Here is a 104,118-nt window from a genome sequence, read left to right as displayed (position 1 = left end):
AAGTATAAGATTATAGGTCAATCTTCTCTATATACATTTAATTGAATTAGTCAAATATTTTAATATTAATCTACTAATTTTATATTAAGCTTGTATTTGGATTCAAATATGGTTAAAGAAACTATCAGCCGTGGATGCTCATCCTACGATCAAAGAGTAATGTACGTTAGATTTGATTCAGTACACACGTTAACACTCTAAGCGATATGAACCCCTAGTGAGATAGTTTCGCGCCCTTTTTACACGAAAAGTACACGCCATTAATTTCCGAAGTAGCTTCTCTAGGAAGTCTCACACATCATCGCCGTTGGGCTCAGAATGAAGAAATCGACGAGGAGATCTTCCGCCGGAGCTCCGGAAGGTCGAGACTCGGTACGGTTTTACTCTCTTTATATCTCTCGTTATCGTCTCTATCGTGTGGATCTAATTCAATCATTTGTTTGGTTGCTGAGAAAGTTGAGAGGAAAAGAAAAGAAATTGAAGCTTAATAACTTTGTGATCTATTTAGGCTTAAAAAGCTAAATTTGAATGTCGTTATTTCCTGTACTTTACTTAATTGGTGTATTTTCTTTGACATTAAAAAATATTGACATCAATTAAGTTATATTAGTTGGTTTTTAGCATATTCTGATGTGTTCGAAGCATCAAATTGAGTTATGAATCTATTGCGGCGAAAAAATTCGCTCTGTTCTAGTATTGTCACAAAAAATGGACTAATAATTTTTCGGATATGGCTAGTTGTGGGTTACATTCGATTGTTCTTCAGGGGTCATGATATTGACTATGTACACTGCCAAGTGTTCTTATTTGCTTTTGATGTTAGCGGTTAGCATAGGGAAAATTTTGAATCTTTTAGCCAAATTTGAAGTGTGGGCAACCAGGAATTTTACTTGGATATAGTTTGAATGTTTGGATTTCTCTTTTTGAAGGGCTTATTTGTGCAAAATGCACTCGTCTAAATGTGTGTGTGTGTGTGTGTGTGTGCAGAATGGGAATTTCAGTACTAGATTTTCCTTGCCATCATTTGTGAAGCGAGTGAGTAAACTCACGGATGATCAAAGAAGTGCAATAAGGAAGATGGGTTTTGGAAATCTGCTGGAAATGCCTAGTCATAGGCTTAGAAAAAACTTATTGGTGGAGCTGATGGAAAAGTGGAGTTGTGAGAAGCTTGCTTTTGAACTTATGCCTGGTGAAATTCCCATTACTCGGATGGATGTTGCGTTGATTTTGGGGCTTCGTGTAGTAGGTAAACCTGTAGTCTTGATTGATGAAGAACCTTTTACTGATATAGAGAAGGAATATGGTGCTGTTTTGTGGAAGAGGAAGATAACAGTTGCATCACTTCAAAGCAGACTTGATGCTCTTGGTGGGGTGGTTAATGATGATTTTGTTAGGACTTTTATACTATTTATATTTGGGACTTTTCTTTTCCCAAATGCCAATGGAAAAGTAAATTCCCGTTATCTTTCTTATCTTAAAAATTTGGATGATTTCTGTCATTATGCCTGGGGTGCAGCTGTTGTTGATGATATAGTCAGCTGGCTGAACAAAAGAAAAGAGACAAATATACAATATGTGGGAGGTTGTCTTATATTTCTCCAAGTAAGTTTCTCGGTTTCACAAATTTATCATGTGTTGGCTGTACTTGAGGGCTTAATGACTTAATCACACCCATTAAATTTTTTCATAGGTATTTGAATGACTCATTAATCATAATATAATCCCTTTGTTTTGCTTATCTAGTAAAATTTCTGACGTAACACTGCATCTTTAAATAGTTTACTACTTTGTAAGTTGAACATTGAGATTATAGAATAAAAGTTTAGTATCTGCAATATAATGTTAAAAAACCTTTCACTTTCATCAGAAGTTGTATTTTAATTAAAGCTATGGAATTTTCGGACGGTATTTTGATATTTGCTATATTCTTGTGAACAGATATGGTCTTATGAGCATATCAACATAGCTCGGCCTGCTTTACGCAATAGCTGCTTGACATTTCCTCGAATATGCCAATGGGACAATAGTGGGTCCTATGATAGACACTGGTTTGCTACAAAGTTTAAAGACCTTGAGGATCATCAGGTAGTACAAAATCTGACTACCAATTTCAACTCAACTAAAGTGAACTTTTAATTCAACTGATTGGGGTTGGCTACATGTCTACAGCTTTGTTTTTTAGCCTATTTGAAGACCATAATCTCTACTATTCTTTGACAAGTGTGTCATTTGTTACCTATACCAATCTTTCATGTTTTTAGTTATTTAATTGTAGTTTGAACTGTCCTTGAGCTAGCATTGGAATCATTCAACCTTCATAGTCTAGCATGTGTTTGGCTTTGACTGAAGCCAACCAAAAAAGAAAAGATTTGTTTTCTTATATTCTGAAACTTGAGATCTGCTAAAGTGTTATACTGTTTGAACCCCTGTTACTATATCTTGTGGTAGTTTCTGATGTATGAAATTGTCATACTTTCGGTTTTCTTTTACTCCAGTTGGATGCTAATAAACTATGTCTATTGCATATCTTAGGTAATTTGGAAGCTTCAACCAACTTCTGGTGAGTTAGAAATCGATTTAGTAAGAGAATTAATGGAGGAACAATATGTTGAGAGGGAGCTTCTCAGACCACAACACTGTTCAACCCCTTTTCCAATTGTTCATGTGAGTCCTTTGTTGTTGATTAATTAATTTGACATAAGCCATTCATTCTTACTTAAGTTTGACATAAGCCATTGTTGTTGAACTTCAACAAAAAGATGAAAAGAAGTAAAACTGTGCTTTTCTATTTAATAGGGGGGTAACTTGAGAATCAGATCTCAAGTAATGGAACAAGACGTTGTTGGAGTGAAAATTGAATCAGGTAGAAGCACATGGAAACATGAATCAGATACAAGCATTGTTAATGAAGTGAACATGGTAAAAGAGATCGATTCGGAGCAGCCGAAAGCGTTAGAAAATGCTCCAGGTACAGTAACTAGAACTATGGATTTTCCATCTACATCAGGTTGCATGTCAAATACACACAAGGAGCAGATGGAGCTAAATTTTTCCTCAAATTTGACTGCAGTTGATGTGAGAACAAAGCTTTTTTTCTTGTTTTCTGTATGTTTATCATCCTGTAATTTTTATATTTGGAAAAGGAATGATTTTTCTTTATTCAGGAGGATGACCCAAGAACAAGAATTCGGATATTGGAAGAGCAAAATATGGAATTGAAGACGGAGATGGAGAATCTGAGAAGAGAAAATATAATTTTGAAAGATCGGCTCTTGTTAAGTTCACAGTTAGAAGAGCAGAATGTAGAGCTGAAGAAAGAGTTGGATTACTTGAGAAGAGAATGCTTGTCATCAAATAATCTTGTGCTTAGACTAGAGAGAGTTTTATTGGACGAGGATGTAAATGCTGCAGTAGAAACATAGACTTCCACTTACTAAGGGGGAGAATATTTTTTCTTTCAAAAAATAAAATAAAATAAAAACGATTTGAATTTATTCATTAACCATTTTCTTTTCTTTTCAAAAAAAAAAAAGAAGGTATTTTTGTAATTAATTTATTGGATAATTTTTTTTTTTTTTTAAGGAAAAAAGCTACAATGGCCCTAGGTTTTACCTTTATCAAATTGTTCCTTAACACTTAAAATTTATCAAATCGCTCTCAATGATTTGCACCATTATCAAATAACTCTCTCTGTTTGCCTTCTATTAGCATTTTAATGGTGATCTAGGTCTAAATAATTTAAATAATTTTCTTTAATTTTCCATTTGTTTTAGGCAGAGGGGCCGAAGCCCAAAACACATATAAGGTCATCCAATCCTCACCGGCCCATAGGATGAAGCCCATGCTTTTGGGCCAGCTAATCCGCACAACCGGAAAGCCCTATTAAAGCAGCTAGAGTCCACCAGCTTGGTGATGCATTGCATGCTCCAGCCCATTCTTTCTGGGTCCTATCCGGCTTATATTCAGAAAAAATTTCGTTTCGTACGGTTTTTTTGCTTTCCGTACAGTTTATTAATTTGTTAAATGTCCCTTTACCATGTGAAATTCATATGCTTTATTTATTAATATTAAAAAAAAAAAAATAGAAACCTAGACTAGGGTGATTGTGAGCCCTGTAGGCTGCGCTTCCCCTGTTGGAAAGGCAGGCATCGTAAATTGAGATTTTCTACAATTAATTATTTGAGTTGCACGCAATGATGACAACTCTACATAAAAAAATCGTAGGGCCCTCCTACCCTTTAGCAGCCTAAAGTGCCGGACTCATTAATTGTAAGGAATTCTTATTAGTGGCACGTAGCCATTCCTAAATAGAGGGTCGACTAAGGGGTCACGAGTCATAGTCAACAATAAATGGGGTGATATTTTTTTTTTTTGTTGTTGTTTTATTTTTATTTGTTTACATTTTTAATATGAGCAACATAATTATATTTTTGTCCATTTTTATTTATTTGAAAAAAAAAATAGATAGAAATTCTTAAAATTAAAATATTTGTAAAATTAAAATCCAAGAATCAAACCTCAAAATCACATAAAACAAAGAAAAGTCATAACATATTTTCTCATTTAAAAGAAAATGGAGTGGGGATAAACATATTGCTTATATGTGGATCAAGGAAGAATTGGGCGTGTGAGTGGAAATCAAGTTTATATGGGGCATGAGGAAGATGTTAGGCTGTAGTTGGCCGGCTTTAATTAAATGCTTTGTCTCATTCTCTAAAGTTTCTCCCACTTTCTTTTTTTTTTTTAAATTTTTTTTGGACATGTTCACATAAGGAGATAAAAGGAAAAAAAACGATTTGAATTAGTGATTACCGCTTTATAAAACGTAATCTCCATTTGATTAACCTACCCTTTAGGGACCACGCTTAATGTACTTGAACTTATTTTTTGAAAATAATTTCCTTGTTCATTCATTCATAAAAAAACAGCCAAAGCATTACAACTCTAAACAACAAGAGTTTAATGCTCTAGAAATACAATATGGTAGATACAACAAGAAATTTCTTCTATTCATACCTTATTCATGATTTGATTGACCTTAAACTTTCTTAGCCCATGTGCAGCAAAATTAGCTTCCCTTTTGATATGTTAGATCCGGCAACCATGAATGAACTTTAAAACCTCTCTAATATCCTCCACAATTTGTCGGTATCTTATCCAACTTGGACCATCTTCTTTAAAAGCATTGATAACCTCCAATGAATTACCCTCCAAAATAATGCCTACGAACTTGAACTTCTTAGATGCTCTAACGGCCAAGCAATTAGGAACCCAGGATTGGGGATAAAACTCATTTTGTTTCTCTATCAACATACCTTTTTTTTGAACAATTGAAAGATGTCTTTTCAATCTTCGCAGATCTTACATATATTTACAAAGATAAATGCATTACGAAACAATTTTAAAAAAATTATTTGTGTTTTTTATTAATACAGTGATTATGCATGTCCAACATTCACTTGAAACAAACAAAGTTAGGCCCAAATTAAGGGCAAAACTAGAATGTTTAGATTGGGAGGAACAAAATTTAAAAAATAAAAAATAAAAAATGAGGGAACAAAAGTTAATTTTTAAAAAAATAATAAAAAATTGGGAACCACCCTTTGGCTTGGAGCACAGGGATGGTTCCGCCCCGATGGCAATCGAAGGTGACGTCGGAACAAAGCCCTTTGTATTTCTTAGACAAGCAAAAAAATTGTAGGGCTATTTTTTTTTTTTTTTTAATTGAGATGTAAATATACATAACACTAAAAGTTTAAAAGCATTTACATCCGGTTCATTAAATATTTATAAAAGAAAAAGAAAAAGAAATTTTTTTTTTTCAATTTCAGCTATCAGTTTTTAAATTTTATTTAAAATATTAAAATTTTTTTATTCTCTATTTTCATTATTCTTAAAGATTTGAGAATCAAATTGATGTACTTATTAGTTTTTATAATGTATTATTGAGCTACAATACTAAGTAAATTTGCTGAGATAAGCTAACCAATTTTTCGGTTTTTTATTATTTTTTTAATACAGTACTAGTTAAAATATTTGTTTTTTAACCGACAAATGTGAATGGTGAGGCGCAGTGAATTGTGACTAGGCCGGTCATTGGACCCAATAATTTCATCGCTGCATTTATGGTTTGATTTGACACCCCTGGCCTGGACCTAACACCAAACTTGCTTGCAGGGAGCAGGTTCATTTAGTGTATTTATGGGGCAGACAACTATACCCCTCTAAATACAATGAACCCAGGATCCGTTTCCAATTCCAAAAGTATTTCCAATTATAAATTATTAAAATTATATCATATTTTTATCTATTTTAGTGGGTCTCAAAAATGCAATAATAAATTTATAAAAATAAATAAATGAGATGAAAATGATGTGGGACTATGACTATGACTTATCTGCAATTACAAGTGCAACTCAAAATCTGGTTGTTAAGACACCAATTCAAACATGGAGTCTCACAATAACAATTTGTTTTATTATTATTATTATTATTATATATAAGAAGTTTAATAGTGTTACCATTAAAATTTGAGCAGCTTATGTCCCTGTCAATTTTACTATATTTCAAATAAAATAGAAATGGTTTATTTTATAGTTTGAATTGATCATTACATAGTTAATTGTGTAGATGTACTTATTAAATTGGACTAGTGCCTAGTGGGGTGTTTTATTTATATATTTATTTAATTTTTCTTGAGCAAGTGGTAAGTGGTAGGGATCAGTACAATGTACGTACACAATAATAATGGAAACACGGCATCACATACTGGATTGAAATCACCCTTCACAACAGCTTGCCAGAAAAGAGAAAAAACGCCTAATAATAGATGGTAACACATTTCTTTACTTATGTGTCACGTCTTGTAAGATAGCAATATATTTTTTAAAATAATAAATTTTATAGGATGATCACACTTTGCTTGAAAACCAACTTAATTTTCTTTTCTGAAAAGATTTTTTCTTTATTTTATAACATCCGGCTCACTAAATAAAAAATATATATATATATTTTTTAAAAATTTTAATTATCAATTTTTTTACTTTATAATTTAACTATCCAATGTCAATATTCCATTTAAAAAAGATTTCTTTTATCTATTTTTTAATATTTAGATTGATTTTTTTATTAATTTATATATGCATTTGTTGGGTTACAAATTTACATTAACAGCTATCCATATTGTGATATAATTTTATGGTATTAAAATATGATTTTTTTAGCCCTGCTTAGTTACTTCAATGCTTTGGTTCCACTGTCACATCCTTTATTTCTTTGGTCACATTTAATTAGATCTGGAGAAGACAAAACACGTAACGTTCACCGACAACGACTTAAAACGACAATCACCCCCACGTATAGAACTATCAGTAATACGTGTCGGCGTCCGATTGAAAATTTGAAACTACGTATTAATAACTGAAAAACAAAGAGAGAGAGAGAGAGAGAGAAGTAGTATTAATTTATTTTAGCATAAACGTGTCCAGTACAGTACATGATGTAATACGACAGCAAACGAAACATAAACGACTCCCACGTGAGGAGCCACGTAGGTATGGGCCCAACACCCATTTTATTCTCCTGCTAGCTAGTAGCTAACTACTACATCCCGCACGTGGCTGACTATTGCTTCTTCATCGACCTCATTTGATGCTGCAACACAAAAACAAACGAATTTCAAAAATCAGTACGTTAATTATAAACACTCTGTCTGTTAAACTTTTTGTCGTAAAACATTCTTATAAAAAACATAAAAACATTATATATATAAATAGGAGCTTACGTTTTGCAGTTGGTGGAGGTGCTGATCTTGTAAGGAATTCTAACATTACACTTGGCAGGGAGGCCAGCAATAAGAGAACGATTGACACCGGCGATGGCGCCAGCGGCTTTCTTCAAGCAATCGCAGGCTTCCCGGCGGTGGTCTTGGCGGAACTACTGAGGGAAGAAATCCCTTTGCAGCAGGCTGAAGGGACGGCCCCACTACCATTACTCTTAACGTAGGTTATGCAGGACGCCAGGCTGCCGACAACCTGGTTACATGATATGGAAGCCTGAGCAAGTGGTGCACATACCATCATGCACATGAGCACCATGCAAGTAAGCCTGATGAGGATGATGGAGCTAGCCATGATCGATGCTTAATTTGGAGCGCTTGATTAAATTTAGAACTAGATCATCTGGTGTTTATATAGAAAGAATTAGTGGTTGGTTAATTAGTAACTTAATTTGTTGGATTGGAGAGTCTAGGGAATTTAACTAGATCTGGTAGTTGTAATATTAATTCATTAATGATTTGTTTGACTCAACTCATCTGCATTCCCACGCTTGCTTAATTTACATATGCATGGTTGAGTCCCTTAATGACCTTTGGTTAATTATGATAATCTCTCAAATCTATAGGATTCATCTCACCGTCCATTTGGTTGTTCGCGTGAGTAATCATAAGTTTCCTTTTTTCTAATAACCCCAACAAAAGATTATAAAAACTCGAAAACAAGAAAAAAGAAAAAGAAAAAGGAGGAAGTATAAAGGAGATCGGGAGGAGGAAGAGTACACGAGGTTTGTCGGGGGGGAAGAGCAAAACCTAAATGAGTTATGGCGGAGGATTTTGTTTAGCTGAGCGAAAAGAAGGCTTTTCACCGAGAGAAGAGGTTAATGGCTGCTAGGCTATTGACTTGTCCAGGCCTACTTGGTTTCGGTTGTACGTGTAACGTGTGGGTGTGATTATTTGGAATGTTCGCAATTGCATCCGTATATTAAGTAATAGGCTAGCCTTTTGTGCCTATTTTAGTCTTTTTTTTTTTCTTTTTTTTTTGGCATTCTTTGGGTCTTTATCCGGGCCTATTTTAAATGATATTGAAAATAATTTGAGCCCATTTTTACTGTTTTGAGCTTGTTTAATGTTTTTTTAAGCCACAATATTTAGAAAAATATATTGATTTCACATTACTTTTGAAAATAAATGTGAACATTACCTATACCTAACCAAAACAACGTTATTTTGGTGAATTTATATATATATATATATATATATATATATAAAATGTATGCAGAACCGCATCTGTATACTCTAAAACTGTTATTCGCATTGGCATCCGCATATGCGAATAATGGTTTTTGTTAACCGTATCCACATATGTGGATAATGTTTTTTGCTAATCTCATCTGCATCCACATGTATGAATAGTAAATAGTTGCGGATAGCAGATAGCGGATGCAGGTGCTTAATATTTGTCTGCATGTATACCTAGGGGCAAACCCAGGCCTTGGGGTGTGAGGGGCGAATGTTCCCCAAAAATTTTCAAAATTTGTCTTCAACTATTCCTACTTTATAAATTTGTCCTCCCAAAATGATACTTTTATCCCCTCAAAATAATATTTGTGTCCCCCTTAAAATACCTTATTTATTTAGTCTTCCTCCATATTCTAGATCGCTAGAAACTCAATTTGATTTGGGACTTTTAGTGGTTATTTTTTGAGTGCTTATTTTGTAGTCATTTGGGTTATAATATTTGTTTCGGAATCACAAGTTAAATAATTTAATCATTTATAAGTGCACCATGGGTGCCTGACCACTCCCTTGGGGGTGTCGATGATGACAGGGAGCTACTAGAGACAACGGTTGGTGACAGTGGTCAATGACAGCAAAGGGATCTCAAAGACGGCGGCTGATGGTTGCCGATGACAACTCAATGAATGATTTGTTTATTTTGTAAAAAAAATTAGGCCATTACATTATTTGGAAAATAGCTATTCATTACATTTTTAAGAAGAATATGTAACATGATTTTCCATACCATTTGGTGCAAAGGAAATTGGTTTATTCTACCTGATCAGGACTATAGTAGTAGCATTTGTCTGCCAAGAACCTAGATACTTCCTCAAGTCTGACTCAACCTTATCAGAGCATGAGTGAGATTTAAGAGCATTCACATGCAATGGGCTCTCTATATTAAGTTTTTCCCAACAAACCTAATAAAAACTCATGAAAATATTCATTTAACAAGCTCCCTTATTTAATTAATGGGTTAAATACCAAATACCCCCTGGGGTTTGGTACCTTTATTTTTACCCCATTGGAGTTTCATTTTTATCACAGGACCCTCCTAGGGTTTTGATAAAGGACCAAGTTAGTCAATCCGTTAGTTAATCGTTAGGACTGACACGTGGACCAATCAGATGTTGACACGTGGCATATATTTAATTTTTTTTTTAATTAAAAAAAAAGTATTATTATTATTATTTTTTTAAAAAAAAAAAAAAAGAAAAAAAATTGGGGTGGCTTTTTTTTTTAAAAAAAAAAAAAATTTAAAAATTAAATATGTGTCACGTGTCAACATCTGATTGGTCCACGTGTCAGTCCTAACGGTCAACTAACGGATGAACTAACTTGGTCATTTATCAAAACCCCAAGGGGGTCCTGTGATAAAAATGAAACCCCAGGAGGGTAAAAATAAAGGTATCAAACCCGATGGGGTATTTGATATTTAACCCTTAATTTATATTTAACTATTGTCATTCATGCTTCCTATATTTCAAGAGCCAAAAAGCTAAAGTTATATAATTTTTTATGCTTATTTTTTACTATCCTTTCTCTTAGTTGGTTCAAAACTAATAAAAATAATAATATTTAACTAAAGTAGAGAAATGTACAGAAAATTTGATGTTTTATTACTTTGAAAAGTAACTCTTTAAATTTGAAAAAATGAATTTTTCTTTTTAAATTTAACTTTTATTTGAAGAGCCTATTATGAATGCTCTAAGGTATCTATACTAATACGATAAAAAATTCACATTCCAAGAGTTGGAACTCTCACCTTAATATACGCCAAACCACTTTGAAAATTTATTAGGGTACTAAACCAACACCATTAATGTTGATAATGAGACTTGGCTTGAATAATGCTATAGATCACCCCTCCCTCATCATTCCCTATATGCTCAATATTTATTTGGTGCGTCTTTGGCATTTAGTGTGTAGAGGTTAATTTTTTAATTGTAAATTTGTAAGACTGCCACATAGGCATAAAAAAGAAGAAGTGATAAATCGAATTACTTTTCAATTGATTTTTTTTTCGCTGGAGAACCAACCTATGCTAGGTATGTACTTTCAATGAGAGAGTGGGTGTCCTTTGGAGGCCGGTCAATTAATGTAATTACAATTCCAACCCACATAATAATGCCCTAAAAAAAAAAAAAAAAGGGAAAGTATGGGTGTGTTTGAAAAAGGGCTTAAAAAAAAGAGTGAATTCAAACTGTGATTTTTTTATTTGAATAATAATAAAAAAATTATTAATGTAATATAAAAAGTAAAAAATATTAGAGTTAATTTTGAGATAAATTTTTTAAATCTTTGGCTTCAGTCCAATCCTTATACCTTCACATCTGCAGCATTGAAAGTGATGATAAAGAGAACACGGGCGTGATGCACACACCCGTATTTATTAATATATATATATAAAATTAAAATATTAAAAAATATATTATTTTAATATTAAAAAATATTAAAAAACACGGGTTACGTGTTCTCCCTATCATCACTAGCAACAATGGACTAGTGGAACCCATTGATTCATAAATGACAGGGATCAGTACAAAGTACACAATAATAATGGAAACATGCACGCTCTCACATACTACTGGATTGAAATGCACCCTTCACGACAACTCACTCTTTTTTTTTTTTTCCTTTCCTTCAATGGCTCTGATTTGGTGAGAAAAACTTGTCACAATAATGCAGTAGAGTCGAGAAAGTTCCCTCACCAATTCCCCCTTAGTTCACATCTTACAAATTACACTATTTTCAGAAATTATTTGCGATCACCACGAGGGACCCTTTTCAAAGATGCCCACATCTAAATTTTTATTCTTATTATTATTTTTGTGAAAATAACTTTACTTACTTACTTACTTACTTATAGTTAAAAAATTATTTATTATTTTTTTCTTCTATTTTAGTTATCAATTTTTTTCAAATTATTTACATTTCATTTCTTATTTTAATGATCCAATGTTAATATTCCATTTAAATTATTTCTTTTATCTACTCTTTACTATTTAGATTGATTTTTTTATTAATTTATATATGCATTTGTTGAGTTACAAATTTACAGTAACAACTGGCCATATTGTGATATAATTTATGGTATTAAAATATGATTTTTAGCCTTGCTACTGTTTAACTGTCACATCCTTGATTTCTTTCGTCACATTTAATTAGATCTGGAGACTGGAGTAGACAAAATACGTTCACCGACAACGATTTAAAACGACAATCACATCTACAAGTCTTTTATTACTTATTAATTAATAGCGGAAAAAAATAGAGAGAGAAGTAGTATTAATATTTATTTAGCATATCTACTGCATAAACGTGTCCAGTACAGTACATGATGAAATACGACAGCAAACGAAACATAAACGACTCCCACGTAAGGAGCCACGTAGGTATGGGCCTAACACCCATTTTATTCTCATGCTATCAAATTACTACTAGTACATCCCGTGGCTGATTATTGCTTCTCCGTTGACCTCATTTGACGCTGCAACACAAAAACAAACGAATTTTAAGAAAAAATTAGAACTGAATTACAAATTTCGCTCCGTTTGTAATAATTTTTGTCGTAAAACATTCTTATAAAAAACATAAAAACATTATATATATATGAATAGGAGCTTACGTTTTGCAGTTGGTGGAGGTGCTGATCTTGTAAGGAACGTTAACTCCACACTTGCCGGGGAGGCCAGCAATAATAGCAGGGTTGACACTGGAGACGGCGCCAGCGGCTTTCTTCAAGCACTCGCAGACGGCCTGGCGGTCGGGGGTGGTCTTGGCGGCACTGTTGATGGCAGAAATCCCTTTGCAGCAGGCTGGAGGGACGGGCCCACTACCCGGATTCCTAACGTAGGTTATGCAAGATACCAAGTTGCCAGTAACCGAGCCACATGATATGGCAGCGTGGGCGAGCGGTGCAGAAACCATCATGGAGATGAGAACCATGCAAGTAATCCTAAGGACGATGGAGCTAGCCATGACTATTATGAAATACTTGGGCTGTGCCTGTGTCTTTAATTTGATCAGTGCTTGAGTAACTTAGCACCTAGATCTGGTGTTTATATAGAAACAATTTGTGGTTGGATTGAAGAGTGAATTGAAGTTAGTAATTGGTTGGTAGTTGGAATAATTCAATGCTTTGGTTGACTCAGCTCATCTGCATTCCCACGCTTTGTTTACATATGGTTGAGAGTCCCTTAATTAATGACGTTTAGTTAGGATAATTTTTTGGGCTCTTAAAAATATTAAAAAATTAATCTGTTTAGTTGTATTTAAGTTATTTGGATGAGAAGTTATTTGATATTCATGTCTTATTCTTTTATTAAGAGATGAATATTAAAATGATGTGAAGTTTATTTATCAGAAACGATTAACGAATATTAATGAATAAATTTCACATCATTTTAATACTTTTCTCTCGGTAAGAAAAAAATTGTACTAATAACATTTCTCTATTTCGATTGTCCGAACCTTCGTTTGTACGAAATGTAAATTCTCATATCGAGAGAGTTTGGAATGTAAATTCCGTGTAGAGAGATGAGAATGGAGATTAATTCTCATCTAAGAAAGTTTTTGTTACCTTAAATGAACAAAACTACCCTTACTTTATCATTTTTTATAAGTGTGCTAATCGTCCTCGTAATCCTTAAGCTTTCTTAATCCTCAAACCTGTTTTTTCGTAAGCTTTGCTTTTTTGCTATTGTCCCCACTATTTTCCCTTCTCTAATAAATTGTTCTTGGCATGACCACTCATAAGTTTGCTTTCTCAGTAAGCTTGCTTTTTTGTTTTTGTGCCAATTATTTTATTTATAAATTTGGTCTAGTAAAGTTGCGTTCCTACTGATTAATTAGGGGGTAATAATTATTTCAACCAAGAAAATGAACAAATGATTGCGCTGTTAAGTTTTTTTTTTTTTTTCCTCTACTCTTGCTTATCAGTGATTTGGTGCTTTGCGTCCTTTTCAATCGTTCCCACTATTAAATGTTTTTCTGTAAGTTCTGTTTGGTTTGCTAGAAACTATTTCTTGCAAATGTGGGTGTATATTTCTGCTTGGTGATCTTCAATGCGTTGTGTTTGTTGAAATTTTTTGTCGCATAGATTGAAATCGTTTATTAGAATGCATGCTTATAACATTCATCTTGGGCGCTAAGTTTATTGTTTGCTCTAAAATTAAAAAAAAAAATACATATAGTACTATATATATTGAACCTCAATTTTACATCCTTTTGTGACAAACAACATCTTGAGAGAAATATAAGGATATTTTGACAATTAGTATAAATAATTCATATAGGGTACTTAAGAATAAACTAAATATGAGAATCTCATATTCTCGGAAATACTATTAAATTTCTAATAATTTCCAGAAGTGGGTAAGTCACATTCAATTCCCGAGAATTCAAATTCTCATGCATCACATTTCTAAAAATGTGGATGCTAAAAGAAATATGAGATCTCCTTAACCAAACGCCACATAAATGCACTTAGAGGATAAGAAACACCTTATAATTTATTTCTTTTCCTATATATATATATATATATATATATATAAAATCTCTAAAAAAAAAAAAAAACCCACAAAAGTCACATGCAGGAGCTTTCACTACAAAAATTCAAGGGTTTAATGACTTTCAATAGTGACATTTTTAGAAAATGTTACTAAATTGTAACTTTTTAATTGTTTAAACATCACTAATCGCACGCGATAGTGACTCATGAATATTAGTTGCTATTAACACATCACTAATCGCGTGTAAATTATAGTGACATTATAACAGTAAAACGTATCAAAATTTAAAAATATTGGCACCCAATATTTTTACATTTAAAACAACCACCCATAGTCTACACTCAAAAACTTCAAAAAAAATTTCACTTTCACCCAACACACTTAAGTTTTTCTTTTTAAAATAAGTTTTTAGGTGACTGCCGGCATGTGGGGAAGGCATGACTCGTGGGCCACCCTCAAGGCTGGGGGTGGCCCACTCCCAACATGGGCCTCTAATTTTTTTTAATTCAAATTTTATTTGAAAAAAAATTAAATATTTTCAAATATATATATATATATATATATATATATATATATATTATTTTGGTAAAATACATTTTTTTTTTTAATAATTTCTAAAGGGTAGTGATGTTTGAATAGTGCAAAACGGTACATTTTCGAAGGGGACGTGCACTATTCAAATGGGTTTTGCTGAAAATGGCACCACATAGTGTCGTTTTCACTGTTCAAACGACACTATCCCATTTTCTTGTCTACACACTTTTTTGCCTTTTTGAAAAATCACTATTTAAACGTTACAAACCATGTAATGACATTTTTGGGCCAAAAAGTCATTATATGTGAGTCACAAAACCCTTGAATTTTTGTTGTGTTCTATAAAGATTAGAAGTGCTACAGTGCTACCTAATGTGTAGGGAACCAAAATAGCTTCTCTATACATTATTTTAATATAAACATTTATATATTTTTATATTCTCTTTCATCTTTTTGTCTTTCATTAGGGATTGTGTTGGAATTTTGTAAAAAATTGGAGAATAGCTGAATAGGTATGAAACTTGTATTTTGTAAGGAAATATTTTAATAATATAGGAAAAGATAAGGAAGGTATTGTGAAGTGTATGTTGATAGCCAGGGAGATAAAAAGTAATTTTGTTATTTAAATTTAAGAAAAATCAAAAGAAAGTTATTGCTAGTGCTCTTATAAAAGTGCCTTCAAGCCTCAGGCTATCAACAAGTAAAGATTTCAGGATCTAATCAGAGGCAGAATTCAACTACCAAAAGTTAAATTTTACATATGCATAATGTAATAAGATTGGATTAAATGATCAGATAAATAAATATGAATTTTACTCTTATTTCTTACATCACCATTAACGCAAAGTTTTAAGTTAATAAAAAATGATAAATTTAATAATTTAATTAATATTATGACATTTTTCATTAATAAATGAGGCTCCATGCCATCACATATGCAGTGACGGAATTAGGGGGGACCGGGGTAAGCCATGGCCTCCCGCCATTTCTTAGAAGAAATATTTTAGGCAGTAAAAAAATATATATATATATATATATATATATATATATATATATATTTAAAGCCCATTGGCCGCTGACTAAAAATGTTTTTGGCCCCCCAATTCCTCATAAAAATAAAATAAAATAAAATTAAGCCAATTGGCCCCTCTCCTGTTTTTGGCCCCCCAATTCCTCATAAAAATAAAATAAAATAAAATTAAGCCAATTGGCCCCTCTCCTGCCCCAAAAAAATTTTGGTCCACTTCCCCTCTTTTATTTTCATTACGGTAACCCACTCCCCTCTCCTCTACTTTCCCTTCTCTTTCATATATCTCGGCCTCCCAATCAAACTCTTTGGTTCCGTCCATGCACATATGAAATAATTCCTGAATTGAGGGGGTGAAATATTAGAATCATTTTACGACATCAAGATCTTTATTATGATATAATGTTAACTCATCACATATTCCAAAAGTTTATAAGGATAAAAAATTATGAACGCTGACACATACGAGACTTGAAAGCCATATGTCTCTGGTGAGTCCCTAATCAAATTCTTTTCGTACCTTAATAGACGAGTAAGAACTAGTACAAACAAACATCATAGACGCAAAACACAGAAAATTAATGAACCCAAAATGCAAAAGATATAAATAATCTTGACAACAATCTGGCCATAGCTATGGAGAGGATCATTGAAGGCGGACAATATAATCGAAAAAATATGTTAGTGAAGTTGGTTGAAGTGGCCAATAGTGGACAATGTGGATGGATATCAACAAAAGAAACTATTTTTAACTAATTAATTAGCTCATGTCCAACTTATAGCGGGAGAGATTAAGAAGTAGATGTACAGAGGCAGAGGAGACATCATTTGAGGCAGTGAGATAGAAAATCATAATGATCGAATATTTTTAAGATTCACATCTAGATCTGAAAATTCTGGTCGACTAAAAGGGCTTCACAAATAAGAGCCAAAAGGGCTGTGATGGAAGAGATATGTTGCAAGAGACCAAAAGAAACGGCGGCATTTGGTGGATGGTTGAGCGGAGGCTGGCAATGGAGGAGGAGGAGGCACTGGTGGGTGGTGGATGTTGTGGGTTTATACTGTAAATCTAAACTCTAATAACCCAAACAAAAGATTAGAAAAACTAGAGAAGAAGAAGAAGAAAAAAAGAGGTAGCTAAAGGAGGTGGGGAGGCGAAATACATGAGGTGTGTCAGGTGGAGAGGAGAGAAGAGCCAAACCTAGGTGAGATATATACGACGGAGGATTTTGTTTAGCTAAGAGAGAAGAAATTAAGCTTTTCAGTTTTCACCGAGACAAGTGGTCATTAATGCTGGGCTATGAACTTGTAGTCGGAGAAGAATTCATTTTCTTCAGCAATTTGTATCTCTCTCTTAGTTAGCACCAACCTGGAGTCTTTTACTAAAAGTATTTAATTAATATTTTAATACTATTTGATACAAAATTTTTCTTTTGGTTGTAATTCGTCTTTTTTAATTATTTTGTGAAAGGGTTAAGCATTTCCAAACAAACGAAACTTTTTTTGTTAGGAAAAAGGGTTGCATGGGAGTAATTGCACCAGAAACAGTCGCAATCAGAAAATTAAACCTGCCAAACTTTGGTGAGAATTTAACTTTCGTGCTCAGGTGATCTTATCCTTTCTTTTTTTACGTCAACCATATGGTGAACTTAGCACATACGTATGTATACGAGAGAGAGAGAGACTCAGAGAGCTAGTAAATTTCAAGCATATTTAATTATAGCACAAAAGTGCGTAGTACATGATGAAATACAAAAGCAACTAGACATTAATGACTGCCACGTGAGGAGCCTCGTACGCATGAGCGCCTAAGAACACCCATTTTATTCTCATGCTAGCAAGCTACTACATCCCGTGGTTCAAATATTGCTTCTCCATCAACCTCATTTGATGCTGCAACACAAAAAACAACAAACCCATTTAAGAATCAGTGTACTTCCTTGCAGAAACTTTTTAATGCTATACATCTTCCCTCCTTTACTTGGTTGTATCTTTCAGTTTCCGTACGAGGTAAAAAAAAATTAAGCAATCCTACTGTGTATCATTTCTCGTGTTTTAAATGAACGACTTGTAAAACAAGATTATAAGGGAGCTTACGTTTTGCAGTTGGTGGAGGTGCTGATCTTGTAAGGAATGTTGACATTACACTTGCCAGGGAGGCCAGCAATAATATTAGGATTGACTCCGCTTAAGGCAGAAGCGGCCTTTTTCAAGCAGTCGCAGACGGTCTGGCGGTCGGTTGTGGTCTTTGCACCGTTGTTGACGGCGACGATCCCGCTGCAGCAGCTTGGAGGGGGAGCCCCCTGACCGTTGTTCCTAACGTAGGTAATGCAAGGGAGCAGGCTGCTTTGAACCTGCCCACATGATATGGCAGCGTCGGCAAGCGGTGCATAAACCATCATGCACACGAGCACCACGCAAGTAAGCCTAACGACGAAGGAGCTGGCCATGGTGGTTTAGTTAATATCACTCGAGGAGTAGTAGGCTGGCCTGTTTTCTTTTGAATATGCTTGCTTTGAGTGTGAGTTTCTAGGGGTTGAGATCTAGTGTTTATATAGAATTTGTGGTTCTATGGATGGATGCCACGTGTACGTGTATTGGAGAGGGAAGTTATTAGTTGGTGGTTGGAATAGTTCAATGCTTTGTTTTCTGCCTTCTCAGAGCTTTACATTTGGTTCAGTTTCTTAAATGCAGTTACTGAAGCGCCTTCAAGGCTATCAACCAGTAAAAGATTACAGGATCTCACCAAATCCAGTTTGGCACAGTTAAAAAAAATTATACAGTAATTTTTTAATGGTTTAAATTTAATTTATTTTAATAAAAAAACTTAGAATTAAATTTAGATTGTTTTTTTTTTTTTTTTAACAGTGTTTAAGCAAAGGATCATCTGGACTACTCTTAAGGCTTAAGGCAAAACTACACTCATATAACAGTCCCGACAACAAATCCACTTAGAATCTCTATCCTCAAATTGGAGTTAGATATTGATCCTACAAATAACAATTCAATATACCCTTATTTGTTAAGCTATTTAGGGTGCGTTTGAGATTGCGTTTTTTAAAAAATAATCTGCGATTTTAAATCAAATCGCAACTTTATGATGTTTGGGATTGTGATTTTAAAAACGCAAATTTTAAATTCGCAAAAAAATCTGCGATTTTCATAAGTTGATTAGAGGGTGCTTATTTGAAAAAGTGCGAATTTAAAACAAAATCACGATTTCTATTAAAAAGATATTTGGCGCAATAGTTACATTTTTTAGAACGGGAATGAAAAAAATACCAAGAATACCCACCTAAAATATATTAAAACCCTTCTTTTCTTTTCTTTTTTTTTTATTTTATTTTTTATTTTTTTTTTATCCTCTATGTCTTGTTCATCCTTATTGGTAATTTGGTCATGAAACCGCAATTATATACTAATGTTATTCAAATACTCAATTGATAAAAAAAAAAAAATTTTAGTATGTTTTACCAAACGCCTATGCGATTTTAAAAAGTAGAGATTTTAAAAACACAATTTTTAAAAACGCAATTTTTAAAATTGCACTTATTGAAATCGCACTCCCAAATGGGTCTTTATTCTAATTATTAAGCTGACAAAAGATAATAAATTTAATCATTTAATTAATAATAAATTTTTAATAATAATATATAAAAATTAAATTAATTAGGGAATTAAATTAAGGGTAGAATTAGTAGGATGAAAAGTTTCTTATAGTATATTTTTTTTACCTTCTTTGACTAGTCCATTGTGAAAGTTGGATGGGAGTAACATGCACTAGAAACATCAAACACGTACGTATTGTAATCAGACAAGCTGCTGAGATTTTGGTGAAAATTTTCCTCTGTCGTTTCTAGATTGTGGAGGTTAGGTCTTGGGTCGGTAAATTTAGGTGGACCCTCTAAATAGTGATTGAAAATAATGTACCAGTCCATGTGACGTGATTTGGAAACGAGTGGTCACAAACTGTTAAGCTGCCTCTAACTAAGTGCCGTCTGTCGGGGAAGTGCTTGGCTCATCAATTTCAATTAATTGGACGGTAGAAAGAACAAAAGTGAATTATGAGAGAGAGAGAGAGAGGGGAGGGTTAGTTTGGCAATATATTTTTTTTAGGATAATTTATTACGTACTTTTAACAAAAAAAAAAAATTAAAAAGAAGAAGTACAAGTACAACACATAAATAAATCTTAGAACATTAAAAATTACTTTTACTTTTACTTTTACTTTTATATTGCATGCCATTTTAAAAAAAAACAAAAGAAAAAAAAAAGAACCCGATAGATGTCATATCATGATATCAACATGTTAAATGAAAAGTTCTACATCCTTCTTCTCCCGAAGTCAAATCTATCCTTCCTATAATAGACCTACCTGGCAAATTCTGGACCTACCTGGAAACTACCACGTGAAATTACAATAAAGAAAAAGACAGACAGGATAAGATATTCTACAATTTTTTAAAAATAGTTGATTTTAAATTTATGTGAATTTATGCCTTTTTTGTAAATAAAAAACAATTTGGCATAGTACCGCTTGAAAAATTATATCTATTAAAAAGGTAATTTACTATCAAGACAAAAAAAAAAAAAAAAATCATTCCATAAGGCTTTTTCTTCTATAAACTAAAATACTTTTTTCTTTAAAAAAAATTTCCAATACAAAATACTTTAATTTTATAAAAATATATTCAATTCTCATTAATAATACGGTATCTTTTTGCATTTTTTATGTCATCTTTTACATCATTTAAGAATTTTACTATAGGAAATCTTTATAAAAAAGACAGAGCATTAACTCAATATCAAATCAACAGTAACTGACCGCAAGAGGAATGGGTTGTCAAGTCATTTAAAACAGATGCAATTAAATTCAATTTAGATAATAAAATATAGAGAAATGCTAAGCTGATGTACTGAATTTATAAAAAAAACTATGGATTAAATATAAAATTTTTATTTATCCGTAACATTTCTTTAAAATATATTTTTCCCATTTCATATTCTATTGGGACAATATATATAGCACTTAAAAAACACTAGGGTAAAGTATATTTTATCTAACTTTTTTTTAATAAAATAAATAAATTATTTCCAAAATTTTCACACAATTTCAATTTAACCATTCATTTCTAATTTTAACAAATAAAACTTTAAAGATATCTATTTTTCAAATAGATCTACTTATCACTTTATAATCATCCATAATAAACAAGAGCTGTTTTGATACATCACTACACAACATTACAGTAGTGTCATTTCTAAAAAAAATAAAAATAAAAAGGTGGCTAGCAACCAGCTCTTAATTAAAAGCATGGGTGGAGCCACTCCCATATCAGAAAAGGTGGCCACGAGCCACTCCCTATAAATTATAATGGCTAATAAAGTAAATCCATTTTTGTTGGGGAAGCATGCATGTAGAACACACGTGTAATGGAGGAGGAAAGTAGGCCAAAGAGATTGGAGGAGGGAGCAAATAATTTGTCATCCAAGATGAGCCTTGTCTATCAACCTGCAAAGAAGAAAAAGGAGAAGAGGAGATGGGGAGAACGACAGAGGCGGAGCTACTTTCTCCTTCCTCCCTTGTCCTTCCTCTCTGGGTACTCCTACTCATAGGAGAGGAAGAGAAGGCTCTCATTAGGCAACAAGGGAAATCTGTCACCAAGGAAAAAGAAAAGAGTTATTGTAATACTCTAAACAATTAACCCTTAATTATGTAACATGTAATTAACCTTAATAATCAAAGGGAAAATATTAAAATCATCCGAATCAAATTTGTAACATTCTTGTTTCAAAAAATAGTCTTATAAAAATGGACAAAACAAATAATGAAATGCCGTAAAATAATCAAAGATATGATTAATATATAATAATTTCATCAGTTGAGTCTTGAAAATATCAAAATTTTGAAGGGGCAATCAATCACTACCCGAAAGGTGTTCAATTAATTAATGCCACATCACTGACATTAATCAATTGGTGTCATACTAACATGCGAAATCAATTCATCCAAAATAAAATTCTAGATTTTGCTTACAAAAACCCCATAAACTCTATAGTGTTAAATTTGAAATATTTAATTGAAATATAATGTAAATGACGGAGTCAATGTTCGATTACATGATCTTTAGCTTTAATATCATTTGAATCATTATTTTTTTCATAAGCTTGAATTAATAGAAATAAGTAAATTTAATCATTAATTAAGACTTTAACATATAACTCATTTGCTCAACCTTTCTTGAGAGAGAGTATAAAAGGAGCCATTTTGTTTTGGTTTCTTGAGGCTAAGAAGGAGGAATCAACACAATCATGAGGTATAATCTCAAAACGTTAGCCTCCATTTCATGTTTATTAAGTTACATATTGATTATTTGATATTGTTTGCTTATTAAATGTGTAAATTAAGTTAGAAAATGGGTTGTTTTTGGAGAATGGTCGAGACTTTATGTATTATAGGAACACTCATGGTTAGATAATCTGTTATTGGGTTTAAATGAGATGATCATTTCCGCCTTTGTCTCTTCACTCTCTGAAGGAATTTTGGCCCACGTCATCGGTTATCCACCTTACCCTTGAGAAGCTTCTCTCGTCTCATTCAAAGGCCCGTATCATCCAAACCAGATATACCCGTTGGCTACCATAAAGAAAGGTTCCTCCTACTTCTTTCGGAAGGCCCAAGGTTCAGCCCATCTCATGAATTTGAATTTGAACTTTATGACCTTTATGGGAACCTTTTATCTCATGAACTACGACTCGAACAAACGCATGCCAACCAGTTCCTCCAAGGCTGCCTCCGTGTGTTCACCTCGTCAGCAGGGCAAGAGACGTCATCTTTTACACTTCTCTTCTTCGTTGTGTTTGAAAGAAAACATCGGCACCTAGTAGAGGCTGCCGGCTGGCCTATTGTTAACTACTCTGCACCCACGGCTCTCACTGCCTTACGCGAACACTTGTTTCTTCAAGTCCCTCCATGAATGTGTTGGTTCAAACTGGATATGTTGTATAAAAATATTTTACGCACCAATGATCACTTCCTCATCTCCTCTTAGCAAATTTGATCTTCTCTTTGTCAGCATCGATAGAGACTTGTTTCTAGCACTAGAAATTTCTATATTTTCATTAATTTACCATAATTTACCATCTTCAGGGGATTTTTTTTTTTTTTTTTTTTTTCATCTTTGAGAAATTTTCTTGTCTTTCTAGATCGCTTTGACTATCGTCATAAGAACAGAAATGTTGTAATGAAGTTTTCAGTTTTTGGAGTAGTCAAATTCGATTTTTCTCTTTTTACAAAGCTATAATTTCTTGGCCTGTTGGAATTTTGGATGGAAGACACGTTGGTTTTTTTTTTTTTCGCTACGTCATCCATGTTCTCCACCCTCCATGCATCCACGTTATTGCCTCTGCTTTCATTTCACTTGGATTATTCAATTGACCATTCATAATTATTTTCCTCTGTCAGCAACAAGAACTAAGCTTTTAATGTTCTGCTGTTTTTGGCCGTGTTCGAAATGTGTCTTTATCTTCTCTCTTCCGTTTGCAATGGGTCTTCTTTTTCCGGCCAAAGCAAAATTTACAATGCATGCATGTTTCATTTTTCAATCTTCTAAGTTTTTATGAGTATCAAATCTCTATTGGAAGGGTGAGGGATACTTATAATTCTTTATTCTTAAATTCATAAATTTAAGTTGTTTATATCTTATTTAAACCTTTAAAATAAGTCATATTTCATCATTTAATAAAGAAACATAACTTATTAAATTCTTTGACAGTAGCTACCTCGTTAAAATGATAAAGCATGGCTTAACAGTGAAGTAACCGTGTAAACAACAAAAAATATTGCACATGAAATTGGAGACCGAGAAAGATGAACATGACATAAGTAGCATAGATTTTATAAGTGGTAATTTCATAGATGGACCGACCGGAGCTACAACAAAGACACGACCGTAATCACTCGAGAAATCAAGTGGATCGAGCCCCATCCAGGCTCGACAATTTTGCTTTTATTGCCAACGCTACTCATCTCCGGCGGCCGCAAATCGCTGCTCTATCATCCTCACTTCACGCTGCAACAAAATGAAAAAGCTTTAATTTCAGGGAGAGAAAAGTTGAAACAAAAATCCATAAATTTAAATCTAATTAATTGTTTACTTGTTGCAGTTGGTGGAGGGGCTGATCTTGTAAGGAATGTTGACACCACACTTGCCGGGGAGGCCAGCAGCAAGATTAGGGTTGAGGCCAGCGATGCCTTTGGCTGTATCTTTCAAGCAGTTGCAAGCGGACTGGCGGTCGGACGTGGTCCTGGAGGCGTCGTTTACAGCCCTGACGCCCTTGCAGCAAGAGGGAGGAAGAACGCCGCCGTTCTTCAGGTAGAGCACGCATGGCGTGAGGTTGCCTTTTATCTGTGGGCATGTCAGGGACGCCCGGGCAACGGGTGCGGCCACCATCATGCACAAGAGGACCGCGCATACCAACTTAAGGCTACCCATCGCGCGCGTGATCGTGCGTACGTACGTGTTGAGAAAAAAAGGAAGAGGAAACTTGAGCTTGAATTTGGAAGGTGGGTGTGGGTGAGTGTGAATGTTGATGAGTGTGGTGTTTATATAGAGAGAAGTGGCGGGGAGGAGCTAAGTGTGAACAAGCCATGCATGCAGCGAAGCGTTGGAGATCAGGGAAATGGGCGCGCGGGTGGTTGGTTGTTGGCCCAAATTCAATACTCTCTATCTTTCTTGCCACTCTAATGCCAAATTAACAATAGAGAACATCATTTTCAGTTACTTAAATCGGAGAATATTTAACTAATTAACTCATAAAAAAACAAAAATACTTCATAATTATAACTAACTAAATATTTTGTGATTAAGGAGCCTGTTCCGAAGACAAGATGCAAAGAAACCAGTTTTGGAACAAATGTTTTATTCGGACGTCATACACCATATGTCGTTAAAAGAGAAATGCTAACAATTTTTTTTTTTTTTTTTTGAGAATGCCAACATTTGTTGTCGCATAGTTGAACTCTGAAAGACATCAGCGCCAGGCAGTACTGCAAGTCTGAAATATTGAATATTCACACCATAATATGCTTAAAAAATAAGTTTGGGAGGAGGCGTTAAAACTTGTCTACTATAATGGCGCCGCCAGATTCCCGAACTTGTTTATAGGTGTTCAGACTGTTTTCAATTTCAAATGAACTAATATCGATCTAGTGGATAGGTTTTTTTTTTTTAACTAAAAATGTGAAAGATAAAAATATTCTATATTATAATTAACTAGATATTATTCATTTCATTTGAGATAGAGAAAATCATGTTCCATAAGTAATAGAGTAATATTAGTTTTCCTACTTATTTATAACATTTATGTTATATCAGCCGACAATTTTTAATAGTTACTTCAAAATAAAAGTGCATTTCACTTAAAAGGCATTACATTAATCATATGAGAAATGAGTAGGAAAAAATACTAGGCTCTAAATTTTATTTTATTTTCGAAATTGTCTATTGAACTGCAGGGAAGGTAATTGCAAGGAATCTCCCATAGTAGGAATTTCGATCCGATTAAAATCTTAAAAAATTGCAAACATACTAACATAATGTATTACTCGCCATCTTAGCCGAAACTTTTTTAACATTTTTGGTTAGGGTCATGATACAGGAACGCTGGCGTGCTTAACAGTTCATGCACGCTAGCCAAATTTTTTTTTTTTTTTTTAATATTTTTAATTATATATAAAAAAAAAAAAAAAAAATTTGGCTAGCGTGCGCACATGAACTGTTCATGCACGCTAGCGTTCCCTTTAACATTACCATTTTGGTTAAGTTGGTTTTGCGCTGATTTTGAGTTCGAGCTCCGTCGACAATGGTTTTTTTTAATAAGCTGAGTCAATTGTTTGTGTTGTACATACACTTATAAGGCTTGTATCTTACATTGAGAAAGCGTAAAAAATAAAAGTAATGCATAGTTAATATACCTAAATGGACCCAAACTTATTAACTTACACTTTTAGACTAAAAATAATGTCTTAATATATATATTAATTTACTCTTATTTAACTCTCTTAATTTGATATTTCTCTCCGCAACAGTTTGGTCATGTAAAAACGATTTTGTTTTCTTCAACCACGTGCAATTACCTGTTTGCTCCGTGGTTCAAGCTTATCTTAAATCTATTTATCCGTATATAATCAACATTGAGCTACGAGCCTCCTTTGCTTCATCATCTACCGGTACCATCCTTCTGATCCTGTGACTAATAAAATAATTTATGAAAACTGGAAGGGAGACAATAATATTGTGTTAGAACACTAGGAGCAGATGCTCTATTTGCTTCATCATCTACCAGTACCATCCTTCTGATCCTGTGACTAATAAAATAATTTATGAAAACCGGAAGGGAGACAATAATATTGTGTTAGAACACTAGGAGCAGATGCTCTATATGTTATTCTCTTCTCTAAGTTTAAGAAAAATTTCAGAAAAATCGCAAAAATCTACTCACATCAGATTATCTATATTTAACCAACCCCCAATGGTTGTTACAGTGTTTTCCGTTGTACATGGAACTTTCCTACGCATTATTTTAATATAAACATTCATCTTTCCTCTCTTCTCTTTCATTTTTTTGTTTTTAATTGGCAATTGTGTGAAAAAAAACAAAAAAAAAGTAAGTAAATAGAGAACTTGTATTTTGTAAGCAAATAATATTTTAATGATATAGAAAAAGATAATATAAGTTATTGTGAAATATATTTTCATAAAGAAGTAAAATGTAGTTCTGCGTCTTAAACTTAGAAAAAAATCAAAGAAAAAATGTTGCTAGTGCTCTTCTATACCATTCCCATCATCGTGTGATATTTTGCATTTGGAGCTTAGTTATCATCATCTAAACAGCTTTAATCAATTAATAAATTAGATTTTTGAACGCAGCAATCATATGGTTGAACAGAAAACTGAGATTATTGTCATGCTTTTATGACGTGCATGGAATGAGGAGATGTGCCATTCTTAAAGAAGTGCTTGCAGTTTAAGAGACAATTTTAGCATAATTTTTTTCTTATTTTTCATTTTTTTTTGAAAATAAAATAAAATTTGAAGTAATAACATTCTATGTGCTCTTTTTTTTTATTTGGTATTTAAAAAAAGAAGAAGATATTTTTCTTCATAAAAATGATTAATTTTTTTTTTTTTTTTAAATGGTCATTGTTATAAAGAAAAATACATTTTTTTATAAAATAAAAAAAAAAACTACATAAGTTATTATTGCTTAAGAATTTTTTATTTTTTATTTTTTTTTTAAATAACCACATAAAAAAAAATTGAACCAAAATTATGCCCTTTATCATTTCTCCGTAATGGGGTTTGAATACATGCAATAGTATCATTTTCTGCAGTTTGGTATGCTGCAGACTGCAGAGTGAGAGTGCAGGCACATCATGTAATGGGCCTAATGGCACGTCTTTTTAACAGCTCACCGTATTCTATGGAGCCCATTACGGCTGTTACAGTGTAAATACGACCTGTTTCGGGGCACAGTACAGTGTACATTGATTCCTGTACAATTTAACTCTGTCGTCCACGTAGAAGAATGCACAGCCGTGTTCAAATGGGAGGATACCTCTTAATAAAGTGAGAGAAAATCTCGGGTGACGACAACAACACACGTACCGAGATTTCGGGATGACGTGCAGCACCGACGCTGAGCGGTGCCGGCAGCATGGGGCACGTGTTACCATCTCTCTGTGTTGGCTACACGTTTGTCTTGTCCATTTCATTGTGGACCATTACCTACGGCATTGCGTATCAGTACTCTCTCCTCTTCTTTTGGTTTTCTGCCAGAAAAGCTCCGTAAAAATGACAACCGGAGGTAGTGGAGGAAGAAGAAATAGATACAAGACAAATCATGGTATGAATTGATTAAAGAGAGATGACGGGTTAACGTTTTGTTTGGAAATTATTTAGAGATATGAGCTATGGGCTCCGTTTGTTAAACGGTTTTGGGATTTTAGTGGTCTCATACTGTAACAAAAATTGATTGATGTAAAAATATATATATATTTTGAAAAAGTAAGAGTGTTTAGTATGAAAAAATGAAAAAAAAAAAAATTATTTTGTAATAATTTTTTTATTTGAATAATAATAATAAAAAATAATTGATGTAATGTAAAAAGTAAATGAATGTTAAAAAAATAAAAAAGTGAAATGAATAGATTTAACAAAATGGTTTACAACACTCACCCAATCTCATTGATTTGTTATGTGCTGTCTGGGCTAAGTCAGGTCCCGGCCCAAGTATGATTTCACTTTTTATCCGGTTGACGACAATCCGTTTAGTTTCTTCTTTTATAAAGCCCAGGTATATTTTATTGCCAGTGGGCCGTTGCTTGTGGGCCGAAAGGTCATATTCCAAGCTAAGCCCATTACTGCCTTGGAGCTGATCCTGAACTCTGCATATCAAAACAAAGGCTTTATTTCTTTTTTTTTGGGTGATGTGGGGCAAGTTAAGGTTCTCAAACATCTATTTCGGTGTTTGTCTCCGCATATACATATTATTTGAAAACTTTTCTCTCTAGGTCCAATGAAGGCCAATTGGGTCTCAAGGCTACATAGTAAAGAGAGTTCACTATTGTCCCTAAAGAGCATTGGCATTGGACTAGAAAGCAACTGTAGAATGGCAAAAGAAATTTGTCTTTAAAAATAAAAAAAAAAATTGAGCACATAGGCATATGTGTGATGGAGGTGATCACGGTTATTAATTAACTAGGTGGAGACGTCAGGACGATGACAGGGAGGAGTTGGTAGCTTCAACGATGAGTCATAGAGTGTATGTTGGGATGGATGAGCTTCAACAGCAAGCTTCACCTGCGACTTATGTATGGAAAATAAAGAGATCCGTTAAAAAAAAAAAAGAAGCAAAAATAAAATTATTAAAAGATTATTTTCAATATAGTAGAAAAAGATTTTGAAAGTGAGATGTATGGTATTTTAAAAAATGGTAAGTTAAAATATAAAAAAAATTAGATTTTTTATTTTTATTTTTATTTTGTTAAAACTCCCCTAATATAGATGGGATTTGTTCCCAAATTCCTTATTCAACAATGAGAGACTTCAACTTTATCAGTTGAGTCAATAAAAATATATACATTTATTTTAAAAAAAAACTTTTGATCATATCCCTATTATAAATTGATGTAGTACTTTACGTATTAACCACTAAAATATAGACTACCACATGATTGTCAATGTAACACTCAATTCCACAAAATATAGATTGCCCCCATAAACTTGTAAAGAAATTATCATAAAACCTATAATTAATATCCCAAATATTTAACTTACCTCCTAACCCTTTTCTCTCCCCACTCTTTCACGGTGGCCTAGTCCTCAAATGGAATTATTGGCGTTCGATTGCTATAAAAACCTTGCAGTGAATGGCCTCATGTTTTAATATAGATAGAGTTTTCCTCCAAACTAGATTGGAAAAACTTAATTCTTTCAATTTAGTCTATAAAAATGATATGTGTCATTTGAACTTATGAGATGCAAATGTTTTTTTAATAACATGGACAAAAATTGGAATAAATAATATTAAAAACTCGTGTGTATATCACATATTATTCAAAAAAATGACATGTTATTTTTATAGGAAAACTCTGTCCATGCAAGGTTTTTATAGCAATCGAACGCCAATAATTCCATTTGAGGACTTCAAATGAAAAATGCATTTGGTTTGAAAAATTGGTTAGTCACTTTACATGCAACTCTAAAATAAATAAGTCAATGTAAGTGATTTTAACTGAGATAAGCCATGACTAATAATAAACCTATTAACTCAAACAGTAAAACCTGCTAGAAATGGAGGCATGTAAGGGACAAGATTAAGGTGGTAAATTAAAATGACTCTATCATTAACAAGGCTTCCACACAACTATTGCTTGCCATAAAACACATCTAAATTTCGTATTAACAATCAGCCTCCAATTGCCTTTCACCATCATGGTACCCAAAAACTAGTATTTATGTTAAATCACCAATGGTTTCAAGATATTAAGGTGATATGACCTTTAATAAGTAAAGTTCAAATTTTGGAATATTTAATTAAAATAGGAGATGAATTACAGATATATGATCTGTTAATTTATTTTTTGTCTTGGCTGGATTCCAGTGAACAAAATACCTATAGTTAACATGTTTGGTTTAAGTGTGCAGTGCGTGAATGAGTAAATGGTTGAAATTTGAAGCCTCGTCTGCACTGCGTTTGGACGAGATGGCTGAACAAGAATACCCGAGAGCCTCATCTTCAAATTCGTCTGCAAACCGTTCAGACGAGAAGACTAAAGTGTCTACCCGAGAGCCTTGTTTGCAACGTCGTCTACAAATCGTTCGGACAAGAAGACTTAAGTGTCTACCTGAGAGCCTCATCTGCAATCTCGTCTGCAAGCCGTGTGGATGCGCCGTGCCGGAGTATTAGGGTTTAGCGTTTTTAACCTAGTTCCTCTTGACGAGCTTACTTCCCATCCAGACGCCCCGTGCAATTTAAGTCTATTTTCATATAGAGTTTGTGTCAATTAGATTAGGTGTACAGATCTGTATAACTACGAATTCTGAATCTATAGTTCGTGAGAATTGTGCTAAGAGAGTTTTTGTTTTAGAGCGTTAATTCTCTTTCTTAGAGTTAGGATCTTTTGATCGTCCTTGGTGATAAAGCAATTGTAGTCAACCGGAGTTCCGATGAAGGGAGATCACGTAGAATGAACAGTTCAGATGTTCTAGGAGAACTATTGCGGTAGCGGATATGTAGGTCGCTTGTATAGTACACAGGAGTGTCAAGTCTTTGACGTTGTGTAATTTCTTGTTATTCTATTGATTTAGTAATTTCTTAGGTTTGACTGTCCTTGGAGAGGTTTTACATTTTAGAGAATTGTCTAAATGGTTTTTTTTTCGTAACAAAATCTATGTGTTCATGATTGATTGATTTTACATTCCGCATATATTTGTTGAAGACTTTGTTTATTCCTGTTTGAGTGTGAACAATCTCATGACATTTGCTCTCAAACTACGTTAAATTATCAATTATCTCAAACACTTAAATTAATAAAAAATGATGAATTTAATCAGTTAATTAATATTGCAACAACTTAAATTTAACTTTTAAGGTTCATGCTCGACCTTAAAATGCTTGACCTTCAACCTAAGTACAAGTGATCAATATCAAAGGTAGCACCTAGAGAAACAAGAAACCTATCTCACTTTAATTGAAGGAACAAGCAAAGCAAGTGTCAAGTTCAATTTATAGTTCTTAGTCACTCACCAGCACAAAATACTTTTCTTGTTCATAGTGGACATCCATTTTTAGAACTACCTGTCCAACAAGTCAACCAAGTTGAGGAATAGACAATGATTCGTGAGAAACTGAGCTTCTTTTAGGGGCCCATCCTATTTAGAGATGCTGAAAGAATTTGTCACAATGATTTTATTGTCTGAACAATCTAAAATGTCGTCACTACAACTTCCTCAAATAAATATTTTGGCACTTTTTAATTCCGAGTTAAAACCCACACTCTTCATAAAATGGCAAGAAAAATGTTGGAGTACTACGATCATTACCAACAAACTCGTGTGGCCGTCTATGAGCATTCACATTGATCACCTTAGCAGAAGCTTAGTTAAATTTAGTAAAAAATATCATTTTTTTCTATTTTAACTATCAAATTTTTTAAAGTACATACATTCGACTCAGTATTATACTCATAGGTTGCAATAATATTCACCTCAACAAAAAAAAAAGAAAAAAGGTTGCAATAATATTTAAGTGCTTTTTGTTGATGGAAAAAAAGGATGTTTAGGTAGGAACGATAAATACTACTGGGATCCAGCCTCTATGCGTTAGTTCTCACTACCACATAGTTGCAGTTGCCCAAAACGGCAACGTTTTGGGCACTAAAAAGTAGGTTTCTTTTAAAAAATAATAAACAAATCATTAAAAATTATATAAAAAAAAAATTCAATAATTAAAAAACTAAAAATATTAAAAAATTTAAACAAAAAAACCTAAAATATAAAAAGAAAATATAAAAACCAAAGGAGTGGCTAGAGCCACCTCGCATGGCCGGTCTGCGGGTAGTTCGGCCACCCTCAAAAGGGCAAAAAAAAAAAAAAAAAAAAAAAATTGGGTTTGGTTTTTGGGGTGGCCGGACAAGCCCCAACGGCCATGGGGTGGGTTTGGCCACCCCCATACCAGCTGTGAGGGGCCCCAAAAGCCATGAGCCACCCCCGTTTGGCCTGTCGGTGAACCACCCCCCATGGCTGGTATGGGGGTGGCCGAACCACCCCGATGGCCCTTGGGGGTGGTCTGGCCACCCAAAAAAACCAAACACAATTTTTTTTAATTTTTCTTTTGCCCTTTTGGGGGTGGCCAGACCACTCCCAATGGCCATGGGGGTGGTTCGTCCACCTCTAGATTGGCCATGAGAAGTGGCTCCTGCCACCCATTGGCCAACATGGGGAGGCTGGCTGGAGCCACCCCTTTAGTTTTTAAATTTTTGTTTTTTAGTTTTAAATTTTTAATATTTTTACTTTTTTAATTATTGATTTTTTTTAAAAAAAGAAATTTAATGATTTCTTTATTTATATACTTACTTTTTCACTACCCAAAATGGTACGGTTTTGGATAATAGCATCTATGCGGTAGTTTTCACTACCACATAGAAGTAGGATCCATAAAAGTCATTGAAATTAATTATCTACCTATTCAAAGCTGCGCCCACATTATTATTATGGAGCCCCGAGCCACCCACCATAAAACTCACAAATTACCGATTAAAACAAAAACTTGGGAGCATCACTCACAACATTGATTAGGTCTACAAGTGACAAGAAAGTGGCAGTCACTTTTGGATTTGGATCCGCTGGAATTCCTAGGGGAATTCTAGTTTCTGAAATTTCAGATTCAGGCCATCTATTTTCATTAAAGAGTCATTATCCTGCCATGTGTCCCACTATTAATAAAATAATAATAAATTTGTAATGATATTAATGATATTAATAATCATCATTATTTTATTAGTAATGAGACACGTGGCAAGATAATGGCTCTTGGATGAAAATGAATGGCTTGGATCTGAAATTTTATAAACTAGAATTTCCCTAGGAATTTCAGGGGATCCGAATCCGTCACTTTCACAATCCGTAAGGCATTGTGGTCGGAGGAGTATTAATTAAATGATTTAATTTTAATTTTTTATTATGAATTTAATATTTTGAAGTAAGTGGTATTTTAATATAGTATTAAAGTAGAGGTCTTGAATTTAAACTTTACTTTCATAATTTACTTATTATTTGAATTTAATTAAATATTCTACCTATTAAGTCTCACGTAAAAAAGAGCATTACGGTGATTTAATAATTGTTAAACTACTACAGTGAAATCACACGTAAGAAAGGGTATTGGAATATTAATTAGGGTTAAATACAAAAGTGATCCATGTGTTTTTGGTGTTTATCAAATTAGTCTTTGGGTTTTCAAAAGTGATAAAATTAATCATTGTGCTTTTTGACATAAAATAAATCATTTTGTTTACTTCCGTTAGTGGGCCGTTTGACACACGTAGGAAAAAGAAAAAAGAAAAAAAAAAGCCAATTGGTTCAATCACGTTGCACCACGTATACCATTTCCGCATAATCATTGCCTAGCAATTTGTTAAATCAGTTTTCCATTTAGTCCCTTGCTCCACTTTAGCCCTACCACATTACCAGAAATAAAATCACACTTACTCCATCATCAAATCGATGTTTTCTTATATGCCTAACCTAACGCCGTTGCCCTTACATCACCATTCGGTCCATTCTTCACTTATAACCGGGAATTGCCTCAGTAAAAACAGTCCATTAACGGAAGTAGACAGAATAATTCCTTTTACATCGTCAAAAAAATACAAAGACTAATTTTATCAATCTTGAAAAGTCAAGGTCTGATTTTGATACACACCAAAAGCATAAGTACCCATTCTGTATTTAACGCTGATTCAATTAGCACAAATAGTGTTTTAACGTGAAAGAGTAAAACAGCTCATCAGTACATCAGGGAGCTATATATGCCCATGTTAATTACATGAGAGCTAGCTAGGCTAGGTTCAATGTGCTAGGCTCTCCAAAATGTCTCTTCTTAAATTCCTTATTGGTTGATTTCTCCTCCAAATCTATGGTTGATTTCTCCTCCAAATCTATCTTCTTACGCCTGCAAGTTTAAGAGGCATCCCATTAGCACATTAGCACTTACACAAGACATAAAAAAGTAAACCCACTGAAATCTGACAAATATATAAAGAAAAGAAAGGCAGCAGAGTATTATAGATTTTCAATATTTCAAATCAAGTAGGAAAACAAGAAACTTACACTATGTTGCAAAATGCCAAGGCTGCGCAGGTTGTTCGTTCCATGGCATACTTTTGGTCACAGACAACCTCTATATCTAAAGTCTTCATTCGGGGCATAGGAGAAACTTGAACTACAACACAACGAATATAGTCAGTTTCATCTGAGAACTGTAAAAGGCAGAACCTTTGCTTCTCGAGATGGAAGAAGCGAGGAGGGCGTCCCCCTTCGTCCAAGATTCCATAATCTTGGTAAAAAAACCTTCCGTGACCTTTAAGACACCCTTCTAGCCACAGATTTAAATCCAAATCGTAGGCAATGAATAGCATATCATCTGACAATGCCTCCTCGCGTTTGATCCAGTATAGAGTGTTGCCGGCACTTACAGACCTTCCGGGCCAACTATCACAAATAAGTTTGTGGAGGAAGCGCTTAGCAGGCGCAAGCCTTCCCCAAGACCTATGACGCACATTATAGGCATAGAAGGTAGCAAAAGAGTAATGAGCATTTGGACGGTAAGCCACAATAACCCTTTCCGGATTCTCAACAACTGCAGAAACGACTATAGATTCCGGATATTGAAAAGGATAATTTGGTGGGTTAGGGAGAGCTTCCCATTTTCCATTGTCGACGTCAAAAACCTCACCCCAACAAGGATGAAGAAGAGGAGGTGTTTGAGAAAAACTATTACGGAGATAAATCTTGTTCCCTAGAACCGAAATTTCCGAAACAGATCTCCCATAGAGCATCGGAGAAACAGGGACAAATTCCTTACCTACCTGCGGAGTAAACCTTAATCTGTAGGACTCCCGAATCTCCCGTGACGACGGATTAGAAATGTTCACTCCCCCAAAGGAGTAGACGTGGGGGCCTAGGGTTGCTAAGGGAGCCTTCGTGGGAACCATTCCTTTCCAAAAGTGACGGAGCCGTTTTGGGTAGACCTTGCCGCGACCGTCAGCCTGAACACTAATGGTATACCACTTTGTATGCGTCCACCGAGTTCCATCATCATCCGTCGCAGTACGAATCCCACTCACACAGAAAACGATGTCGTAAGAAAAACAACCAGCAGGTGGTCCAGCCGCCGTGCAGAGCGGCCGTGCCGAGGTGTCCACCCTTGGAGTCGTTGTTCGAATATTTAGGGATGAGCGGCTGCGTGAGTAAATCGTTTTTCTTCTTTTTGGAATGAATTCGTCCCTGGAGTATTTGTGAATAGTACTCATGACCGAAGAAGGAAGGGTAGAGTTTTGGGGAAGAAGGGCTTCGCAAAAATTAGGTTAGACTTGGGGAGGCGGCGTGATTTTTTTGGGAAATGGGAATAAGAAGGTGAAGAAGGGCTATTTATAAATAAATAAATTAAAAGGTGAAGAAGGGCTTAATACGCGGGTAAAGGAGAAAACGGCACATGTAATTTGTAAATAAGCTGAGCTGGGCTGCGGCCCATTCTGCATTCTGTTTGAATGATGTTTGTTAGTTGGGCCTAGTCCCCAACCTTGAACCTCAACCCAAATCATTTTTCTCATCTTCCTCTTTCATTTCGTAGAAGGCAAAACACAACCACCACACTACAAAATGTAGACAAAACGCATTAAAGTTTGTCACTGTCATCCCATGGGCCCACTTGGGGTGGCTGCCAGTTTCAGAACTACCAAAGAGAGAGAGAGATATAGGCGGACTGAGAGAGATACCAGACGGCGACGTCTAGCGTGGCTGGTGTCGGGCAGTAGTGTTGTTGAAGGTTATTATTATTTTTTTTTTATAGTAAGAATGGTGGGTTAAATCTTTTGTTTTGTTAGCATGCATTTATTTTGTTCCAAGCTGACGTGGTGACCTCTGAATGATTGCATAAAAGCCTTGTTTTGTGCATCGTCTACACTCCACTCTCGTTAAAGTTTTGTTTGGAAATTGTTTAGAATCTCATTGATTTCTTATGTGCCTGTCTGGGCTAAGTCAGGTCCCGGCCCAAGTATGATTGGGGACAGTCCCTTTAGTTTCTTCTTTTATAAGGCCCAGGCATATGTTATTGCATGTGGGCGGGAAGGTCATATTACAAGCTAAGCCCATTACTGCCTGGGATAGAGCTGATCTTGCACTCTGCATATCAAAACAAAGGCTTGATTCCCCTTTTCCCCCTCTCCCGCTTTGAATTTAAAAAAAATTAAAAAAAAAATGGCTTGATTTCTGTTTTTTGGGTGATGTGGAACACGTTGAGGTTCTCAAATATCTATTTCGGTGTTTGTCTTCGCATATACATATTATTTGAAAACTTTTCTCTCTAGGTCCATTGGGGAAGGCCCATTGGGTCTCAAGGCTACATAATAAAAGAGAGTTCACTATTGTCCCTTAAGAGCATTGGCATTGGACTAGAAAGCAACTGTAGAATGGCAAAACAGCATGAGCACAGAGGCATATGCGTGATGGAGGTGAGCATGGTGGGACGAATTGCTTGGCTTCGCGTGGTGGTGGCAACGTCGGGATGATGACAAGGAGGAGTTGGGAGCTTCAACCAAGAGTCATAAACCCTAATGCTATTCCCAATAAGAAATTCAATCGGCTGAGGACCACGCGTTATGAAGTGAAGGTCACTAATTCGAATCTCCTCTCCCCCTTTTTGTGTGAACATGTCAAAAAAAAAAAAAAAAAAAAAAATCCCTAATGGTCTTAAATTCCTCTCTCCCCTAATATAGATGGGATTTGTTATCAAATTCCTTATTCAACAATGAGAGACTTCAACTTTATCAGTTGAGTCAATAAAAATATATACATGTATTTTTTTTTTGTTACTTTTGATCATATCCCTATTATAAATCGATGTAGTTTACGTATTAACGACTAAAATATAGACAACCACTTGATTGTCCATGTGACACTCAATTCCACAAAATATAAATTGTACAATGAATTTGCAAAGAAATTATAACAAAAGCTATAATTAATATCCCAAATATTTAATTTTCCTCCTAACCCTTCCCTCTCCCCACTCTTTCACGGTCTCATTCCTAGCTTGACCTAGTCCTCGAATGGAATTATGGGCGTTCAGTTGCTATAAAAACCTTGCATTTAATGGCCTCATGTTCTAATAGTACCATCCAGTTGTAAAAAAAAAATTACAGCACATTTTCTGTAATTTTTTCATCGTTCTATATTTACTTCCATGCCACCATTTTTCATCGGAAAACATTCAATATTGTCCCAGCTGACTCCCTTTGAGGATGTCCCCGAGATGCCAAACTTCTCTCAAGATATAATCTTTTGAAAAGTGAGGTTTCTCCCACGACCTAAGCAATATCTCCTCATAAAGATGCACTTGTTGCCGGTGGCGGTGGGGGTAGAAGTTTGTACGGTTGGCTTCTACTTCAACGGTGTTTTACTGCCGACTTCAAAGTATGACAGTAGCGGCTTTAAACCTTGTTTGGTAGGAGACTTAATTTGCTGCTGTAACTTGAAAGCAACCAACTGACTCTTTGATAATTTGTTCCTAAAATGCATAACAAAGTTAGGTGACTGCATAAAACCCACATCAAACTCGTGCTCTTCTGTAACAATATTCCTTACAACCCAAGTTGCTGTATTCAATTCTTCACTATCCCGCTCTCAAAGCCCGAGCACATGCATAGTGTTAAATCACCGCTTGTTCAAAATAAGAGGCGAACAACAGAAATAAAGTCTGAACTCGATTATAACTTTTGTTCTAATACTATGTCTTTATAGTGCCTTTTCTACCGCAACCTCCTCTTGGTGGTTGCCTTTACCTTGCGGGTGTTTGGATAGGATTGAACCTCTGTACGTTTATTCCGTCTCGGTGTTGAAACCGCTTTTTGTGGCCCTTATTGAGAGGACCGGGTCATTTTATGACCCATTTTCTATTTTTTCTTTGTATTGCTTGCAGCTGCGCTGTAATTTTCATTTTGGATCTGATGTTGGGAGCGCACCCCATTTTCAATGTTTTAATCATGTAACTATTTTCTTATTTGATTAGGAAAAAAAAAAAAAAAAAAAAACCTTAGAGGCTCTTATTTACGTCGGTATTTGTTTACATCGATAATGTAGTTTGTATATGTGTATGTCCGTTGGAATAATTCTAAAAACTTATATTTCATTTAAACTCTTATATCATTATGCTAATGTGACAGTACTCATCAACCATCAACCATTGAATTTTCACATGAGCTGTCGAATCAAACTAATACTAATAGTATGAAAGTGAAATATGAAATAAGTACGGGGGCATTACTTTTGTTTGTTGAGATAGTACACAATTTAAGGGAGGGCTCATAGGAAGACTGATGAGGATGTTGTCATCATAGTAACTCTCAGTCCAAAGGGCAAAGGTTGTGGGACAAATACCATTTTGAAGATAAGAAGAAGAAGCAACACCTAAAAAGGCTAAAAACCCCGTGATATTGCAGCTTCGACACGTCATCAGCTTCACAACTGGACATCCTTATTTGGTCTTCCAGCATGTCAACGGCCACCCAATCAATTTCTTCCTATATTGGACCAACTTTCCAACTGTCAATGGACACGTCAGTCACTCCCGTGCCTGCAGGTGCAACATATTGTTGCCGTCTCTCTCGTGACTCTTCAAAGTTCAAACTCCCCCTAAAAGTTTGACCACGCGGTTGGCTCTTTCTCCTAATTATATGGCAATTAACTAAAAAGTGATGCGAGAAGCTCTATAAGCTTGCTTTTATTTTAAGTCTCCTCCACATGTCACTTTCCTCATAATTCACTAAACAATTAACTTATCTATTAAATTTTATTGCTTAATTTTTCTCACAAATCAAATTATGTCACATGAGTTTATAAAGTACTAATTATAGTAAAGACTACTGTTGAGGGTAGGGACGGAGCCAGATTTAAATTTGGGAAGGGATTAATTGACAAAAAAATACCTTAAATTATTATTATTTTTTTTTGTCTTAATTTTTTTTTTCTTGTAATTTGGTGAGTGCCAATCCCCCTAAATCAGTCTCTGGTTAGGGGTACTATAAATCCCTTATAAACAAACGTTATAGTCCACGTGACATTACAGTACTTATCAACTACTAAACAATTCAATTTAATGGTGACAATATAAATTACGTCAATTTGTAATTCTACATTTCACTTATACACGTCAATTTGTAAAATAGTTAGAGCAAAAGCTGTATCATAAGCATTTACCTTTATAAATCAATGCAAAGCTAGCGTAACTATAGATTTTAGCCTACCCTCTATAACTCTCTCTCTATGCCACCACAAACTCTCTCATGTGTATAAATAGCTTCCCCTTCTACTAATCCCCCCAGGGCTCAATCCATCAAGCAAGCAGTTCACTCTCTCTCTCTCTCTCTGTCTCTCTCTCTCTCTCACGCTCACACACACACAAGCAAAGGGGCAATGGCCATTACAGCAGTGAAACTTTCCCCATTCCTGTCGTTGTTTCTATTGATCCTCTGTGTTGATCATGGCGCTTATGGACACTACGACGGTGGGTGGCAGACTGCCCACGCCACCTTTTATGGCGGCAGTGACGCTTCTGGCACAATGGGTAAACAAATTAACCTAAAGCTTCCAGCCAATTTACACATGTTTTATAAAAAAAACTTGTCGTATTGTTTCTGATAATGTTGCACGTGCATGGCGGTTTGCAGGGGGAGCATGTGGGTATGGTAACTTGTATAGCCAGGGATACGGGACCAAAACCGCAGCTCTTAGCACTGCTTTGTTCAACAATGGGTTGAGCTGCGGAGCGTGTTACCAATTACGATGCAGTGACGACCCTCAGTGGTGCCTCCCTGGCACCATCACTGTCACTGCCACCAACCTTTGCCCTCCTAATCCTGCTCTCTCTAACGACAACGGTGGCTGGTGCAACCCCCCTCTTCAACACTTTGATTTGGCCGAGCCTGCTTTCTTGCACGTTGCTCAATATCGAGCTGGAATTGTACCCGTACTCTTCAGAAGGTAACTTTTCTATGTCATTTCCACGTGTTTTTCTTCTTCTTGTTTTTAATGATATACAAAACATTGAAAATTATATATTAAAAAATATAAAAGACCAAAAAACAGCATTCTATAAAGAAATTCTTGAGGGTGAAGGGCAATCCATCCGGAAAGTTGCTAGCAAAGTTGGTTGTAGCGATTCATACTAAATGGTGTGAGTATTAATTAAAAAAACCCTTCTTATAAGTAAGTTGGGAAATCTAAGAGGTAGATGTACACCATTTAGGGTAGCAAGATAGAAAATTACTAAGATTGGATATTTTTGAGGTTCGGATCCGGATCTGGAATTTCTAGTGCATTAAAATAGCTCCACAAAAGAAAGTCATGTGAGATGTGATGAATGAGAGCCGGTGCAAGAGACCAAAAGGGGGGGCGGTGGCGCGTGTAGCCCATCCTCATGCGTGAGAATGTCGGAAGGTTGAGCGGTGGCCGGTGATGGCGGAAGGGGTGCGCGTGGGTGGTGGAGATTGTGGGTTAATTTGTAGTACATCTAACCTCTGGAAATCCAAACAGAAAACTTAAAAAGGCTGAAAATGTTTTAAAATCTTAAACTTATGGATTCATCATTCAATTCGTATGTTGGTTTTGTCAGGGTCCCATGTGTGAAGAGCGGAGGCATAAGGTTCACCGTCAATGGCCATTCTTTCTTCAACCTGGTTTTGGTAACAAATGTTGGGGGAGCAGGGGATGTCCAGTCAGTGTCAATCAAGGGGTCTAGGACAGGGTGGCAACCAATGTCAAGAAATTGGGGCCAAAATTGGCAGAGCAACTCAAACCTCAACGGCCAGAGCCTCTCCTTCAAGGTCACCGCCAGTGATGGCACCACTGTCACCAACTACAATGTTGTCCCTGCCGGTTGGCAATTTGGACAGACCTTTGAAGGAGGCCAATTCTAGATCAAGTTGTGTGTTTATAAGAATTTATTCCAGAGAGCTTAGGCAGAGAGAGAAAATAAGGTGTGGCTGGTAAATGCATAATGGCAAAGTAGATATGCTTTAAAACTTGGGAGTAAAAGGTTCACCTATTTATGTTATGAGTAATGTAAGCTTTTATTCTATCATTATCTCATCATTTTGTTGCGACAGTGCCCATCGGCTTTTAAATCAGTCTTTGTTTAAAAAAAATTCAAGCGTTGATTGGCACTACAATATCAACAGAGTGAGAGATGTAAGATAAAAAGTGTGATTTCTAGCTTTACTCTTATATTATGCATATTGCTTTATATTTAGAGTGTATCATTTTCAACAAATGTACATCCCGATTTGGTTGAAAACCAAGTGTGGGGTTAAATAAGACCATTTCATGTGTATGAATCATGAATTACAAAGAATTATTAGGTTGTTATCATCTTCTCTTTTCCCTCCTCTTTTCATGATTGGTTATTTCGGTTTGAGAATGATACTGATTCCAAAAGGAAAATGTTTGAAGTACTACAACTTTTATTATAACTCTCTTACAAACAAACCTACGTAGTCGTCTACTTGAGTATCATGTGGTAATTTTTATATGACGAAATTAAGTAACAAAATTAAGTAACAAAATTTGACATAATTTAATTATTTAGTTATTGACATAACATGTATCACGTAAACTATCAAAATGACATGGCTCTAACGGTTAAAAAAAAATTAATTAATTAATTAAATTAAATGAGGCCGTTCTACAAAACCAAAACAATAACCATTTCACATTATCCAAAAAAGGAAAAAAGAAAGAAAAAAACAAATCATCAACATAACAACAAAATCCATGTTGCATTTTGTTCAATTAATTTTACATAAAAAATAAATACGTAAAAACCAATCTAACCAGTTCAGTTTGCAAAGGGGATGGAGGTATACAAAATTGAAAAAAAAAAAAAAAAAAAAAAAGAAGAAGAAGAAGATACCTTGATTGCGATTGCAGACCCAAAACGCACGTTTGGAGCATCAAAAGCTCGTTTCAGCCAAAATACGATCGTTTGGTAAAATGGTTGTGAAAGAGCTTTTGGAGCCTGATTGTAATTACGTTTGAGAAATAGAGTTTTTAAGTTAAAAAGAGCTTTTGGGCAAAAACTTCGTTTTTAAGCTTTTGAAAAAAGTCTTTTGGCCATTTTAGGCTTTTTGGACCTTTAAAAGCGTTTTTAATTTTTTTACCAAACGAATACTTTTTTTTTCTTCAAACGGCCTTTTTGAGTGTTAAAAGCACTTTTAAGCCCTTCAAATGCAATCCCAAACAGACTTTTAGTCTTGTATAAAGCTTTACTTCAAATTGGATTTGAAATTTTTTTTTTTCTCAAATTCAATCTATTAAACTGATGTGTTTCTAAAATACATGTGATATTAAACTGATATGTTTCTAAAATTCATGTGATCTTAATAGAACATGTAATTTTCACAAACATTTAAAACACATCTCAGTTTAATAAACTGTATTATTAGAAATTACTCAAACTCAAATCTGAACTGGATTCTGCAGAGTTTCTGGAGTTGGGCCGCCTAGGGGAAGTAATTCAGATTTCAGAGAATGGAAATAAACGAAGAAAAAACTTTTTATTGAAAAAAAAGAAAAAAAGAAATACCCCTCGTTAAGTTTTTTAACATTCTTGTACAGAGGAACTATCTAAAATTTCTACAACCCTTTTGTCATCTACCGAAATGGGATTAACATATTCTACAGAATTTTGGCAGCATCTCTAGGGAAACCAGCCACCAAAACCACCCAAAAACACATTCTCTCAGATCTTCGTTTAAACTCAAGCCCATCACACTGCAAAAGTAGACGAAGCATGCTGAACACAAATTTATATACGCATCAAAAACAGCATCTGTGCCTAACAAAAGCCACCCACTGCACAAAATTCATACAAAGCCATGCATTAAACTCAGTAATTTAGCAGGGAGTATTTCACTCTCAAAACAATTTTCCCTTTCTCCACACCAAGCTTTCCACCAGTAACCAACCAATGACCAGGAGGATCTTGAGGCCCCTTGCACATCTCGGACATATCAACAAACTTAACCAACTTGCTCCCCACTAAGCTTTCTCTTGAACCTGAACTTGAGTCACCTGTATTGGAGTTACTACCCGTCGTCGACGCCACTTTTCTTGACTTATCATTCGGAGTATGATCCCACAATGATCTTCGGACTGTACAGCCGGGCAGCCTAGAATACAGAAGCTTCATGTACAAGACGTTTCTTGACCCAAAATCCCACACTCCAAGCTGAGCTCCGGTGACAATGTAGACGCCAGAGAGGTCACCAATGTACGTTTCAGGGTTCTCTACTGGTGCAGTGCTCACATGAGAGAAGTTTTTCCATTTTACCGGCTCAAACCATCGGCTATCTTGCTCCTCAGGTCCCTGCCACTTGGGAGCACCAATAGCCACGTGGGTGTCCCAGTATGGCTGAAGGATCTTTGGAAGAGACGCCAAGTGTTGGAGATGGATACATAGTCGATTCTGCTTGCTTCCTTCTAGACATAATCGCAAGCCAGTTACCGGCTTACGTCCAACCGATATCTGCATTTACAAGATGGAAAAATTTGCTTATATCTAGTAAATAAGGAGTTGGGGAGTCAGAATGACAGATTACTGACAAAACCATGAATTTGTTCTTGAATTAAAGGGAAAAAAATATATATATGTATTTCCAATGTTTTCAAAATAATTTGAAGGACTAATGGTTAGTATCATAAACTGCAAAAGTTAATACCTGCTCTTGGCTGACATAAAGTTTTTGCCCCATTATGCTGAATTGCAAAGATGGGCAAACAGGTTCCTTCCTTTGGTGGCCAGTTATCCTATCATGCACAGGGGCCCATATCCGAGGAATCTGAAACTCTAAAAAGTATCTCAATTCTTCGATAGGAGGCTTGTCTGCGCACAGTTATCCAAAAGGAATTTCAAAAACTACAGTTGCAAGGAATACTATAGCAAATGAGGAAACAATTCCAACCCATCAATCATGAAGCTCAAGGTGCCTTACATTCAAGATACAGAGAAATAGCACGGGTAAGATACTCCTTTCCTGCCACCCCATTAAGAAGCGCTGTTATAGGGACAAAAGCCATCTCAATGACATCTGGGGAAGACCGGACAGTTCTTGCCCATTGGGTGTGGTTTTGTTCCAGATCATCTCCTCCCCTTCTGCGGAAGATGACTGTCACATCCTGCATCAGTCAGAGTTTCAGAAAATTATGAGTTCAAGGATACTTAGTGATTCAATGACCAATGCCTGGCAGATAGCAATCATTAATGAGAAAGTGTATACATTGCAGTGAATAAAAACTTTGGCTCTGCTGCCCATCCAAATTTCACAATCCAATGTCCAGCACCAATCTATCTCATGCTTACCAATCTCTATAATTATATTATAAAAATTAAAATAAAAAAAATAAAAAAATAAAAACACCAGTGAACGTAAAATGGGACGTCATTCATCAGCAGAGAGTATCTTATTGACCAAAAAAGAAACAAACAAACAAACAAACAAGACAAGATTCAAAAATGGGATTATGTAAATGCGCAAGGAAAATGGAGGCTCATATGGACAAGCTCATAAAAAAGAATATAAATACTCAAAAAAAAGAAGATAAAAAAGGTGTATAAAGTGCAATAGTGAGCGTATGAATAAACAATTTAAGTTTTAAAATACTTCTTTTCCGGTAAGATATGGTGCAGCAGTGGGTTGAGGATATATTCCTTGGCTATTGAACAAACCAGGATCAACACCCTGCAAAGTTCAAAAATAAATAATAAACAAAGCAGTTACCAGAAAAGGTCACTAGTAACCAAAAAAGTCAATGGAAATGAAGGACGAGACAAAGAAAAGAAAAGGCATAAGATATTTTGTAGAACTAGCCTTATCCTTGAATTTCATTTGACCTGAACGGGCAAGGGTTTCTGTGTCGGAAAATCTCTGGTTTCCAATTTCCTGAACATATTTTTTAATTTCCATGGTTGACAAAGGTGAAGATTGATGTTGTTTAACATAAATCACATCTTTACCACCAACAGTTACAGATGTGATGACATGCGTCCCAAAATTTTCAATAAAGCTGTCAAAACATAAATACTAATTAGGGGCAATTTCAACCTTATCATTATTTTCCTTAGAATAATTTGAACATTCATACCTTGCTAAGGATGGTGGGTCCCAACAAGTTGGAACCACTCGTTTGACATTTTCTTGCAACACCAATGGGCTTTTTATAAGCTGAACCTTGGCAAGAGGAATATAAAAGCCATCCATAGAAAGGGCCTTTGTAGCTACAACATCAATATGCTTTGAACCAGTGAAGCTAAATGCAGAATTAAAACTACCAAGAGGAAAACTTCCGGAAAGATTAGCCTTTTGATTAAAATATTCCACCATCTGCAGTCATTCATGATAAAAGTATGTTATAACAATTGCCATTCAAAGCATTGACAATAGGCTACAAGATGCACTTAACTTCAGAAAATACTTATGCTGTTCATTCCGCATTTCATGATACCACATATTGTTGACCACTACTCTCTCTCTCTCTCTCTCTCTCTCTCATATTTCGAAAAAAAACAATGACTTTATCATTGTCACCAATTAAACATTCGAGTTAATGTTTTGAATTTCAATTTACAATTCTTGGAATCATTTGGATTCAAAAATTCAAACACTACTAAGATATGATCTAGAAGTTCAATTCCCATCCCCAGCCTCATGTGGTTGGGCAAAATACAAAGGATCAAACAACCCCAAACTTATAATCAATAATTAGGCAAGGTTTAGAATATGAATCAAAGACATTCAGATGAATGTGAGAAATAAAATTCTTCTCCTAAAAACTTAACTGGGTTCCCACATAAGTGATGATGTAGAAGGATAACACTACATGTGCAAACAAATAAGCCAACTTTTTGGGATGTTGAAGCTCAGGTGACAACTCCTTCCAAACCAAAAGGGAAGGATTGGAGCCATCAAGCTTGGCTTGAATGCAATAAATCTTGAGCATGAACAGAGTTCAACTGCTCCCTTCTTTTTCTTTTTCTCGTCAATTAGTTGTTAAAATAAAGATGTACTACTTCATAAATACATATTAAGTTATTTTTCAAGTGTTTTCTTTCAATAAATTTCTTAAGGGGTCAGCTTTAGGTTCTGGCTGGTGAAATAGCTAAGTTGAGGAAAATTGACGCAAGAGGATCAGCAAATGCTAAGTTGTCAGATTCTAAATTAATGGCGCTGGAATATATTGAGATGATTAGCACAAGAATGGCAAGAATAAGTATTATCAGGCATAATTGGCACAATAGGCAGTAAATCAGGCATAATTTTGGCTACCGATCAAAATTGCGCATAAGACCCAATCCGAAAAGCTTTTTTCGGTACGTATTGGCCATCGAGCAACCCTCAGTCAGACTTTTGTTGTTTTTGGCAACAAGTTGGTTTGCTACAGCTGTATAAGCCCCGCTTGCGGGCTTAGTTCTACACTTCAAGTTATAATTATGTTTCAGTATTTTCAGACTTATTCTCTGTTTTCTTCGGGGCCGCTAAGGTTTTTTCTTCCCTATTCGTTATTTTTATCTCTTCCTAAATTACCTTTCACCTTCAATTTCTGCTTACTAGCACGTGTAATCACAACAATCCTAATTCTGCTAGCATAAAAAATTTAGAAATTAAGAATTTACAACATGGGATAATAATTATAAGGTCCATCAACTCCGATCCAAGGAAATTTTTTCTATTTTTAGTTTTTGTGCTAAGTAAAACAAATTCCCTTCAGGTAAGAAAAGTCCCTCGTGGATGATCAGAGTGCCATATTGCCAATTTAGATTAAATATTGGCAAGAAATCTTGGAAAGTCCACTAGACTAAACTTGAGAAAGTTGAGGGTGAAAAATGTTCCCTATCATCATTACTTAGGAAGCACGAACTAATTTGCAGCTCCAACTCATCATCTATCCATTAGTGTAACCTAATTCAAATCCTAAAACCTAATCTTAGATGGACGCATCCACCATATCCCAAAAACACAAATATGATCAAATGAAAAATAAAACATTTCCCATTTTGCACAAAAACATATTATCCAAGATTTGACAAACCCATGAAACAAATGAACTGAACAAAGAGTCAGAGAAGGAGACCATAGTCATACCTCATGGTAACTGCAAACCCCAGAGCTCTGACGCCCTCTGGTCTCCTGAGAGTTATTGATGTCCCTGGGAACATTTGGCACAACTATGTTCTCATACAGTAAAAGATCCTTAGTGTGTTCTTCATCAACTTCAACCACCTTAGACCCAGCCACTCCTTTACAGTAGAGCAACCTCGTATCAAAATTTACATCAAAACCTCTCCCTAATGCCTGCACAGAGTTTATAGCAGTGTGCAATGCTGCTGCATTGTCCTCCATTGTCTCATCAGAAAAAACTGTGTCTTTCTGTGATCAGAAGCAGACCCAGTTCACCAAATTCACCCAGATAAAAAAAACCCAATTCCCTACTTGAGCAATTGAACTCAATTATTAAGAACCCACGAGAAATTGGAGTGCTTTGGGTTTCATTCATGAAACCAAGTAATATGAGTAGTTAAACTCTCTCTCTCTCTCTCCCTCCCTCTCTCTCTAGATTAGCTCTAAGAAATCTTCGAAGAAGATTCGAAGCGATAATCGATGATCTCCTTTAGATCTTGAATCAGGGAAGATTATCCAGCGTCTCCTCCTTCAGCTGCGTGTACTTTCTCTTTCTATAAAACTTCTCTCTCTCTCTCTCTCTCTGTGTACTTTTACTTCGAAAAAATCACAAAGACTTCGTCTGAGGTGTTTGCAAAATTACGTCACATCATGTACTTATATTCAATATGATTTATTCTTTCTAAAAAAGAATCCAAAACAATTGGTTATCCGTTATTCTTATATATTAATTAATTTCCCTTTAACGACACTTTGATATTAATTTCCCATTAATAAACTAATAAAATTTGAAAAATATTTTCTCTCTCTCCTTACAAACTTGCCGGTCCATGGACCATAACTAATAAAATAATTAAATTTTTATACTCACGTAAAAAGAGTAACAAGTAAAAATATTTAATCATTTTATTAATTATAAATTCTCCCTTCCTATAATTTTTCTGAGAGTATTCAGATGTTGATATATTTAATTAGGAAATAATACATAACATATCAAATCCACAAAAATAACTTTTGTCATATTTACCCCTCTTATTTATTTATTTATTTTTTTTAAAAAAAACATGCTCTAATATTTCATGTGTAATAATGGTCAAGATTCAAGAAGTCATCATTGAAAACAATATGCTATAAATAATTGAGTTTAATTTAAAGTGATCAAATAACCAAACTGGAACGTTGAAGAATAAATATTAATAAAAACTAATATTTAGTTTTAAAAAATGAAATATAATCTTATAAAATATCTGGGTAAGTTTAATGTAATTTCCCCTCGTAAGGATCGTCTAGAGGGGCATTGACTTGGGTCTTTGTTTTCTGATAACTTAAAGTGTGTGCAACTTGGCCAAGATCCGGACCGTTGAATAGTTTGCAAATGATCCAATAGTGGGAAGAGTATTTATTTTCATCGGGTCAACAAATTTTTTTTTTTTTTTTTTATATATATATTTTAGTCACTTATTTTGATAAAAACATCTCTATCTCACTCCCTTTTTTAAAAAAAAAAAGTGATTCCTGCACGGGCGTGCCATGCACGCCGCGTGCTCTTTATCTTTACCCCACTCCCTATATAACCATTGACTAATTGGGTGTGAATGCTGTGAGATACGAGAAAATGCAATTGGAATTCCAGGGTGAGAGGGATGGGTTGGTGCTCTCAACCCTCTCAGTCTGTGGTTCTCGTCAAAGTCAGTCGTCAAAATTGGAGATAACTGTGAAGTCTTACTTCTCTACCAACTGATAGATTTGAATTCGTCATGTTCGCCTGTGCATGATGTTTGAATAATAAAAAATAAAAAGAAACCAGAAAATTGGATGAAAACAGCAATTTAGATTTTAGATAAGGTGAAGCTGACTTTATAAAGCAAGATACCACTATAAGAACCAGTCAATTGGACAAGGTTTAGGCAAACATAAAGGGATATTTATTATGAGTGATTATAAGGAATACAGGAAAATTAGTCACATTTGCAGTATATTTATAAAAAAAAAAGGTTAAACTACAATTGAAACTGCACTCTTGTTTCATTGTCTTATCTCTATATTGCTGGAGCCAAGTTTCTTCGGAATTCCAACATGAATCATTGCATTCCTAACTCGCTGAACATCATCCCATCTCTCAGATTCAGCATAAATGTTAGATAACAAAACATAATCTCCATCACAAAGAACTTCCAACTTGGCAAGCTGTCGGAAGGATTCCTCAGCCAATTCAGCATTCGAGTGAACCCTACAAGCACCCAACAAAGTTCTCCACAACACAGCGGTTGGAGGCAAAGGCATGGTTTTAATCATCTGCCAAGCATCATATAACAATCCCCATCTGCTCAGAAGATCAACCATGCAACCGTAATGCTTTATATCAGGCATGATCTTGTACACCTTAATCATGCGATTGAAATGCTGGCGTCCTTCTTCCACTAAACCCTGATGGCTACAAGCAATTAGAACACCGATGAAAGTTACACGATTCGGCCTGATCCCGTCAAGCCTTAACTCCATGGCTGCTAACAATTCCAAAGCTTGCTGACAGTAACCATGGACGGCCAAACCCATAATCATTGCATTCCAGCAACTTACCGGTTTCATTTTCAGCTCGTTAAATACTTCCCAGGCCAAACTCAAATTCCCGCATTTAGTATACGTATCTACAAGGGCATTACCCAAATACCCTTCAATCTTGTAGCTCTTCTCTTTCAAGGACTCATGGATCTTCCTACCCATCTCCAATGCACCCGTCTCAGCACAAGCACCCAAAACAGATATAAGCGTTACTTCTGTTGCCTCTACCTCAGCAATTTGCATTTCATCGAAGAGCGCCAATGCTCCAGCATAATTCTTAACCTGAACATAACCAGCAATCATTGAATTCCAAGAAACCGCATCCCTTTCTGGCATCTCTCGGAACACCTTTCTTGCAGCTTCAATATTGCCTGACCTAACATGCCGCCCGATCAAGGTATTCCATGAAACCACATTTTTCTCAGGCATCAACTCAATAAGGCAATCCGCCGATTTGAAATCATTAATCTGATCATAGGCCATTATCATGATATTCCATGACGCAACACTTCGCTCGGTCATTTCATCAAACACTTGACGGGCGAGACCCACGAACCCACACCGAGAATACATATAAACCAACGAATTCTGAATATAAGCATCGCGATGAAACCCCAACTTTAAAACCCGGCCATGAATCTCAGCTCCTTTACGAGTAACACCAAACTCATTACATCCTCCACCTTCTTCTTCGCACCTCGAAGCTCTAGCGCACGCCTTGAGCGTAAAAGTGTAAGTAACATGGTCAGAACCAGCATTCACATGTTGCATATGGTTGAATATATAGATAGCTTTGATGGGAAAGACGCTGTTAGTGTAAGCTCTAATCATGGTGTTACAAATGAAAGCGTCGTCCATTTTAGTTTCTTGGAACATGGCCTGCGCATGCGCTAGGCTTCCCAATGGGGACAGGGCCGAGAAGGGGATGAGATTGGCAAGTATGTAAGGGTGGGTGTAGAGGCCAGCTTTGATGATAATAGCTTGGGTTTGTTCTACTTCTTTTACAGAAGAAAGTCGCCGAAGCTTGGGGATTATGTCAGAAAGTGTGGCTCTCATCAGCATCTTCCATTTCTTGTGTTTCAGCAGCTAAGATCAGAACAGGCTGAGATTATAATTTAGCACGTATGGCACGTGTGGAAGAAAGAGAAGTAATTGGGCTTAGCTGGACAAGAAATTGGGCGGGGCCTATTAAGTTAGTATAATTGGGCCGACATAGCTTGTAGTCTGTCAGCTTGAAATTGATTCAGAAGCTTGTTGGGCCATCCTCAAATTGCAACATTTTCTCCATTAACGTCACTTCTATAAATCAGACATTCCTCTTTCAAATATAGCGAAGTGGTGGGATTGGATGCGTGATAATAGTATTGGCTTCCTGCTCCTGCCTAGAGATTTGTCATTTTTTTTTTTTTTTTTTTGAAGGAAAAATCATTATAATCTCATTAATTGACGAAGGATCACAAGTCCATTAAGGCTTTTTGGTTAGAAGTTAGAACCATAATTTAAATTTGCAATTTATGCTAGGGTTGCCATATATATGGTCCGTATTTTTTCTAGGGCTGAATTTTATGGAGAAATTTTTTTTTTTTTTGGTTAAGAATTATGGAGTAATTTTTGTTTAGTAATATATCGGTCGCTTTTCATTTAATTTTTGTTTTAAGACAAGTACATGGAAACCTTCGAACCCGCCCGTGCCAATGGCAACAAATAATTTCTCCGACCACGGTAGTAGGAATTTCTTCCGGTATAATCTTAACACGAAATTGACATATTAGATTAAAGTTGAAACGTTTAAATTGTTTAATTAATTGAGTCGAATTATGATCGACTTTTCTTATATACCCATGAATCAACACAACCCAAACCCAACATACGATATTTTGGGTATGCAAGTTTTGATACGATCTACAAATCTAACACGGACCCAACATAAATTTAACCAACTAAAATTGTAGGGCCTAATCGTTTAATTAAATAAGCCAGGTCAAAGTTAACTTATACTCATACGTCAACACGATCGAAACTCGGACACGTGAACATGAGTTGTAATCGTAAATCATGGCCTAGGTTATTCTTTGAATGCCCATTTTTCGAAATGGTGGAAAAAGCGGGGGATGGCTGGTTTTAGAGGGGAAGAAAAATTAATAATTCTCTTGGCGACCAGCACAAACACATCAATACACGTTCTTTATTTATATATAAAACATGGTGATTCAACCCAGGACAAATAAACATCTCCACGCAGAGCTTATGCAAAAATATTTGGTCGAAGTAAGCAATTTCTTCACCTAAAAAAGGGGGAAATTTTTATTTTTTTTTAAATCTAGATTGCCTCACAATAAGCATTTTCAATTAAAGAGGCATCCGTGTAAACAGAAAAATGTCTAAACCATTTATCTCCTTTACATCAGTATCAGGATCAGCATCAACTAGACGATGTCAAGTCCTCTAATTCTTTTTATTTCCCAATGAGTTTTCCCATGAACATCAATCTGTTCAATATTTTTCATCGTTTAGTAATCATGATATCTAGGTAATCAACCAGAATTCACTAAAGATTATATATCTACTGTTGCATGCCAATTTTCCTCAGGCAGGAAAAAAGAAGAGAAAATTTCAAAATTTTACCGTCATTGTGAGTTCTTGGTCCTCTTAGCAGTGAAGAGCTGACGTAGAAAAGCAAACTTCCCCCTCGCACGGGCGGAAAATTCAGTCATGGTACCATTACTAGTTGCCACCGCCTTGGTATCAGATTCCGATTCCGGTAGCGATGGTGAGGGTGGTGAGAGAGTGAAGAGAAATTCATTAAGCATGCGGATGATCTGGTTAAAGCTCGGCCGCAGGTTAGAGTCCTCAACCCAACACGACTGTATGATGAAGGCCAGATCAGGGGATATATCCTCTGGAAGACTAGGCCTCTCTTGCTGCATTTCAGATTGACAATAATATTATCAAAAAATACTTAGATTTTAGAACTCATTATGCACAAGAACTTTTAAGGATGCCCCTCAAAGCACAGACCGGAAGTTACAAAAGTGAACAATAGAGGCATGGTTTATTATCAGTCTGCATTTGATAAAGTTATATTGGCATCTGAAGTGAGGCATCCAAAATGAATAGCACAGAAAACATAGCATAATCACTAACAGCATCAAAAGAAAAATCAAATAAGAATTCTTTTTCACCTTAAAAGCGGCAGCATAAGCAGCCTGCAAATTGGACATGCCTTCAAATGGCATGCGGTTGGTCAACAATTCCCATAAGACAATTCCAAAACTGTAGACGTCAACCTTGTTGTTGTAATGTTTCTTCTCTCCCTGACGCAATGTTACCGTGCTGTATAACTGCAAAGACAAATATATTGTAGGTAAAAGTCTAGCAACTGGTAAGAAAGGTTCTATGCATTACAAGTAAATCCTTAAAACTCTTAAAATCTTGATGCGGAGCAGCACTACAAAACCAAGAAGTGCAGCCCAGCCGTTCAACAAAACAACCCAAATGAAAATTATCAAAGCCCCAAGGAAGATTGTCTAACAAGTTTGTGCAAGGCCGCCTTGTGTGAAAACAAAGCTTGTGGCTTATGAGGCTTGTGCAAATAATAATCCAAAAACAACAGGATAATAAAATTTAAATAAAGGAAACATAATATACACATACATCAGCCTTAAATCAAAGTTTCTCCTTTTTTTCTTTTTTTTTTGATAAGTAAATCAAAGTTTCTTCTGCAGGTGCAGTTAATACTGACAGCTCCTAAGCTACAGGGAAGATCAAATCGAGACAAAAGCTTAACACAGTTTTAACTAAATTATCAGAATGACTTAAATCTGTCTAATCACCACTCTTCCTAGGCCTTACCTCAAGAATAATGTTGACCAGTGACATTAAACTGGGCAAAGCCGAGAATTGAAACATGAAGACAGAGCAACCAAAAACTGAGCTTATTTAGGTCCATTAAGAAAGCGTTCTCAAGCTCATGACAGCTTCCAATAATGGTGTAAAAGTATTTACATGGAGATCACTTGCAGATTGATATACATTCCTATATTTATTTACAATTATTCACATAGATTTACATAACCTTCTTAGTTCGCAAGCAAGCCCAAACTAAGGAAGTTATAGTAAGGAGGCCAGCAATCAGGGCTGTACCTAAGGGCACCACAGCATTAATATACAATAATTAGCCTAAGTGATTGCTAAGTAGTAGATTTATAAAATACTACTCCACAACATATGGAACCACGTGGGCCACAGACTGAGACTAATGTCCAACAAATGAGGTATTTACCAACATATAGGTTATCACAGTCAAAGTACAATTTACTAATTTATTCCCAACCCAAATGACATCCCCCAATCTAATGCCAGGTTTCTCTGAGAGAATTATGCAATACTCCTCTGGCTAAAAATCATAAATCCAAGTTGAGTAGCAGCTATTCTGTAATACATGTGTCTGTTTAGGTGCTTGTCTACTGCATACATGTTTTCATTTTCCTGACTTAGCCTTGATGATCCTAAATATCTCTGCATCTCGATGATCAATTAATTGCATATCAACCACAGAAATTTTGTACATTGAACAAACAAATCATGTTGAATAAGACAAACCTCAGGAGCCATCCAACGGTAAGTCCCAGTCTCTGCAGTCATCATCTCTGTCACAGTTTCTTCCCTTGCAAGACCAAAATCAGCAAGCTTCACAGACTTCTGATTCGCCGTAAGCAACAAATTGTCTGCAATTTGACACAAAATTCTGTAAGTTGGTAAAATAAATAAAGGCCACATATTTCTATTTTCAACTGAAAATCGACTTGACAAGCATCAAAAACTCCAATTTCCAAAGTGATTAAAAAATTTTAACACACAGCATGGTTTGCACGTGAAGGTGTTTTTTTCTCCAAATCTATTTTTCCAATATAAATTTTGCGATATTGTAGCTTGAATTGAAAACCAAACTATAATGAACTATGAACCCTGTCAGCAGCATAATTGGATAATGCACAGCACAGAGGATTAACCAAATGGCAGTAAGGGCAAACTGGAATGGCTATTTTTGTATCTATCATTAGCTATTATATGATTGATATGAGTTTCCATACACTTATAGGGATTTAAAAAAAGGAGGGAAAAAGAGAAAGATGAACAAGATTAAAACACATTGTTGTACCTACTTTTAACAATCAGCAATAAAAAGACAAATCACCAAATAAAACCCAAAACAACCATTGGATTTCAAAACATAAAGCCAATCAAAATATAACAAACAATCAAAAGAATTTAGTTTATTAATGCACCATATTCTTGAGAAGTACCAGGTTTTAGATCTCTATGTATAATCCCATTGGCGTGTAGACAATCCATGGCTCGAGCAATATCGAGGGCAAAATTTATAGCCACGTGAAGGTCTAATAAATTAGGACGAATACTAATTAAATACTTCCGGAGTGACATTCCAGGTAACAGCTCTGTGACTATCACCATCAAAGGGTCCTTGCAAGCTCCAATAAACTGCAAAAGCCAGAAATGAATCATTCTTAGTGAAATGATACAGATACAACCATGAGAAAAACCATGAGTCAGGTGCACATAAAAGGAAAATGCTTACAGAAAAATAACTAAGATACAGATACTCATATAACCTTCCTATAAGAAGTATAGGAATAAATTGCAATGTTTTAAATTAAAACACTGACCTTGACTAAATTCTCATGTTTAACACGAGACATCATTATAACTTCCCGCGCAAAACGACTCTCAAGTGCAGCTCTTTCATCCGAAGTGCTCCCACGATTGAGGACTTTAATCGCCACAATTCGATCCCCATACCTGAAAAATATTATGCTAGACCTATGTGACTAGGACACCAACTGCGAGATAAGCAATTCTTAAAACAGCCACCAGTGCTCAAGAACAATGGTACACCTCATTGATATTTGTTGACATTGGAACAATGTCATGTTTATCCATAAAACAATCAAAAGTTACACCTATATACATATACATGCTGTAAAACCTTACATTCCTTTTCACAGGAATCATAATTTCATTTTTATCCACAAAACAATCAAAAGCCATTACCCATACTAAAGATTAGAATAATCAACTAAGCCTTTATCTCGGAATCCTGTAGTTTCATACGAACCATGATGTTATAACAACCTGTGTCATGAAGAGCTTCCTTGCAACCTCAATACTTTCAAATCCACCCATCAGCATACTCAAAAAAATAAAAATAAAAAATAAAAAATTGGGCATCCCAGCCTCTTAAAAATTAAATTAAAAACTAGTTAATCGAAGCAAAATACAAACTAGACTATCACCATGCTTTACATGCCAAAGAAGCATATGGCTTAACATCGAAAACTATATTCACATCAATCTAGTCTCACAAACTAACAACTCAAAAAACAAAATAATAATAATAATAATAATAATAATAATAATAATAATAACAACAACAACAATAAAATCAAACAAAACACGAATTACGCAAGAAGTTTCACACTGACCTTCCTTCATAGACTTTCCCATGGGCTCCCTCGCCTATTTTCGAGCCGATAAAGAGCAATTTCGGGTCCACCAGCAGATTCTCATCGATACTCAACTGCGACGACGCCGTCACCGATCCATTCTGCGTCACCGAGTTCGTTGAATACTGCCCCTCTTCGCCTCCTCTGTTCTTCTCGCTGCAACTCATCGTTGCAACTTGCAACCTCAAATTATACCCGAATTTCTCATCTCAAAATCACATAATATTCACGAAATTAACATTAGCCTAATCCCCAAAAGGTCAACTTTCAGTAACCGTTCATTTCACTTTCCAAAGCATACTCAAAGTACCACAAAACCAAAGCCCAATTCCTCCTAATTCTGAAGCTCCGTGTTCCAAATGAACCATTCACAACTACTTCTACCAAATTCCTCACCGATTAGTTCTTCTTCAAAGTAAGCTCCGTTTCAAACTTCCAACAACTTTGCTTGAGTTCTAAGCCTCCTCTTCTTCCACGCAGTTTAAGAAAGGAAAAGAAACCCTAACAAACAAAAGAAAGATAAGACCAAAACAAAAAGCAACTTACAGCCGACGCTAGCTAAATTTTCCCGAGAAAATTTTTCCAATAAAGATATAAAGCATCAGCAGCAACTCTCAAAAGCTCCAAAAGCTTCGTGGACTGGTGTTTGCCTCACAAACCCTAACGCTTACAAGTGTGACTCTCACGCTCGCTCTCCGAGCAATGAGAAGAGAAAGGCTCCGATGAAATGATTTTTCCGAGTATCTGTTCCGACGAGAAGGGTTTAAAGCTAGAGGGGAGAAAATGAAAAGGTGGAAAAAGTGCTTGGCCAATGGGAGGTCGACACGTGGAGAGCACGGCCCTGCGGGTCGCAGTATCAGCGATTTGGACGTTCCTGGTTGAGGTTGCTCGGATGGCGCTGCTCCTACAGAGACAAGCCTCCATCGTTCCATGTCAGCTCGGCTAAGCTCGGCTCCACTTTTATTTTCCTCGTGCTATAATAAAAAAAATATCACTGTCTTTTCCTTTCTTTTTCTTTTTCTTTTTCTTTTTTAATTTTATTTTTTTGGTCTTCTTTCCTTTTGTTCTTGATGATGAAGACACACTAAATAACAGAAATTTATATTAACTTCTTTCTTTTATGGCCGTTTGAAAATTTTACCTTACTACTTTGCCAACTTTCCAAAATTTTACTATTATTATCCTTTTTTTTTTTTTTAAGGACAAAGTTTTTTTTTTATTACAATTTAATTTATAAAAAAAAATGTTATATGTCTGTAACATGTGAAAAGTATATATATTTTTAATAGAATTATTAAAATAATTTTATAGACCAAATTAAAAAATATATATATATATATTTAAAACCCAATTTAAATAGAATTTCAGTCCATATTCCACGTCGATGACTTTTCAACATGGAACTTCTTTTGACCATAGTTTTGGCTTTTCTTTTCTTCTCTTACCCACCGTCTTGGATGGTAATATCAGCTCATTTGTTTTTTTTACAAGGGTGAAAACAACTTGACCAAACCGGTTTGGTAAATAAACACTGAATGTACGGTGGATTTGAAGTTCAAGTTTTCCCCCCTCATATTCAACATTGAGTTGCTTTCACGGTTTGACCATGGTTTTAAATTTTAATTGGTTTGCTACAAATAATAATAATAATAATAATAATTAATCAATTGGTTGTTCTTTTTTAATAACCATACCATTAATTCTAAGCTGTGGCACGATCTACTCCACTATGTTACTTGGCGAAAACAACTTTAGTAATTTTTTTTTTTTAAAAAAAAAAAATTAATAATAATTAATTAATTGGTTGTTCTTTTTTAATAACCATACCATTAGTTCTAAGCTCTGGCACGATCTACTCCACTAAGTTACTTGGTAATAGGGGTAGCAATATGGGTTGGCGAGTCAACACGATTACGACCCGTAATGACCCGCAACCTAATTAACCTATACACGAACACGACCTGTTTAGCTAAACGGGTTAGAAGGGTTGACATGAGTGCGACATAAAAAATAACCGAGTAACCCGACACGACCCGTTTAAAATAACTGGGTTATATCGGATTGACACGACCCGATTATTATTTAAAAAATGCGAGAAAAAAAAAAAAAAAACAATAAATGAGGGTTAAGTTTTGAGCTTACCCCTGTATTTTGATGGCCGTGCGTCAAAGACAAATGAATGTAAAACAGGAGTGAGAGGGAGAGGGAGGGAGGGAGAGAGAAAGAGAAGATCGGGATCAGCGATTCACAGTCACACAGTGATCAGAAATGGTGGGATGAGAGAGAGAGAGAGAGAGATGCGCGGCTGGGGGAGGGGGCTGTCAGCTGATACTTGATAGTAGGGAGTGAAAAGAGTTTAGTTAGGGTTCCTGCCTTCCTGGGTTAGGGCCTTTAGTTTAGTTTTTCTTTTTTCCTTTTTTAATAAATCTGGTGAATCACCCGCTTAACCCATCAGACACAAAAACTGATCGGGTCATAAACGGGTGACCAGATTATGACACGAACCCGTTTAGGTCAAACCCAAAACTTGTTATTTTTGTATCAGATTTATAGGTCGTATCAAAATTGCATGTCCTACTTAGGTGAAAACAAACTTAGTAATATGTATAGACACACACGTAATAGAGAGCAAGGACAACCAAAAAAGAGGGCCCCAACTTTAATTTTCACCGGAGTGCACTGCAGCTTTGCGAAAACAGATTTGATTTAGGTGCTATAAAAAAATTATACTAAATTGATTTAATTCTAACTTTTTTATAAGAAACTCGAAGTGAGTAAAATTTAATATAGACCATTACAAAAATTCTCTTGTATTTCTTGTTTTTACAACATTCAAGCCAAATCCGAAAAACTAGAGACCAAGTGCTTAAGGAGATACACACAAATACACATATTTTTTAATGTTAAGAGAAAGGATTCAGCTTAGTTTTTTTTAAATGGGTTTAAGAGAATTTTTTTTTGGGAAAAAGTGTTTTGAAGTAATATAAAAGTAAAAATAATTTTATGTATTTTTTGTTTCAATTATTTGTTAATGTTTTTATTTAAAAAGAAAAAAAAAGAAGAAACAAGAAAGAATATTGCAACTTTTTGTATAAATTGACGTGAAAATTTGCAAAAGTGACTTTATGGGTAAAAAAAATTAGACATAAAATTTGATAAATAAATAGAATTATTTAATAATTAACATGATGATAAATGTTAGGTGACTCGCATTAATTTGTAAAAGAAAAAGAACAGTAAAGCCGGTGGCGCCAAACTCAAAGAAAGAAAAAAAGTAATTCTTGCTTTTTGGAAAGAAAATAAATAAATATCACAACTTTTAGGAAGAAGTATGCCTTCTGCCACGTGACCATACCGCATAGGTGGAAAAGTTGGAGAGTAGGTTAATATTGGGACCACCTATCCAGGGCTGATTGTCGTGTTCCAATTTCATAAGCTGTCCACTGATTTTTCTGATGTCTCCGTAGATTACAGTGCATACATTTGTGGTGACCTTAGAAGTTCCATCGCCATCCGATTAAGACTTGGGTGTCAATCTTTTGACAATCAGATGATACGTGTGACGAGCACCATAAATGCAGCATCACCATCTTCACCATCAAAGACTTTATATATATCTCAAAAATAAAATTTAAAACTAAAACATAACAAAAATGTGTCAGGAAAAATGTTTATAATACTACAATGTTTTACAATTAATGTGACATGGACTGTCTATATGGTACAAACTAATTATTTAACGAGGATGTGATAAGTATTAAGTGTACTTACAAATGTCATCAACATAATTGTTGAAAGTGATAATTGTTATCATTTCGGTTTGTAAGGAATTGAAGTTACGTTACCACTCGTTGTGTCAGAAGGCATAGTTCATATTGTAACACATTCTACTAATAATTCTATAAAGTTTTATGTTAAATATTATATTTTTATTTTATAATTGTTTAATAACGTTAATGTGACACACTAAATCAACTATTGAATTTTTTTAATAATAATTAATCCAATAATTAATTGAAAGTATCAAGTAAGCCTTGTATGTTTGATAAAATTATAATATCTAATATTTTTCTCTTATAAATTAATATTGGGCACATTATCCACTTACTCTTTTGACCTTCAAGTATATTATCTATTCCCACTTAAAGAGATTTCATAAAAAAGAGATATATACATATTCCCACTAAAGTATATGTTTAAATTATTATTTATTCCTAATTACTAATTTTCTTTTAGCATTTAATTTTTCCAATGTTACACACACACACACACACACACACACACATATATATATATATATATATATAAATGACAGTCTCATTGAAGAAGGATTACGAGCATAACGCTCTTACATCACAGAGCAAAAAGCTCTGAAATACCATAACCGAAGCTATGAGGTTACAAATCATAGATACTTACATGAAAATCAAACATTCAAGACATATCTATGACATCAATATCTGCTAACCTATAACTACTTTTCAGTTGTAATACCAAATCTATTCCAAACAGGCTCAACTCAATGCATAGGTAGCTCATCTTCCTCGCTCTGAAAACGGATCACATCCACAACCCAAAGGTTTGGACAATCCTTATTCAAATAAAAATACAGACAACAAAAAATAGAGAAAACTCAGTCCTAACAGAAAAACAACCATAAAAACACATATTTGCTCCTGAGAATACTAGATCTACTCCTCATTGACCCAAAGTGGTCGGAAAACTACATCATTTTCCTCGTAGATTGCTCACGATAGCATATCTAAAGATAAAACTATTATTCAAAACAAACAAAACATGCAACACAGCCAGCAAATCAGTAACGACCGAAGTGGAGGAGAGGCACGTGGTGGAGTGGATGGAAGAAAAATGAGGAGTAGGACCTTGGAGGGCGGGCGGTAGCGGCCAGAGTTTCTGATTTCTGGCCCAAAAATACCTACAAAACAAAGAAAATCAGGAAAAAACGCGCACAAGGGGAGGGGGAGAGGGGGAAGGGTGAGAGGAGGAGGGCTATATAATCATATTGTTAAGTAAACTTCAAATGACAAAAACAAAAGAAACCCAATTACTTTTGATTTTCTAGTTTTGGAAATTGAAAACTTATATAATTGGCTCAGTCTAGGGCATGTTTCATGTTTGTGCAACTTTGAATGCTACCTATTTTATTTTATTAAATATTATTTATGTTTCTTTTTTCGAAATTGTCCCCAAACTTTTAGCTTTGAAATTTCTATTGATCCATCATATTCGTATATAGCTTTTGATATGTTCCTCCACCATGAGCCGACGGCCGTCTTTTTATATCGTAGGGCCTTTTTTTTTTTTTGAATCATATTCTTCTACTAACGTTTTATACTTTTAATCGTGTGTAAGTTGAAAATGACAGTTTATACTAAAAAGTTTTGTCCTTTTATATTAGCTAGTGAAAATAAGTGAGCATACCATTACATGACATTTCATAATTAGTTTAAGATTAACCATTAGGGGAGCAACATATTATTGGCACATAAATGTCTTATAATTTGGTAATAACATATTTATAGTGGATAATTACATGATAATATGTTTGATATTGTTATTTATTTCAAAAGTTTTGAAGTTGAAAAAAAAAAAAAAAACTTGGGATAATTCAATATATATCATATTCCGCAATTCAAATGTTTAAAAACTAGCAAGCACTTCTTCCTAGGTGTTTCTACCTTTGAGCCGTGATTCAGAGCACGCGGCGTGCTCAGCACGCCAGGAAGGAAATTTTATTTTAATATTTTAATGCAAAAAAAAAAAAAAAATTGCCGACGTGCTATTTATTTTCACCCTTCTACCTTTAGCTTTGGTCTGAAGGTTGGAAGGGATTCTGAGTTGTGACTTAAAAAAGGAAAGGAAATAGTGTTGCTGTGTTTGACAAAAGACAATGGAATGAAAAAGAGAGTGGAAGATTTGATTGATATGAAAGAAAAAAGTAAAAATATTTTGTATAAAAAAGTGAAAAAATTTGTCTTGTAGTATTTTTTTTATTTGAATAATAATAAAAAGTAATTTATGTAATATAAAAAATAAAAATATTGGAGTTGATTTTGAGAAATTTTTTTATTTTATTTTAGGTCCGGTCTGATCTGGCCATTTGCCAAACACAGCTAGCTGTGGCAAAGGAATGAGAAAAGAGAGTGAAACGTTACTATAGCAGATTTGATTGATATGAGAGAAAAAAATATATATATATATATATTTTATATAAAAAAGTGAAAAATTTTGTTTTGTAGTAATTTTTTAATTTAAATAATAATAAAAATTGATTAATGTAATGTAAAAAAATAAAAATATTAAAATTAATTTTAAGAAATTTTTTTTTGGAATTGAGGTCTTTGTCAGGCCCAACCTCTTAGCAAATATAGCCACGCAAAGGAGGAGTGAACAGTTATCGCTTCGGTGGTCGTGCCGGCCGATATGTACTTGATGCTCCGCAGTCGGCAGTCGGCAGCCTCATGGCTTGGGAGTAGCGTAACTGCCAAACTGGTCTGAGCCCAACACCTTGCTTTCTCTATTGGGCTCTGCATGTGGCTAAGCTCCTTCCGAGCCATGCTACTATTGGACAGGACTCGTCTGGACTCCGTAAAGAGTAATCACGTGAGTGTCACGTGAAGCAAGCAAAACAGCAATAATAATTGATGATAATTGTCCAAACCATTAACCATCAACTGATTCAGTCATTCAACCACGACAAATCTGCAAATTATCCGTTATCAATTGTAAAAGCCACGTGTGCAGCAATAATTGAGGATAGTTTTTAATCATGTGGCTCTCCCATTGGGGTGGGATAAGGTAGTTGCTATTTTTTTTTTTTTAAAAAAAAAAAAATTATGGTTGCTTCGGAAGCGACTAAGCCCGCGCCTAACTTTTGAGGGTCTATAAAGGAGTCGCTCGCCCGGGGGGCTGCTATCTAGTGGAAGACATGTCGGCAAACGATCAGATACCTACTTCTGGTCTGATGTGACCATCTTCGGTTCACACAAACGTGGGCCTTTGTTTATTAGTAAATTAAGTCTACTTGCATGGTTTTTTCAGGAAAAAAAGGCCCAAAAGTTTATTAAAAAATTAAAAAAATATATTTTTATTATTATTTTATATATATAAGGTAATTGGGTCCCTGAATCAAACTGGGTCGTGGGGACCCACGTTGGTTCCCACTTTTGGCTGCCTAGCAAGGAATGCGAAGCTAGCTTGCAGCCGAAGTGGCTAGAGCCGGGGTTTGTGGTTAAGGTAGAAACTAGAAAGTCACCAGAGAATATTTATATATAAGGTGGGAGTACTTTATACGTTAGTGCTGGTTTTAGATGAACGGGGGTAATGGGATTATTCAATCTGATCCCATTAAAGAAGAGAGAAGCTTGCTTGCTTTCCACTGGGAGAAGCTCCCACTTCTTCGATGCGAGAAGAGGGCTTTTTCTCTTTCTCTTTTTGGTGAGACCATCTCTCACTTCCTTTGTAAGTGACTGTGGAGGGGAAAGGACTTCTGTCTCCTTTTCTTTTTTTTTTGTTGGAAAAAAATTCATCTCTGATCTCATTAAAATAAGTAATAAGACAACTAGAGCCCCATGCCTCTAAAATGAAAGAGCCAACTGCTTTAGACTAACAATATCAACAATACAAGTAGGGATTTCTTCCATCCATATCTTATCATTAACAAATATTCCCACTACCTTAGCTTATTCATGAGCCGCAGAGTTTGCATCCCGCATCACATGTCCAATTCTCCAACTCCACAGAAAAGAACCACTCTAACATCTCCCACAATATGTCCATAAGAATTAAATTGGGCATCATAATCTTTTATAGCTCTTACCACCAACAGTGAATCCCCTTCAAGTTCAATGTCTTGTATACCCAAATTCCTAGATTTAATTCAAAATTCTAACTATACGAGTAATATTCTCAATTTTTTAAGATTAGATACACTAAATTATAGAGTTTTTAAAGTTTAGGAAAATAATTACAAATGTGATAAAAATTCAGAGAAATTAAGTGAATTTTTCTTAATAGTTTTGCATTACGATTTGAATTTTTTTTTTTTTTGTCTATACCTACCCACCCCAATTTTCGTATTTGTATTGTAAATCATCGAGTTAAATTAGAGTAAAATGTAGTCATTTAAGCTTTTTTTTTAGCGGTAAATGTAGGCCTTTAAAACCAAACTACCCATAATCTATTTTCTATCTTTCCTTCCGTAATCTTCTATTATAGCCTCTTTAATTTTAATTTAATTTATATATTGTATTAAAGCCACTTTTCTGTGGCATTCAACAAACTTCTTCTCTCGGCTTTGTCTCTCTCTTAGGATTCAGTTTGGCAATGTCGCAGTTGCTCTATGTGTTGTTTCGAGTCGGTGTCGGGCTTACAGATATTTGGGCTTCTTTTTTTGGGCCCGAAGTTCGGGTCCTAAAGCGTGACTTTGCAGGCTCGAAGAAATTAGGGAAAGAAATCAAAGGATGCTTATACAATAATACAAAGAGGAAGAGATCAAAGAATGTGTTTCCTAGACAAGGAATTAACGATGCATTTGAATTTTGATGATACAAAAACAGATGGGTTTAAATTGTTGGTTACTGTTCAATGTCAAGAATGTATATAACCCTGAGTTTCTTGGCCAAGGTATATAATTTTGTACTCAGCTATGTATCGTATGTTATCATTGAGACTCATAGATCAGTAGTCAGTAGGCCGCTTTCCAAATCATCCTTCTCTGCCTTCAATTCTGCAGCACGAGTCAGCTCCTCAGCCCTTTTACTTTGGTGCTTCCAATCTGTTTGAAACAATGTGTAACCCATCATAAACAAACACGCAAACTGCGCTGCTAGCAGCCCAAACCATATACCAAGGAACCCAATCTTGAAAACGAAAGCAGTGAGAATGACCACCGGCAATCCAACGATGTAAAATGCACACAAATTTATCCGGGCGCCCAGTTTAGGACGCGCTGTGCCGGTTAAAACCCCGCACGCAGCTGTTTGGGGAGAGTTGCCGAGTTCGCATAAACCCAGTACAGGAAGAGCAGCAGAAACCAAATCGAGAATGAGTGATTCGTCTGTGAACAACTTCCCCCACACTGATCTCAACGCTGTCATGAAGATGAAGGCCGCGAGCCCAAAAGCAAATGCGATGGTAAGTCCAATGATTGATGTCCATTGCGCACGGGTTGGCTGACCAGCGCCCAAGGCGTGGCCGACGCGGGTTGTCAAGCCTGCGCTTAAAGAGATTGGAACGATGTACAGCAAGCCTGTTGTCTGAATAAGGATGCCCATTGCCGCCAAACTAGCCTGCGGATTACTAAACAATCCGCAGAGAAACAGCATTATTTCATACCACCACCACTCCAAGCACACAGAAACGGCACTGGGCAGTGCTAAACTCAGCAATGGCCCCCAGCCTTGAAAGGGGGAGATGATTGTAGCCCCATGCCAAGGTTTTAGCGGTTTTTTTGATAAAGCCAGATATATTATCAAGCCCAGATTTAAGTTTAAAGTGTTAAAAGCAAAACCCAGTGCAATACCTTTGACACCTAATTTCAAGTAGGTGACGAAGAAGTAGTTAACCGGAAGGTGAAGGATGGCGGCGACGGTGGCAGCCATTGTCAGTGGGGTGGTTAAGCCCTGGGTTCTTAAGAAGCTCCTTAGTGGGTAGAGATGAGCTTGAGCTAGCAATTCAGGAATGGAGAAAGCCATGTAAACCTTGGCAACTTTTGTGATGTCTGGGTCCTGACCTAACCATTGAAAGATTGGATCAATGTTAAGCCACAAGAGTGAAATTGGTATGGAAACAAGCAGGAGGAGACACAGCGTTTTCTGAAAGGTTTGGCTCAGCACCGACCATCTCTTGGCTCCATATGCTTGGCAGCAGATTGGGTCCATCCCCGTCGACAGTCCCCTGAGAATTGAGTTGCCGGTAATGTTTCCGAACCCAATCGCCAGTGAGCCTCCGGCTAGCTCTGCTTTTCCAAGACGACCCAAGAAGAGCATGGAAATAATGGACCTCGAATATATAAGCAATGTTGTCATCACGATGGGCCCTGCAATCTTCCCCAATGCTTGTACTTCTTCTCCCATCTGCATACATAGATCGACATTGTTAATGTTGAACGAAAATTGCAAACCATTAAGAACAGGCCAAACAATATTTCCATAATTAAGAAACTTTAATTAGATTAATGCTTTTTTTTCTAGGAACAAGAAATCACAAGAGTTTTTCTTTTTTCAGTTTATTGAGTTTGGTTCGAAGGAATTTGACAGCCCAAAATACATAACGCGTGGCTCAATTAGTAACGTGTACAAATACATAGTACTAGTGCATATGTTCACTAAGCAGCAAGGGTGTGCACAAGTTCAGTACAAATACAGAATGCGTGGCTTTCATTAGAAACGTGTCCAAATACATCGTGATTACAAATTTCTTATAATAAAAAGTGTAAGATTCAAACATTTTCCGATACACCGGAATGCACGCTTAAATAAGCGCCGGCAGAACAAGCAAGCCCCGTGTGAGGTGAGAGCATGGAAAGACCAAAGCTGCCAACAAGCTTGGTGGCTTACATATGTAGGTCCCATGTCGCAACACCCACACGATTTGCTCTAAAAGAAGAAATTTGTACTTTTCCCTATTAAGTACAACTGTACAAGGGCAAGTTGAGTTTATCTGAAAAGGTCACACAAAGCAAGTTGCTGAGCAGTGAAGCGCAAATAAGTGTGACAACTTGGTAAAGTACCCAACATTGTACCATATATATATATTCGCTTCTCAACAAAAATTTGGCCAAAATTAGGAATAACAAATTATATTTTGTATGGTTTGGGTTTCGTATTAGGTCCGTGTAAAAAATAGTTTGGCTTAAATGTCGGGTCTTCTATGAATGAATATACAATTATATAGATTGATCAATCCTAAATAGACCTACTTTATTAACGGATTAAACCATTTTATCTTAACCGACTAATTTCGTGTTGGATTTGGGATCATGTCAAAAATTGCAGCCCTAAATATTGCGTGTTGAGTTCGGGTCATATCAAGAATGATCATAACTTGACCTATTTTATTAACGGGTCAGACTCTTTAATTCTAATCCGTGTTGAATTTATGTTAGGTTTGCAGATCGTATAAAAAATTATATACTCTAGCAAAAATGGAAATGCCCATGCGGCCCCACCCTTAATTTTCTTTATTTATATTTTTATTGTTTGAAATTGGTTTAAGGAACTAAAGAAGTATGATTCTTTTGAATATTTATGGAAGATGTTAGTGGCTTTGATAGCCACTTAACCATTAGTTGTCTCTGAAAAAAAAAAAACAACCATTAGTTGTCTTTACTGAAAAGGTCAAAGCACAACTAATAATGTAAGATGAAGAATATCACGGCAGTATCATTATTATTTCCTTATTATTATTTTCTTTTTTTTGTTGTAAGATTATTTCCTTATTTTAACTCTCCCTCAAGTTGGAAGGTTTTGAATTTATATAATATTATTCTAAAATATCTTGATACGTACTATTAAGATCTTTTTATAATTCTGACAGTATCCTACGTAGTACTGTGTGGATTTTCTCAAATTTTTATTTTTAATTAAATAGTGTAGATTTTAGCATATCTTGTAATAAGAGTGATCAGTATATATATATATATATATATATATATATATATATAACTTGGAGAGTTCGAAACAAGATTTCTTGATTTAAGTTTCTAACAACAACTAATTGATAGAAAAAGGAAGTAAACTTACATGAGCACGTATTAAATTAGCATATATATATATATATATATAGCACATATTCTCACTTTTTTTTTAAAAAAAATGTATGTACGAAATTAGAAAAGAATATGAAGATCACATATTTTAAGAACACATTAATTAAATAGAATGAATTAAAGAAAATTCTTCTAATCAAGAAAGGAAAACTTTTTCCTACCACACTTTGATGAATTTGATAATGATTTTTTTTTTGATTGACAATGTAAAGTAAGTATTCAACTAGCGGGACCATCACCCTTCCTCTCACTTAATTTAACGAAGAAAGAAAAAGAAAAAGACGACGTATATATATAAGTGTTTTACATATGTAAGGAAATAGAGCATCTATTTCTAGCCACTCTTTTATTTATTTATTTATTTTCTTGTATAATAAAAATGCTCGAGATTGAATCCGAAAGCCAAGGAGGTCCATTGTAAAACTTTGGTGTCCAATAATCATAATCAAAACTACAAAAAAATAAAGAAAGAAAAGAAGCACTTATAGTAATTATTATTTGGACGAAAATAGATAATCACAAGAATTCAGACTAAAAAACAATACAATCAATAGTGGAGCTACATATGGATAAATATTTTCATTAATTTTATTATTATGATGGTAAACAATTCGGATAGCAAATATAAAAAGGTCTTCGGTAAATTTATATACATAAACTGGTCTCGAGTAACCCATCAAATTTACTGACCGAATTACCAATAATCCGAATAACAAATTGATCATGATAAACCAAATCCATACACATGCTCATGACTCACATTATATAAGAAGGATGTGGAAGAAAAAGTTGTTTTGGGTTTTGTAGTTTATGTTTTATATATTCCCATTTCAAAACAGAAAGCAAAAGTCAAAAGCATTCACTTAGGGAAGAAAATATCGTATTCAAAGAGTATTCTTCTAAACTCTCATAAACCATGCATGATATTTTGGCTTCCTAGTGTGTGTGTTGTGTGTGTTAGAGAGATGAAGATCGTGAGAGTTACCTCTCTGAGCGGCAGCGTTCGGAGAAGCCCACAAAGCGGTAGCTGCCGTCGGAGAAACCCACTTGCAAATCTGCCTTCGCTTCTCTCTCTCATTGCGTCCTCATTGCAGCCTCCCTCCTTGGAAATCAAAGTGTCGCCATTTATAACTCCTCGAGATTCAGTAGTGGCGCACATGTTGTACCAGAAAAACAAACCTAAAAAAGTACGAAAAACCGGACCACTTCCAGAGATGGGTTGCCCAATGGGAGCCGCGCGAGACTCCGAGATTAAACAACTGATTTGACAAACAAACACAGACGATAACTTTAGGAAGAAATCCGAGCTTCTCTATATATATATATATATATACACATCTAACTTTATGTATAAAGCTATATATATATATGATGTACGTATATGATTACGTATACCGAGAGATTTTTTTATTTTATTTTGTTCCTTAAAGTTTCTAAAAAATATAAAATAATCCAAACCTTAATCTTTACAAAGCTCACAAACCTTGTTGGGGGAAGTTGTTGGTCTGTCTCTCCTCGGCCATGGCAGTGGAAGTTTTATTGCAGAGGAGAAGGACGGGAAGGGAAATGGTGCATTTGGAGATGGAAACAATTCGGAAAGATAAACATCAACTTATATATCTATATCTATATATATATGCTGTTCCGGATCCTTGTGTAATATTTTAAGCAAACGGATTACTGCTTCAATTTAACTTTATTGTCTTATGTAATGTCAATTTGTCAATCACCGAAAAGGAAATGAGTAAATTAGTGGAGATAGCATTATACGTTAATTAATGGTTAATGAAAATTTTAATTTTTTTAATTTTTTTTTTTTTAAATTTCTTTTGGGAGGGTTTGGGGAGGATCCAATAAAAGATGAAATAAATTATGGATGCCTTCTCTGTTTACTCAATTGTAAATCACATCATGCTTTATATATATTTGAGTGGAAGTTGGTTAGATGGGGCTTAAAGACAAGTGCTTTGGGTTTGCTCGTGTGTTAGGATAAAATATAATCATGTGGTTAGTTGCGCATACAAAGTTTTATCTTAGATATCTTTGAAAAAAAAAAGACAAATTACGGTGCTTAATTAATATACATACATTCTAGCTTAATTTAATTCAATTTGTAATACGAAATTTGCCTAATTTCGATCTCTTGACTTAGAGCACTCATAGCGGTTTATTTATTTTAGAGTTATATAACTTATATGTAAAATACAGTACTCCATTACCAAACAATATTGTATAATATTATATATATTGCACTTACAACGGCTTATTTCAGTAGTCTCTTAGTGTCATATAATACGAGAAACCTTGACTTTTTAAAGGGAAGAAACTAATGTACCATCCAAACATCTTTCTAAAAGTAAACAGACAACTTGGTCAGTGGTAGATTCAGAAATTTATTTTAGTAAGGGCAGAAATAAAATAATAAATTATAATGAAATTGTGGCCCGCAGAAAACGGCTCATTGCTACCTCAGACATGAGAACTTTCATCACAGGCTTCACAGAATAGAATCACGGCGTCGTAGTAGCCAACAATGATAAACAAGCACAAAAGAAAAATTTTGTGGTAGCCTAGTAGGTAAAACCGTAAAAAGTAGTATAAAACACCATCTCTTTCAGCTTATTCTAGTTTTTGGGCCGAAATTTGGATTGGACTAGGTTTTATAGGGGCTAAAGTGTCAAAGATATGAAATTTGAGTTTATTTTATAGGGGCTAGTAGACAATTTGGGTGTAAAAATATTTTTTTTAAAAATTTACCAGGAGCGGGTGCCCCTGCCCGCCTCTATGTGTATTTGCCACTGAACTTGGTCATATAGTTCTTAAATATAGTTGAAATGAATGAAAGGGGGTTGTTCGGCAGTTGTACTTCGGTCGATTGCTAGAGTATTGTTTTCAAACCGTCGTATTTTTCTAATGATATTACATGTTAAGTAGAGGAGTGCAAGTTGAGGGAGAAAGGAAGGGAAGTCACATGATTTTCCCCGCACAGGAATAGTGTTGATTTGCTCCATTAGAGGGTTCTTATGCTAGGCTGTTTCTTCGTTGCACCATCCGCGAAAAAATTCCCCTAATTAAACAATCATAGCTTATGCTTTTTTCACTTGTTATTCTAAAAGAGAGAACATAATCATTTGATATAAGGTGGTTGGAATCAAAGGTACAATCTAAACTCATGGGAATCATTCTCCCACACACGCATTAAATACGGGGTTACTTTGGCCTTTTCCACCGGACCATGTGAACTTTTTTTTCCCCGACAAAAGTAGTGTTATAATATTTTGAGGTAATTAATATTTACACGAGCGTCCAAAGCATGTAAGGAAGTGATCGTGCAAGTAGCCAAGTATAATATATGATTACATATATCGATCAAATGATTAAATTAAAGGAAAATTTTATTTTGGCCCTCTAAATTTTCACTCGATTTTATAAATTTTTTCTAAACTTCTAAATTTCTAATTTTGGACCCCTAAACTTTTAATTACTCTCAATGTGGATCTCTCCGTCAGATTTTAAACGTTACATGATGTTTATACCCCTGACTTTTGTATAAAATTTTAACTTACAAAACGTTTATTTTATTTAAAAAAATGAAAATCAAGGACATTTTGGTTTTTTTTTTTTTTTTTTTTTTTTTTTAACGGCTAAAATTAACGGAAATGTTCTAATTGAGAGTAATTGAAAGTTCAAAGGTCCAAAATGAAAGATTTGAAAGTTCATGAGGGGTTTGTAAAATCGGGTAAAAGTTCAGGAGGCCAAAGTGAAGTTTCTCCTTAAATTAATTTTTTCTCATCTCATTAAATCAAAGTTTCATTCATTTAATTTTTTTTTATTTTATATAATTTAGAAATATTAGTGTGCCTTGCCTTGACATGATACTACCACATCAATCAGCTAACACAAACAAAGTTTCTTTCGTCGTTATTGAAGGGTAGCCAAACAATTATCCTCATTCACCCTCATGGGTGGATGACCATCCTTTTTGTAGCTATGTGTTACTTGAATGTTTTTATATATACGTAATGAGATAGATTATTAGGTTTTGAGGAAACTTAAACCCTTTAAATTCGTTAAAGGGAACCTAAAATATTTTCAAACATAAAATTTGGATTAATTTTTTGATTTTTTTATTCATAACATAATGACATTTAAATAAGCAAATTATTACAATATTTTCTAGGGCTGAGTCATCAAGACTCTTACCTAAAATAAAATAAAGATAATATCAAATAAAAATAAACACAATAAAATATCATACCGTATCACATATTTTAATATATTCTAATATGTTCCGCATAAAACTTTATTCTCGTAACAATACGAGAGTGGTTGTTTACTCTCACCAAACTCTTGAAGGTGGCCGTCACACTACCCCTTTGAACCATAGTAGTCGTGATCACCTTTCTCGAGCAAGATCCGATCACCCTACTCTTTGATCTAGTGCTAAACGAACTACACTAAGTCGGGTTGTTTGACATTAAATTTGGTGCTCAAGATCCCCACGTAGTAGTTAGGAGTGGTGATGATCAACAAAGAGGGAGAAAGCTAGTGCGCGCAAAAACAAAAACAAAAAAAGTGTTAACATGACAGTACTATATCACACTGTCGTATCAATGCGTAAGATCAGTACATAAGGTATATATATATATATATATATATATATATATATATATATATATATATATATTTCATTATTATTTTTCCAGGTAGACTATCATGATTAAATTGTGTATTTGCAAGATTTCATCTCTACAGGTAAGGATAAAAGTTTGCCTACATTGCAATTTAGAAAAGTAACGATGTATGATGGAACTTTCCTCCACCAATAGGGCAATATTACCCTATTTTATTACTTCCTTAGATTAAGGCCTTGTTAATGTGTTTCTTGCCTAACTACTCATTTTGTTACTAAATTTATTTGAACTTTTTAGTAGCTATTGCACCATGTTGCATGTTTAGAATCCATTCTGGTGTATTAAAAAATAGTTTCTTAGGGAATGGACCTCTTCTACCCATAATTAGCTCAAGAAGGCTCGTCCCAAACCGGTATTACAGGTAGGCTAAGCCCGGCTAAGCTTAGAGAAACGGGCACATCAGCTTTGAGAAGGCAAGTATTTAATTAAGTGCATTACCGTTTTTAGTCCAATTCTAGCTTAAGTATCAGAATGTTTTCGCTGGAACGCCGGCAAGGTAATTTTAGTGCTTAATCTTCTTCCTGTTTTGCAGGCTAGCATTTGATCTGGGACTAGGCGTGCGGTCAAGTGGTTCTTCACATTCATTCTTTTTTTTTTTTGGAAAAGTTCATTGTGTGGGTTACTTAGAAAAGAAGGTTCATTCTAAAGGTTGTGCCAGTGAGACAAGTACGAGCGAAATGGTTGGGGTGGAGGGGGACCCGATTGACTAACCGGACCACAAGTGGAAAGAGGAATATTTCTACTTTCCCCGGTCTTTGCCTCTTCAACTAACTTTTTCTAAAATTCTGATTTAAATTAATCTAAACCTATGATAATACTAACAAATGAAAAATAGTGAGTGGAGCAGCTCTAATTATTTTCTTTTTGACACTTTGAACACAACCTTTTTTAACATCAAATCATGTGATTAAGCCGGGCATGCGGGCTGTGGCAGCGCATGAGGTGCACGCGCGGCGGAGGGAGTAATCATAGGGTGGATTCAAGGATGACGAAAAGGTGGAAAGGAGGCATGTTGGTGGGGGAGGGAGCGGGTGCACAACAAATCTGGTTGAACTCTTCCCTCATTTCCGGTTGGCACTCAAAATGAAGCTTAACGGTAAAAAAAGTTATCTAGAGAGCGAAGAGAGAGAAGAGCTCACTTGAAAGTTTTAGCCTTCAGGTGATAGTCCCATGTGGTTGGTCTTTAATTTGGCAATTTTAAGGATATTGTTGGACTTTTAACACTATGGAGTGATATATAGCTTTGGGTTCTAAATATAGGAATCATTATGTCGACATAACTTTTACATTAGCAAAAGTGATGCTTATAAGGACTGTGTTGCCTGTGAGTAAAGAGTAATACCATACATATTTTCATTTTATTCTTTATCTCTTTATTTTCGGACGTGACCTTTATCTTCTCGTTAATGCCACCTTCAACCACCATGAGGTAGCGGTCACGTCCATTCCATCAAGAAGATACGATGGTCGCGACTATCAAATCAAATGTCAGAAGAATTGGTGCGCGACATTGTTACTTAGAAAGAACAAAAAATAAGAGTAAAGTGATGGTTAATTAGGACAGATGCGTGCGATTGTTATGAAGCTATAAACAAATCAAAGTAAAGGGACCAAGTACAAATCAAGTTTTTGCAGTTTCTCTCAATCACCTTTATATCCTTTTTAATGGTTTTTGTAGCTTCAATTATTTGTGTTGGCGAAGCAAATTGATAGGTCTTCATGCTCATGATGTCCCCTTTCCCCCACACAAGCATCAGAATTGTTAGGTTCAGGAGTCTCAGTTTATTGAATGTCTTCAAAAGCGACAGATTTCAATAAATTTTGTCATTTGGTCCCTCTGCTCTTGCTACATCATAAGCAACGATATGGATATTCTTTCACTTAGTGTCCAATAAGAAGCTCATGCCGCTGCTTAATTAATTATGGTGTCTACTGTTGTTAATAACAAGTTGATGCTGCTGCTTAATTATGTTGTCAACAGTTGCACATAGGACTTTTTCTAGGCTGATGATCATTGGGGTCACATGGTACTTATTCTGTTATTCAGGGTCCCATATATATATATTTTCTGGGTGGTATTATTATTTTTTTTTTATGACAAGGCAGCTAAAACCAAACTAATGCATTTTCATATTCCATTACTTCTATATATGTGTTGTACGGACTGAGATACTGTGCAATACTTAGGGTGGTTCCGTCACCTTGCACGATGGGGTGACAATAAAGAAGGTAACGGAATAAAAGCTCGATTGTGGTGGAAAGGTGGTGGTGGTGGTGGACAAAGAGATGAGGCAATTGTGCTAAAAATGCAATGCAAATTTTTGAGATGATGTGATGTGACCGTTCATTTAAAATAATGATAAAGATTAAAGGTGTTAGACATGATCTCAATCAATGTTGTACTTGTTTTATTCAATGACGCATTTCTTTGTAATAAACTATGAAAGAGAGCGCATGTGAGAAGGAGAAGGTTTAATTCAAAAAATAGTTTACAGGTTTTAAAATATAGAAACCATTTTACGGGTATTAAAGAAGGTTTTCCTAGTTAATTGAAAATATTTTTGGTTTGACCACGATTTTTAGTCATACCAAACACCAGAAAATAAAGAAAATGTTTTTTGGAAAATATTTTAAATCAAAACAATCGAGAAATGATATTAATGAACAATTATAGTGAATTTGAAGGGAAAAGAGAGTGGAGAAATCCTTCAAATGTGGTGATTAGCACACTACTCAAGTAACCATGGAGCTCTAGCCCTTTCAAGTGAATTGTCTTCTTACTAAACCTAGAACTAGGCATAGGTAGAGGTGGCAGCTTTCTGCAACAAATATTCCTCCAATAATTGGCACTAGTTATATATTTTTGTTGCATGTACTTATTGTTGCGTATACACGTGTGAGTAAAAACTAATTAAAAAAATTTCATATTATAAACATATCATAAGCGGATACAGGTGTGAGTAAAAAATAATTTAAAAAATCTCATATCATAAACATATCATAAGAATAAAAATAAATAGTTAATAAAATCCAATTTGGACCAAACTCGTTAGTTTAAGCTTTTGAATTGAGTAATATCCTAATATGTCTTATATATTCTAGTCACAATCAAATACCTTCCTTTAAGAACGGATCTTCCCAACAATAGTATTAGAGCCGATGGTCCAGCAAGGCGAGTATTGAACCCAACATCTTTATGGTAAAGCTGACATGGCAATAACTTGAGGAGGAAATTAGGTTCAAACCCATTAATTTAATCTTTTAGATTGAGTGGTATATTGTCATTAAAAAAAAATACTCACTAAATAATAAATCTCCATAATGGCGGTGTCGGAGCCGGGATTCGGTAAGGCGAGTGTTGAACACAGTATGGTAGACCTGCACTTTTAGATGGATGTGTTTTATCTTTGCATTTCCCTCTTAGAAACAAAGCAAAGAAGTGGGCAGGAAAAAAGATAAAAAGCAAAGAACAGGATGGCCGTACATAGGCGTGCTACCTTAATCCTGTGTCCACATGATCAGACAGTACGAAGATGCCAAATTTAAACTAACTAAACCACACTCATATGCATTCTTGCTGTTCCAAACTTTACACCCAACTTATTAAATTGGAACTACACTTTATAATGGAGCTATATCATTTGTTTTGTCCCTCTTTCTTTTTCCCACATCTAGTCCCACATTGCAAACATAAATAATTTATATAAAGGTATAAAGGTATTTATAGGGTCTAAGTCCCACGCTAATTCTTTATTAAGTAGAATTTGGATTTATTAGAAATTTTAAATTGATTTGTCTTTTTAAAGTGATAAATAACGCTTATATAATTAGTGTTTTTTCTTAAGTCGTTAAGGATTTTCTACAAATGAAGGCCACTTCTTACATCGAACGTACGTAGCGAAAAATGCTACATATTAAGAATGTAACATGTTATCAATGAGAATTGATCGAGTATATATTATTAGGTTATTACGCTTTATGTTGTAAAAAAGTTTTAAGCCAAAAATGTCTTTTGATTTATTAAAGAATAAACGCTCAGTGCAAGAAACAATCTTAATTTATATAATTTAAAATTTTATAATTTTTTAAAATTGTAGAATCCTTGGTGAGAAGATGAAGTAGAGAGGTGAGCCATCATTGTTTCCCTCCAAAAAGGATGAAACAAATTATTATTAAATCGTCATTGTTTTCCCCAAAGAAAAGCATTGTGGGCTGCTTGCATTGTTCATTGCGGGGGACAAGGGAAAATTTTATATGTCCCACTAATTAACTAAAATACATTATCACATGAAATATAAAAAACACTTGGTTGTTCACATGATTAGGCTACAGAAACTACTACCGAGTATTAACTGACATGATTATGTTTTTTCGTAAATTACGACGTTCTAATTAATTTTCTTTTTCCTCGGAATAATAATAATGTTTTCTCACGTTGGCCCAAAGGTTGTATACATTTCTCATATATATATATATATATATAATAATTTCCCGACTACTCCAGACCTTGTTTAATCTGGAACTCCAAAAGGGATATGCCTTAGCTTAGTGCCTCTGTAATGATGTCAACCGACCTTTTGATTACCAAATTGTTCACCCCAAGATCCAGCAGAACAACAATATATATTAATTACCTTCTTTTATTTTTATACCATATCCTTAATTACTCTTTTACGTCATTAGGGCAATAAATTATTCTAGTTGCTAACTTTTTTATTCGGGAAAGTACCATGAATCTCCCTAGTGGTCGGGGACCAATTTGGATTTGGTTCTAGTTGGAATTAAACCCATATGAAATATATATTTCAATCTCAACCAGTCCAGCTTCATCTAAAATGCCCATAAAATTCTACGGAAAAGTGTGTTTCTGGGACCTCACATGCACGATCAGAAATGTGATGCACCTCTTTTAAACGTGCTAAAGTTTTGAACTTTAGCTAATGCATGCTTGAACTCTACTAAAGTGACTACTTTGCAGTTGATGAATCCTTACATATATAAGGTATTTAATTTTATTATAATTATTATAATAATAATAATAATAAGCCAAACTTCAAATCCTAATAGACCATTTGCGAAACAAAGTGGGAAACCTACGAATTTTTTATATACAATTAATATTTTCAGTGATTTCAAGGAGTTTTAAAATAGTGGTATTTTCTAATTAACTTATCAAATTTACCCTATAGAACTCCTTTCTATCATTTACATAAAATGAGCTCGTGATATTTCTTTTTTAATTTATTGGTGCGCACATCAAAATTACAGATTTCTTTTTCTTTTCTGGTCGGATTAAACAGTGAGAAAATATTATAGATTTTTTTTTTTTTTTTCCCCTTTTAGATTCCTGTTTTTAATTTGGCCATTTTAAAACCCAATTAGTTTATAAAGATTTTAAATCTGGGCTTAGTTTGTCAAAGCTATTTTATTTTTGCTTTTGTTTTCTGTTTTCAAAATAAAATATTTTTAAACAATCCAAAACAGAAAAACACATAAAACTACTTTTACTTTTACGTCATATCATAACTTTTTTTTCAAATTAAAAAAAATAAAAATAAAAAAACCCTTTAAAAAGCATTACCAAACGAAACAGACATTCGTCTATTCTTTCCTCAGATAAATAATAAAAATGATATAAAACTACAACTACACCATTTTTTATTAAAAAAAAAAAAAAATTGAGTCTAAAATTAGAAATCGAAAAATAATAATTTACAAGAGGATTTTAGAATATTTTCCCTTAAATATTTCAGAATTGCGTTAGTCAGGCCCCTATACGTTAAAGCCACTGGTTTAATTAGTTCCAATTGGTGGGCCGTACTGTGCAACCCAAACTAAAGCTAAAGAGTTCCTAGCCCAATTGGAATCTGGTTTGGCTCAAATCAATGGGCTTAATGAGCTTAACCCACACTTTTAGAATTTGATTGTCATTAACGATCCATTGGGCCATGTTATTGCCACGTCATAAATAAATAATTTGATAGTTTTCTACTAGAAAAGTTTATTTATTATTATTTTTTTTTTTTGCCAAATAGAAAAGTTTTAATTGGATGCCTAAGATGATGGGTCAAAATCGTATTTTCTCAATGCTAATAACACGTGGGCCAATCAAATAATACTCCTAGTTTAACTAGGATCGAACTTGGTTGAAACTATATAATTAAGAAACCAGTAGGGTCCATGACACTCTTTTATGTCTCTCACTCTCTCTCTTGTTGTTATGTTAGGGTTAAGTTTGTCACAAACAATCAGGCTCACGTACGGTACAGTTTCAAGTTTCTAACAATCATGTCTCTATCAATGGCGTTTCTAGCCATATTCATTATTTCATCGTTAATCTTGCTGGCGGCGCTGATCAAAATTTTAGCAGAGAAGGAATATTTCTTTGAAGAAGAAGAAGAAGAAGAAGAAGAAGAAGAAGATTTCTTTCCAGAAGAAGAAGAAGAATTCTTTATAGAAGATTTATTTCATTCTATCATGTCGAAGATTGATTTCTATCTTTCTACCTTGCTCTCTTTCTTTGTGGAGATTTGACGGCGTTTTAAATTAGTTCAAATAAAGAATCTTGCGGCTTATTTCTATGTATGCTCTCTCTCTCTCTCTCTCTCTCTCTCTATATATATATATATATGGTGACATCCCTATAGCTTATTCCGTTCATGTATGTCAAATTCTACGTGAAACGCAACAATCCCATTTTTTATACTTGAATTTTTATTTTTTAAAAAAAAAACAGAGAATTTTCTGAGAAAGGAATATACACACCAGAGTAACTATTTTAGAATTACTTTAGGCGGGTGTTTCATACTGTTAAATGATCTCTTGCTCTGATATTATACTATATATCATTATTTATAGTATTCAATTAATATTTTAATTAAAATTGGGATCTGCATTAGAGACCCTATGTATGTCAAATTCTAGTCTAGATGCAACAATCCCATATTTGCACAAAAGAACCCCAAGAAAAAAGAAAATAAAAAATAAAAAAACTTTCGATTAAATGAGAAATGTTTAGTTTTCATTTTTTACCCATCTCTTATCATCTTCATACAAGAGATAAGTAAATTTATCATTGAATATGTGAAACCACGTGTAAATTCTATAGATTCAATGCATGGTGGACAAGAGATGTATGTATATTATGTAACATTTTTCTTTCATAATTGCATTAGGGTATGGCTTTTAAAATCATTCACAAATTCAATGGTGATTTTAAGAGTAAAGCAATAAGGAATAGTGGTAAAAAGGGGGGGCGGTTAATAACCGCTCGCCGCTACCTGCCTAACCGCCTACACGATTACAGTGTATGTAGTCTGATATTATCGTATTATCATAGAAACAATATCATTTTGATTTATTTAAAAACCAATTAATTTTTTTTTAAAAAAAAAATTTCTTTTAAAAAGCGGTTAACGGTTATTAGAGTTATTAACCACTAACCGCCTAGGTGGTTAGCGTAGGCGATTCCTTTTCACTCCTAATAAGGAAGACTAGAGTTTTCATTGAGTCTTACTAAATGTGATGTGACTTTTAAAATTACCATTAAATTTGATATATTCATTATTAAATTTTGATGTATTGGTGATTTTAAAAGCCACATCACATTTCTAAAAAAAGATGTTAATCTTTCTTATATTATTATTACTTTGATTTTAAAGTCACATTAGTTTTAAAGGGAATTACTCATATGTTATATGATTATCGCATGTAAATTTATTTACGTTAGAGCAATTGGTTTATTTGGCTTGCGATTGGACTTGATTTCCATTAATTCGGTCTTCCTATTTCATAAACCCCATGCATGCTAATTTGAAAATGCGTAAAAGAAGAACAGACAGCAGCGGGAATTTATTCAACAACCGACATATATAGCAAGGGTTTGTTTGCTAATTAAAAAAAGGAAAAATACAAAACAATGATTGCTTGTCATGAAGAAACAAATAAAACCAACGAATTCATTAATTGATCAAAAAGCTACATATATAGTACAAACAATTATATTTCTTTAATAAACTTGGCCGTACGTCTTGATTGATGAACAATTTTCACGTCAATCGAGCTTCTTGGGGCAGCAAGATCCATCATCACCCTCTCAAACTTCTGCGTGGAGCAAGATAACGTGATCGGACCTTTCTTCTGCGCCAAAATCTCCTCCTGAAACTGATTAAGCAACGCTTGAAATACTGTGGAAGACAAATATGTGATGGGAACCAAATATCTTCTACGCTCTTCATCATCCACATCCACCTCCACCGGAAAGAACCCGCTGGGGAAAAGGTTTTCTTCCATGAGCTTTTTCTTGATCATGGGGGGGTCTGAGTCTATGAAACACTTCAACCGTAGCTTCGCCTTGAGACGACGAAGCCCTTCGCGAATCTGAGCCATCTATATATATCGCACTAAATATAAAGGACGAAAAGAAAAACTTGCAAGCTAATTAGATTGTACGTAAGACTAATTGATCTCAGCGCGAAGGTAATTAAAACAGGACGTGAGGCGAGTACGTATATACACACTAAGGAGGAATACAAGGTGGTGTTCGAGTGGGACTAGGGATTAGATTTTCGTGTTAATTAAGATTTGATTTTCGTGTAGAATTAATGAGAACTTTCTAGTTAAATCTTAGCTTTAATCCATGTAATTGCCACGTCATAAATAAATCCTTTTGACAGTTTTCTACTAAAAATCACTAAAAACAACTTTGGCCTATCAAATAATAATCCTAAGGATTAGAATTGGTTGAAACTATTTAAAAAAGCAGTACGTAGGATCCATATCTCTCTCTTGTTAGGGTTAGAGACTTTGTCGCAAACAAAATCAGGCAGAGGGTTTCTTGATTTAGAAACTTTATCATGTACAGCCTCATCATGACGTTTCTAAAAATCATGATTCTAATATGAGTAATGGTATGGACCATTTTTTTATCTTCTTTTTATTCTCTTAAAGCTGATGTGGTTTTCAAAAGCACCATTCAATTTTAGATGAATCATACTTGAATTTTGATCCAATGGTGATTTTGAAAGTCATCTCAGCTTTAAAAGGATAAAAAATTGGTCTCTACCATTATTCTTCTAACATTCAAGTTGTTAAATAGCTCTCATACCATGTGAAAATAATGATAATGCGAAAATTATAGCGGAAGCAAGAGAGAAAATGAACACAAAGAACTTACAGGTGGTTTGGTGTTAGACACTTACGTCCACCACTAAAAATACCCCTAAGGACTACATTGTGCTCACTAACTTGATTTGTTTACAATACAAATGTCTTTATTTATATATAGGACAATATCTAAATACAAGTAAAGTAATCAAATCCCCTTGATTTGACTACAATCCAAATATTTGATTATAATCAACCCATAAATAGAGAATATTTGATATCAGGATAATTATGAAATATACAGAAAATATTATATATTTTCTATATATTCTAACACAAGTTGCTAGCAATCGCGTCTCCAATAACGTACACTTGTGTTTCTAGGAATCAATCTTCTTGGATCGATCTTGCTGATCGAAGGCCTCTTAGAAGAAAAAGAAGAAAATCGAGAGAAAGAAGAAGAATTCTTTATCCATGGTTTAATTTCTAATTTCTATTTGTCTTGGAAGTTCTTTAGTCCAAATAAAGAGAATTAATGTATCTTCCTAATTATTTCTATGTATGCATATATGCAGGAAACTTACATAAGAAAGGCTTTTAATTATCTCATATTTCATAAACCCTATGCATGCTATATATATATATATATATATATATATATATATATATATATATATATATATATATATATATAAATAAGAAGAAGAAGAAGAAGAAGAAGAAGAAACAGCGGAGTAAATTTATTCGACAACTTGACAAAATTACAAGGGTTTGTTTGCTTAGAAAAAAGAAAAAGAAAATGAATACAATGTTTGCTTGTCCTGAACAACAAATAAAAGTAGTTAAATTGCACCCATTCCAAAATCATGCATGTGCCTAGTTGATGCATGAACATGTACAGTAACTCAGATAGCCTTTTAAGGTGGAGCTCCACCTACAACTGCAATATAAAGGAGCTAGGGAGTGGTTCCACATTGTTTCAAGCGTTTTAGGTTTTCATTCCATCTTTTTTCTTGATCGTAGCGTCTCCGCATACACTTCGACCTTAGCTTTTCCTTGATCCAACGGTGTCGTCTTTCTCGAATCTTAGCCATCTATATAACACAATATCAAAAGTGCCACGCTAATTAAGACAAAAAGAAACTTGTAACCTAAGACTAGTACGTACATATGTAAAATTCTCCAACCTGCGGGTGCAAATTTAAAGGTTATGAACCATGTGGATGAGTAGAAGTTGGGATAAGATTGAATAATGCTATTCCTTACATTCGTTGTATATCGGATGATGTGACATGTTTTAAGTGATTATTCTTTGACATGACAATGGTAGGCAAGACAAAAAAATGTGCTGCCAATCTAATAGCCGATGATCTATGCAGTAAAGGTGGTTAGGATCACAAGATTTGGCAGTTGTATCACCTTTGAAGATTCCGTTAGAGTCGGCAGCCCATGAAGCCAGGTTAATATTTTTTTGTGATAGTGTCACATCAACAATTTTTTGGGCTAACACTTCAAAAAGTATAGAAAGTAAAAGTAAAATGGGAGTGTCTATATTTTTCTTTTTTTTTTTTTTTTAATGCGGACGTGTATAAAACCATAACTTTTCTACATCCCAATGTTATTGCCATGTCGTAAATAAATAATTTGAAAGTTTTCTACTGGAAAGTTAATTTAAATTGGACGCCTAATTAGATGAATGATCAAAATCATATTGCTTTTGCTAAGAGCAACGTTGGCGGCCTATCGGACGTGTCATTATATGCTTTTGCTAAGAACAATCACGAAGGTTTTCTTTAGAAACTTTAAGGAGAATTACCATCAGTGGTGGTGTGTACGTGTCATTATGTCATAAACCCTATGCATGCTAATTTGAATGTGTAAAAGTAGAAGAGATCGACAGCAACGGAAATTTATTCAACAACCCACACACACACACACACACACACACACATATATATATATATATATAACAAGGGTGTGTTTGCTAATTAGAAAAAGGAAAAATACAAAACAAACAAATAAAACCAAGGATTAATTCATTAATTGATCAAAAAGCTACATAGTACAAACAATTATATATATATATTTCTGTAATAAACTTGGCCGTACGTCTGTCTGGATGAACGATTTTCATGTCAATCGAGCTTCTCGGCAGCAGCAAGATCCCGCACCCACTCAAACATCTGCGTGGAGCAAGATAACGTGATCGGACCTTTCTTCTGCGCCAAAATCTCCTCCTGAGGCTGAAACTGATAAAGCAACGCTTGAAACATTGTGGAAGACAAATATGTGATGGGAACCAAATATCGTCTACGCTTTTCATCATCCACATCCACATCCACCGGAAAGAACCCGCTGGAGAAGAGGTTTTCTTCCATGATCTTTTTCTTGATCATGGGGGGGGAGTCTGAGTCTCTGAAACACTTCAACCGTAGCTTCGCCTTGAGACAACGAAGCCCTTCTCGAATCTTAGCCATCTATCTATAAATATCGCACTAAGGACCAAAAGAAAAACTTCCAGGCTAATTAGATTGTACGTACGTAAGATTATTAATTCTCAGTGCAAAGGTAATTAAAATAGTACTTATATCGATCGGTACATATATATATATATACACACACAAAGGAGTAAGGAGGAATACAAGGCTGTGTTCGAGTAGGACTAGGATTAGGTTTTCGTGTCATAAAAAGATTAGGTTTTTCAATGACAACGTTACGTGTAGAATCAGAACTTTCTACTTAAAGCTCAGCTTTAATCTATGTTTATGCCACGTCATGATAAATAAATCCCTCTACAGTTTTCTACTAGATCAACGTTTTAATTGAATGCCCGGGATGATAACAACGTGGCCAATCAAGGATTTCTGAATTTAATTCGTTGAGATTGAGACATATGTTCTAAATATCTTTCAATCCAATTTATAAAATTGAAATATTTTTGAACATGTGAAAAACATATATTTATTTTATTAGCACGTGAAAATCACGGAATACATGAGAAATTTTCTGGACACCTAATTTAAGTAAAATTTGTGTCATATTGAGACATTTCGAACAAGTTCAGTTTTAACAGAAACTGAACTCAAGTGCTATCCTCCAATCAAATAATGAACCTTCTTCTATTCGGATTGGAGAACGGCTTAACTATTTAAGAAACAGAAAAGTTCGTAACTCTCCTTCTATCCCACTCCATCTCTCTCTCTCTCTCTCTCTCTCTCTCTAGGGTTCTCTTAGAAACTTTGTAACAATCATGCATTCTTTCAATTGGTTGTTAGAGTTCTTAGAGCGAATCCATCCCAAGAATCGTTATGCACGGCTCATGAAGGCTGAGAAAGCGAAAGCCAACGCCGTTCGAGTTCTAAAAGGTCACGTGGCATTGTATGTGGGGAAAGAAGAGAAGAGGTATGAAGTTCCGGTGAAATATCTCTCCCTCCAATCATTTAAAGAATTGTTGGCCCAGTCACAACCCTATGAGCTTGATATTAAGAATGACGGCCCAATCGTGCTTCCGTGCACTATTGAGGTCTTCAATTTGTTACTCAGAGAGGCCAAGGCATACTACCGAAGTTGTGCCTTTTGATTTCTTTTATTTCATTGGGTATCATAGTTGTATGTGGGGAAAGAGGAGAACATGTACGAAGTTCCGGTAAAATATCTCTCCCTCCGATCATTTAAAGAACTGTTGACCCAGTCACAACCCTACGAACTTGATATTAAGAATGACAGCCCAATCGTGCTTCTGTGTACTATTGAGGTCTTTAATCTGTTAGTCAGGGCGGCCAAGGCATATTACCAAAGTTGTGCCTTTTGATTTCTTTTATTTCATTGGGTATCATAGCTTTTTGTTCTTTGTCTAATGCAGTTGTTTTGGGGGATTCAACTCTAATGTAAATTATTGGGTTTCTATCAATTTGTTCATATTGGTTGAAGATTAATCATCTACCTTATTTCTTTCATTTGTAGTGGGGAGGTTTCCGTAGCAAGAATCAAACCCCACTCTTCTTTGCTTTTCTTTCTCGTTTTCTTTAATTTTTTTTTCTTCTCTTTTTTAGAAAAAAATCCTGCTGACGAGTCCAGACCAAAAAAAAAAAAAAAAAAAAAAAGAGTTAAGACCTTAAATGCTCCACCTTCACTATTATGGAGAAATGGTTGACAACTCTTTTATAATGCCCTCCAATTACGTACGTGCATGCTCTAAATGGCTCAAATAGCTAAATAAGAATATGTTAAAATTAATTTGCGTGTTTTAAGTGCTTTTTCATGTTAATTACTTTAAAAAAAAAAAAAAAAAGTCAACTAATATAAAATAAGTGTGATAAATGACTTGACCTAAAACTAGTCTTTGATTAGAAACCACAAGTTGGATCAATGTAAACCAATATACATACTATATTTTTTATAAACACATCATCTATTAAATTGTCTATAGAACAAGTTAATTAATTCAATCATATTAAGTAACATCCCGTAGGTTACTCTATCATGGGTCAAGTTCTATGCGAAACATAATAATATAATTTGATATGCACATATTTTTATTTTACAACCATTTTATGCAATACTGATGTGACAGTCATAATCAATCTTACCATCAATTAGTTTTTTAAAAAATAAAAAATAAAAAATAATTGAAAGATTAGCTGTTAATGACACGTCTGCATTATAGGTTAAAAATATAAATTCCAGCATATTACTCAATTTGATGTCATGCACGGTGCAAAAAAATCCACCCTCAGATTCTGTGATACATGTTGCTGAATGCTGATGGTACAACAACCATCAGAAGATTGAGAGAGAGGTGATGCAACCAACCAACGCCCCACCACCCCCCCCCCCCCCCCCCCCCCCCCCCCCCCCCCAACAGCCGCCCAAAAGATGGCAGTATGGAGAATCATACAACATTAACATAATAGAGGACTTAGAAAAAGATGTTCACAGCATAATGCCTTGATGAAAAATTTTGTTCCTCAGTAGACAAACTATATCATATTCATAGATCGAAATCTGCTAAGAAAAAAAAAATTGCTGAATGCTATTAAACCCCTCGAGTGGGTAAATTTTCTTGAGGTACTTCTTCTGTGAAAGACTACACGTTGAATACAATCATTTAGTCCAAGCAAAAATAAGTTGTAGAAAACCTAACTCTCACTGACTAAATTGTCTACTGTCCACACCCTGGGCGTATTTCAATTTCACTTGCTGGCTTTGACATACAAATATTTAGACACCAAGTGATATTGAACGTTGAGCAAAAAGAAAAATTTTGGATGGAAACGACTTGTGTTTGTGGGGAGATACCTTCCCCCAGAAATCTCAAGGACTTCTTTAAGATATATTTGCACATATGTATGGTGTATTGACACTTCCTAGGGTTCACATTATTCAACCTTTGCCACTCCTCCTGCAGGCATGCTGCTTTCTGCAACAGTTTCCCTTACAAACCTGGAAAGAACAGAAAATACCCATTCTCAGGAAAATTGCCGAACGAGAAAAAAAAAAAACACAAGAATGATCCAACTATCCTACCACAAATCTTTGAAGGCTAGCCCTTAAAATTAAGTCAAGTTGAATAATTGACAGTTGAGTGATTTGCTTCATCATAATAAGAGCAAAAATAATACCTTGCTAATTTTTCCCGTGATGATTGCAAGACGTAGATTGAGAGAATAAATGACAGCATAAGCCCTGGTTTACACAAATATTTTTAATAGTAAAGTGAGAATAAATCATGCTCATTTCTAATTACTTCACAAACTGATGAAGTTTGCATTACCCGAGAGTCAAAGGACATTTGATTGAGTTTACTCACTCCTCTAAAAATCATATTATTCTGGCATTTATTTATTTTTTGCTAATACCAGACCTAATTCCTAATTGAGAATAAGTTTTTACCTGATCCAAACAAAACATAGAATCCAGAAGTAACATCTATCTCTGATTGCTCCTTCCTGTAATATATCAGAATACAGCGTTAAGAAAAGTTTGTTATAATTTGCAGGAAACAAAAAGCCAGACTTCCAAAATGTTCAAGGTACACCTGGTAAAAAGCATGATCAAGCAATGTATACGCCCTTTATTTCAACAAGGAAAAAAATATAACTTATTCAACCATCCAAACATATTGTACTTGTCTCAATAATTTTGTGATTATAGCAAATATAATGTTTTAAAATTAAATATAACATCTACATGCGAACAAATCCAACATTAAAGCAGATACAACTAAGACTTTTTGCACCTTTCAACATATCCAAGAGTGTTTTGAAAACACCATTCACGCTGATATGGGTACCTCACTGTAATACAAAATAAAATAAAATAAAATGATCCACCAAAAGAAGGTGAGCAAAGCCAAACAATGCCACCTAATAAGAATGTCAATAACGGAATAGCAAAACTTATTATTACATTAGCTACAAAAATCTGATGCTAGTCAAGAATACAGCAGATAAGAACAAAGTGACAGGAGGTCCATATTGCCATGTCATCAGAGCACATCTACATAGAATCCGCTGTTAGTCAGTTAGCGGTAGGGCAGGTATAAGAACCTACTCATCAGACACTCAACAGATCAATCTAGGATTTTTATATTGTTACAGCACCATCAGAGACTGTTAGGGAAAACAGAGATAATGGTAACAACTAAAAACAACAGCAACATCATGAACCCAGTAACGCATACATATAACGTTTAAAACATGCAACTCCCAGCACACTGACCATGTGTATCGAACAAGTACATGCTTTGGCCAATGTTCAGGATCCCAGAACTGCTTACCAATGTCTGGATGGATTTGAACATCTGTTAAAGACAAAGATATGTAAAAACACAGGATTAAATTCCTCAAAAATCAGCAAAATGAATTAAAATTTACTTAAAACTCATATCATGGTATTCTAAAGTCAAGACAATAAAATATTTGTCTAATTCATAGTGAGAACGCTGCAGTACACAATTAAGTATCCGAACATCAATCTTGTCAGAAATATTTATTCTATCACATACCAAGCATATCCTCTACTAATTCTAAAAACAATATCTAACTGTCATAAGTTTAAGTTATGCTCTCTTATCCACTATAGAACAACTAAGACAAAAAAGCAACAAAATGGGGCAGTAATCTAAAATAGCTCTAAGCAAAGTTTTTTGGATAACATACAGGAGTTTCCTGAATGTAAGTTATTCAACGTGCTTTACCAAAAAAAGAAATTATTCAACGCCCAACACAGTTGTCTAGTAGACTTGATGAGGTAATGAGAATTATACAGGACAAAATCCCAAGGCAATTAAAAATTTCACAAGTAACAGTAAGATACAAGAGATGTAAAAGTACTTTGAAATTTAAATAAGAGCCAAAGACTGCCCCCGGCCTTTCACTCTCCAAGCAAAACATTTGAATTTTGACCGAATTTAAGCTTCATAAAAGCATGGCAGAATAGCAAACCGGTGTTCACACGGCCGAGGTCAAAATATTTATGCAAAGCTTGTATCAGGAACTAAGAGCCTATTTGAGATTACGTTATAGAGCTTATAAAGTATTTGTAGTACTTAAAAAGTTGTGTCAAACAAAAAACTGGCTTGTTTGGTAAAAAATTCCAAATGTATTTTTATGACTTTTTTACTTTAAAAATTGTCAAAACGCACATTTGAAAAAAAACTTAAAAATGAAGCTTTTTCCGAAAAGTTATTTTTGGCTTTAAAAGCTCTATTTCCCAACACAATCCCAAATATGCTCTAAGCCCTATATAGAAACAAGCAGAAACATCATGTGATTCTCAACAAATTTCAAAGCCAAATGACAAGAATGACACGCAAATAAGCTAATACCAACCATGCTTCCTCATCCTCAGAAGCCATAAATGTGTGATTATATCTAAGAAAGTCAAACGATAGATAGCAACTAATTAATGCATATCATCTAGACATTATTTCTCGAGCCCTAGAATGTTATTTGCTTTGTTTTGGGTCTCAAAGATACTATTTTCCCCAAAAATGCCTTAAAATCAAGTTCGTCCCTTTTTCACCTTAGCATCTAAAATCTTGGGTTGTAGCACTTATTCCAGAATTTCGCACCAGGACATTGTTTCTCAAGCTCTACAATGGCATTTCATCCCTTTTGAGTCGCAAATAGGAAATGAATTGGAGTGAAAAAAATAAATAGGAGGGGATACTTCTATTTCCCATATGAGATTGTCTTCGTCGTTTAGCAAACCAATATAGAGGAAGACATATATTGAGGAACCTTCTTGATAAGTAACTTATGTGGAAATACGTACAGTGGGGAGGCATATCCAGAACTTTGGCGGTGACACCATGCAAATCACTTCCCGAGTACCTCTGCATAGCATTCAAGTTAATATGCAGCAGGAATTAGTAAACAGTCAATTAAATTGACAGAAATAGTGCTTGTATTTTCCATTGATTGGGATCCTCTGGATTTCCTAGGTAACTTTTATAAAAAAATTAAAATTATTTTTAGTAAAATGGTTCAGAATTTTTCATTTCTACATTGACAAAGTTTTCCTCCAAAGTGAGTTGAGTGAATTTCTTCTAACCCAATCTATTAATCTTACATGTATCTAAAATCCATGCCATTCTCAAGTGCATTTTTTAAAATCCAAGCATTTTGGACTACGTCAGTTTAATAGATTGGGTTCGAAGAATTTTCTCCAACCCTTACCACCTCAAGGATCCTTAATTTTTCCTAAACTCATTGTATCTCACTATGTTGTATGCTGAAACATTTAATTGGAAATAACAGTAAGGATTTATCATAGAAAATCTATACTAGAAGCTCAAAAGATGAATGATTATGAGAAATGCTAATTTTTACCAAAGGCAGTTCTTACCAAATGCACATCAATCATCGGAACCTGAGAACTCTTACGATTTATCACAAGAAGCCATGGAATCAGAAACTTTTCTCTTCCAACTTGAAACGATCTGCAAACGAATCAATGTTCTTACGAATTCGAATTCCCACACCGCTTAAGAATCAACAACAACCAACAAATATCCAAAATAACCTAAAAAAATTCCTCACATTTTGAACGGATCAGCTCCCGTGTAACCCACTGGCTTTGTAATCGGAATCAACGCCTACGCAGTACACAAAGCAACAAAATCAACATTTAAGAATAGAAAAGAAAAAGAAAACCCTAAATGATGAAAACTCAAACGGTACCTCACGATTAACAGCAAAGATGGGACAATGTCGACCAATCACATCTTGCCACACAGTTCTAGACTGAAATCAACAATACATTGATTCAATGATCAACAAATTATATCACTAATCTAATATCATACACATGTGTGTGTGTGCAGAGGGGTGGAGATTGATAGGGGTTTATGAACACGAACAGAGTGGTATTGACCCATCTTGCTCATGGGGACGATGTCTCCGGGCCTGTAAGCTAGAGAGATCGACGGCAGTGACAGAGACAGTGAGAGTAACAACACCAACGAAGACACCATCGCTTCTCGCCCATTTGCGCCCATTCTCTGCAATTTCTCGCCCTATACCTCTTTTCCCCAACTGCCTTTGCAAATGTAGCCTAGGCTGCCAGTTTGAGCCAGCTCCACGTGTCTGCGGGCCGGGCCTGGCCGGGCTACCCATCTCGGTCCTAGTTACAACTTCTCCTTTTATTTTAACAAAATAAGGGATAAATGCATTTTTATTTATTTATGTGGTTTGGTGTTTTGATAAACAGTCTCTCTAAGTTTTAAAAAAGTGATTAATTATTTTTTGGGTAAGCAAAAAAAAAACAAAACAAATTCATGTCTTTAGAAAAGTCAAATAGAATTCCTTAATGTATTACATCAACAGGAATCGAGATAATTAGAGGAGGTGGCTCAACCATTCAATGGCCATCGAGGGTGATTCACCTCTCAAGTTTTTTTTTTTTTTTTTTGGCTTTTTTCTATTTGAAGGTAGCCAAACCACTCAATAATCTTGGGGTTTAATGGATTATATTACCTTTTCTAACTCTAGTAATTGATTTGTTCTTTTTTGCTTATCTCCGTGAGTGATTAATCACTTTTTAAAACTCAATAAACGGAATAGGATCATCTCCATTGCATTTGAAATGAAGAGTATCCATTTAGTGTAAAATGAAAGATAATATTATCTTAACATTAATGTTTAAAGATAAAATTTACAATATTACCCTTTATTTAATACCGTGCCTATTGCATCATTTGCAATATCTATAATCTTAACCTATTATTTTTTAATGTACGAGCCAAATTTCTGCACGTCAATACAAAATTTAAAATTCTCTCTTTTCTCACCCTTGACATTCTTGTGAGACTTACCCGCTACCACCGCCACTATTCGGATGGCCATATTTACCCATCCCAACTTTGGGGTTTTTTTTTTTTAAAAAAAAAAAATCAAATATTTAAACATTTTCCATGTGTTAACTTCCGCCAATGAACCTCTCCTAATCTTGTCTATCATACTTCTCTTTATAATATAGGTCGGGGCTCATTTACATTTAAATATAGTAAAGTGCAATTATAATGGTTAATAAAAGTCTCTAAGTCTTTCTAGACTCTAGTTAAAGGCAAAAAAAAAAAAAAGAAGAGAAAGAAAAGTCTTCATTTTTCCCTTTATTAACACCATCCTGAAAAATATTCATAATCTTGTTTACTTCTCTTTGTAATAGGTTGGGGGCGAATTCCCACTTGATTGTAAAAAGACTTTTTTAAGTAGAACAAAAATTTTCATTCAATCTAGATTGAAGAAATTCTAAAAGAATACCCCCTATTAATCTTTAAACATGTTTCATGTGTTAACATTAACCTATGAACCTCTCATAATCTTGTCTAGCATACTTCTCTTGATAATAGGTCGGGGCTCATTTACATTTAAATGTAGTAAAGTGTAATTATAATGGTTTGCAAAAGTCTCTCAATATTTTCATTTTTCCATCACATGGAACATATTCATGGAAGAGGCTTACGTGCGGTGAACCAAACTACCGCATATCTACGGTAGTTTGGTTGAAAGGCTGAGATTGCCTAAGAGGTTTTTTTTTATCCCAAAGACTAATGTGAAATCACAAAAAAAAAAAAAAAAAAAAATCAAAAAATGACGGAAATTTATTCCGTTTAACTCTCTTTCTTTCTTTTTTTTTTTTTTTTTTTTTTTTTTTTTCTACCTAAAACGTCTTTTCTCTGTTTTCTAACCATACCCAAAATGGACCAGATCTTCTTCTTTCTTCTTCTTCTTCTTCTTCACAATAGGTCAAGTGGGAAAATTGTGGGAGGGGAGGGCTAACGAGAATGAAGGCTCTTTCCTCCCCCAATCCCATATAGCTTTAAGCAACTATTGAAGATAGGAACAAAACAAAAGGTTACCTCTTCCACCCCCCCCCAAAAACCAGAATGAAGGCTCTTTCCTCCCCCAATCCCATATAGCTTTAAGCAACTATTGAAGATAGGAACAAAACAAAAGGTTACCTCTTCCACCCCCCCCAAAAACCAGCATCCTCTTTAACCAATTCTCAAGCTAATGATACTCCGTGGGTATGATAATAAAGCTAAAAAGAAAATAAAAAAGTTAAAAACTTGGTCTCCTCCTCAGCCACCGAAGATAGAATTTCCTTTAGATTATCAAGAATGGATTAAGATTGAGATTGATTGACCGAAACCAACAATTATACTGAATCCTACCCCCTAAAAAACAAATCTTGCTCATCATATATCACAATTACACGAAATGATTATCATAAACAGAACAAAAAGAAAGGAAAATTGGAAGAAAAAGAAGAATAAGAACTTTGCTGGTTTTGCTAGGGATGGGATGCAAGAAAATGGAGTGCTAGTTTTGGGTAGAAAAAGCAAATAAAACGGTTTGTTTTGGGTATGGTGAGAAAACATAGAGAAAGTTTTTGATAGAAAAAATTAATAATGAGAGTTAAAACGGAATAAATTTCCGTCAATTTTTTTTTTTTTTGATTTCACGGGGTTAAAAAACCTTTAGACAATCTCAGCCTTTCAACCAAACTACCGCAGATATACCAGTTTGGTTTACTGCATGGAAGCCTTGCCCCATATTCATAACCTTGTTTAGTGTACTTCTCTTTGTAATAGTTTGGGGCGTATTCCTACAATTAATTGTAGTTTAATTGATATAATCTATTAAATTGACATTTAAAATCGTGAAAATTTTTATGCGATTTTAACATGTTTTACCAAATGCCTGTGTATTTCAAAAATGCAATTTTTAAAATCGCATTTATTGAAATCACACTCCCAAGCGAGCTCTAATCTCGCAAGTATTATTGTTTGGTCTTCCTTTGATAAGGAAGACCAAACAATAATTTAAGGATCTTGTTACGTGTTTCCAAGCATCATTTGCTAGATAACTTAAAGTGGGGATCATACGTGACATGTGGTGGGGGAATTGGTCATGGAAGTGGCCTCCAATTAATCAAATTAAATAGAGAGATGAAGTAACAATATCAAAGTCCAGACATAATAAGCTTCAAAGCTACAAACTATTTTATTAAGAGTATTATTAGATACTTTACTACAAATTTCTTACAAATTGAATATGACACTTTATGTAATACTTATCGTGTCAATCATTAAAATGACAAAACATTTTACATAACACTTGCATTGATGATGTCAACTATATCACCGCCTCCTTCATCGTTGCCTATGCATCCGCACCAACAACACCAATAACCTCGTCTCCTCCTCTTTCATGCAGTGATTTCAACATGAAAATATAGATTGAACAAATGTATGTCGACACTTACGGCCAAGCTGGCTTTGACCATTGAGACCCACGACCAGAATGTGAGTTTTAGTCTATAAAGCCATGGAGACCCGCGCAATGGGTCTTCTCTCATGTGTGGTGGTACGACGGTGGTGGTTGAAGGTGGTGAGACATCAAAATATAATAAGAGATGATCAGGGTTATGTGATCAAATTATCACGTCAATTTGTAAGAAATTTATAATAAAATTTATATTATTCCCAACATTTTTTTTTTACTAATCACGAAACCCAAAAAACAAGGAGACTAGTAACTCATAACTAGAGGTTTTTATTTCTTTCGATATGTAATACAAGGCTTTAAGGATATGATGATGATTATTGACTCTTATTGTTAACTAAAAAAAAAAAAAACAAATGAAAAACTATAAGATGTGAGAGCTAGGGATTGAAATATATTACAGCTAGACTGCTTGAATTTTATTGAAATTCGAGTAATCTAAGGCAAATGGATATCGCAAATCCGCTATATGGGTTGCCCAAATTTCAGTGTTGATGGAGTATCCAAATTGGATCGATTAACATTTAACAGCCTAATTGCAATGGATGTCGTCCAGAAGCCTGAGAGGGAGTAGGTGTAACATGTGCCTCAAAAGGGAAAAGGGTAAATTCTGAAACGAATAGTAGCAAAGAACATCATCAGACTGCAGAGGTGGGAACGGAACGAAAAGAAAGGAAGAAAAGAAAGAAAGAAAGAGAGAGAGAGAACGAGAAAGGGACACCTGGATAGATTTGCGTATTTATGCTCATAAGTTTCTCTCAACCATAACAACATAAAATCGACAAATCCCACTCTTCAACTTCTACAATCACTTCGCTTCTTTCTTTGTTTCCCCACCACCACCATCAGCACCTGGTTTTTAAACTGTCTCTATCGCCCGTCGTTTAACTCCTATTCGCCCGTCGTTTTACTACTTCCGTCCGATTGCGTGAAGATCAAATCTCACTCCAGATCAACAATCTCGATTCGGCCGTGAACTCGAACACGTGATGGTTGCACCGTCGATTCGTGCACCGGCGGGTTCCGGAGCCGTCGGTGGGGGGTCGTGCCTGTGAGGGGATTTCGCTATTGTTTGGTGTAACTGCGGGAATTTGGGAAATTTCATGGGCGATTTTAGGGATTGGTGGCCTGAACCGAACGGCCCCTTGTTGGAAGAGAGGCCGTCGTCGTCATCATCGTCGTCACGGTCGTCAAATCAAACTGCAATTGGTGCCGAGTTCTGGCTACGAGCCGAGGAAGCGACGCAGGGGATCATAGCCCAGGTCCAGCCCACCGTTGTATCTGGAAATAGGAGGAAAGCGGTTATTGATTACGTTCAGAGACTTATTAGAACTTCTCTTGGTTGTGAGGTGAGCAGCCTATACACACATATACGTACGTGTATATATACTCATATATATGTTTGTGTATGATCTTATATAAAACTTCTTCTTTTGGTGTGAAATTTTGGGGATAATTTGGAGTTTAGCTATTTAAGTGAATAATTTATAACAGGTAATGGTAATTGTTCAAATTTGATACTTGAATTAGACTATGAAGATTTACTTAGATTAATATTGTAACTGCAATCACTTGTTGTAATTGATTTTTTGATTCCTTCAATGCGTGCTTGGTTCAGTTAGCCAGAAAAGAGAAACCAATTAAGAATAAGTTTTGAGTAGTGAGCAGTTTTAGATGACAAGATTAACGAATTTTCTACGAGTGGTCATGGAATTGTAGGGTTGAGGACTTGGAGCGTGTATGAGATGATTAAGAGCTCACAAATTGAATCGATGCCTAGAGTGGCCGTCTTGTCTATTTATATATGAGAAATGCTCGCGAATTCATCACTTTGTATGAGCTTTTTTTGTAAAATATTTTGTAAGCCTAGCATTCCTATATATTGCAAAAGATGTAAAAGTACTAACAGAAATTAGCCAGACCGGCATGGTTGTACCTTTTCAATTGAAAGAATATCTTTGCCATTTGATTATAGACCTCTACCCTTTGTTGAAGCAAAGTGTTGATGCTGTTCAAGATGTTGGAGAAGGTGAGCTAGAGGGCTATGTCTAAGTGTCATGGTTTGGGGTATCTTTCCTGTTTATTGATATTCAAAGAAGATAGGGACAAAGTGACGAGAGGTCATTCCCCTTATTGTAGTAATATTTCCATGCTAAGGTCATGGTATGCTGCTTCCACAAATCACCTGTCATGTGATTTGTGTAATGGGTGGTTGTGAGTGTCGCATGGTGTGACTGTCATATGCTATAATTTTCCCCTTTGTTGGGAGTTAGAAGAAATTATTGGGATGGGTTTATTTTTTATTTTTTATATTAATCATCATTTGTCCTAGATGTGGGTTTTGAGGTGGGGGGAACCAATTCTGATCTTAATGAGTTGATAATGAACTTTACATCGTTTTTGGGAATTTATTTAAGCCACTTGTATGCTTTGAATCTCTCCATTTGTCTTTTTATCTTTCACCTTCCTCACCCCCCTCCCCCCTGGCTCCCTCCCCTTTCTTTAGATTTTCATTTTTTTGGATCCAATTAAAAAAATACTGAAATTGATGGAAGGAATCTTGATTTGAGTGAAACCTATTTAATATAGATAAAATTTAGATTGCTTTCTAACTCATGTTTGTTGCAGGTGTTTCCATTTGGGTCTGTACCACTAATGACCTATCTGCCTGATGGAGATATTGATTTGTCTGCCTTTGGTGGTCTCAATGTTGAGGAGGCTTTGGCCAGCGATGTTTGTTCAGTCCTTGAAAGAGAAGCTCACAACATGGCTTCGAAGTTTGTAGTAAAGGATGTCCAATTGATTCGGGCAGAGGTTTCTAGCCTATAATCCATATCTTTACTAAGGCTCTTTGCTAATCGAAGTTTCACTAAGATCTCTGATTGAGTCAAATAGATTTTGCTTAAAGTATGGGACGTGCAAATTTCTCTTAATATAATTCTGTTTTTAATTTCTATTTGCACTTTTGTGTATATAGAGTTAGCATTCTTAATTGTACCAGGTGGTTAGCAACAAAAATGTGTGCAATATGCCAATATTATGTTTAGTTTCATTTTATAGTGAAAAGGCTTCACTTGTTTGTTTCTAGGAGTTAACATTCTTAATTGCAAAGCGGCGAAAATGTGTGCAATATTATGTTTAGTTTCATTTTATAGCGTGAAGGCTTTGTGGTATAATCATCATCATTGTCATTTGGTCTTGGGTAATTGAAAAGAAGAGTGGTTCTTGCAAGGTCCTCTCCCCCCTTTTTCTCTCTCTGGCTCTCAAGGGGAAAATAATGATAAATCTAGGTGTTACAGCCCAGTTTAGGTTATTTAGCCTGTAGAATTATTGTGTATTAGAATCTCTTATTGCAGATAGCGTTTTCCAGTAAAGTTGTAGAAGGGTTTGTGTTTAAGCTGATTACCAACTCATCCATCCATGATTTGATGGTTGGTTTGTGTAGTATGCATTCTTGAATATCCTTATTTGCTTCTTTTATAATGTATGCAGCGTTTCATATATGATTTATTTATTATATATTTACTTATTAAAAAAAAAAAAGATTTAAATGACGCATTGTTTTTCTTCTAGTAGGTTACATCATAGATTACTCTTCCACTGGTTTTAATGTTTGGCAATTTGAGTGTTGCGTTTTCTGTTGGCAGGTTAAGCTTGTAAAATGTCTGGTACAGAATATTGTGGTTGATATTTCCTTCAATCAGTTAGGAGGGCTCTGTACGCTATGCTTTCTCGAGAAGGTAGTTTTCTCTGTAAATTCCTTAATGTAAATGAAGATTGATGTCTTGCATATTGCATGGATGCTTGACTATATGTAGTTAACAAGTTATACATGAATACATTTATGGGAAGCTCCACTGTTGTCAGATATATATCTCTGTTTTACTGCTGAAAAGCTTAAGGATTTATAGCTTTAAGATCATGAAGCCACTTCATTTCAGGTGAAGAAATATATAGAATACTAATATTATTGTTTTTATTTTTTTTAATGCAGAGTGGAGTATGGACATTTTATGTATTCTACTGTTCTATTTATCAATGTTCTTTGGTTTTCCTTTTCCTTTAGTTATATTTTTACTGGTAGATCTGGGGTCATTACCCTCATATCTTTTTTCCTAATGGTTCACAGTTTCCATGCTCATTTTGATCTGACTTACTAACATCTGCTGGATAGTTTACAATTCATGTTATAAAAACTATCTACACTAACCAGATGTGGACCTCTTTTATGTTTTCCTTTGGTCATCTTGAGTTTGTGGGATAAGGTTCTGCTTTTGGATTTTAACATCCCTATTTCTGCTGAGTGTACAGACTGACCGTTTGATTGGCAAAGATCATCTATTTAAACGTAGTATTATACTGATTAAGGCTTGGTGCTACTATGAGAGCCGTATTCTGGGTGCTCATCACGGCTTGATTTCTACATATGCTTTGGAGACTTTGGTTCTATATATCTTCCATCTTTTCCATACATCCTTAAATGGTCCTCTAGCGGTGAGTGCTTGCAGGACTTAGCATTGGTATGCTACTCAAATGTATCACATTAACCTAACCAGATTTTCTTTTTAGGTTTTATATAAATTTTTGGACTACTTTAGCAAATTTGACTGGGACAACTACTGCATCAGCTTGAATGGTCCCGTCCGATTATCCTCACTGCCAGAACTCGTGGGTGAGCAACATCTTTTAGCATGTGTGGCACACTCTTTGGTTTATATCTCTCTTAGTCATTGTTTGGTCCTTTTTGCAGCTGAGATACCTGAAAACGATGGTGTTGATCTATTGCTCAGTAATGATTTTCTTAAGGGATGTTTGGAAATGTTTTCAGTTCCCTCAAGGGGTTATGAGACAAATTCAAGGACATTTCCCCCAAAGCATCTTAATATAGTTGATCCACTGAAAGAAAATAACAACCTTGGCCGCAGTGTGAGCAAAGGTAGAAGTTCCTTTCCTTTAGTGAGGTGGGGAGGCCTATGGCCTCTTCTTCTATCTCGCATGCCATGTGACTGAAATTCAGGTTTTTCATTGTTGTACTGATGACGACAACTAGGTAAAATCTTTCTGGAATTTCAAAATTTTCTTATAACTTTAAGGTAAGCTATCCAAAAGAAATTCAAATTACATTTTCTTTGGAAAATTTGTATACCAAACCACATATATTGTGAGAATACCATGTGATAAAGGAAAGATTAACTATCTCTAAAATATTGGTATAAATATGAATTTTAAGTTTGTGTTTGTGTTTGTGTGAGCATGTTGAAGGGTTTTTTTTCTTTTTCTTTTTTTGGGGGGTGGGGGGGGGGGGGGGGGGGGTTGTTTTTTTGGAAGTTTTATGAAACAATTGACATTTATAGGGCTCAAAATAATGCTGCTCTAAAATAGTTTTTAGTTACTTTGTGGATTTATAATAACCTGGATTAACTTCTGTAGGAAACTTTTACCGAATAAGGAGTGCTTTCACATATGGTGCTCGAAAGCTTGGGCGTATCCTCTCCCAGCCAGAAGAAAACACCGATGATGAAATTCGTCAGTTTTTCTCAAACACATTGGATAGGCATGGAAGTGGGCAGAGGCCTGATGTTCAAGATTTTATGTCTGGACATGATGTATTTGGCAGCGCATTGTCATTTTCTGGTACAGATTCACAAGAAGATCAGATGATTTATGATACAGAATATGCCTATTTAAATGGCAAGACTGGGGAATGTAGGTTGGGTTATGAGGGACTGACGCATGGTGGATTCACTAATACTAAGACATTAGGGACCAGTATGAGCTTTGGCAGAGCTGTGGATGAACCAAAAAGAAGCTCTGTGAATGCGTCAGCCTCAACCATATTGGTGGAAGCTGACGATTCTGCAAATAAGATTGCTGTTTCAGAATACCGTCTTTCTGGGGATGCGAAAGACCTTGCGACCTCCAGAATTCAAGGTCTTACGATCTCAAATGATGCATCTAAATCTCCCCCTTCGAGTTGTGAGGATAGAATATCCCCTTTGGGTAAAGCGCATCATGCACCTCATCTCTATTTCTCTCACACATTCAGTGGAAATGGGGATGGAAATTCAGATAAAAAACAGCCAGAAAACTCTGATTATACCGAGAAGAAAGATTTGTCTGGGCTTCTGCAAGCACCTCCTGAGGAGAAGGCCTTTATAGCGCATGGTGACCAGGATGAGAACCAGTCGGTTAGTGATAATGACTGTTTGTCGCCTGTTGTATTGAAGCACTACCCTTCACGTTTGAGTTCAGCTGCTTTGCCCTCAGAAGATCTTTATCCTAATTATCCTGGTTATGGGATGTTAAATGGCACTTCTGGAAATCCTGAAGCATTGAAATCTTTGTCAGATCTCAGTGGGGACTACGATAGTCACGTTAACAGTTTGCAATATGGTAGGTGGTGCTATGACTATGCCTTGAGTACACCTGTTACTCCCATGCCTCCAACATTGTTCCCACAGGTCCATGGCAAGAAGCCGTGGGATGCAATACAACGGTCTGTGCAGCTGAACGGGAATGTGTATTCCCAGGGGAACACCAATGGTGTTGTCCCAAGGTCAGGCTTCTACCCCTTCAACTCACCAATATTACCTGGTGGTGCTGTATTTGGTATGGAAGAGATGCCAAAGCCACGAGGAACAGGGACATATTTTCCCAATACGGTATACTCACTCTGAGCCTCTGGACTTTTTAGTTTTTGGTATTTGAATATTATGTGGAAACCTTGAAATGCTTGTGGGGTCATGTCTTGGTCGATCTTGGTGTCTGTATGCAGCTTCATTTTTCCTTCAGTTGTCCAGGTGGCCGGTCTCATTATCTTAAAGTGATTTTACACATAAATTTTTGCAGAACCATTACCGGGACAGGCCCTTGTCTGCAAGGGGAAGAAATCAAGCACCAGTAAGGTCTCCTCGTAACAATGGCCGTGCCATGTCAACCCCCGAGTCAAGTTGGTCTGAGAGAAGTCCTCGGAACAATGGCCATGCCATGTCAACCCCCGAGTCAAGTTGGTCTGAGAGAAGTCCTAGGAACAATGGCCATGCCATGTCAACCCATGAGTCAAATTGGTCTGAGAGAAGCAGCCGCGAGCTGGCACAAGCACAATTCCCTGTTTATGGTAGCGGAAAGTCTGAGTCTTCAGATCATACCTCTGGTTCCCCTGGAAGGAAGGTATACTCTAATGCCAATGGTTCAACTCATCCGTCTGAGAGAGTTGTTGAATTTGGGTCAGTTGGGCATCTGCCAGTGGAGGGATCTTTGCTAGAAAAGAGCTGGCAACAAAGCTCTGGCTCCGCACTTGGTCAAAACTCAAGCGGAAGCCTTCCACCATCAGGGATGCAAAGCCCAAAGCCTGTATTGGGTATGAATCAAGATAGGTATGGGAATATCATCATTGATGTCAATTTTTATCCGGCTCTTGTTGAGATATACGGAACTCTTTTTTAAGTTTCTTTGTCTGGACATGTAGGATTGGGGTACAATCATACCGTTTGAAAGATGAAGATGATTTCCCACCTTTATCTGGCTGACTGCGGGTGGAAGGGATGATGATTTATCTGTATGATTAAAGTATGAATGAGTAGAACTGTTAATACTAACAAAGCAGCCTAAGCCCGAGCTTCAACCTACTAGGAAACTCGAGAAATGGAGTCCATATTTTTCCTGTTTGTGGTTCAAAGGCATTTTTGTACATTCTACTTGTTTTTTTTTTTTTTTTTTTAAACTTCCAATCTTGATAGCTGTGTTTTACAGAGATGTTGATATATAGGATGTTTGAGATGTGGTTTCGCCTCAGGATTTGTTTTTCTTCTTCACCCATTGTAGGTAAAAAAGTACAAAGACAAAAATATTGTTGTTGCTGATGTCTAATGTAACTCATATAGTAATTATTTTCTGCAGCTGTAATGATGCAACTTTTTCGCTATTAACCTATTCGAAAGGTTCTTTATGCCTCCATTCTCTCTGCATTAGTGTCTGCCTTTTTCAAGTGCGATTTAAGATATTTCTGCTTGTGGCTTCATTGTTGCACCTCTGTGTTGGACTTTGTTATTATAAATTGCAGACACTGAAAATAGAAGGATCCGGTATTGGATAATATGGTCAGCTTCTTGTGGGAGAAGCTTATGCCTCTTTTGTCCATCTTGGTAATGGAGGGAACTGTTGGGGTGATATGGTGGCACGAAGAAAGAATTGTGGTCACAGGCTGGAACATGTGATGGAGACCCCAACATTCTTCACTAGGGGCCCGCTTTAAAGTTGCACCAGTGAGGAAGATAGTGTTTCTTGAGCTGACATTGTACAATCTCTTGCTGGTAGGTAAACTTGCTATTCAGATTAAAGTTTACAGCTGCCTCGGTACTGTGTTTAAATTTTCCCAACAAACTTACATTCTTCATGAGTAGGCGTGTCAATTCGTGTTCGAATTGTGTCGAGGTATGAGTATAAAAGATTATATAGCTTAATCATAGTTTGACCCATTTAATTAAACGAGTCAAACTCTTTAACCTTAATATGCTAATTTAGTGTTAGGTTCGTATCAAATTTGTGAATTTTGTCAAAAAAATTATTTACCCTACCCTTGAATAGTTGGAGAATATCCAGTTAATGGTCAGGATCTCTTTAGAGAGATCCTGAGATTATAAATGAGACACATGTTTATTGACAAAAAATAATAATAATAATATATATTTTAAAAAATAATTATAAAATAAAATAATTAAAATTTTAAAAAAACTAAGGGGTGTCTAGCCCCCCCTAGTTGGGGTTGGCGGTCTAGGGTGGCTCCATGGCCCTTGGGGGTGGATCGGCCACCCCCAAGGGCCAAATCTTTTTTCTTTTTTTTTTTATTTGGCCTTTGGGAGTGGTCCGGCCACTCCCAGACAGTGGGGTGGCTTATAATTTTATTATTATTTTTTATTAATGGGACGTGTCCTATTTATGGTCTTAGGATGTTGACTATTAACTGAATGTTTTTCAGTCCATTTTGGACTAGAGAGGATTTTGTTC

At 35.1% G+C, this 104,118-nt stretch overlaps 13 protein-coding genes and 1 pseudogene across 15 annotated transcripts; 3 read left to right on the top strand and 11 right to left on the bottom strand.

The window, feature by feature from the left end:
• Positions 1-303: 303 nt before the first annotated feature.
• On the top strand, positions 304-3,467 carry LOC132162588 (uncharacterized). Of its 2 annotated transcripts, XM_059572849.2 has the most exons (7): positions 304-372; positions 988-1,366; positions 1,517-1,602; positions 1,939-2,085; positions 2,533-2,664; positions 2,797-3,075; positions 3,165-3,467. In XM_059572849.2, exons 1-7 carry the CDS (start codon positions 319-321, stop codon positions 3,420-3,422), a joined length of 1,335 nt encoding a protein of 444 aa, XP_059428832.2. In that variant the 5' UTR covers positions 304-318; the 3' UTR covers positions 3,423-3,467. The 2 variants fall into 2 exon arrangements, with proteins under 2 accessions (XP_059428832.2, XP_059428831.2); XM_059572848.2 differs by having other exon boundaries at positions 988-1,602.
• Positions 3,468-7,443: 3,976 nt separating this feature from the next.
• On the bottom strand, positions 7,444-8,304 carry LOC132162096 (non-specific lipid-transfer protein-like; annotated as a pseudogene). Its single transcript, XR_015909357.1, has 2 exons — positions 7,784-8,304; positions 7,444-7,653 (listed from the first exon to the last, which is right to left on the bottom strand). The product of XR_015909357.1 is annotated as a non-specific lipid-transfer protein-like (transcript).
• A 4,024-nt stretch (positions 8,305-12,328) lies between these two features.
• Positions 12,329-13,103, bottom strand: LTP6 (lipid transfer protein 6). The gene is made up of 2 exons (XM_059607390.2): positions 12,684-13,103; positions 12,329-12,545 (listed from the first exon to the last, which is right to left on the bottom strand). The coding sequence occupies exons 1-2, from the start codon at positions 13,034-13,036 to the stop codon at positions 12,536-12,538; spliced, it is 363 nt and encodes a 120-aa protein (XP_059463373.2). The 5' UTR covers positions 13,037-13,103; the 3' UTR covers positions 12,329-12,535.
• Positions 13,104-17,823: 4,720 nt separating this feature from the next.
• LOC132192369 (non-specific lipid-transfer protein 1) lies at positions 17,824-18,664 on the bottom strand. The gene is made up of 2 exons (XM_059607687.2): positions 18,227-18,664; positions 17,824-18,022 (listed from the first exon to the last, which is right to left on the bottom strand). Exons 1-2 carry the CDS (start codon positions 18,577-18,579, stop codon positions 18,013-18,015), a joined length of 363 nt encoding a protein of 120 aa, XP_059463670.1. The 5' UTR covers positions 18,580-18,664; the 3' UTR covers positions 17,824-18,012.
• Positions 18,665-24,000: 5,336 nt separating this feature from the next.
• LOC132162009 (non-specific lipid-transfer protein Cor a 8.0101) lies at positions 24,001-24,728 on the bottom strand. The gene is made up of 2 exons (XM_059572252.2): positions 24,287-24,728; positions 24,001-24,201 (listed from the first exon to the last, which is right to left on the bottom strand). The coding sequence occupies exons 1-2, from the start codon at positions 24,622-24,624 to the stop codon at positions 24,192-24,194; spliced, it is 348 nt and encodes a 115-aa protein (XP_059428235.1). The 5' UTR covers positions 24,625-24,728; the 3' UTR covers positions 24,001-24,191.
• Positions 24,729-34,119: 9,391 nt separating this feature from the next.
• LOC132191915 (uncharacterized) lies at positions 34,120-35,813 on the bottom strand. Its single transcript, XM_088511226.1, has 2 exons — positions 34,525-35,813; positions 34,120-34,366 (listed from the first exon to the last, which is right to left on the bottom strand). The coding sequence occupies exons 1-2, from the start codon at positions 35,724-35,726 to the stop codon at positions 34,252-34,254; spliced, it is 1,317 nt and encodes a 438-aa protein (XP_088367352.1). The 5' UTR covers positions 35,727-35,813; the 3' UTR covers positions 34,120-34,251.
• A 3,959-nt stretch (positions 35,814-39,772) lies between these two features.
• LOC132192084 (expansin-A4) lies at positions 39,773-41,840 on the top strand. Its single transcript, XM_059607288.2, has 3 exons — positions 39,773-40,036; positions 40,140-40,452; positions 41,084-41,840. The coding sequence occupies exons 1-3, from the start codon at positions 39,886-39,888 to the stop codon at positions 41,385-41,387; spliced, it is 768 nt and encodes a 255-aa protein (XP_059463271.2). The 5' UTR covers positions 39,773-39,885; the 3' UTR covers positions 41,388-41,840.
• A 1,163-nt stretch (positions 41,841-43,003) lies between these two features.
• LOC132162583 (MACPF domain-containing protein CAD1) lies at positions 43,004-48,259 on the bottom strand. Its single transcript, XM_059572838.2, has 7 exons — positions 47,607-48,259; positions 45,610-45,848; positions 45,336-45,531; positions 45,129-45,206; positions 44,460-44,643; positions 44,187-44,350; positions 43,004-43,993 (listed from the first exon to the last, which is right to left on the bottom strand). The coding sequence occupies exons 1-7, from the start codon at positions 47,862-47,864 to the stop codon at positions 43,355-43,357; spliced, it is 1,758 nt and encodes a 585-aa protein (XP_059428821.1). The 5' UTR covers positions 47,865-48,259; the 3' UTR covers positions 43,004-43,354.
• A 1,285-nt stretch (positions 48,260-49,544) lies between these two features.
• LOC132192288 (pentatricopeptide repeat-containing protein At3g29230) lies at positions 49,545-51,461 on the bottom strand. The gene has a single exon (XM_059607573.2). The coding sequence runs from the start codon at positions 51,264-51,266 to the stop codon at positions 49,668-49,670; it is 1,599 nt and encodes a 532-aa protein (XP_059463556.2). The 5' UTR covers positions 51,267-51,461; the 3' UTR covers positions 49,545-49,667.
• Positions 51,462-52,631: 1,170 nt separating this feature from the next.
• Positions 52,632-57,550, bottom strand: LOC132162584 (Protein kinase superfamily protein). Its single transcript, XM_059572839.2, has 6 exons — positions 56,708-57,550; positions 55,892-56,024; positions 55,511-55,706; positions 54,807-54,931; positions 53,387-53,545; positions 52,632-53,125 (listed from the first exon to the last, which is right to left on the bottom strand). Exons 1-6 carry the CDS (start codon positions 56,893-56,895, stop codon positions 52,832-52,834), a joined length of 1,095 nt encoding a protein of 364 aa, XP_059428822.1. The 5' UTR covers positions 56,896-57,550; the 3' UTR covers positions 52,632-52,831.
• Positions 57,551-65,421: 7,871 nt separating this feature from the next.
• LOC132162507 (MATE efflux family protein) lies at positions 65,422-69,678 on the bottom strand. Its single transcript, XM_059572741.2, has 2 exons — positions 69,505-69,678; positions 65,422-66,825 (listed from the first exon to the last, which is right to left on the bottom strand). Exons 1-2 carry the CDS (start codon positions 69,676-69,678, stop codon positions 65,422-65,424), a joined length of 1,578 nt encoding a protein of 525 aa, XP_059428724.2.
• Positions 69,679-81,211: 11,533 nt separating this feature from the next.
• On the bottom strand, positions 81,212-81,601 carry LOC148583526 (indole-3-acetic acid-induced protein ARG7-like). Its single transcript, XM_088511449.1, has one exon. The coding sequence runs from the start codon at positions 81,599-81,601 to the stop codon at positions 81,212-81,214; it is 390 nt and encodes a 129-aa protein (XP_088367575.1).
• Positions 81,602-87,328: 5,727 nt separating this feature from the next.
• NPU (ATP-dependent helicase/deoxyribonuclease subunit B) lies at positions 87,329-91,868 on the bottom strand. Its single transcript, XM_059572809.2, has 9 exons — positions 91,683-91,868; positions 91,504-91,566; positions 91,363-91,418; positions 91,169-91,262; positions 90,596-90,656; positions 89,039-89,120; positions 88,211-88,266; positions 87,940-88,003; positions 87,329-87,760 (listed from the first exon to the last, which is right to left on the bottom strand). The coding sequence occupies exons 1-9, from the start codon at positions 91,818-91,820 to the stop codon at positions 87,697-87,699; spliced, it is 678 nt and encodes a 225-aa protein (XP_059428792.1). The 5' UTR covers positions 91,821-91,868; the 3' UTR covers positions 87,329-87,696.
• Positions 91,869-95,748: 3,880 nt separating this feature from the next.
• LOC132191531 (PAP/OAS1 substrate-binding domain superfamily) lies at positions 95,749-103,010 on the top strand. Its single transcript, XM_059606602.2, has 9 exons — positions 95,749-96,461; positions 97,741-97,926; positions 98,760-98,852; positions 99,424-99,606; positions 99,682-99,784; positions 99,863-100,048; positions 100,543-101,774; positions 101,962-102,488; positions 102,581-103,010. Exons 1-9 carry the CDS (start codon positions 96,216-96,218, stop codon positions 102,639-102,641), a joined length of 2,817 nt encoding a protein of 938 aa, XP_059462585.1. The 5' UTR covers positions 95,749-96,215; the 3' UTR covers positions 102,642-103,010.
• The last annotated feature ends 1,108 nt before the right edge of the window (positions 103,011-104,118 follow it).

This window comes from Corylus avellana, chromosome 10, assembly GCF_965113065.1.
Source record: "Corylus avellana chromosome 10, dhCorAvel1.hap1.2, whole genome shotgun sequence".
Lineage (NCBI taxonomy): Eukaryota > Viridiplantae > Streptophyta > Magnoliopsida > Fagales > Betulaceae > Corylus > Corylus avellana.
This window is presented reverse-complemented; position numbering and strand designations above follow the sequence as displayed.

Bases quoted from the DNA above. Each gene is read 5' to 3' on its own strand.
- LOC132162588 (XM_059572848.2), top strand. From the start codon at position 319: ATGAAGAAATCGACGAGGAGATCTTCCGCCGGAGCTCCGGAAGGTCGA. The intron at 373-987 runs GTACGGTTTTAC...GTGTGTGTGCAG, and splicing joins CTCCGGAAGGTCGAGACTCG to AATGGGAATTTCAGTACTAG. The intron at 1,603-1,938 runs GTAAGTTTCTCG...TCTTGTGAACAG, and splicing joins GTTGTCTTATATTTCTCCAA to ATATGGTCTTATGAGCATAT.
- LTP6 (XM_059607390.2), bottom strand. From the start codon at position 13,036: ATGGCTAGCTCCATCGTCCTTAGGATTACTTGCATGGTTCTCATCTCC.
- LOC132192369 (XM_059607687.2), bottom strand. From the start codon at position 18,579: ATGGCCAGCTCCTTCGTCGTTAGGCTTACTTGCGTGGTGCTCGTGTGC.
- LOC132162009 (XM_059572252.2), bottom strand. From the start codon at position 24,624: ATGGGTAGCCTTAAGTTGGTATGCGCGGTCCTCTTGTGCATGATGGTG.
- LOC132191915 (XM_088511226.1), bottom strand. From the start codon at position 35,726: ATGAGTACTATTCACAAATACTCCAGGGACGAATTCATTCCAAAAAGA. The intron at 34,367-34,524 runs GTAAGTTTCTTG...TTAAACTTGCAG, and splicing joins TTGGCATTTTGCAACATAGT to GCGTAAGAAGATAGATTTGG.
- LOC132192084 (XM_059607288.2), top strand. From the start codon at position 39,886: ATGGCCATTACAGCAGTGAAACTTTCCCCATTCCTGTCGTTGTTTCTA. The intron at 40,037-40,139 runs GTAAACAAATTA...GGCGGTTTGCAG, and splicing joins TGACGCTTCTGGCACAATGG to GGGGAGCATGTGGGTATGGT. The intron at 40,453-41,083 runs GTAACTTTTCTA...TGGTTTTGTCAG, and splicing joins GTACCCGTACTCTTCAGAAG to GGTCCCATGTGTGAAGAGCG.
- LOC132162583 (XM_059572838.2), bottom strand. From the start codon at position 47,864: ATGGAGGACAATGCAGCAGCATTGCACACTGCTATAAACTCTGTGCAG. The intron at 45,532-45,609 runs GTATGAATGTTC...ATGTTTTGACAG, and splicing joins GACCCACCATCCTTAGCAAG to CTTTATTGAAAATTTTGGGA. The intron at 43,994-44,186 runs GTATTAACTTTT...TTGTAAATGCAG, and splicing joins TTTATGTCAGCCAAGAGCAG to ATATCGGTTGGACGTAAGCC.
- LOC132192288 (XM_059607573.2), bottom strand. From the start codon at position 51,266: ATGCTGATGAGAGCCACACTTTCTGACATAATCCCCAAGCTTCGGCGA.
- LOC132162584 (XM_059572839.2), bottom strand. From the start codon at position 56,895: ATGAGTTGCAGCGAGAAGAACAGAGGAGGCGAAGAGGGGCAGTATTCA. The intron at 56,025-56,707 runs GTCAGTGTGAAA...AATATTTTTCAG, and splicing joins GGGAAAGTCTATGAAGGAAG to GTATGGGGATCGAATTGTGG. The intron at 55,707-55,891 runs GTCAGTGTTTTA...TGGCTTTTGCAG, and splicing joins AACATGAGAATTTAGTCAAG to TTTATTGGAGCTTGCAAGGA.
- LOC132162507 (XM_059572741.2), bottom strand. From the start codon at position 69,678: ATGTGCGCCACTACTGAATCTCGAGGAGTTATAAATGGCGACACTTTG. The intron at 66,826-69,504 runs GTAACTCTCACG...CTATGTATGCAG, and splicing joins GAACGCTGCCGCTCAGAGAG to ATGGGAGAAGAAGTACAAGC.
- LOC148583526 (XM_088511449.1), bottom strand. From the start codon at position 81,601: ATGGCTCAGATTCGCGAAGGGCTTCGTCGTCTCAAGGCGAAGCTACGG.
- NPU (XM_059572809.2), bottom strand. From the start codon at position 91,820: ATGGGCGCAAATGGGCGAGAAGCGATGGTGTCTTCGTTGGTGTTGTTA. The intron at 91,263-91,362 runs GTGAGGAATTTT...ATTCGTTTGCAG, and splicing joins GGAGCTGATCCGTTCAAAAT to ATCGTTTCAAGTTGGAAGAG. The intron at 90,657-91,168 runs GTAAGAACTGCC...AATGCTATGCAG, and splicing joins CGATGATTGATGTGCATTTG to AGGTACTCGGGAAGTGATTT.
- LOC132191531 (XM_059606602.2), top strand. From the start codon at position 96,216: ATGGGCGATTTTAGGGATTGGTGGCCTGAACCGAACGGCCCCTTGTTG. The intron at 97,927-98,759 runs GTTTCTAGCCTA...TTCTGTTGGCAG, and splicing joins TCCAATTGATTCGGGCAGAG to GTTAAGCTTGTAAAATGTCT. The intron at 101,775-101,961 runs GTATACTCACTC...AAATTTTTGCAG, and splicing joins GGACATATTTTCCCAATACG to AACCATTACCGGGACAGGCC.